This window comes from Setaria italica, chromosome IX, assembly GCF_000263155.2.
Source record: "Setaria italica strain Yugu1 chromosome IX, Setaria_italica_v2.0, whole genome shotgun sequence".
NCBI classification, from domain to species: Eukaryota; Viridiplantae; Streptophyta; class Magnoliopsida; order Poales; family Poaceae; genus Setaria; species Setaria italica.
Window position 1 is genome coordinate 13,992,204 of NC_028458.1, and position 138,221 is coordinate 14,130,424.

Below are 138,221 nucleotides of genomic sequence, written 5' to 3' on the forward strand. Positions count from 1 at the left end.
TGCCGCCGTTGAGACCTCTTGGCTTGAGGGAACCGGTGGCGGCTCCGCCCCCCTCCGCGGCCGGGAACTCCACGGGCCAGTATAAGGCCATACCACCCGTCGCCCCCTCCGCCGCTACCACCACCGCCGCCGCCGTACCAGTAGCTGTAGCTTCAGCAGTCTAGCAGATGAGTGGGCTGTTAGCGTTCCATTCCCTGTATTTGCAGTAAACGTTGGTCCGGGCTTGATTCGGTAGTGTTCTTCAGTTTGGAGTTGTCTTTCATCAGTGTAACCCCCATTGTTCATGGATTCATTCTAGTATCCGGGCCTGCCAGTATCAACCAGCGTACGCTGATGTTTCTTTCATACCAGAATCAACATTAATTGAAGTTTCCTAGTATGAACCTGAAGAATATCCAGGACGCGTCTTAGGTCTTGTTTAGTCCCAATTTAGGATAGGCAAAATTGGCATTTTACCATAAATGCGCAACTGTAGCGTTTCGTTTGTATTTGTGAATTATTGTCCAAATATTGACTAATTAGGCTCAAAAGATTCGTTTCGCAAAGTACAACAAAACTGTGCAATTAGTTTTTAATTTCATCTACATTTAGTATTCCATGCATATACCGTAAGTTTGATGTAACGAAGAATCTTCTTTTTGCATAGTGTCAAAGTTGGAAGTTTGAAGGAACTGCCTTACTTGATTTGCTTGCCTGAACTGACTCCGCGCGTGTCATGGCTGCCGCCGATACACCGACGTCTTCTCGCCGTACTGTCGCCGCGGGCGCCGGCCACCGTGTCCTCTGCGCGACGTCCGTCGTGCTTAATTTGAGCCTCCGTCCGACGCAGCCGCTGCCGGCACGGCGGCGTCGTCGTCACCGGTGCAGCGAGCGGACACCTCGTCGGACGCCGCCATCGTGGCATCGTCGGCGCAGCGGGCAGCCATTGTGTCCTCCGGCACCGTCAGCGCCAGACCACAACCACGTCTCTAACGTTACGGCAGTTCATCCCGCTCCAAGTCGCTAGTGTGCACTTGTCTTCACGCACAATGCTGTTGCCACGTTCATTAGTTCCAATTTCTTTTGTTAGCCCAGAATGTAAACAATGCACTGCACTGATCGTTGTTCAAATAAATCTTTTTTTCATTTGCTGTTAACTGTGAAGATTTGACTCGAGAGGGAAAAAAATAAACACAGACGTTCATGTTCTTCTCGTCTTAAGGTTTTTTTATCTGGTTTCTCCTAGAACATGGACCAACTGTTTGTTTTTGTTTTCTTCTAATAAAACTCGCAGAAAAGATTTTACCGTCCTTTAAATAGTACAGATGTTCTTAAGACTACTACATCAGCCTCAGGGAACTTGTAGTTCTACGGCTCTACGGATTCAATATAGGCCAATATTTGTGAATCAATTTTTGCTAGCTGAATCGTCAATAGATCTTTACTCCTTGATCCAAATGGACAAAACTAACAAATTCATATGATTGTGTATCAGCAAAATGAACTAGACCTGTCTCGGCCTGGTTTGGTTTCCTGCTTATTTTTAGCACCCATCACATCGAATATTTACATACTAATCAGAAGTATTAAACGTAGACTATTTACAAAACCCATTACATAAGTGGAGGCTAAACGACAAGATAAATCTATTAAGCCTAATTAATCCATGATTTGACAATGTGTTGCTACAGTAAATATTTGCTAATGATGGATTAATTAAGCTTAATTAGACTAATAGATTCGTCTCGCCGTTAAGCCTCCACTTATGTAATGGGTTTGGTAAATAGTCTACGTTTAATACTCCTAATTAATATCTAAACATTCGACGTGACACGTGCAAAAAATAAATAAAAATAATCAAACGTGCGAAGATATGCACCATCAGGCATCAGCAGCAACTTCTGCCAATACCCCTTACCTGCTTACCATCTCTCTGCCATTCCATTATTCTAGCATGCCATCATGTGGTCGCTCGGACGGATCTCAAGAGGCCCCTCCATGCCATCACCTGAGTCAGACGCTCAAGTTCCAGTATAAATTTAGCTCAGCAGATCACCGGGAGTAAACCTAAAGCCACGATGAGACTGCTGGAGCTCCTCGCCGGCCTCACCATACTGGCTGCTCTGTTCACCGGGACATGGCCGGTTGCTGTGCTGGGGAGGACGGCGAGGGCACCGCCAGCGCCGAAAGCTGGCCCGATAAGGCACCATCATCCACCACGGCGGACACCACCACCGCCACCACCCCCACTGTCACATCGGCATGTCGTCCGACCGCGGCCACCACCCCATCGTCGGAGCGAGGCACAGCCATTGAGCCCTCCGCCGTGTCATCATTAGATCTTGCTCGGCCTGTTCGCTTCAGCTTATTCAGCCGGCTTATCAACTACCAAACAATATTTTCCTCTCACAACAAATCAACCGTTTCAGTTGTATTTTCCTCTCACAACAAATCAGCCGTTTCAGCTTTTCAACCGACTTATAAGCTGAAGCGAACAGGGCGCACTGTTACCGAGAATTCTCAGTTATATCCGATTGTAATATCGGATATTATTTCTGTACTGCGTTCACAATTTCAGCTTTTGATTTGTTTCGGTGTACCGTGCAGTGCATCTCTCGCTCTGATGTTCAAAGAAGTTTTTGCACTTCTTTTCATACGTTCTTTGCACTTCTTTTACTTCTACTGAAAATCAAATTCGAAGTTATTTGCACTTAATTTTTCCAAATCATTTCAAAGGCAAACAAACGAAGAGATGTTCTTATGACTTACTAGACCAGCCTCAACGAGAGAAGGTGACCTCCCCTCTCAGCTGATCTGAAGATCAAAAGATTTATTCTCCGAGAAACGCAACACCTCCATTGCCATTGAGATTGGACAAAGGGGCTGCCTGAATCATTTCTCGTTGATGTTGTAATTTGACGACGCCATTTACATCTTGATCCAGAAACAATGTTCAATCTTTTTATCCAGTTACGGAGCGTTCACAATTTATATTTGGGCAAGAACGAAACTGACATGTTAATCAAAAGGTTCTCGTTTGAATTCTTTACTGAGGTGAACCTGTGAAACTTTCCTGAAGAGCAAATGAATTAAATTTAAACCGCAAAAAGAAAGAAAATAATTGAAGAGGGAAAAAAGGATTAAGAGGCAGAGAAACATATGTTCTTAAGACTACTAGACCAGCCTCAATGAGGGGAGACGAACTCCCCCCTCAGCCGATCTGAAGAGCAGAAGATTTGTTCTCCGAGCAACGCAACACCTCCATTGCCATTGTAATCGGACAAAGGGGCTGCCTGAATCATTGCTCGTTGACGTTCTCTTCTCCTTCCGAGATGAGATCGATTTGACAACTACGAGAGGTGAGAAAATGTGGTGGTGGTGGTGGGGGGGGGGGGGGGGGCCATTTAAACATGAGCATGATACGGCGAGGGCGGGCGGAAACCGCGAATAGACGAATTCATCGCCGTCGATGAAGAACTTCACGATCGGACATACTACGGTTGACGCGACGAGCTGCGGTGACACTCCGGTTCTGGGCTGCCTGACGGCGGCGCGGTGTCCTGCAGATTTTATAAGGAGAGGAACGGAAGGGAGGAACCCTAGTTAGGTGTTTACTCTGTACAGAGAGAAATTACGTGAGTACCCTTGATTATACCTCGCAGGCTCGCACACACGCTCTCTAACCCAACAGAATAGCCCATTTTGAGCCCAGTAGAGGCCCGATAGAGACCCGCCTCATACCCTGAACGCACTAGAGTACTACACTAGCAAAAATTGCGGGGCTATTAGAACGCAGCCATGCGAGCCTCTGAATACAATAGCATATCCGCAGGAATCGAACAAATCACAAGCCACAGCGAATCTACTGCCCACAGATTCACCTCGACTTTCCCCAAATTTGGGCGAAATCTACCGCTCCCCTCGACCCCGATAACAACCAGATCGAGAGCCAAAGCTGCAGGTCGAGCAAAGGGATCCCCATACCTGGCTCCGGGCGCGTGCGCGGACTCGATGCGAGCTCGACGAACCGGGGGTTGCGTTCGCAAAAGCTGCGAAGGCTCGCTGTGTGGTGTGCGCGCTTAACTCCTTTGCCGTTCGTTGGGTGAGAGCGCGAGGCTGGGAAGGGAGGAGAGAAGAAGGGGAAAGGCAATGTGAACGGTGGAAAGTTCCAGACGGCCGTTGAGATGAGCTGGGTTGGGCCGTGGTGGTAGCAATATAGCAAGCCGTTGGGCTCTGAGCCTCTGATATTTTTTCACCGTAGGGCCCATCAGGCTCCGGGATGGGCCCTCACCGCCTGCCGGTTGGTTTACCGTTTTGTGGTCGGCGCGATTAGGCCCATTGTTTTTGTTTATGTATTTCGTCGTGGTGAGTCATTTTCTTGCCAGGAATTGGTGACGTGGCCTTGCTTAATCCCGGGTGTGATGCTTTAATGCCTCAAGATTACCTGATTTTAAGGAGAGGCTGGCATTTGTGAAGCTTGATTTTAAAGTCTTCCTTTCTCGCCTGCGTTCCTCCACGTGCTACACTGGTACTACCACTTGTGCGGTTTTTCCGGTACAATGGAAATGCACACATATGCATTTACATTTGTTACGCCTGATAAGAAAAGGCTTAGTAAGCTCCTCTTAATAGTCAAGATCCCCAATGCACGGGGAAAATGTGGTGTAGCTGATTGAGCATGTGTGTTGGTGTCTTGCATAGGCATCGTGATCCTTACAAAGTTGCAGGGGCTCCCTGTGTTAAAAACGCTAGGCACCAGGGTTACTTCAGCCGGACCACCTTCTACTCTAGTGAAGATGTGTCCGACGGGATTTGAACCTTCTGGTTGCTTACTCCACGGATGAAGCAGCTAGCCTCCCACTTCCATCCTTGCAAAGTTGTAATCGTGAAAGTGAGAGAAAATACGGGTGGTATAGCATTTCTTAGCCTGTAAAGGTTACATAAAACATAAAGGAAAGAAATCCTAGAGAGGAGGAAGGACCAATTCTCGAAGCATTCGAGTCCAGCGTTAGAGCATCTCCAGCAGTTTCCCTTTCCCCAATTTAATTACCATATTGGGAGAGTTGTTAAGAAAATAGTGTTCCAGCAGTCTTCCTTTACTTGTCCATTTTTCCAATAATTATTGGAACAACCCAATAATTATCTCCAACTCTCCCTAAATAAAGGACGAGTTGTTGCCCAATATAGTAGGTGGATTGGGATGAGATTATTAGGAAACTAAAAAACAACTCTCCAGTTATTTGCAAACATTAAACCCACTTTGCATTTTCTCGGTGGCGTACTAACCTCTCGCCGTGTTCGTTTGGACGCCCATCGCCAGAGGCCAGATCGAGATTTATTACTACTTGGGCCGTGCTAAACGCCTTCTCCCTAAAGGCCCATGCGTCTCCACATAATAGACCTAAACTTCTCCCTAAGGCCTAAATAGACAATCCATGATCTGTTAGTTACGAAACTTTTTTTTAGGGCTGTTAGATACGAAACCTGGGTGCCCCAACCTCAGCCGTTCATTGAACTTCTTCTTCTTCCTTCTTTTTTTTTTTGAAAAGGAGCCGTTCATTGAACTTCACCAACTAGTTTAAGGCTCTCGGTTCTTCCTCCTTCTTCGCTCTGTACTGTAGCAGCGAAAAAGGAGAGCTCTTTGGATTTCGCCAACTAGGACGCGTTTGGATTTCGCCCCAACACACCGTGCCAATTAATCGGCTCGCCCATCTTTGGTGGGGAAACCGCCGCCCTTGTTTCGCCCGCGATTGGTGAGAAAAATAACGTATAAAGGTGTCAGTAGCGTGGACTGGCCAATTTGGAGCACCAATCCAAACAGAGAAAGGCAAAGTAGTCAGCGCCAAAATATTGGAAGGGCGAGCGAAAGGCAAAGTAGTCAGCGCCAAAATATTGGAAGGGCGAGTACCCTAGATCCGCCTCCTCCTTGCCGGTTCCCGGTGCCTCCAGTGGCCTTCTCGGCTCCGGTGGTGTGGGGAACCGGGGAACTGAGGTTCCGGTGTATATACCAAGCTCTAGTATGAGTTTATTTACTATTTAGAAGTTAGATTAGTTTTTTCCCCATAGTGACAAACTTACCAAGAAAAAGAAGAAAAAATCAAACAAGAAGAAAAAGGGCAAACCTGTGCAACATGGAATGTGCAAGTCCACCACCAGAATCGCAAGCATGTGAATCAATTCATAGTTTTACCCAAATTCTAATGGTATGCTGTCACTTCTCTTTTTTACATAAAAATAGTATTCCAATATTTAATTTGACCATACAACTTCTCTGTGTTTCTATCTCTCTGTATCCCTCTCTTTTCAGAGTTCAAATGCTGTTCAAGGTGTCAGCAATCCTTACTCCTTGGAAGGGATAGATGGCTGGCATTAGCAAAACTACTTTAGTGTAAGTATAGGTTAATTATACAAGTCAAATTGTGTTGAGAAATCATCACCTCTAATTATGTTTTGTTTGCAGGCTGTGTACTGAAATAGGGACTGCTAGTTGATGATGCAAGCTTTTGTATCTCAGTTTACCATATGCTCTTTTGTGTTAAGCATATGCTCTTTTGTAAATGAAAGTCTCCTACTGGGAGATGGAAGCTTTTGTATATGAATTGCAATAGAGAACCTTGGTATATACAGAAGGGTCTCAATTTTGCATATGCTCTTTAGTCAATGTAAATTTGGAGGGCGTTAAACTCTCAATTTCCAGTAAATTTGTGCCTTCTCTTCTCTGTTCTTTGATGTTTCTCCTAACAAGTGGTGGCTTACAGCCAAAGTTTAGGATGAAAGATGCAAAAAGAATGGATGGAATCTTAGCCATTCATGGTCCCTTGAATGGTTCAGATGCAGGGACTGCTTATCTTACACTAGCAGTAACAACTGCACTGGATCCAGGTCTGGCGCGCGCAGCAAGGGTCACAACGCGGCTGACGACCTAAGCAAACGGGGTCGCAACCGCCGACGCTCGTGTGCCTTGCCTTCCAGCCGATCCAGCTTCGATTCGGTCGCCAAGCGTGCAGCTCTAGCCATCGCAGCAGCAGCAGCAGGGGGTGGGTGATCCTAGCAAATTTAAGTATCCGGTTGAATAAGAGCTGTGTCAAAATATAATATAATTTTAAGCTAAAAATAGATACTAAGTTAGATTGTAAATAGATAGAGTTAGTCCATTACCACCTCTTACCCGACGAATAAGCAGTGTTCTCGCATATCTCAATGCTGCTCGATCCCACTTATTTTGGTTTGGTCAGTTTTTTTTCCCTAAAAACTCAGCCGGGCAATTTTGCCACGCTCTGATTCTGCTGGGTCCCTTCCTCTCCGGTGGCGGAGAAGAACCGGGGGAATCGACGCGCGGATGTACATAGGGTAGGTAGCTTTCAATCTACATCTGGGGTTTGCTCGTCGTCATTGTCGACGGTTTCCGGGAGTGGCGGCCGTGTGGGAGCTACTTCGCCGGCGAATAAAGATCCTCTCTGGTGACGGCGGTGGTTGCTGCGCGTCTTCTCCGGTGAGGTCTTCTTCGTGAGGTCTGTAAGCCTCTCTTTTGTTGCGAAAGGTAAACGAATCCCCTCTTTCGCTGCGATGCAAGCTTTTTTCAGGTTGCTGGCGTGGCCGGTGACCGTGGATGTATTTTCCGACCTGTGGTCTGATGGCAGCTGGAGCGGATTGCTTCCTCTTCCATTTCGTGCTGTGGGGATGGCTGATACATGTTCAGCGGAATCGAAGCACCGGGGATGGTCCAAGGTGCGGGCTCTTGCAGCGGTTTCCAAGTTCTTGGGGTCCTTCGGCATGGCGGAAGGAGGATTTGGCCGGACTTCAGTCTGATGGGGTTGGCGGCGTGACAGACGATGGCAGAGACATCGCCCTTGTTTACTTCCCAAATTGGTATTTTGCCATAAATGCGACACTGTAGTGTTTCGTTTGTATTTGTGAATTATTGTCCAAATATTGACTAATTAGGCTCAAAAGATTCGTCTCGCAAAGTACAACAAAACTATGCAATTAGTTTTTAATTTCATCTACATTTACATTTAGTACTCCATGCATGTACCGCAAGTTTGATGTGATGGGGAATCTTCTTTTTGCATAGTGTCAAAGTTGGGAGTTTGAAGGGAAGTAAACAAGGGCATCGTCGGGTGTATTCATCAATATCTTTTGTACCGGGGTGTTTCCTGAAAAAGGCAGGGGTGTACTGCACGCATATTTAGTTATCCCTTTCGCAAAATTTGTTTGCCACGCTCTATACGTTCACGAGCAAACTGGCACAGTGGCACGGCATGGCCTACTGGAAACATCTCAAACCAAGCAGCAGCCACGCGGCCACGCCACACAGGAAACTCATGGCCAGGGCTGTCTGCGTCGTCACCGCTCGCCCCCACCTCCCCCTGCCTCCGGCTCTCGCCCTCCCTGCCGCCGCAAAAAAGCCTCTCTTCCGCTGCAGGGCCTCATCCACCATGGACGCGGCTTCGGCGAGCTTGCCGGACGCCGAGAAGAAGACTACAACCGTCTTTGTCGCCGGCTCGACGGGGCGCACCGGCAAGCGCATCGTGGAGAAGCTGCTGGCGAGGGGCTTCGGCGTTGTCGCCGGCACAACGGACGTGGGCAGGGCCGGCGGCAGCCTGCCCCAGGACCCCAACCTTCAGCTCGTGAGTTTGAGCTGATGCGCTTCTTATGTTATTGCCCTTGTTAAATTGGTCAGTGGTGGTGGTGTGAATTTTGAGGGCGTGTTGGAATTGGAAGGTCAGGGCTGACGTTACGGAGTCTGCTGACAAGCTGGTGGAAGTGGTGCGAGGCGTGGACGCCGTCGTCTGTGCAACGGGATTCCGGCGGTCCTTTGACCCTTTTGCTCCGTGGAAGGTTTGTATATATCTGGCTAATTTATAGAAGGTGGCAGCTGAATCTTTTTTGTCCATTGCTCTGATTAGATCTTTTTAGGTGATATGTGATTCAAATTTTGAAATGATAAGGGAGAGTTCTTGCCTGAATGTCCCGGTTGAAATGTTTGTGCCTGTCAACTGTTGAAAAAAATTAAAAACTTTCAATGTTGGTTGGCCGGTGCATACTGACTGCAAGTGAACCTGAACACAATTAGTTTGTATTAGCTATTCACATTTTGGGAGCTATGCTTTCGTCACTTAATTTAAACAAGCAGAGAGTAGTGAAAACGAAATTATAGTTTTGCAAATGGTGTGCATCAAATTCTCCAACCTAAGTTTGAAAAGAGTACTATATTGGACTGTTGGCATGATACCTGTCTTTCTATTCCTGGTGGGTTTAGGTTTAGTATCTGGACAGTTCACGTCTGACCCTGGTTCTGTAATAAGAATTCAACCGAAGGTTCGATTCATTTTGTAAGGGCAATTTAAGCGTTTTGGTGCAGAGGATGATCTAAGTTTGGTGCAGAGGATGATCTAAGTTCGCATGTACCCCTCTAATTTTGCCTCAGCACCAGGTTTCTGGTTCTTGCGCTGATTACTATTCATGGTGTAAACATCCAAAACCTATCTTTATTATCAGCAATTGACTATATGGTGACTGTGGATTAAATTAACATGGGTAAGCCAACAATGGTTTTGTGTAATTGAGCTGATTTTGTCCAGTGGTTCAGTTATCTATTTGTTTGAGCATGCTCATAAAAGGAAAAGGTACATCCGTTACCCTGAACAATCTATTTTATCGGTTTGACCTTCTGAGTAAAACTTAGGCTTAATTTACTCCCTCAAAATATTTCAATTGGTTCAACCTACCACCTAATGAGATTTTTCTTTTTTTTTCTCTGCGTGCAAGTTTAGTTTACGTTCGAATTTTGTGGGTGATAAAGGACATATGATATCCCAAGTTAGCAAAATACTTTGAGAATTTTTCATCATTATTTTTCATGCAGTTTTACATCTCTAAGGCTAAGTTAATATTCAGATGCTCCTGTCCTATGAAAATATGAAAATTATTAATGTTTTTTAACATAAGTCATGAACTAATGATGTACATAAACTTGTAAAATTTGAACATGTAAAATTTGAACTTAAAGCTCAACTTGTACATGAAAAAAGAAGACATCCCATTATGAAAGGCAATTGGACCAACTGAAATAGTTCAAGGAAGCAAATAGAGTCCAATTTTTTTTCAAGGGGCTAAGCAAAAAAAGTAGGTCATTCAAGGTAGTAAAATAAACTTTTTCCTTCATGAAAGGACGTCATGGAGTGGTTTTATTAAATTTAATAACATTGGTATTAAATGCTCATAATTTTTGGTAAATTCCTTTTGATGTTTCTTGATTTGGTATATTTAAAGAAAAATCAGTCTATGGACTAGCAAATAGAACTTTAAAGCTCCAATGATATTAAGAGTGAATTACTGAATGCAGATGGATATATTCCTTTTGTTTCACAAATGACAACAACGTTAAATTCCGAGGTTGCAGGTTGACAACTTTGGCACAGTGAACCTGGTCGAAGCATGCCGAAAGGCAGGCATCACAAGATTTGTACTTGTCAGTTCCATTTTAGTTAATGGGGCCGCCATGGGTCAACTTCTGAATCCGGCCTACATTGTGCTCAATCTACTTGGCTTAACACTGGTTGCAAAGCTACAAGCAGAGAAACACATCAGGAAATCAGGAATAAATTACACCATTGTAAGGCCTGGCGGGCTGACAGATCAACCATCAACTGGGAATATAGTTATGGAGCCTGAGGTAAAAGCCTTAACCTATTTGTCTGATGCTATTACTAATCCTAGCTTTCAAGTTAAGTGGGCAATTGGCAGTTACTTAATTAGTTTCTGTGATATAGTCAGTGGGATTTTTAGCAAAAAGAAAAGATACAGAAGGATTGTCGCTGCAAACACTGGCACCATATGCACGACCTATAACCCATATTTGGCCTAAAGTGCGGCCTGCCAAATCATGTTACTAGGATGTGCATTCCATAGGGGGAAAAAATAATGATGAAAGTCAATAGACGTCATTACCAGCTTTGATCAATCATTCAATCTTATGGAAATACTCCCTCCATCCCGAAATAATATAGTTACTTTTACGCTTGTCCTAAGTCAAATATTTCTAAAAATAATTTAGTTCATACAGAAAAAGTTACATGCTATGGTAGTTGGTTTCACGATGAATCTTCTAACATCATTTTTGCTATTCATAGTCAAACCTAAATATTCTAGGATGGAAGAACTATATATTTGATATTTTCCTTACGGTTTTTATGTCTAAATTGCACGATCGAAACACTACTTTGGTCACATTTTTTCCATTTATTTCTTTCCCTTTTCTGGAGGGAGTTCGTACATAAGAAAAATGCTCATCTTCTATGCATATTAGAAATAATGGGTTGTCTGATGAACTATTTGAAGTTAATACAAATGCGTCTTAGTGGCCTCCGGTATCTTTATTGTTTTCTCATCTTACTTTAGATTATCAGGAAATACTCCTTTTTCACTGGTATTGCTCCATGCTATTATTGTTTTTGCCAATTTGCAGGACACTCTTTATTCCGGATCCATATCAAGGGATCAGGTTGCTGAAGTAGCTGTGGGAGCATTATTGTGTACAGAGTCTTCCTACAAAGTTGTCGAGATTGTTGCCCGGGCTGATGCTCCAAATCGCCCTCTGGAGGACATGTTTGCTGCAATTAAGCAAAATTGACAGTTCCATCACATTGGTTACATAGGCAGACGCGCCCGAATTATGAGGATTGTATCAGCTATGCAGAAAGCGAATGTGTCCTTAGAATGAAGGATACTGCCAAGTGTTTTAGTTTGCTTTACAACAAATGAGCATTGTAGACCAGATTATAATCCATATGTATTTGACATGCGGTAAAATGAGGTGTTTATAAAATATATGCTGATGTTAGTTATCGTTCAGGATTTTTAAGATCCTGAATATCGGAAATACTCCGACAGGATTGCATTTCTACCAATCTTTGGAGTGGAAGGTCCTAAGTACATTCACTAGACTTTCCATCTTGAGCATTAGTACCGACCGGCCCATGAGCCTAAAGGCTATTTCCCCTAGAAGGTCATCAGCACATTAGCATTTGTAACACCAACATTGGTACGGATTTGTGTTACAAACTTGTGCTAATGCACATCAGCCTATATAGCCCTTCTTCCTCCCAAGCCCGAGGAGCTCTGTTCATAGAGCTTCGGGTCTAGGGGAGGTGCTGCCTAATTTTCTCCAAATTTAAAGTTTTTACTCATCGAAGCGGTTTAAAAGGTTAGCAACTTCATCCTCTCATTCATCCTCTCACTCTTTATAGTTAGCATCTCTTGTTTTTTTCTTTAGAGATAGAGAAATTGTGATTTTTTACATAAAGAGAAAGGATAGATTTTTTTTATTTATACGTCGTTTTGCATGCTAATTTTGTTGGTAGTTTGCATGTGTAGAGTGGATTAGTTGAAGCAATGGTATGGATAGAGCTCTAATTAGGGTTTAGGTTTTAGCATCTCTAGTTTTTTTTCTTTAGAGATAGATAAATTATGATTTTTGTACAAGAAGAGAAAGAACAGATTTTTAATTCATACATCATTTTGCTTGCATACTCTAATTAATTTATCTATGGTTTTTGTAATTGGTGGAAAGGTTTTTTTCTAGTTTACATGTATAGGTGTAGTGCTTTTAATTATTAGGTGAAGGTATATCTACATATACTGTTAATAATAGTTTTCACGATATAATGCTTTTTTATACTGGATATAATGGAGGATATACGAAGACCGACGCACCCAACAGTTCGTTGATGTTGTGTATTATTTTCTTGACGTGGCTGAGGTCAACAAGCCGCGATCCGGATTCATATGTTGTCCATGTTTTTTTGCAAGAATGTGAAGGATTACTCTTCCAAAAAGATTATTCATGCTCACTTATTTTGTTCGGTTTCATGCCTAACTATATTTATTGGACTAAGCACGGGGAAAGAGGAGTCGTAATGGAAGACAATGAAGCAATCCACACTAGGTTCAAGGTGGTGCCTTTGCAAATGATGCTACAATGGGTGAACCTGAAGATGCTGCAAAAGAAGAACCTACTGATGGTCTCTCGGTCGAGTGTTGCGTGATGCCAAGAAAGACTATGATAATGACAAGGAGATTATGAAGTTGCAGCTTATGTTAGAGGACCACAAAACAATGTTGTAACCATACTGCAAATAAGGGTATAAAAAGTTAGGTAACACACTCGAATTGTTGTAATGGAAGGCCGCAAACGGTATAACGAATTGCCCTCAACAACATTTGAAGCAAAACGGGTTGTTTGCCCTCTAGAATTGGATGTACAGAAGATACACATGTCCTAACGTGCATCCTCTTTCCTCTACTGCGGTAAGGAGTACGAGAAATTGGATGCTTGTTTGGTTTACAGTGTATCTCGCTATAAGATCAAACGAGATGACCTTGGGATGTTGAGAGGCAGCCTCTTAAGAAAAGAGTTCCCACTAAGGTGGTATTTCCTTTTAATACCATATTTAAGGTATTTGTTCAAAAACAAAGCACATATTAAATTGATGCGATGGCACAAAGAAGAAAGTAAGCAAGACGGAATGTTGACAGTTGGTGGTCGTTATTGACCGAATTTTGGCCTCCAAATTCCTAGAAAATGATAAGCATATCAAAAAGCCCATGCATAGTATTAATAAATAATGTATCTCCACGAGTTTTGGTGTCTGTTCGATGTAGGTAACAACTAGATCAAATTTGGACGAATTCTGGCTCAGAGCCAGTTCAGACGGGTCCTCTCCTCCACTTGTGGATGATGGCCTTCTGGAGATTGTGGGGTTTCACCATATTAGAGCATAGGGGAGCTCTACCAAATCTTATCATATCATACCTCGTAACAACTTAGACTTAGATCAAAGCATGTGCTCCCATAAAGTTTTAGGTTCAACAATTTCATACCAATAAACTCAAGCACTAGAAGAGTATCGGGTTGTATTGTATGCAAGGCACTTGCAGAATATCAACGGAGCAACTATTCATCATTTCCAACCTAAAGCATACTTAAGATCTCATGCCCTTGGCATGGGAATTTTTAACAAAGCAAATATTTGTAGTTTTCTAGTTCATACAAGAATGCTGGGCCCCGAGCCTCCGAACAGACGATCCGTGATTCATCATCGTCATCATCCTACAAGATCGCATAAAAGGGTGCTGTCGCGGGCCCTGAGCTGAGCAATTTGTCAGAACGAACACTGTACTCGTGCTAAAGCTTGCGTGATATTTTGCCGGCAACGAGGCCCGCGTCGCATCGGATCGAATCGTTCCGGACAGCGAAATGCAATCTGCCCTATCCGGCCTTTTTGCCAGGCTCTGCCACGAGGCCCATGATGCCATTGCAGTTCCTGATTTAATATCACGCCCACCGCGCGCTAATTAACATCAAGGCCGACCATTATTTTGCGACCCCCGTGTCTGCGATTCTCCGTGATGGCAAATCATCTCTGCACCCAGAAATGGATCTCGGGCATCGTCATTTGCAGCCGGAACCGGACGGCGATGGCTGGCCCGGCGCCGGCCAACCGTGACGAGTGACGTGGGGTCCCGAGACAACCAGAAAGGCTGAGATGGAGGCGCACAGGCACAGCCGCTGTCCCACAGCCATAGGCACAGAGCACAGCAGCAGATGCGAGTGGCGGGAGCTGCAGATCGCCATCGCGCGCGGATCCGAAGGGCTGCGAGCGGCGCGGAACCGACCCTGCCAGCGTCGGAAGAGGCGGGCGGGAAGAGTGGCCGTGAGACGCGGCGGCAAGGGGGTGACGTCACTGTTCGTCTTTTTGACTAACATAAACACACTGCAGACGCCTGGCTACCGGTACTGGACCGAATTACCACCGGGGCCTGGCTACCAAGGGAGCAGTATGTTACCAAGCTCGTATTTCCTTTACTTACAACTAGGAGTGGACAGGGTTTTATCGTAAGAGATCTGACCTACTCGGTTTATATCTTGGCAATTGTTTAAGAGATGTACATTTATCATTTTATATACCATGTACTCTTGAAGACATCTTTTAACCGCAAATTGGAGTAGATGCCAATGATGGGAGTACCCGTGAGGCCGTGACTGATCATGTTCTACTTCACAAGGGGATCTGCGGTTAATGTTGATATATAAGTACTACAGTATGTAACAATGAACTATCCAAATTTATTTTATCGTCATATTCAGCTTTTGGATGAAGTGGTTGATTAATGCCCTTCAATTTAATAGACGTAGAGTAGAGAGAGGTAAGTTTATACGAGCGAGATGTAAGGTTGGACTACGGTCTACGATGGTGTCCATACCCCGACATCATGACTTTTTTTTAGGATATATTAGGATCATGCCCGTACCCGTGCGTTGCTACGGGCTCATATCCCATCAGATAAACATGAAACTATCATGGATTATATTCACAAAGAAGGTAGTATTTTAATTGCATTGTCCACAATTATAGTAATTCATGATCGTGTTCACGATTTAACAAAAAATATATATTCTCACTTTTCTTTGTTTGAGACTTCACCAACACCAACACCAGCTTCCACTGCTTTCCCGCGTATACGACAACATGTCGGTATCCATCTCCATCTCTATCTCCACCGGCAGCAGCCCTCCCACAGAGCGCCGCGGCGGCCACACCACCAGCAACGGATGGCAACGCCCGTGCAGATCAGCAGGGGAGCTGCGTCACTGCCCTTGCCCGCAGTCGGCTGCTCCCACATGTCGGGGATATATTCCCAATACCCGCAAGGAAGGAAGAAGTCAGACTCCTACTAGGATTCCCCTGTAATCCTACTAGGACTCATCCCGTGTAATCCTACTAGGACTCCTCCTTGTAATTCGACTAGTACTCTGTCCTCTGGAGTATATAAAGGAGGGTAGGGGTACCTAGCTCGGCAGATCACACCTCAACACCCAAGCGCAGGGCGCAATATACAAACACCCCTAAACAGGACGTAGGGTATTACACTACTCTAGCGGCTCGAACCTGTCTAAATCCGTGTCTCGTGTCCTCGCTTTTACATTCAAGTTCCAGATCCGGTGATCTCCCGCTACACATTCTGCTACCTCGGGTACCCCTTGGTAGACGGCTGGTATAAAACACCGACACCACAGCACCCACGCTCCCCCCGCCACTCCAAAGCGTCCTGCCCATGCGATGTTGCTGCTTTGGATCTGGGGAGGAAAGGCGGCGGCGCAGCACGTTCACAATGGGAGTCGGGATGGTCTATGGTCTACTGGTTTGTGGACCAAGAGGACATCAATCTACGGTATCAGTACACCGGGTCTATGAGCCATTGATTTGGATATCTATGGCTTCATGATCATCTTCTTGCTCTGGCCGTTAATGGTGGAGGCAAGGGAGGGGATGGCGGCGGCGATGGCATACGCATATGCGCTAGGGATCCCTCGCGGGCTGTTGTGCTGAGATGAGGGTGGGCGTCTTTGCCTCGATCGTAGGACCACAAATGGCGGAGGGACGGTTCGGAGGCAACCCTGAGGATCGACGGCGGAACGCGCTGGGTGCGGAGGGGTGGACGGCCTACGGAAGGCCTCGGTACTGCGATGGTTGGTCGCCGTCCCAGGTTTTTTAGCTGTAGATGCACTAACCCATGGCTGGGACCTCTGTTTTAGTCGTTCATGACTCATGAGATTAGAGGAAAGACACCATGGCACGCTTTCGTTGCTGGGTGAGCAACTACGTCGATCGAGGAAGATGAAATGTGTGGGTTTCCCCTTCCTGTCATGCTTCTAAGAATAGTACTAGCAGGTAGCAGCCATACTTCTTGCTCGCTCGCTTCCATCCGTCAGCTTTCGCGCTCCAGTGTCAAAACCATCGCTGTATTGCGTAGAACCCAGCCGGCTGATCGCTCACAACCGCTCTTTTAAGATAAAAATAGCAACTAAATCGGAGAATAAGACCGACGGCCCCAAAATATTTTGTCCGAAAAGTATTGATATCCTTCTCTACACCATACATAACCTAAGCCCTGTTTGGAGTTGCTTTTCTGGAACTCGCTTATCTGGCAAGCAAGCTTATCCGATAAGCCTGCTGACTGGAAAATCTGCTGTCTGAATAAGCATGGTGTTTGGCAATCCTGATTATTTTGTGTCGATTGTCTGTCCTGGTTGGTAAATTGACCTGAATGCCCCTAAATTGCCTGGAGAATCTGTCTGAATAGCTCATTCCTCCCACGCCGCGGGCGGCACCGGGCCGGAGCCGTGGCTCGCCGAGCACGGCGACTTCTCCCGCGTGTTCCTGGCCGGGGCCAGCGCGGGGGGCACCATCGCGCACGTCGTGGCGGCGCGCGCTGGCGGGCAAGGCGCCGGCGGGCTCGGGATGCGCGTCAGGGGCCTCCTGATCGTGCACCCCTACTTCAGCGGCGCGGCGGACATCGGTGACGAGGGGGCGGCGGGGAAGAAGCGCAAGGCGCGCGCCGACGCGTTCTGGCGGTTCCTGTACCCGGGCTCCCCCGGGCTCGACGACCCGCTGTCCAACCCGTTCTCGGAGGCCGCCGGCGGGAGCGCGGCGCGGGTCGCGGCGGAGCGCGTCCTTGTCTGCGTCGCCGAGAAGGACGATCTCCGCGACAGGGGCGTCTGGTACTACGAGAACCTCAAGGCCAGCGGATACCCGGGTGAGGTGGAGCTGCTCGAGGCCCGGATCCAGGGGGAAGGGGCGTCGAGCGGCGGAGGCGGCGCCTAGGCGGGAGCGGCGGAGGCGGCGCCCAGGCAGGGGCGGCGGGGGCTTCCGGCGGCGGGGCGGCCCGCGGCGGGGGCCTGGCAGGGGCGGCGCCGGGATCTGCAGTGGGGCGGCACCGGGATCTGGGCGAGCGGCGGCGGCGGGATCTGGAGTGGCGGCGGCTGCGGGAGGAGCGGCGGCGGTCGCCGGAGGCGTGCTTGCCCGAGGGTACGGGGGAAAAATGCTCCGCTTGCGGGAGAAGCGTCTCCAGACCCGCGTAGGAGATAAGCCCAGTGCTAGTTCAATTTCAGATTTTCCACTAAGCGGCTTACGTGATAAGCGGGGAATAAGCGAGGCGTTTGGGTGGGCTTATCGCTTATTTTCACCAATAAGCGGGAAATAAGCGACTCCAAACAGGACCCTATACTCCTGAATAAATATTTGGTATGGTCATTATTGTCGTCCTTTCCCCAATTAACAAAGTAAGCTCGTGAATAACGCGAACAATTTCGCCATCGTCTACAAATTACATCCGAAAAGGAAATTCAGCCAATTACTTTTCAACTGGACTAGTCCAAGTCTAGAAGAAAGTCCAGTTCCTTAATTTCCAACTTGACTGCACACATGTGTGTTCACAGTACATGTATAAAAGTAAACGTCAATTTATGCAACTGAGCAACTCCTTCATGGTGCTCTGCTCGTGGACTATTCCATTCGTCTCTCGGAACCATCGCTTCAACGAAACAAAGACGTGCGTGGTGAATTCAGAGACCGTTCCATCACCCAGCGTTTTGCCTCGCTGTTCGGCCGGTCGCGCTCACCGATTCACATCTCGAAATGAATCTAGACACCAAAAGGTCAAGACGCGGATCGGGGAGAGACGTGGGGGCAAAGTATCGGTGACGAACGATGACGTCACCACGTATGTAGCATCGCTGATCGCTGTGCCCGTACACCGACACCTCCGCCCCTGGATTGGTTCATTGAACCTGGACACCTTCGTGTCGTCATTCACTGGTCGTCTCTCTGCTTTGCCTTTGCGGCTTCCCGCCTATATAAAGAGAGATCCAAGGTTCAGGCCAAACCAAGCCTGAAACTCTGGAAGCCTTGAAGAATAATCTTTAAGCATATACTAGTAACGTTGTGCATTGTCGTGCCCAACACATACACAGCCATGATGACGAGGAAGGCGACCGTGGACGCCAGGGAGGCGGAGGAGATCAGGCGGAGGAACGCTGAGCTCGAGAGGGCGGTGGCGGAGGCGGCGGCGAGGGAGGAGCGGCTGCGGCGGGAGCTGGAGGCGGCGCTGGCGCGGCTGGCCGTGGCCGAGGAGGGCGAGGAGAGGCTGTGCGTGCAGCTGGGCGAGCTGGAGGCCGAGGCCGTGACGCAGGCCGTCGAGTACCGGGAGCACGTCAGGGCGCTCTCCGAGCGGCTCGCCTTCGCCGACGGTGTGCTCAGGAACTCCGGGATCGCCGCCGGCGTCGGGAGCAGTGGTTGATCCAGCGACATGACCGGTACAGCAGCATCGCTCGGCGAACTCTGGTTGCTCGTGACGGATCTCGTGTAAGTTGTAAATGTTTTTCTTTTCCCGAATCACGTTGATTCGTGTGCGACGATGTATGTAGACTGTGTGGGGTTGTAAAATTAGCTTGAGATGATATTGAAGAGATCAGCCGCTACTGGTTGTTCTGGTTGGCTGGTTTCATCATTATAAAATGGGATCAGATCTTTCAAAAAAAAAAAAAATGGGATCAGGGCTGTGCCCTCTGTTTCTAATTAAAATAGGATCAGGCTTTGATAGCCACCAACTCATGTGCCAATGGAGAAGTGATATCATATAACTAGTTGGACAGCCAAGAATTCCCAACATCAGCAAGATGCCTAGGATGTTAGGCAAAAACTTCTATGTAAGGTAGAAAGAGTGGCGGATCTCCCACTTTCTTGATTTCATCAGTTGGCTTTATTGCGGTGAAACTAGTCTCTAGAGCAAGCAACAATTCAGTTGGCTTTATTGCCACGACTGGATCAGAGTTCTTCGCAGAAGTACGAGCAGGGCCGCCGGATTTTTCCGAGAAAGCTGGAGCACACGGCTGACAAAGCAAGCGAGCTCTTTCTAGAGAGAACTCGAACAAACTTTATTGCTTTCTGCTAAAGCAGGTAAATAAAGCCGCTGAAATTGGGATGACCATGACAACAAACCAACTGAATGTACCAAACTTTTTTCACTTTAAACACGACGTAAAATGCAAAACATATATATTTAGTGCATACCCCAATCCCCACTGTACCATCATCTTTTTTGTTAAGTAGACCACTGTAACATCATGGATCACGAGATTGTAAAAGCACGTTTGCATCAATCAATTCTCCCGAAACGATCTGGCAATATTGATGTAAACGATAGCAGAACGATTGGACCAAACGATACGAGGTTGATGTACTTGGCTGGGTTAAAGGATAACAAAGACCAGGTCACTGGAGGCGAGAATCCTACACGCTCCACACAGCACACATGTGACATTTCCTGAAGACTTCTCATCCGTGTGTTTTCATACATTTTGATGGAAAACGACTACACCAGCTGCCACATCAAGCATTAAGCAAGAGAATAACGGAACCATGGACCAATATCAGCACAGCATAAGGACAGCCTGTGCTTAGGCAGACAGATCTGGACCCAGAGCAAGCCGAGCTTGACGCTCACTTTTGAGCCGCAGAGTCCACACCCAGCTCAGCCCAGCCCGATCTAAGGACAGAGAGTATGTCTTCATGTACTTATGCATATGGTCTATTATAACAGATATTAAAAACTTAAAATATAGTATTTCCTCGGTATATAAATAAATTATTGCTTCATAAGTGTATATAACTCTTCAACCCTACACCTTTTTCATAAAAAAAGGTTTTCTTAGTGTACTGGTTCAAGCTGAACAAAATTAAACTACACAAGTACGTAAAAGCGAAGGAATGGGGTAAGCATTTCATGTTTTCAGGCCTGGGGGTTCAATCAACTCAGCTCTTCAAAGATTCAATCAGTCATGACCCAGGTCTGCTCGTCACAGAATGTGATGATGATAATTGATAACCAGAACAAATATAACATAATAAATTAGGGTGAAATCTTATCTTCATCTAAAAAACTTGAATTACTGAAATTTGAACATGAATTTTTTTTCGATTGTAGAACTCACAAAGACAAAGCTTCATATTACCAAAAAAACGTCAATATTTAATTTTAAACAGCAAGGTTATATTACTGGACTATAGCAACATATATCTTGTTAATCAAAACCCCACCCCTGCATGCAAGTTCATTCGACATGTAGTGAGAAAAAAATATACTATTTTCAACAAGCTGTGTGGTTTTACCTTCTTTTTATTCATGTGCAGGGTACTAACCTAACAATTAGAGATTTCGAGATACCAGAGTCAAATATAATACATATACATAATAAGAAAAGTGAATTAAATCAAGCAAAGGAGTGACATGCCAACTGCATTTGATAATGGCAAGAACGCAGATACTAGAAGAAAGAATATCAACTGAATCAGGAAACAATATCTCAATAGAAAGCTGGCAATATGTGAGGATTATCTATTAACTTAATTGTCATCTAGTCCCAGAAAACTACTTCAAAGTTCACCAAACACTTAGCACTTGATGTTCAGCTAACAGAGTTTACATTTGAACATGTATTTCTGAAAATAAATTAAATAATAACAATGGTGCGTGTAAGATAGTGGCATAAAACCCCAAACTGCCGCCAAGGTCTCTAATAGATTCAAATATATACTTTGTTTCAGTTATTATACATATGGTCTAATTGGATTGTGAGAAAAGAGAAAATCTTCCTGTCCCAGCTATCAAAGAAACTGGTTAGTAAAAATCTTGAATAGGACTTATGCATGTCATAAAGAAAAATTTGTCCATCACTCTAAAAGTTTTGGCAAAGTAAAAAGCCAATTCAAAGGCTGCAAATTCTTTCTGGGGTCTGGGATTTTTTAGTGTAGCTAAGTCCCAAAGGGGGCCCCAGCAACTTTGGTGTAGAATCGAAAAGCAAGTCTGAGATCCCACCACAACCAAAACCATGTGGTGTAGGGATGGCCACATGAACCTCACAAGGGAAGCATGAGACTGCCATAACAAAATTGTCGCAATCAAGCATAAGGAAATAATATCCTAACATTGGGAAAAGAATATTCCCCTAGTATTATTGGCACAACGAAACAAAATTGTGACCTAAGGCTTTTCCTGAGAAGATGTGACCTATTGTAAATCCTAAAATAAAAATTGACCAACTATACCAACTATACTTACTTTATCCTACGACACACAGCAGACTCTGAACTCTGAAGTAGGAGCAACGTGGTTTAATAGCATGTAAATCCCAAAGCCTGGTGTGCTACAGCAGTGAAGCATGATGGGATAAGTCTTTGTGCTGTTGGGTCTTTGTGGCTGCAGCACATGGTCTTCGAGGCAAGGAACATTTGTTTTACTGATCGAGATGTTAAATTCGTAGGTACAATTCCAGTAATCATACAACAGTTAAATGAAGAACGGAACTATTCAGGAAGCTTTTTATATCCACTATCCTGCTACGTATTCACCATGACTGGTGTGTAAAAAACATTTTAAAATCAAAGTAGACCATTGCAATCTCTTAAAATACTAGAATGAGGTGATTGCCAATTTTTCATGAAAGGTACATATACCTCTTGTAAGTGGGCAAGCTCACAGCTGGCATCCCGTCAGATGGTATACTCTTGGTTATCAGAAAACCTTCATAAAAGAGGTTGCGCTCTTGTGAAAATAAATACTCCCCCACCACCAACCGAACGACCCAACAGCATATCACGGTCAAGGTAAGAAAGATAATATAATCCTCCAGGTGATCGTCTGACATTCAATTCAGTTTGGTAAATACAAAAGGCAGGGAACATGAAATGAAGAAAAATAATTAGCATGGAAAATTACCTTTCAGGACCACTAACAGGAACTTGAGCTCGAAAGGTTTTAAGGAACTGCAATATCTGCATGAACAAGTCCGATATAAAATAAATAAAAGAAAGGCCCGTATTTTAAAAAAAAAATTGGATTGCTACATTAAAACCTGAAACACTTGTCCAATAGTGGATGATAGAGAACTACAACAAAGTAACAGACACAGCAAAAGTTTATCCTAAATATTACTAACTTTCAATTTTCTTTTTTTTTGGCAGCAGACAACAAAAATGATGACGTGCAGCATGCTGCAGGAACCAGCAGCTCTCAATACTACATAATTCAGAACTGTATAATGGAAACCAATGACACCTAGATATACCTGTAATTTTCAATGACCAAGAATGAGAAACCAATATACCAGTCAAATCAAGGGTAATACACAAGTTAACAGTCACTTATTCGATATAACCTGACAGGCTGGCCTACCTGAAGGCTCAAAAATGACCGAGGAAGTATAGCAGGAGCTATTAGTGCTTGCAGCTGCTCGCTAATCTTGATATTTTCAACAGAAACCTGTGAAACAAGGGATCATAGTTCAAATTAGCAACTAACACTAAAATATCAAGGTTACAAAGGAAAAAGAAGATAGATTTTTCTTTTCTGGAACAAAAGAGGGCAGGATCTCTCTTCTATTCAAGAAGGCTGAAGAGTTGAAACAATGAGTTTGGGTCAGGAGACAAGTGCCAAAAGTTTAGGCATCGCAGTACAGGGAAAACAATAGCCATATCAAAGGTCAGCATTTGCTCAAAAACCCTGAAAGTCTTAATTAGTTAATTGTCAAAGAAAACAAGAGACTAAAGCAAACAAAGCAAAAAAAATAATGCAAGAATGTCCCAATATTGCAAATGACTTGTGTGCATCATCTAATCAGTCTCAGTCTACCAGTGATTCGTTGTCTGGTAATACAGCATCATCTTGCATGTGAATTAAATCATGGAGAGTGCTAACTGGTAATGTAACCCAACTATTGATACAACGCTACCTAGCAAGCCAGTACCCCATGACTCAGGCCTATTTTTTAACATTGCAGACTAAATGCCTCGCTATGTAAATGCCAACTCTTTCCATTGCAACTTTTTAAATCAGATAATCATAATTAGATGTTTTCGAAAAGGAATATTACCTCCTCAAATTGAAGAAAGATGTTGCGCTTAGACAGGATAACAAATTTTGCAGAGACCATCAGTGTTGCACCTTCTTGGTCCTATAGAGATTTATAAAAGAATCAAACATGTAAGAAAATTGAAAACATGAGGGTAAAAGAATAAAAGTAAAACTTAAATGTATAGGAAGGCCACTCTCCTATGTTATAATAAACATTAAATATTCAAGGTGTACTTGAATAAACAAGCAGCATGTCCAGTTGGTCAGCTCAATAAGAAATCTCAGTTAACAAGGGAACCACCCTTTTGCAATTGTCTGTGCACAGTGAATAACATTCATATGACACAAAATTGCAACCGTTGCAATTCCAGCTACAGCTCTGGACTCATTCCCAATTAACCAAATGCAGGTGTAATAATGACTTACAATTCCAAGTTCTTGATCTATGTGAAGAGGCACAATACCCATATACTCCCTCTGTCCCACAAGGATTGTTCGTTTAGAAAATTGTAGACAAGATAGCAGCAATGCTAAAAATCCAAAGTACCCCTGATAACTTTTCTTAATCGAATGGATTACCGAGTAGAATTAATTATGCATGCACGCTTGCAGTAATTGTCGGACCTATTAGCCTTCCTTATTTAGCAAGTCTGGCTAGGGCATCGATGGTGGGAGTAATTAAATGATCAATTCGTTAACTGGGTCAAAAGGAATTATGAGGGCATTTGTTGGATGGTCTAAAAGTTATATAAACACTTTTTGTGGGATAAGTTTTGGAGGCTAAACGAACAGTCATTTTGCGATGGAGGGAGTAAGGCTTACCTCTAGCAAGTTCTCAATGCTCCAGCGTACAACATTCCTCACAACTCCACCCTCTGACTGATCTTTGCACTCGAATTTCTGGTAAATTTGCCCCACCTGCATGCATAGATGAAAAAAACACCACCCTGGTCACAGCTCACAAGGCTTCAACGCTTCCCCACAAATTACTCAAAACGATTGCATAAACACACTAGTAATAAACAGTAACGGGCCAAATGCACTATCCACAGAAAGCATCCTGTTGATAATGATATACGAGCAGTGGAAACTCATCATCTCCAATAGCTCAAGTGCTCAACCTGTCGAGAGGCAGTTTAAAGTGAACAGAACAGAACTTAAATGGCACTTTTCAGAAAAGCATTCCTCAGCACCAAACATTTACAATGTGAAAATTCAAATTCCCAAGGTCTGCAGTTGATCTCAAATGTTAGTCATATCCAACTGATTCGTGAATCGTGATGTCTCTAAGTAGGCATCCCAATTGCGACGAGGACTAAGCGAGATTGATTAATGCAGGATCGGATACCTGCAGGAGCGGGAGCCTCTCGGCCGCCTCAAACAGCACGAGCACGTCCGACGCCGACGTGTAGCATAGCCTCCAGGTGCCGTCGAGCGCCGCGAGATCAAGCGGCGCCCCTTCCCCGGCGCCGAGCTCCTCCACGCCCACCTACAAATGACATATCAAATCAATCGAACCCCGCCGCTGTTTCACTAACGGCGCCGCGTTGCGCGAGCGCAGGATGTGTCTCTAGACGGGTTGAGTAGGGAATCGTACGTACGATGGCCTCCTCGATGGCGGCACGCTGGTCGGGCCCCGCCGCGAACCCGCGCCGCGTTTCCTGAACCAAGCGCAGCAGCTCGTGCTTCCTCCGCTCCGTGTCCGCCTGCGAGACTAGAGAGCGTTACAGAGTGCCGGTTTTGCCTTGCAAGAGGTGGAGGCGCTCGTGGAGAACGTACGGGGGAGGATGAAGCAGCGAGCGGGGCCGTGGCCGCCGCCGCGGCGGCGACGAGGGGCTGGCGGAGACGGAGACGGGGCTCGCGCAGAGGGCGCGAGCGCAGGAGGGAGGCCGCGGGCGGAGACCGCGCCGGGAGGCGGCGGAGGGAAGAAGGGGCGGCGAGCGCCATTGTTTCCTCGGTTCGACTGGATGAAGCACGAAGCGTGGCGCGGCACCGGCACAGCCTCGGATCGGTTTGGGGCTTTGCCTCCCCTTGCCGTTGGCAACTTGGCATCCATCCCCCTCACCTGCAAGTTCAGTCCGCTTCCTTTCGACGGCCTGGATGTTGTTTCGGCCGCCCGTCGATCGTCGTTGACAGCAACTGCTCAGCGTCCGGCACGTCGCGCAGGGCGACGAGCGAGCAGGCGGCCGGCCGGCCGTGGGCTGTCACGCACTCCATTCCGCCCGAAAGCCGCAAAGCCCATGAAAGGGGCGATAATGGGTAACTGTTAGGGCCTTTTGGAGGCCTCACAAGCACGCAGATGGAATAATCCCGTGCCGAGCCCACCAATATTTCTTGCTCACAATTCGAACATCCGTATACAGGAGCACTCTATATATCACAACGGGCAGAAAACAAGACAGAACAAAAAACCTTTAGAAAGTCGGAAGCTCTTTACCCTGATGATCATTTTCTCAAGGAGCGTAACATGAAATGGCAAATCGGCAATTCCATTAGCCAACAAAAATGTGTTCATATAGACAGACAGATGCGGTGGTGGGTACCAACAAAACTTCATGCGAAAGGAAAGCGCCCACTATTATAACAGTTATATTAAGTACAATCATAACAAGCCATGCTTGGGGTGAAAGCAAGTGTATGGAATTGGAATGGATTCTCCCCAGAAGCCTTTGAGAGGCTAGTGAGATTTCTTCAAACTGCAGATGGTAGCTGCTCTTCAAACTGCGTTACAGAATTAAGTTTGTAAACTGCAGCATCTTCGCCTATTTGGATGTTGTAGTTATGGTGCCTCTCAAGCTATTTAGCAAAGTAATAGCACCAAACTTCTCTTACACCGATTTATGTTCTGTACAAAATATAGAACAAATAATTTTCAATCAGGATCCTGAACATCACCAATTAAGTGGAAAAAGAAATGATATCATCTTTAAGGGATGAAACAAGCAGTAAAGGGGTGATGCACTTCAGACCATTTCAACTATCCAGGATGTTAAAACCCTAAACTAGACTGCTGTGCGGCATACTACAACACAATAAGCAAAGAAGAGTACCATTCCTCACTCGGCTAGTCTGAAGAGCAAAAACATCATTTGTTTTACATAGAGCAAAGGGTCTGCCTTGATTTATGGCTTATTATTTCCAGTAACAAAGGTTATGGCGTGATACCAAAAGAAACAAACTTGTTAATACGCAACAATTTCATTGAGACAACATGCTATGTTGACTTCACTTTATATTCAGACGTGTTGCTGGATAATTAAATGTATACAAAAGGAAGATGTTTGTATATCAATAAAGTTGAGCCTAGCACAAAGAGGTGATATTATGACTAATCATATTCTGACACTGCTAAACAATACATGGCTAATAATTTACCTGCAAAGCAGCATGCTCAGCTGAAGCTTAACAGTCTCCACTGCAAGGAATGAGAAGAGCCCCTTGTAACTTGCCACTGATGATAGGAAAGGAATCAGAGATCAGCAGTTCACCTGCAAAAACAAAAGAAAAAAGTCAATTCACAAACAAAATTAAGTTAGCAATATAAATTATAGAATTATATAAAAGAGATAAAAACATTTCCCAAAATGACTAGCACCTGGATGGTCCTGCATACAACAGAAGTTAACGGTAAAGACAAAACAAAACAGAACAGGAGGGAAACAACAGGTGTTAGAAACATAACCTGTAAAAAAGAGTTAAATAACAGATAGAATCAATCTATATGAGAACAAACCGTAAATAATTCAAGCTTGATCAGGAACCTGTCAAGCAAAACACTAGTAACAACAGTACAAAAATTTCAGTCAGCAAAGTCAGTCAGGTTCCTGCAGTCCGGATTACAGAAATCCTTCAAGGATTTACATTGCCGAACAAATTTACACAGCTCAATTATATTAAAGCGCTCAGACAATCAAATATTAGAATAGCATAGAAAAATAGCTGCATGTAAAGTAAAAAAGCAAACAAAATAACTAAATAGGAAGGGGGTAAAAAATAGAAGCAGCGAACGATTGTCTGAAAGTACTACTAATTTAGAATAGGCAGTTCAACCAAAGTTTACGAGTTACAACAAGGTTCCATGAAACTGAATTCATACTACATAGACATTTATTCAGTGCATCTAAGGAGTCTCATATCCCTTCATAAGTCTACAAAGAAGGAAGCTCTTATAGTCCCATCCTGTAATTGAAGGGGAAGGGGGTAGAAAGAACGGAATTAGGTGGCTGGCCAAAGAAAAGTAAGTCTCATTAGCTCTAGCTCAGGTCCATGCCATCTCCAACCTGGCTCGGGATTGGAGACACAGCAGTGTAGGACCTCTCGAAAGGGGAGGGATGCAGCTGTGCACCACGCCTGCGCTTAAAGGAGCAACCTTCACTGCTGTCGACTTCATGCTTCCTGCGGATACCCCTCACTGCCTGCTGCTCCAGTGGAGAGAGCGGAAACAACTGCCCACTCACTCGGCAGAGCGAGTTATGGTTATCATAGAGGATCCTCTGGTTACAGTTTTTGTCGCAGATGTGAGTGGTTCCAGTCAGTTTGCAATGGTACATGTTCCCAAATATGTGCTCATTCTGGCACCTTTTGTCACACTTGTGACTAGGGTTTGACCCTTCTGTGTTAAGAATGGCGGACAAGAAAATCACATTGCTGGGCTCAGCAATCACAGATTTGCCAAATACCTCCATTGAACTGCCGCTAAAAATCTCTTCACAGACCCTTTCAGTTTCTGAGGTCGGAAGTTTCTGCAACCCAAAACAAAAATTGGTTCAGAGTTTTGTTTTGGAGCTATTGCAAATGACCAAATTGTGCTATTTCTTGATGCTACTGCTGAGCCAATTCATCTGGGTAATATGAGGAAAAAGCTATGGCATTATGCATTGGGAATTGTATTGTCAGGAGAACAGAATAACCAACAGTGACATAATCTCGTACTTAACAATAAATTAGAGCAAAATGCAGATTCACGACATTTTCACCCAATTCTGTGTCATAAATCTGTAAAAGTTTTCACTCAGGTGCCTGAGCCTGACACGAATAATATGACATGATCCACTGAATTTAATCGAATTTTGGCCAAATCTGTAAGAGTTTCATGTCACCAAACCGAATCTGAGTTACGGGCAGTACAGCTGGCATTGAACCGTTGAGCGAATATAAAATTCGCCAATTAGCGCAGATACAAACAAAAAAACAAGACCTTGACAAGTCAGCACCCATCCCTTTCAACCGTGTAGGTAAACCAGAAATCTTTTCTACAAAAAAATTAAACAAAGGTGAACCAAAATATCCTAGCTGCCCCACTCCACCTCTGCCTTTATCACTGGAACTTTACCAGATCTGAACGGTAAAAACTAAACAACCCCCCCCCCCCCCCCAAACAAAAAAAAACATCTCATCGTCCGCAATAAATCCTCATATGGCAGCGTCTCACGCCAAAATCCGCAACAAACGCAACCGGTACAGATTAACAACAGCTAATCCAAAATCTAAACGGCCCCTCTTCGTTCCTCGAAACCCCAAAAGAGAATTTTCGAGCAAAAGCCTAGAGAGTGGAAGCGACGGCGACTTACCAGCAAGGTCGAAGGCGCAAGCCGGGGCAGGGAAGGGGTGGGGAGAAACAGCAGGGAACGACGCGGGCTTCGCCCTCCCTCTTCTCTCTCCCTCGCGTCTCCTCTCTCTCTCTCTCTCTCTCTCTCTCTCTCTCTCTCCGCCCCGCGTAACACGAACCTCGTAGTCAGCAACAACGGCCGGGAGGGAGGAGGGAGGGGCCCGATTTATAGGATCCGCGGCCCTCCTGAAATGACCAAAATGCCCACACACATGGGCCTAGCCGTCGACACGAAGCTCACTCGCGCGTGCTCGCGTCCGGCGTCCTGCTGGCTGACTCCCTGCACCGGCGGCTCAGATCGGCTCGTCTCGGGCTCACGGCTCAACCGGTGGGCCCGGTCTCCGGAATTATGAAGTCAGGCTACGGGCAGTTTGCTCGTCATTTCGTGGCAACCGCACGTTGGGTTTTGTCCATGGGACCCACTTGTCAGAATCAGTGGAATAGTTTAACAAGAGATGATTGTATCATGGATCATCTTTCCCAGATATTCTTTCGTGACAAGTGATAACTGGCTATCGTCCGAACAAGTTGCCTGCCGTACGTATAGGTCATGGCATCTGCTATGTAGTGGCTCAATGGTGTGGTATCTCGATTTTTCAATAAGGATTAGCGTTGCTTAAATAATTCGAAGCAACACAGAGCCATATTTCGCTTTATAACTTTGGTTTTTTGGTTTACACATAGACAAATAATGCCCAAAGGATTAGAACTTAGAAGCTAAAGACATGCACCCTCCATCCACATATGTAGGTTCCTTTTAGGATTTTTGGATCAAAAGGAGAAATGAGATTGTGGTGCCCCTTAATTAGTTGTCAATATTTTATAGAGATGCAATTAACATGTCTTTTTAACTAACTAATCATCAAGATAAATTAATGAGCCTTTTGATGAAAATAAATATTAACATTCATAGTGACGGTTAGTACCCCCGGCGAAGAAATTCAAGGCAGTCAAGACACAAAAAGGTCAAGGGCCCAACAGGAGGCGTGCTGAAGACGGTCCAGACGATGCTGCGGCCATCGCCCGACCTCCCTTGGTCGCGAGCCAAGAGCCGTAACTTGCCAGTTCGGCTAGATCGGGGGTGGAGCTCTCGATGGGCCCACAGCACCCCACCCACTCCTTAACCAAAGGGTGACCGGTGCCGTACCGGAAGTATTGAATGCAGGGCATGGCCCTCTTGACTGCCCCACGTTGGAGACATGATTGAGCCAGGGGAGCCGACCTTTAGCCAAGGGGTCCAAGGGTGAGACTACACCCCTCGAAACCGCCTAGGATGACCTGTAGAGCGAGGCCACGCGCGGTCGTACGTGCCCACACGCCCCGACGTCATCATCACCCTCGCCGCCAGAGTGAGCCATCAAGATCAAGACTCTACCCCCACGCGGGACCCGTATGGCCTCACGGGCAAGGTGGGGACCCAGCACCAGGCGTAACGACGCGAGGAGGCCGTGAGCATGCCAAGAAGGTCAGGGAAAGCTAGGAGAAGCGGCACGCCCCGTCCAGGCCGCTGACCAAGGCTCATCCACTCATCTTCGATATGGACGTCAGTGGGAGCTTCCGTCCTGTTCACTGCCACGGGGTTGGCAGACGGGACGGAGCACGCCGCGAAGCAGGCCAGGCCTTGCATAAGCGGCCCACGCCGCACAGGAGCCATTGTACGGGGCATACGAAGCCCACGATAAGTCAAGAAGACAGGACAAGAAGGCCCCTCAGTGCAAGGCTGACCGGCCATGCCACAACCCCCGACCTCCGAGGTTGGGGAGTCCCTCCATTTCTCAACATTGTCACTTGGTCCCTAGCTTATATAGGGGAAGTGGGCCTTCCTTCTCGCTCTCTCGCATTCCACACATACACCTACACATCGTACGACCGCTTGCTTGCAAGTACCCCGTTGTAAGCCCAGTGCACTTGATCCAAGGAACACGATTCCTGCCGAAACTGGATGTAGGGATCTTCCCGAACCAGTATAAATCCTTATCTCTTGTGCGCTAGCCATCTGAAGTGAGGAGAGTGCGGTGTATGATTACTAGTCGGCAGCACGAAACACCGACACATAGGCAAATTTTGAATGTTAAAATGCTTACATTTGTAGATGGAGGGAGTACGCAATTTATTATGTAAAACAGTTAATAATAAATTATCATAGTAGTGGATTTCTTTTTGCAATGCACTATTTTATTGAGATGCATTGGGCATTTGAATACAGGCAACACTGGAAATAATATGACAACCTAGGCATTAGCCATGCTTTATTGCAGCCACTTTCTTTACTTTTTATGGCCCTTGATTATTGGAAAGAAGTCAATTTACTTACTTCATTGATCCACTTTATCCGTTAACTCCAACAACAAAAATTTAGAGTCAATTTACTCCCTCAAGCTATTTTAGGTGGTCAAACCTACCTCCTAATGAGACTTACTTTTTGTTTCTCCGCGTGCGAGTTGAATTTTAATATCAGAATTATGCAAGATGACACCCTATGTTAGAAAATCACATTAGGAAATTTTTGTCATTACTTTTCATGCAGTTCTATATAGCTAGGATCAATCTTGTATTTAAATATTGGTGAGAGTAGTAAAATGGATTTTTCCCTGATATATAGTGTTTATGGAATAATTTCTATGACAAATGATACAATTTTCACTAAAAAAGTCTATGTAGTTTCGAGTTAAAATTTGAAAGATACAAGTGCTCAAACTTTAGAAATAATATAGGAGGGCAAGTGAAGGACTAAGGTGGATTGTATCAGTCTATCAGATAATGCTCTTCTCATAATATTTGTCTTTTTTTTTCCTTTTGCGTGAACTGGCGTAGCTGAGATGAACTACTCCCTCCGTTCCAAATTGTGGGTCGTTTTGACTTTTTTAGATTCATAGATATTATGGAACGGAGGGAGTAGCTAAGACCACACAGAAGCTCACTCTATCACATCTCAATGATTGCGAGAGGACAAAAGGGATAATCACTAAATCTAAAAGGCAGCTGCTTTCACTTTTCCCTAGTGCTGCATATACGGATATCAGATATACTACGTCCTCGATGGTTACTGTTTTGACGGACCAAAAGGACGCGGTCGTATCTGTCTTCCAATATAGCGTTAGCTCACCTAACGGCTCCACTTGAGCAACACCAACGGCCAGGTTCTAGAATACCTAAAAAAAAATCCCACCTTGACCCAAAAAAGAAGGGGGGAATACAAAAAAGAAGGTTGCTGAAGAACGCGTCATAATCCCGAGTCACCGTTCGATCCAATACTCCTTTGAATTTTTTGACTTCTCAGTGACACCCAGATTAAGTCATAAACCAAGTGGCCTCTGATAACACTTCCATGCTTTGATTAAGTCAAATATCATTCCTTTTGCTAACTGCGGCTCTCAGGAATTTCATGAAAATTACTCGTGATCATTTTCCCTTGATTGTCACAGGAGATTTCGCACTCAGTCTCTCACACAAGTCTCGCAGGTCTCAAACAAGTGGATGCGCAGTTGTTAGTTGCGCAGTAGCCCGAGCTGAGCCGAGCCGAGCCCGATACGGAGCCGGACTAAGCCATGAAACGAGGACCAAGCCACGAATGGGGGCCGTACGCGTGTGCACGGGCCGTGCGACCGACCACGTGACGGATTCGACGGGGTTAATATCCTTTTCAAAAAAGCATTCGTGGATAATAAACGTCATCGCCATCCATCCCGTCCCACGGCCCGTGAAAGAGATGTGGGCCCGTTGCCGTTGGGTGAGAGGGCGGCCCCACCTTCCATAGAGAGAGGGTAGGGTTAGGAGGTACCAAGGCACGCGGATGGGTTAGGTTAGGTAGAGGTGGAGTGGCAGCTCAACCTCGAAATTCTTCCCGGCGGGCATAGCGAAAGGACAAGGGGAGGAACGACGTGAGCTGGTGGGGCCCAGCTGCAGAGAGCACGTGCTGCACACTGGATGCGAAACAGCATCACTCCCGAGTCCACGCTGCATCTCCGTCGTTCATATGCCTTGCCGCTACCCCTGATCACGCGGCAAAGGCGCACAGGCAGCCATCCGACAGGAATCATCTTGGGAAAAAGACACAGACCACCGCTCCAGTCAGACTCAGACCACGGAATGGGAGAGGGAAGAACGCCGCTCTTGGGAAAAAGAATTGATTTCGTATGGCTAATCGTAGCTCGGAGCTTCAGCTTATAAGCCATCTGAAAAGTTGAAACAGCTGATTTATTGTGAGAGAAAAACACTATTTGGTGGTTGATAAGCCGACTGAATAAGCTGAAGCGAATAGACCCATAATCTATATTTTGAGCATATTTTGGAGATATTCTGATACCTTAACCTACATGCCTATTTTCATAGATATACTATATGTTTAAGAAGTTGACCACACACGTCCCACGGCATCATCTATTCCTGCCTGAAAGAAGTGTGATTAAAGCCATTCTGCATACGAGGGCCCAACCATGGTTGCTATAGAGTTCATAATTTGGGCAACATGATTACGAGATCAACAGTTCAAATCAAAAGCCATATCAAAAGGCAAGATGGTATAAGCCGATTTTTTAACGGTGAGTTTACACGTATACATGTGAATGCCTGCGTTTATAATATGTTTTACAAGTACCAATTCCTTACCTTTTAAAATCTTGTAGCCCTCAAGCACGACACCTGTGTTGTGGTGGGTCAGGTCCAAACTCGAGTGTTGAGATAACGCCGACAACAGCGGCCACCCGCTGCGGACCACGTTACTCGTTGAGAGTGCACATGGCTAGCCACACGACCGCAGCGAGGACATGTTATCCAGATTACCTTGGATTCTTTGAGATTATCCACGAGCTCACAAGGAAACTAAAGAAACAGTTTCCCTCAAAAAGCTAAAGAAACAGGCACACAGCGCTGAAGTCCGTGATCGGATACAAACGTTGCTTCAAACGATCGTCGAAGCAACCGTCCTTTCTTTGGACAATTAACACAGATGCATTGTACTGGAAGTTCTTTCAACAAATGAGTGGACTGAACTAATAGCAATTTCTATAAATCATTGAACGTACGGCACAAGTTCACGTGCTGCTCAGAAAGGCCACCTCTACGATGTGGCCAGTTTGGCAATTTCCACGCCCTAACTAGAGTCAAACCATTTGTGACTTGAGTGCCGTATGGCAGATTCTAATGATCGTACAGTTATAACTTAGTGATAAATTATATTACATAAACAGGTTATAATCATAACTAAGACTGTTCTGCAACTGTGCTGTGTTGATGTTTTTTTGACAACCACTAGTCTGCTAAGACTTAAAAAACTACATGCAGATAGTGAATCTACATTTCCACTTGAATGGTTATATGATTGCTGAAAAAGTGTGGCGAATTAAATGTTACGAATTGAATATGCACACTTGTGACTTATCTGAATCTCTGCTGGCGCAGGTAAGTGCAATTGTTCTATCTGGATACTTTCCGCTTCTGAACCTTGACATCTTGCAGCTTTAGTTTGAGCTTCATCATACCGGCTTGAACTTGCACTTCATTCTTAGACGAATCTATTTTGACTACAGTAGCTTGGTTCTTGAGCTTAGGAACATAAACTGAATCTCCAACTTCTGGAATTCTATCTTCTTCATCTAAGGATAAAAAGGAAGGAAAACTTGGCAGTTTAGCTTGTCTTCAGAATGTGCGAAGGTTAACACTAATACAAAAACAAAGGAGTTCCCATATAATCCTTACCGTCGGCTGCTGCACCCAAGTTGTTATCTGTATTCTGTGTCTTTCCAATGGCAGCAGTAGTTGATGGAATGGGATCCTTGACTCTCTCAGATTTGGCATTGTTCGCAGCCTTCTCTTCTTCTTTCACTCTTTCAGCTATTGCAGATTCCTGGAACTGCTGAAACTTCTTACGGATGATAGAACGGGCCATAACAGCGTACTCTGAAATTACTCTCACCCTCCGTTTTCTCTGAGCAGAAGTGTGGTCTACAATGTTCTTTTGTGCCAGTTCCAAGTTATTATGAAGCTCCTTGGACTGCCTGAGACAACATCAATAATGGACAGAAGATATCATTTGACTTGTCAAATTCCACCTCTGAAGAAGACAAGAGAGACAAGCAGCTTACACAGTAAGACATGACAAAAGGTATGGACTAAAGTTCAGTCAGAAGGCATAAATACAAAGTCAAAGAAGGGATTGAACAACATACACCCCTCGAAATTAGCTGTACTTGTTTTCATCAAAGAACGGTTGAGTGAAACATTACAGAAAGAAAAAAAAAGTATGGATGTGAGGCATGAATGTAGAACTTTGTTTTCATCAAAGGATGTGTGGCATGAAAAAAAAAGGAATCGCAGCATACTCAATGTAGAACTTTTGAATACACAAATCTATGTATAGAGAAGTTCTCACATAAGAAGATGTTGTGACTTCTGAAGATGTCGTTGATAGTCTTGTTTGAATCTTTCCATGTCCATTATCAACTGCAAAAGATGAATTTATAGTACTAAGATCATATCAACCTAGTTTGGATAATAATTCAATTACATGCCAGTTCTGAGGGCTAAGATCAATAAAGCTTCCTTTATCCAAAATAAAAATAAAAAATTCCGAGTGCAGAAAAGTGCCCAAGAAAATATACACAGGAACCCCCAAACATGAGAAAAATGCAGCAATAGAGATTCAAGGGGAAGCATTATTGGGCCTCCTGTTCCTTCAGGTAAGCATTGTGGAGAAACATGCTAGTATCTACTCCCTCCGTCCCAATTTATAGGTTGTTAGCTATGCACCTAGATATATGCTTATGTCTAGATACATAGTAAGTACTATGAATCTAGAAAAGCCAAAACGACCTATAATTTGAAACGGAGGGAGTACTATCTAAGAAAATCATAATTAACAAATCCGAATTGTTAATGCAAATAAAAGAGGATGGAAATTCAATACAACAAATAAATGATGATCCAGTTTTTAACTTACTGCATTTATCTCTGCACCAGCTGTTCCAAGTAAACACCTAGAGCTTTCTACTATATCCGGGGGCAAACCCAGCCTCTCAGCAATATTTATAGCATTTGAACGGCCTGCATGTGTAACAAAGCATGAGCACAAAAGAATTTCAAGAATAATGAAATAAGAGCATGTACTACGTGTTAGTGCAGATAAAAGGCAAAATACATTATTTTCCCCTGTATAAAACAAGGCATTCAGCTAGAGTCAAAATGCACATGAGGTGTCCATTAGTTCATTAGTGAAGATGAAGGTAAGATTGGAAGACTGATATGACATCATCAGCATAGTGCTGTTTCTAAGGCCTAAATTTTTGCATGTTATAGAAACAAATAAAAAACACAGGATTTAATGCAGATATCCTTAGTCTTGTGAAAAGTGCATAATACAAGCTGTGGAATTCCAGCATCGATGATATGACTGGCTGGAGGAGTCACCCTGTTTGAAAGAGGGGCTTCCATGCAGAAAGTCAACTTAAAGACGAAAGCCTTCTAGGTACTAAGGGCAGTGATAACTGAGACTCTGAGTGTCCAAGCAAATATGAATATAATGATTGGAAATGAACAGGGAAAGGGAAATATAAGGCAACCTGGTATTCCCCATAGTATCTTGAATGTGGGCTTTAGATTCTCTTCATCAAATTCCACGCATGCATTCTCAAATGAGTTATTGCTGAAAGTATTTACAACAATGAGTCATGTTTTTCCAAAACATCAATATTGTTCAATGTTCAGTATTTGCTAGGCAACAGCTAGTTTGTCTTTACTATTATTTTTTAAGAAAAAATTCCGTGAAGTATTCCATAAAATTATGCGAATCATTACTGGTTATGTAAGTTGGAGAGAAGAAACTATGAATGGTGTCAGCATCAAGGGATAAAGGTGCAATCTATATTACCTCACAAACAATAACTTGCACTAGACTTGTTGGTATTCACAACCATGTTCTTTCAGTTGTGAAAGTCATATTTTGGAAATAGGCATGATAAGACAATTGACAAAAGGAATGTCAGGTTTTAAAACAACAGAGGAATAGGTCAACAACAGCTTAGCAGAAAAAATATAATCCTGGCCAGTAACTAGTAAGCCAGTAGATCATTCAACCTGCATCCAAGTCTTCCCAAACCTTAGAAATAACTTGATCCACACACAAAGAAAAAAGTAACTCCAGAGAATAATTGATTAACTTAATTCAAGCATAAGGTCATTGTTACAATTTTATTCTACCGTAATACAAGATAATTTCGAGCTTGGAATGCCAGGAACCTGTATTTTAGTGTTTTAAGTTGTCCATGATGAGTTGTTGCTAGGGTCAGGAAGGAGCCAGCTTCAGCAAAAGATTCCAAAAGAGACATCCCCAAAGCTGCTCCTTCGAGTGGGTTTGTCCCAGCACCTACCTAATACAAGTCACCACAATTTTTCGAAGAGTTAAAGTTCAGAACGTGCTTGAATCACGAGACAGTCCTCCATCAACAAGAACATTCTAGTCACAACTTCAGCAGAAGATATCATTGAACAGCAATGCATTTTGAGAATCTTAGAATACAAACAATTGCCACATCTGACCAATGTTTCAAAAAGCGCTAGGCACTAGTGCCTTAGGCACTCCTAAGCGGTTATACTTTTTCCGCTCAGCTAGAGTAATGCTTTGTTAATTAGAGGAAATATGGTATACTGAAAAAAAGAATTTGGCATTATCATGCATCCATAAGTTCCATGACCATAATTCATCTCCCTTCATCTCAAATTTGTCCGACTCTTGTATATAGATCAAGACCTAAACCACTTTAGGCAGAAAATTTTCTAGGTGCCAGGCAAGGTGGTGCTGCTCCGCCTAGTGCCTAGGCATCACCTAGCTCCTTATGAAACAGAGCATCTGATGGACAAAAGGTGGCACCACCAGGGGCCTTACGATCATGAGTCCTCTGTCAGCAACAATTTTCTGGTTATGACATGAGCATAATTTAAACACCAATGGAATTTTAGAATCTTAGAACATAAACAATTTCTATGTGCAACGGATATTTGTCAGAATTCAGAAACATGCATTGTTTAATCATAACTTTCTGCATCATGAACATATGGGAATATGAACAGTTAGATAAAAGAGATAAGAATCACACACAAAGCATAATGAAAAACATAACCAGCAATTGAACCATGCTTACAAACATAGCCATGTAGGAATCAAGATGCATTCAACATTTATCAAGATAGTGGATAAACTGCTTACCTCATCCAGAAGGACCAAGGACTCTGAAGTTGACTCTGCGCGAATGGCCTAATAGAAAAGAAGGCTTGAATTTCATATTGATAGATAAGGATTCAGACAGATAGAAATAAAGCATAACCTTTTTTTGTCATGATACGTACATTCAGTAATGCAATCATTTAAGGAAGTTAGGGTCTAGAAATTAGAAAATGTAATGCTAAAACATACACCAATCTGCTTCAGATGCCCAGAAAATGTAGACAGTGACTGGGTTAAAGATTGCTCATCTCCAATGTCGGCATAAACAGCATTGAACCATGGAATTTTTACTGGCTCAGAAGCTAGAATGTATAGACCTGCAACAAAATGGATAATATCATGCAAGATATTCCAGCTGTGCACTCACTGAGAAGTGAGAGCAGTTGGAAATGTAGGTGAAAAGTACTTAATATCTTTGGTATCCTCTGCAAGAAAATGTGCAGTTGGTGACTACATCAATCATACCGAAATCACGAAACATTAGGAATAATCTGCAATGAGAAAATCTACAGAAGCCTGTATAAGTAGGCAACGTTAACAATCATAGCAGCGAAACAATATGCATGTTGTTACTCCATTACCTATCTTAGCCATCAATGATGCCAGGCCAACTGTCTTCAAGCTGATTGTTTTACCCCCTGTATTTGGGCCAGTTATGACCAAGACCGTAGTTTCTTCAGCAATCATAAAATCTACTGGTACTGGCTGGTCTTTCTCCAGCTGGGAAACCTGCAAATGGGCGCATAAATTATCCAATGAAACTAATAGCAATCATCATTCACACCAAACAAAAACTAACCCTAAGTTTCATAGAACTGAGGTCTGATGCCAGTTGATCTTCTGCAATATCTTGCCCGTATATCCTCCTCCTACGGATCTCCTACAGCATGGGAGTAAAATTACAATCACATAGCTATAATTGATAAACGGCAAATGAAACCGTTTTTATACTCAAAGAGTGTATTCAGAAATAAACAACTGTATCCCCACTTCCAACCAATATTCTTTTCTTAAGAAAAAATTAAGTAGAATAACTTGGAGCCAGATAAACTCACCGCTGTGGCACTAGCAACATCCCTTTTGGCACGATCGAGATTTTCCTGGTGCTGCTGGAGAAGTAGTGGATGGTATGCATTTGGCATGTACAGTTTCCATGCCTTCTTAGGGGGCTGTGCTGAGGAAGTTCCCTTGGCAGACCCACCTGTAGCACTAGTAACAGTTTCATTCTCAAAGTTTGGCAAATACAGGTCAGGAAATGTGCCATCATATGCTATACTGTATTTTGCGCGAGCTGTGACCTGAAAAGCAAACAGTGAACATGTTCAGTCAAAGAAACTGAGGAAAACATGTGTCAGAAATGCCATTCCACAGTTTCCAAAACTAAATAGTAACATCATTGCATATAGTGCAAAATCCGTGATTCTGACATTTCTAGTTTTCAGCATGTTATTTTCAAGAAAAGTATAATTGACTTGGTGCTGAAGACCCAGCTCTAAGGAGAGCAGGTTTCTACTTTTTAGACTCCATAGTAATTTAAATGATGAAGTTTGACAGTGTGTAATGCCAACTCTATCGTTTAGGTGAACTGTGAACTACATGACAGAAGATAATGGCACACAACTTTCTGCCAAACATCTTATCAAGCAATAGAGCACAGAGTGAAATGGTATGAATGCCATGTATATTCACTTAAATTCCAATGTGCATCAGTCTACATGCTTCTCATCGTGCTGCCTGGCTGTGAATTATAGCATGGGTTTGATAAGGATATTTCCATGATAGGAAGTAAGAAATGTAGCCCTTAGTTAAGAATAGGAATTATCAAAACCTTTCATTGGGTGCCTCTTAACCAATGCAAAAGAAATGGCACAGCAATCAGAACCAAAACAAATCAGTAATGTCCTATGGTGCAAATGGGTTGATGCTACCTCAATAGTACACAATTACAATAAAGAAAAAGTACAGAACTGCAGGAAATTATAACCTGTAAACATTTAAGTACAGCAATTTAAGCATAAAAACTTTATGTTCATATATATGTTGTTCATAGTCCTAGACGAGGTTTTTTAATATACCAGAAAATGAAGTATTGAGTTCCATAGAAAAAATTGCTTTAGAAGCAACTGCACCTTATCGAGTTTAATTGTTTCCTGCAGCAAACTCTGAATGCTATCAAGCTCGAGAAGGATCTGCAAATAAAAGATAGAAAGCAGACATAAGATAACAGCACATTACAAAATCAAATTGTCCGTCTTCTACAACCTTATCAGTAAGTTTTGATAAGACATCCAGTTCAGCTTTAGCCACTAGAGCTCTTGATTCCTGCAACTCATCGTTCAACGGAACAGCAGCAATTGGTTCTATCATACTTCCAGCATCTGATCCGCTACAGCACATATGGATCTTTATCAAAAATATAACCTTGAATTATCAAATCAAGCTAAAATTATAGACAGGTTTATTTCACACACTGGTCACAAATTGTCAACTAAATTGATGGGGCTTCAGACATGATTCTTCTGACCATAATGCCATGCATGCAAATGTTATTACTGAAAAGCAGACAAATATGTGCCAAATGACATAAAATTAAACCCAGTTTCTTTGAGGGCCCAGATGAAGTGAATAAAATTTAGTAAGTCCTTTTGTAAAACCTTTAAAAAAATCCAAATCTTATGGAATCAGTGACCATAAAGCAGGAGAATATATGAGTCTTATATCTTTTTTTTTCTCAAACGACGCAGGAGAACTACGTCATTTCATTAAGAGAGGAATTAAAGTACGTAAGATTAGGTTAAGCCCCCCAACCTTAGCACAGAATATAACCAAACACAAAACACACACCAACTAAACAACACTGAAACTAATACCAGAAAAGAAAAAGGAAGACTTGACCAGCACCTTATGGTGCATGGCACGGGCTTCTAAAATGGTTCAAGGAAATAGTCATTACTCTAGAACATACAAATGTAAAAAATGTTTGACACACCTGGAGAGCAGTAATCCATCAAAAGTCGAAGACTTATCCCCAGTTGTTCTAATACAACATCTTCCATTTACAATGCATACTTCCTAGAGAAAATTAACAGTTTTTAATTCATTGAGTATGATGTTTTCCTAGCAATAAGTGAGTTAAATGAAACAATACCGACAAGGAATCTTCATTATTAGCATTGCGCATCAACTTGTCCATAAGCTGATATAACTGCAAAAGTTAACAAGATGCAACTTTTAAGAATTAATCGACATCAACAGCATAGCTTGTAAAATGTTCCTTGTAGATGCAACTAGGGCAGAAATATGGACACTAAGCTAGAATGCCTTATTCAGTCCCGTAATATATAAAATAAAATCAAGCTTTTAGTTGGTACTGAAGAAATATAGCTTTTAGGCAATTCGGTCAGGAAAAAAATAGTCCAGGAAGGATAACTTATACTTCATGCAGCACACAGCTGGCAAATGAGTAAGGCATTGCTGAAATAATAAACAAAAAGGATATCCAGAACCACTGACCCTACTCTCTAGGAGCTGTACTCGCTCTCGGTGCCTCCTTAGCTCAGGGCTCTGGAAAAAAATATAGAATTTCTTCGAGTTAGAAAAGCATAGTCCAGAGGAGCTCAATCACCAAGGCCTTAAAAATGGTGCGTAAAAAGTAACAGTTAGGAACTTAGGAGAAGCTATAAGGAATCTAAGAAAAGAAAAGTATAAAGACAACGCGTATCAGTTACAGTGAACAAATATACTTAGCAGATGCCTAGACCAACTAATGACAATAATATACTAAATAAAGCCACTTCAGTTCAAAATAGTTGTATAATTATACTGCATCTTTTATACAGTGAAGGGTGAGTAAGCATGTATCAATGGCATCTTGATTAATGATAGGATGCAGCAGGACTTGATCACACAGAATTTTATGGCTGTCGTTTTCATGCTTACCCCTTTATTGATTTAATCAACAGAATTTTGTGGTATTATTTGTATAAGACATTCATGAGTTTGCAAATGAAATGCTTATTGAACTAGTATAACATCACTAGAAAAAGAAACAGAAGTAAAAATAAGGTGCAAGAACCAAACTGCAGTATCTTTTACAGAGCCGTCATCATCAACGATATCTTGTATGGATTTCACAAGTGACTTGTTAATGACAACTTCTAAAATCTGCAGCTCAGAACAAGAATTTTCAGCGTACGAATGGTTGAATAATATAGGTGATGGAAAGATGCAAGATAGCAAAAGGTGAGATGTGCTTACTGTTTCTGTAAGAGTTGTTAATCGACTACGCGAGCCTTCATCCAGCTTCCTCGCAGCTTTAATATTTACTTGCAAGGATTCAACAAACAGCATCAGGCTAGCAACTGCCACTGCTTCCAGGCCTTTTATCACGGCACCTCCAGAGACACAATGTATTGCTGATTCTATCTACATTTCAACAGAAAAACAAGATTCAATAGTGTACTCACACACTTCCATAACTGGCATTTTGTGCCTAAGAATGTAAAGCAAAATGAAGTGCGAAGAACAGTGCTACTAAAATTCCATCAAAAGCAATTAAGATCGAGACCACAAACAGATTCAGAAACCGGTGCATATATTATCCATGCATGATTTGGTACTAAACTTTACTTCATGTAGGAATATCGCAGTAACAGCACTATGCTAGTTTTTTTAAAGTAAGCATGGAGTGCATCATCTAATATGGTGACAAAACAACATGGAGTGAACTTATGTCTGAACACATAAGGCTACAGAACTTAGCTAGGACGAAGGCAGGCATGGAGAAATGGAACTTAGGGAACAATTTAATACTCCCTCCGTATCGAAATATTTGTAGTTGTTGACTTTTCCTTGCAACGTTTGACCATTCGTCTTATTCAAAATTTTGTTGCAAATATACGAAAAGATAAGTTATACTTAAAATATCTTTGATGATAAAGTAACTTACAAACAAAATAAATGATACTTACATAATTTTTTGAATAATACAAATGGTCAAACGTCGTAATAAAAAATCAACAGCGACAAATATTTTGATACAGAGGTAGCAGTTAGTTAGTTCCACTGATTGCTAACTTGCTAAGGTTCCTAAGATGGTTTAGAAGCTGTACGGAATTTCCATAGTCAACAAATTCCGTGATAATACACTGCCAAACCGCAAAAAGAATTCAAGCATCCTGAGCCCTTACCGCAATGGTATCCAGCCCCGAGAAATCCATCGCCCCACCAGCGTTATCAAGCAGCCACACGGCCACCTCCGTCTCCTGGAGCAGCCTCTGGCTTTGCTCATAGCTAACGTCCTCCACCTCCCACAGTTGTTTCTGCACCCACAAACCAAAACCACTCCACACCTGGCGTCAGAGACATACCCCTTCGGTAGTACGCCGGCAATGGGACATGGCATCCTAGGGTATCGGAGCGCGATACCTTTGTGGCGTCGCGTCCGTGGGCGGTTCCGGCGAAGGAGGCGACGGCGTCGCAGACCTTGCCCCATTCGAGGAGGCGGAGGCTGCGGGCGGACGGCGAGAGCGAGGAGGCAGCGCCGGCGGCGAGGGCGCGGAGACGGAGGCGGATGAGAGGGCGCGAGCGGAGTCGGACGGCGGGGGCGGGCGTGGGGAGGAGAGGTGAGGTGAGCACGGTGATGGAGAGGCGAACCATGAGGAGGACCAGGGCAGGAGGCTGCAAGTGATGGACCGATGGTGAATGGTGTGATTTGGGGAAGGAAGCCAAGCGAGCGGGAGGACGGAGTTGCCCGCCGTTTTTGGATAGAGCCGGGGCGGATGAACGAAAGGCGTTTCCGCCTTCGGAGTAGTAACCCCGGAATTCGCAATAAATGCCCATGGATCGAATGATGATGGGCCAAATTGAACCGTGATGCGAATATGGGCCAAACTGGGTCGGGCTGGCCACTAGTAAATGCAACTCCATCCTCTCCAAAAAAAATATATTAAGAGCAACTCCAGGTGGCCGGTCCTCTCAAAAAAAAAAAACTCCAGGTGGCCGGTAAACGGGTCCCACTCGCCATCTGTCGGTTCTCCTCTCAATCTTTGACTGGAGCCGACCGCAGGCCGCAGCAGCCCGCAGTGGTCCCCGTTTGTCTTCCTTCCCCCCCAACCATCGCGGCGACGCCGAGCGGCGAGAGCAACCATGGCCACGCCTCCGCCGCCGAAACGCCTTCACGGCCGCTCGCTGCTGGATCTGGAGGACGACCTCATTCCTGAGATCCTCCTCCGCCTCCCGCCGCACGACCCCGGGTGCCTCGTCCGCTGCTCGGCCGTCTGCAAGCCCTGGCGCCGCCTCCTCACCGACCACGCCTTCCTCCGCCGCTACCGCAAGTTCCACGGGGTGCCACCGATGCTGGGAGTCCTGTTCGATCTGGATCTCGATCTCCCCTGCAACTGCTTCGCCGCACGGTTCGTCCGCACCACCTCCTTCCGCCCCCGCGCCCTCGACCACGGCGGCTGCTACGTGCGCGACGCCCGCCACGGCCGCGTTCTCTTCAGCAGCGCCACCAACGAGAAGAATGAATATGACCTCTACGTATGGAACCCCATCACGGGTGAGAGGTGGGAGATGCTCCGGCCGGTGATCCCGGGGTGGCAGTGTGGAACGTGACGGTGCTCTGTGCCGCGGCCTCACGCGAAGGGGGCGGCGGGTGCGACCACCTCGACTGCCACAGCGGGCCTTTCCTCGTGGTATTCGTGGGCGGCGACGAAGATGGGAAGACTACGTGCGCCTATGTCTATTCGTCGGAGGCCGCAACCTGGAGCGACGCCGCCTACGTCAAGCACCCCAATGGCCTCCCCGACATGGACATGGAGCCCTGCACTGCACGCTCGTTGGGAACAGGAACTACGGCCTCGCTGCAGAGAGCAAGACCATCGTGGAGTACGACTTGGGCCGCCGGAAAATTGCGTTCATCGACCGGCCGTCACCGTACAAGGGCCGCGGTGTCCTCATGCCGGCAATGGGCGGCGGTCTGGGGTTCGCCGGCGTGGTCCAGAGAGACCGGTCCTGACAGAACTGCGGCATGGACGCAGAGCAGAGTCTTGGAACTCAACACAATGCCCGGCCGTGTCCCCTGGAGGGAACCAACTACGATTGGCTTCGCGGAGGGCCTCGGCATCATCTTCCTCAAGACAGATGATGGCGTCTTCGCCATTGACCTCAAGTCAGGCCGAATCAAGCAGATGTCCAGCAGAAGAAGCATCTACTGTGTCATTCCTTACATGGGCTTCTATACTCCAGGTAATTTCTATAGCTCTGTACAGCTTTCTTGCTTAGGCTTAGTTGTGATTTTCAGCAGGTTGTCACATAAAAATGTGGATGGCTGGATGCTCAAGAGAATAGAGTTTATGAACTTAGAGGATATTGCTACCTAATATGCTCTAGTTACGCCCTAAATAACTTTAAGTTGGGGTCAACTCAAGAACTTGAAACTTTGTTGTTAATCCATTTTTTCTGTACTCTCATGTATAGATAATCCAAACCACATGCCACAAAAGAACCTAGTGACATTAATTTTTGAAGTTGCGTGACTCATTTATGTAATTATGTCTGAATCTTGAGCTATGGCATGGTTATCTTTTCAGATCATGCTATGGGTTGCCAGCACCATGAGAACGCCGGGATCCATCCATCACGTGATGAACATTCTGTTGCTGGCTTATGGCAGACCTTGTTTCCAGTTGAGTAGTTTAAGCAAGAAAAGATCTGGTGAGCTGGTGATCATTGGTGAAATACAGAAATAGTCGTCCTGTTGAATTCTTATGGATCATAGCCTGAAATCTGTGTCAAGTTAGCATTTCCATTTTTTAACAGATTTTATTTTTCATGCTTGGAAAGGCATTCTGGAAAGATAGATGAATCCGGTCCTTTTCCCTGAAATTATCTGAACGTCTGTGGTTTAGCTTTATGATACAACTCCATGTATGAGGTTTTCCCCTGATATGCTTGTACGAGCTTTCTGATGTTTCGTGAGCAGTGAGCACACAACTTGTATCTGCGTTTATCAACAAATTGTCTAGCGCACAGCGCACGCTGCAAGTTACTTCCTAAAACTTATACTTCTATATCCTCAAGACGTTATCCTCCCCTTTTTTTCGGAAGACATATTTTGCCTCCCCTACTCATCCACATACATCATCACATATATATTTTAGACTCGGTTGGTCATTTCTGATGCTGAGTCTTCTTCCCCATGTATGTTGCTGGAAAACACATTGCTGCCAAAAACAAAACATGCATTCCTGGTGAAATGTAAGCTGCTGGCATGACCTTTAATTCTGAATTCAAAAGGTGAGGAAAAGATGCATACATCCTACTGAAATAAGCCAGTTTGGTTTCAGACATACAGATCAATTTGGATATATAGGACATTCCAGCTGAAAACAAACTCCATAGATGCTTTACGTTCACACATTCTCCCTCTGTTCATTTATATATGACGTTGATCAGCTTAATTTTGAGCAAGCCGGCGTCATATATAAACGAACGGAGGTAGCATGAAGCTGATATAGAATCATACTCATGTACAATGAGCATACCGTACTGTTACAACAAGTGCGACTTAGGATGGCACAAACTGGGTGTAATATGTGGCTCGAATTAGGATGGCTCAAACTGGGGTGTGTGATTTTAGTACCCACATAGATTCATTTGAATCTGTCGGTAGGCACAAACCACCCAAATCCTCACGACGGCACGCGCTGAGGCGGCAGGTTTTTCGAACTGATCGAACGGTCGAACCCCCTCAAGTACCCAGCAGCGATGCGATTGCCTTCGTCGTCGTCCTCTCGCGCCTGCGCCTGCGAGCGTTGCTGCCCCCAACCGACGCCGCGAGAGCAAGCATGACCTCGCCTCCGCGCCTTCCACCGCCACGCCTCCGCAGCTCGCCGCCGGAGCTGGACGGCGACGTCATCGCCGAGATCCTCCTCCGCCTCCCGCCGTACAAGCCCGAGCTCCTCATCCGCTGCTCGTCCGTCTGCAAATCCTGGCGCCGCCTCCTCACCGACCCCGCCTTCCTCCGCCGCTACCGCGTGTTCCACGGGGCGCCTCCTCCCATGCTTGGCGTCCTCTTCAACCTGGACCTCCACCGGAACTGGAGGCGCATCGTCGCGCGGTTCGTCCACCGGGCCTCCTCCTTCCGCCCCCGCGCCCTCGAGCACGACGGCTGCTGCGTGCGCGACGCCCGCCACGGCCGCGTCCTCTTCCGCAACCCAGCATACGAGGAGAACGACCTCTTCGTATGGAACCCCATCACGGATGAGCGGTGGGAGCTGCCCCTGCCGGTGTCGGTGCTCTCGTACGCGGCCTGGAACGTGACGGTGCTCTGCGCCGCGGCCGTGCGCGAAGGCGGCGGCGACTGCGACCACCTCGACTGCCACGGCGGGCCATTCCTCGTGACATTCGTGGGCACCGACGACGACGGGGTCACGTGCGGCCGCGTCTACTCGTCGGAGACCGCCGCCTGGAGCGACGCGGCCTACGCTGAGCATCCCGACGACCTCGCCGACATGGACACGAGGCCCTGCGCGCTCGTGGGGAACAGAGTCTACTGCCTCGCTGCAGGCAGTATGACGATCGTGGAGTACGATTTGGACCGCCGGAAACTCGCGTTCATCGACCCGCCCTCAGCGTATGAGGGTCACGGTGTGCTCATGCCGGCGATGGGCGGAGGAGGTCTGGGGTTCGCCGGCGTGCGGGGCTCCTGCCTCTACCTTTGGTCGAGAGAGGCTGGTCCAGACACAACCCCGGCATGGACGCAGAGCAGAGCATTGGAACTCAACACACTGCCTGGTGGGACCTCCTTGAACGAACCTACTACGGTTGGATTCGCCGAGGGCCTCGGCGTCATCTTCGTCAGGACAGATGCTGGCGTCTTCAGGATTAAGCTCAAGTCAGGCCGAGCAAAGAAGATGTCAAGCAGAAGCAGCATCGACGCTGTCATTCCTTACATGAGCTTCTACACTCCAGGTGATTTTTAGTAACCCTGCGCGGTGTTCTTTGCTTTAGTTGTGATTTCAGCAGTTTGTCGCATAAAAATGTGGATGGATTGATGCGCAAGGGGATCGAGTTTATGAACTTAGCGATATTTTTGCTGTCTAATATGCTCTAAGTCAATCCCTGACTGTTTTTTGTTGGGTCCAACTCGAATGTTAATTCTTGGAAGTGGCTAGATACAGTATCCTGTACCAAAAAACCCAGTGACATTAATTTTTGAAATGCCGTGAGTCATCTGTCTGAATCTTGAGCTATGGCATGATTACAACTTACAAGGTTTATCAATTGCATCTTTTCAGATCATGCTACGGGCTGATCACCAGCGCCATGAGAACACCGGAATCCATCTGTCTTTGGCTCATGGCAGATCTGATGCTTTAAATGCTTTGTTTTCAGTTGAGCAGTTTAAGCAAGAAACTTGTCGGTGAATGGATGGATCATGGCCTGAAATCTGTGTCAGGTTGACATTTCCGATGTTTTCCCCTTAGATGGGACCTGTTCGCTTCAGCTTATTTAGCTGGCTTATCAGCCACCAAACAGTGTTTTCCTCTCACAACAAATCAGCCGTTTTAGCTTTTCAGCCGGCTTATAAGCTGAAGCGAATAGGCCCATGTTCTTTTCATGCCTGGCATGGCAACCTGTAATTGATAGATAAATCTGTTCCTTTTTCCTGATAACTGAACATCTGTGGTTTAGCTTCAGTAATCAGCTTCATGATTGTTATGTGAATGTGTAGTCATCGTGGCTTGAGTGACGTTTTCTGAAACATGTCCCGTATCTTTGGACTTATTTTCTGATGCTGAATCCTGCCATTTTCTTTTGACTCATCTGCTGGAACATACACTGCATGCACACAAATATATCGTTGGAATGCTCTTTGGTTAAGAAAGCCAGCAAAATGAATTCTGGAGCACGCATGCTGCTGAAATACGACAGTTTGATCACACTGCTACTGAAGCAAGGACGGGACATTGCATCTGAATGAAAACCAATTCACATACACGAAAGCCTCAGGCAATTGTTCGCACGCGTATGAAACTGAAGCAACACACTCAGCCAGTTGCGGTAGAACTGATTCACGTATTTGACCAGCAATCAAACTGATATCGTTTACTCACGTCATAGAGAAAACGATATGCAGAAGGGTGCATCCTACAGTACTGAATAAAACACACTGCTTTCAGAATCCTGAACCTGAAATTCTCAGGCTAACCGACAAGAGGATTGTACTATGCTGAAAAAAAAGTCAATTTCTACTAGGGCAAATTGCATATAAGTTGCCACTAGTTTGACCAGGAATTTGTATTTGCCATTAAAAATCCCTAATTGCAAAATTGCCATTGGAATTCCCTTACAGTAGATCCTTTTGCCATCCCTTTAAGGTTCTGTTGGATAATTTATCAATTGGGTGCAAAACACAAATCAGAATATATATTTGAAAAAGACCATGTGGATGAGGAACCATTTAGTTCACCCTGCCAAAAAGTGTTGATCCAATAAACAAACACGCAAGAGGCGCCAAATCAAACAATGTCGTTGATCCATCTATAATGGAGTTTGGGAATGGGCAAGAAGAATTTGGATGGGCCAACTTGTCGCGACAAAGCCCCCGAATTTGAATGGGCTAAATTGGGCCGTGAACTCGTGATCAAGGCCCCACGTGGTACCAATCCTCCCATTTGTCCTCACTCCTCCAGTCCTCCTCGTCCTCTCCCCTGCGAGCGCCGCTGCCCCCGAACCATCGCCGCCAGAGCAAGCATGGCCACGCCGCCGCCACGCCACCGCCGGCCTACGCCGGAGCTGTTCGACGAACTCATCGAGGAGATCCTCATCCGCCTCGCGCCGTACAAGCCCGAGCTCCTCATCCGGTGCTCGGCCGTCTGCAAACCTTGGCGCCGCCTCCTCACCGGACCCGCCTTCCTCCGCCGCTACCGCGTGTTCCACGGGGCGCCTCCCATGCCGGGCTTCCTCATCAACGTGGAACTCCCCGACTACAGCGTCTTCGCCCGGTTCGTCCTCGCCACCTCCTTCCGCCCGCTCACCACCGACCACGACGACTGGTGCGCGCACGACTCCCGGCACGGCCGCGTCCTCTTCCATGACCCCAGATCCCCGCATCCTGAGTTTCCTGATCCGGAGATACTCGTCTGGGACCCCGTCACGGGCGCGCGGTGGGAGCTGCCCCTGCCGCCGGTCCCTTGCTGTTACTCGGTCACGGCGGTGCTCTGCGCCGCGGCCGCGCGCGAAGGGGGCGGCGACTGCGACCACCTCGACTGCCACGGCGGGCCCTTCCTCGTGGCGTTCCTGGGAACCACCCTCGGCGGGCTCACGTTCGTCTGCGTCTACTCCTCGGAGGCGGCGGCCTGGGGCGACGCGATCTACGCCGAGGGCGAGCACCCCGATGCTCTCGACGACATGGACATGAGGCCCAGCGCGCTTGTGAGCAACACAATCTACTTCATCTCTTCGCAGAGCAAGGCAATTGTGGGGTACGACCTGGGCCGCCGGCAGCTCGGGTTCATCGACCCTCCCTTCGCGGCCGAGGGCTACGCTTTCCTCATGCCGCTGGTAGGCGGTGGGCTGGGGTTCGCTGGCGTGAGTGGGACCTGCCTGTACCTGTGGTCGAGGGAGGCAGGTCCCGACGGAACCGCGGCATGGACGCGACGCAGAGCCATCGAGCTCGACGCACGGCCCACTGGTGGGCTGGCTGGCTTCGCGGAGGGCCTCGGCATCATCTTCGTTAGGACACGTGCTGGGGTCTTCGCGATTGCCCTCAAGTCAGGCCGTGTCACGAAGGTGTCCATCAGGAAAAATGTCGACACCGTCATTCCTTACAGGAGCTTCTACACTCCAGGAAATCTCTAGTGCAAGCTCTGTACAGCTCATATGCTCATGCCTAGTTCTGAATTCGGATTTTGGAGTCAGGCTGCAAGTCCTGTTTAAGTTTGCGCATAATACCTATGCACAAGGGAACCGAGTTATGAGATTTTAGGATATTCCAATCTGATATGCACTATTAACTGATTTTGTTGCATTCAGTTAGGGAATGTTAACTCTTGAATTTGGTTCAGTACAATTCAGAACCTTTGATGATCCATTCTTTTTTTCTGTCATCTGTTTTGTGGCCAATCCAAAGAACACATCCCAAATGAATTCACCCATTTGACGTTTGAAATGTCATGACTCATATGCCTTTTGAATTGTCTCATTGCAGATTATTCTACGGGAATGGGATTATCACCAATTCACCGATACTATGAGAGCACCAGGATCCATCCATTGACCTGATGAACCTTTCTGCTGTTGGCTTGTGACAGACCTGAATACCTGATGCTTAAGTGCTTTGTTTTCAGTTTGTCAGTTTAAGGCCTCGTTCGTTTTCACCGGATTGGCCCGGAACGAGGTCCATTCCGGATGGTTTGAAGTGACCCGGTTTGAAACCAGACTTGCATTGAAAATGTTGTTCGTTTTAGTCTAGCCTGGAACGAAAACCGGCCTGGATTGGATTCCTTCTACATTAGATAGCCCGGATTGAAACCATACCTCCTCACCCCTGGAATGAATCCTGACCGGATTGAGTAACACGGGTGGAATCACTCAAACCGGACCTGGAAGTAATCCTAGCTGGAATCCAATCCTGGTGAAACGAACGAGGCCTAAGGAAAGAGTTAGGACCCGTTCGTTTTGGCTGGAACGGCCCAGAACGTGGCCTGTTCCACCCGGATCGAATAGGTTCGGTTCCAAGCCAGGTTGGACCAAGAATTGTCGTTCGGTTAGATACGGCCCGGTATGAAAACGGGCCTGAATTGGAATTCTCCCGCACTATACGGCCCGGATCGGAACCGGATGTCCTCATCCCCGGATCGTAACAAGCGGACGCGACACTCCGCGAGGTGACGCGAGGCGCAGCTCCGCTGACGGCGCGCGAGGCGACGAGGCGGCGGCGCGAGGTGGTGGCGTGGCGGCGCGAGGTGACGGTGTGGCGGCGCAACACATCCCCAACAGCGACCGGCTCCCGTCCAGCCTCCACCCTCACCGGCGCCTTCTCCCCAGTGAGCGCCGCCATCTCTCCCTCCCCACCTCCCATCTTCGCGTTCTTGTTCTTGTAGATCTTGCAGGGTGGATTGGGTGGTGGCTACCGACCGTCAGGTGGCGATTGGTAGATCTTGCAGGGCGATTGGTGATTAGTGTGGCGGTAATGCAACTCTGTCTCACGTAGATCTTTCAGTGTCCGTCAGTTATACGGCAGCCAACAATTTTGATGTCCGGTCCTTTTGACTTGCTGCGCCCTTTTAGCTCGAATATGTTCAGAATCTCAACCTCCCCCGAAACCTAGGTTTCAGCTGTCCCAAGTGCCTTCTCTACAACGGCCCTTCCCATTTCCTCGAGGAGATGATAGATAACTTTGTGCAGCAAAACCTAAATATTGAACATTAACAAGTCATATGACTGATAGCTAGGACGGCAGGACCTAAAAAGTTCAGTTTTGTTTTCATTCATGTGCCTAGCCTAGCTGTTTGGCTAAAATTAAATTGTAGGGTAGTCTGAAATTAAAGCCTCTTTCAGTCCTGTAATTTGACTATAAGAGTGCTGATCAGGCCATATGACTGATAGCTAGATCATAGCTATTCAATCCAGTTTTGATGGGAAATTGCAGCGTGCAACCTTTCCCTGTTCATTCTGTTGAGTTTCTTGGATGGATGGTGATAAACATGCGACGGCAAGAAGCATTGCCTCAACTTACAGTTTGTGTAACCCAAACCATGTCTGTAGGGTCGGCATTAATCTGTATTCTGGAACGTGGGTGGGCGTCAACATTTTTCTATAGTCTGTAACTTGCAATTGGGACACAATCGCCTTACTTTATGAAATAAGCGAATGAAACCTTACCTGTCATTACCTCCATCGCTCATAGGATATTGGTATTACTGGACACTGTAATTATCTTGTCCTGGAATATAGTAAAGAAAATGATGACTAGGAGATATGCTATGATATTGTTCAATTAGAGATATTTTCCACTTGTCAAGCCCATTCACCTCGCCAGTCACGATATCATCAACTTTTGTTTCTTCTGAAGGTCGCCCTGGCAAGAGGATCTTCCTGGTAAAATCTATAGCAAAAATATTATTTTAGCATTCATGTTTAAGTGCATTCTTTGCCTTAAACTGTTCTGAAAAAAATTGAGATACGTGATGAAGAGGATGAAGAAAAGGATGCAAGAGATGAAGAGGAGGCAAGAAGTGGAGAACGAAGAATGGCAACATCAAGAAAGAAACCAGAAAAGGAAAGACAAAAGCCTAGAAAGAGTGCAAAAATTGAAACCATGATGGAGAGATTCCTGTAAATGAGGACAAAGCAAGCAGAAGATGAAGCTAAACATCTAGCAAGAGAAAATAAGGCAAGAGATAAGGAGGCTGCTAAAGGTGATGAATACTCCATCAAAAGGTGCATATCGATCATCAATACAATGGAAGTGACCAAACAGGAAAAGGCCAAAGCTTATGCAATCTTCACCAAGAGCAAAGAAAATAGAGAGACTTTTATTTGTGCTAGTGAAGAAGATGAAGAATCCACCTTGATTTGGCTTAGGAATGAGATGGCCTAGCAGGTGAGATGAGATAAGCACATGCCTTCAGTTTGTTTATATTTTCTCACATGCCATTATTTGTTCAAAATTAATTTGCTCAAGACTGATATCTGTAACCTGCTCTGGTCTGCAGCCATGCTACCTACCTATCTATGTCGAATATTGCCATCTATACCTGTATCCAGAAATATCATTACTAGTCGCTTATTGTATGCGTCGCACTTTGCACCTTTAAAGTTTGGAACTCATATGTGCAACTGGTAATCTACTATGTTTCATGAGACACAGCAGCAACATGTTTTTTGTGTGCCTACATGGTTTGTGATATGAGTCAAATCATTGTTCTTTTTTTTTCCTTTTGCACAAGCATATGCTATTAGGAAACATTTTCATATTCCGCTATATCTGGATGAACAAGTTCACAATGGTTGTTATGTTGACCTTCAATAATCAAGCTAGTTTATTCTCTCTAACCAGCTATTATTGGTATTTGCAGGGATGGAAAGTGTTGCGGAAAGGAGATGTCTCAAGTTTGGTGAGCTCGAGTGCATGGGTACAGAAGCTCAGACACGGCAGGGAATAATCTGAATTCGGAAGCTCTCGTTGATCAAATGGAATCTCTGAAATCTGGCTTCAGCTGAAGTGCTCTGTACTCTTTAGCATGTGTTCTTTAGCAGCAATTATAGTCTGCAGTAGCATGGGGAATTTTCTCTTTTTTCTTTTCAACATACTATATGATGATCCTTGATCATTGCTCATGTTCAATATTTATTTAAATTTTTTAATTGAAACCATTGCGTTGGTGAATCTGTGATTTGGTTGAATATTGAACTGAATTTTTTGAGTACCATAATCAGTATCTTGTTCTGGTACTCTTTAAATATTGAATATGCGATTGGAATGGTTCCTATTAGCTGAACATAGTTTTTTATGATCTGGAATGGTTCCTGAGCAGGATTTGAAATAGGCTAGGATTGAGTGAAGGAAGGGGATCCACTTGATCCTGGCCAGGAACGAGACTTTAGTGGTCATGATCAATTTAGCAAGCGTTCTTTCCGATTCAGCAATTTAAGTCAGAAAGGAGAATAAGGTGTCATGGTGAATATTGTTGTTTCTATCCATATTGAATTCCTGGAAATCGAGACCTGAGATCTGTGTCAGGTTTACATCTATGCCTTTTGGAGTAGATGTGTTCACATTTTATGCTTGGCAAGGAAACCTAGAATGTATAGATGAATCTATCCTTCCTCTTAAGATGAACGTACGAGGTTTAGCTTTCGGGGGTGTTTGGCACACAGGAGCTAAAATTTAGCCCCTGTCACATTGGATGTTTGGACACTAATTAGGAGTATTAAACATTAGTCAATTACAAAATTAATTGTGCAACCCCTAGGCTAAATCGCGAGACGAATCTATTAAGCCTAATTAGTCTATGATTTGACAATGTTGCGCTACAGTAACCATTCGCTAATGATGAATTAATTATGCTTAATAGATTCGTCTCGCAATTTAACCTAGGGGTTCTGCTATTAGTTTTGTAATTAGCTCATATTTAGTCATCCTAATTAGCATCAGAATATCCGATGTGACAGGGCTAAAGTTTAACCCCTGTCTCCCAGACACCCCTTATACAACACCCTTTTGAATGATGTCTTGTGAATGTTGTCAGCTTGTCATTGTGGCTTCAATGATGACACGATGTCTTGCAAGCACAAAACTTTTATCTGCACTTGTCAAGTTGTCATGCACCTACGCAACCTACTTCCTAAACTTAGGTAACCGGAGATGTAATATTTTGCATTCCTTGCTCATCTTATACATATCTTTGGTGAACCCTCTTTCTCAGACTCATCTCTGATTATTTTTTTAAAAAAAAGACATCTCTGATGCGGAATCTCGCATATCTGATTACCTGTATGCTACTGGGACATACTATAGCGCATACATGCTTATGCTTCCAAAGTCATGCTTTATTTTTTGTCACGCACATGCACCTGGAATGACCTTTGGTTTTGAATTCAGAAAGTGATCAAAATGATTAGTACATTTTTCTGGAGGAAATAGGAGATGCTTTGCTAAATAGGAGGAGAAGATAAATGCGCATATTATTTTACTACTAGTGTTTGAGGCCCAAAACAGGATAGAAACACTGGCAGAAGCACATCAGGCTACACTGGAGAAATGAAGGATAATCGGGATTGCTAATGTGTAGTTGCCAGCTTCGTTGCACATGCTGCTATGTGCTATCCAATCCTTCGCTTCCCGTGTTTTGGCAGACTAGGTAGGTTGGTATAGAATATAGATGGAAGCCTGAAACAAGCAAATTATGCTTCTTTTGTTTAAACGAACACAAGCAAATTACGCTCAGTTGCTCACATATATGAATGCATGAATTTTTTTTCTTGAGATGACACTTAGTCACTTATAATTGCACTCCTCAGACATATTCGACCAAAAAGCAACTGGCATGGGTTCGAAGTTTGATTTCATAATCTCCCTTTTTTTCTGAAAAAAATACTAAGCAGGAAATCACACTTTCTTTTAGATCTTAGAACAATTCCAGCAATAGCTCTTAAATCAAATCCTCCAAAGGTTAAAGGGAGGTCCTCTTGAGGGCCATGAAAATACTTCCAACTCCAGCAATAATCCTATAAATAGAGGGCTCTCTGGGGATCCCTTAGAAATGAAGAGTGGAGGGGGAAATTTGGAGGCCTCCCCAAAATAGGGAGGTAAGTAGAGGACCTGCTGGAGTGTTTTTTTTTTTTTTTACTTACTCTCTAAATTTGAGATAGTAAGCTGTTTAGAGGGTTGGCTGGAGTTGAGAGGAATTTGAGATAGGGAGCTGAGGGTCGGCTGGAGTTGAGAGGAAGGAGACTAGTGTTTTAACTTTTTTTTTTAGCATCAGACCATTATTTAACTGGCCACCACAGTTTTGGCCCATCCCAAGTTCGGCCGCATCAGACCACCTCAGTTTTTTTTATCACGACCCCATTTTTGGTCCATTCCACACTATTCAAAGGCCTACACTAGTGGGCCGCCAAACGCCGTATTTTCAGAATTGATCGAGGCCCCATGTCCCAGCTGATTTCTTCCTTGACACAGCGGCGGCAGGCCCTGTGTCGTCTCCCATCTGGCGTGGACGGGGAGGCGCCGGTCGCCGGAGGTGAAGAAGAAGAGGAGCAAATCATAATTCATAACACACCATCCACCAGACCACCACTTCGCGTATTCGACCCAGTGATTCTAGTTATGCGTTCCCACTAGGCTATTCCGAAGCCATGAAGCAGTCCCTCGTTGCCTCCCTGGAGCACACCATCGGTGATCGCTCGCGGTCGAGGAGCCTGGGCCCGGATGACGCGCTCCGCCTATTCGACGAACTTATCCGTCAACAGCGGTCCAGGCCCGGCTCGGTCATCGCCTACAATCACCTGCTCGCCGCCGCCGCCCGCGGCAGCAACAATGGCGCAGCGCGCGCCGTCTCCCTCTTCGGCCGCATGGCCGGAGCGGGCGCCGCGGTGCCCGACGCGTGCACCTACAGCATCCTTATCGCCAGCTGCTGCCGCGCGGGCCGGGTGGACCTCGCGTTCTCCCCGCTCGCCACCGCCCTCAAGGCGGACCTGAGGATGACGCCCAAGTCCTTCACCCCTCTACTCAGGGGCCTATGCGGCGAGCGGCGGGTGGCGGTCCGGGCGGAGGCTGTGGACGTAGCGCGCCGCATGATGCCCGAGCTGGGATGCGCGCCCAACGCCTTCTCCCACTCCGCCATCCTCAAGGGGCTGTGCGACGACGGGCGGAGCTTAGAGGCGCTCGAGCTGCTCCGCACGTTGGCGCAGAACGGAGATGAAACCGGCGTGGTGTCCTACACCATCGTCATCGACGGCCTCTTCAAGAAGACAAGGTGCAGGAAGCCGTCAAGCTGTTCGATGAAATGCGTAACCAGGGGGTTTCACCGGATGTGGTGACATTCCTCTCGATCATCGACAAGCTGTGCAAGGTCGGAGCAGTTGCAAAGGCCAAGGGGTCCTTCAATGGATGGTCGATGAAGGTGTTGCCCCAAATTGTGCTGTGTATGATTGCCTGATCAGAGGGTACGGCACCGCAGGACAGTGGAAAAGGGCTGTTACGATGTTCAAAGAGATGGTCGGCAAGGGTATTAAACCACATGTCAGCAATTACAACTCATTAATCGGTGCTCTGTGCAAGCACAGAAGAAGCAGTGAAGCTAGGAAATTTTTGGATTATATGCTCAAGAGTGGCGAAAAGCCTGATGTCAACACCTATGGCATTCTGCTTCATGGGTATTGATCTGATGGATCTCTTTCTGGTGCGCAAAACATATTTGAGATGATGGTAAGGGATGGTATCACGCCTAACGAATATGTGTTTGGCAGTTTGCTGTTAGCATGCGTTGTTCACGGAAGTGCTGATGAGAGCATCTCCAGCAGTCTCTCTTTCCCATATCCAACTAGAGTTGATAAGAAAATGATGCTCCAGCATCTCCTTTTATTTTTCCCTTTTCCCAATAATTATTGGGACAACCTAATAATTCACCTCAACTCTCCTAAACAAAGGAGGAGTTGTGACTCTCACAACACGGTAGTTGGATTGAGATGAGATTATTGAGAGACTGCAAAAACAATTCTCCCAATAACAGTGAAAGTGATATTGGGATATCCCTATTAACTAGTTATTGGAAAATATTGGAAAATATTTAGGGGACCGCTGGAGATGCTCTGAAGCAATGCTTGTGTTAGTGATACGATGAAGCAAGGACTTTAGCCTTAGTGCAGTTCACTATGGAAACAAATGCTCTGTGCAAAACAGGCAGGATGGAGGATGCTATGTCCCAATTCAATCAGATGATTCATGAAGGAGTGCGTCCTGACTGTATGGCCTATACTTTCCTAGTCGAGGGTTTTTGCACATGTGGCAGTTGGAAGAAAGCAAAGGAATTAGTTTTGACATGATAAGTACTGGTGTTCATTCTGAAGCCAGGCATTTTATCTTAGTTATACGAAACCTATGCAGTGAGGGAAGGCTTGAAGAAGCCCATAATCTCTTTAACCTATTTGTAAGTGTAGGTGGGAAACCCGATATTGTTATGTATGGCACACTCATAAATTGGTATTGCTTATCTCGGAAAATGGAAAAGGCTATGAAATTGTTTAATGCTTTTGTCTCTAGTGGCTTTAAACCCGATAATATCATCTATTCTGATCTAATTAACGGTTTTTGTAAAAGTGGAGGATAGGTGATGCATTAACTCTGTTCAGAGAAATGTTGAGCAAGGAAATTAAGCCAACTGTTATCTCATATGGCATTATACTGGATGGGCTGTTTAAAGCTGGTAGAACTACTGCTGCAATGGAGCATTATCCCAAGATGATTGACAGAGGAGTAAAGTTGGATATTGTTATCTATAATACAATTCTAGGAGGACTTTGTAAGAACAATTTTGGTGATGAAGCCCTTGTCATATACCAAAATCTACTTTCTATGAATTTTCGTCCTGAAATTCATACTTAATATCTTATGACTGATGGCTTACTTAAAACTGGTAAAAGGGAAGAAGCCAAGGGTGTTTTTGCTGCAATCTCAACCAATGGTTTGGAACCTGATGTTGACATATAGAGGTTAATGGTAATGGATCTTATAGAAGATGGATTATTAGAAGAGGCTGATGACATGTTCTTATCAATGGAGAAGAGTGGTTGTGCTCCTGACTCACGTATGCTGAATTGTATAGTTAGGATATTATCGGAAAAGGGGCAGGTGCTCAAGGCTGGAACTTACCTCTCGAAAATTGACGAGAAGAATTTCCCCATTTATGCTTCCACCACTCAAGCTCTGATATCTCTTTTCTCAGATGGTAAGCATGAGGAACATAAAAAGTTGCTTCCCGAGAAATATCAATATTTTAGCAAAGACTGAATGACTGGAACATTTTATCTGCAACTGAATCCTACTTGGACACCCCGGACAGGTACTTCATTAAGACTTCTTTTTCCCTGATTAGTGAACAATGAATGTCTTTATTGGCCTAGGGGCGGATCCAGAACGGGGCTGCGCCCCGGCTGAGCTGCTGATTCACACCTCCTGAGCCTCCTTTTCTCTAATTGAGATCATAGTTTTTTAGCTAAACACCACATATATTAAAGGGGCCCTAGATCCGCCCCTCATCATATTTTACTGGGCATTTTTTACCATCCCTCTTGTGATGTTGCAGTCAGAGTCAGAGGTAGGGCAAACGATTGTCTCATTGATTTCCAAATGGAATTGGTTGGATTGAAGACTTCAAGATGCATAGGCCAAGAAATTTCACTCCAATGATTGATCTAGATTTTTCAGAGGCTCAAAGCCCTCTTCACTTACCTGAACACAACTGGATGCTTTAACATTTGGTAAGAAGTTTGGTAGCTGTAGCCTGTAGCCCTGTAGGCCATGGATTTGCAAATCATCATTCATCATCTTAATATCAGTATAATAATTCTGCCAATTTGTCCTAAAGTCTGCTTCAGGTTTCTGATTCATCCCGTGCATCGCCATCTGTCATGTGGAATGTTTGCAAAGAGCAAAATCGTAGAAATTTTCAACACAGATCCCTTTCTGGGGCACTGGCAGCCTCAAGAACGAAAGATGACATTGAGCTACGGAGGAGAGCATTCGCTGCCCATGCGTAGTGCTATTTCTCTCTCTCTCTCTCTTTTAGCTGTTTCCTGTCCACCTGCGATTTCTCTTATATATTGCTCTCCTTCTCTTAGTGGAATGGCATAGGTCCTGCCTCTTTTTCAGAAAAAAATCATTGTAAAATTACCTTCTCTTTAGGATATATTTTTTTTCGTGAATACGCAGGAGAGCTGCGTATCTTTAGGATATATTTTGTTCATGGCTCTGCCCCAATTTCCTGGGGAAAAAAAGAGAATAAGATATTTCACTCTAATGGTTACACTAATGATATATGGTGAAGCCAGGAATCCACAGCAAGGGCGGACATGGTGTGTGGCTAATTGTTTCTTGATGATCTCACTGAAACCCAGATGCAGTGCGGGCTTAATTCATGATGCCTTTTTGTACCGATCAGCAATGCAGATGCTTAGGGGGACTATGGATTCTCTGACCCGCCAGACAAGGTGAGAAGGGGTTCCGATGGAGCTCTAGACTAGAGAGGAGCCCTCGGAGCTTTGGCGGCGCCCTGATTCCTCCACCGGGTGCTAGAGGTGCTTGTTCTGAGGAAAACTGAGCATTGGATGATAACACTATGCTCCATTGCCTAAAATATATTGTTTCCTGGAAGAGGTCCTCTGGTCTTATGCTGTTGCTGGCTTCGCATCACGCTCTGGCAAATATACGTCTTATGAGCAGCATCAATCATTTCGGTAAGACTTCAGGTTCAGTGAGGAGTGAGCAGAAAATGGTGTTGCAGTTCAGAGATTTCAGACGGTTGATGTATAGTGTGAATGGATCTGTATTTGTTCAGGTCGGTCGTGTACTTGCAATTGCAGAGTGCCAGGGTCCTTAGCCCCTTCATGCCAAGAAATTATCCGCTGCTTCTCTCAAGTTTAGATGTGGCAAGGCAAATGTACCTGTTCGCTGCTGAAATACCACGTCTCAGTTTGCATCTGAGCATTGAAGAGAAATTTTCTTCAGGTAACGTTTCTCATTAAGTGTATGTTACAGCATCTATTTCAAACTTGAATCAACGTAAAACTCCCTGCATTAAGTTTGCAGGTTACAAAAAATCTTTCCTACAAGTACCATCTGCCTCACCTCGATCCAACACAGCAAGAAAAAGGCTGGCAAGAGCCACAAACGCCACTATGCATGCCTCACGAGCTCGTGCGATGCTCCCCCTCCTGTCCGTGTGCGCCGTGGCTCTCCTGCTCTCACCGGCGTCGGCCGATCCGGCATTGCTTGACCCAGCCGTCGGCGGCGACAGCTGGCATGCGGACTCGCCGGCGGAGGCGCCGACGGCCGTGGCAGGTACACTGGGATGGGCCGAGGACGAGGTCGCCGGCGGGATCGCGGTGGCGCCGGGGAGGCGGGCGTTCAGGCCTCGCCACCAGCCTTCCGCGCTCAGCCCTGAGCAGAGGCGGGACCTGGAGCACGAGTCTCGCTGCGGCCCCCGCGTGCCCGTGCGAGGGGGCGTCTTCCCGTGGTCCGGGCGCAAGCCACGCTGCCGTGGCGGCGGCGACGGCGGTGCCGCCACCGCGCCGGCCGTGCACCACCTGCAGCCTCTGATCGACGCACCGTAGCAGCAGCCATGCTGCACCATTCTGAGTCAGAATGGTGCATACTCACGCACGTACAAAGACAAGATCGAAGGAGTATAATAAAGGCTTTCAAAACTTTTTCCGAATTGGCAGTTGTCATCAAAAACCAATGTTCATTCAGCAACAGTATACACGTTCATCAGTAGATTTTTCGTGTTAAGATTCTTGTAGTGTTGCACCTCAAAATAAATATTTGGATCGCGGAGAATAATACGACCTGATTTAGGGGGTATAGAACAGTATTTGGATCGTTGATGTCAGAGATAACAGCCTCGAAGTTCAGTCTTGATCTGATATCTCTGGCATTCACGTTTAGTTGCCTCAGAGATGCTTGTATTACACATTTACACGCAGAAATCGAAGGTGGATAGGATCGATCATAGGAGTGTCTAGATGACGTTTTCTCCTCCTATGCTTGCAGGACGTGCGCATGTCGTCGCCTCGTCGATACCGGACTACCGGTAAGACATAGCAATCGCCAACACAAGCCACTCTCTGCTTCTGTTGATCATGCAGTATCCATTGCGACTGACGAAGCTGTCGCTGCCCACAGTGGCAAGGATCCGGGCTAGGATAATCCGGGCCAAACGTAGCTACCGATGAACAAGCAAATTGCGGAATGGTGAGCCCCATTTCTGTTTCCATCCAATCCAACGGCAGCAGTGACCGTGACAGGTCCATCGCTTTTCATGTATCCATCCGGCAGCTACCCATCCGAGAAAAAAAAAATCCATCTCTGGCCCTGAAGTAGTCCCTGCGGTCTGCACCTGAAGACACATCATACACTCACTGAACCAATGACCGGGCACGTTCCGTTGGCAACTCGTGCGCTCGCAAGTTGTGGATAATTCTGTGACACACAGTGTCGTCGTGTTCGTCGCAGCTTGGTTGCCAAAGCAGCCACCGTACCCCACGACTAGGCGTACGGTATGATTGATGAGCCGACACCAGTCATACGTGCTCTGCATCTCTGCAGGAGAACAAGTTGCATGAACAGCGACTATCGCTATGATTGTGATGCTGATCTAATCTAAGGCCTAATAATGGAAATCCATCACATCGCAGCCAATCCAGAGACTGAATACTGATTCCGCTACCGCCAAGTGGAAATGAACGAATCAAATCATAGTTTGCGCTCTTCTTCCGGGGAAAGTATCAGCATCTCCCCTCGCGGCGATGGAGTCTCTGATTCGCCATGTCGACCGGGAGCAGCGAGTGCGATTCAGTTCTCCCGTTATCGGTGGCGCGCAACAGACGAAACCATCGGTCGCATCGTGGCTACAGTACGTGCACGCAGCCGGAACGCCAAGCCAAACGACACAGTGATATGGCCCACGGCTAGCTCCTGTCCAGCCGGCGGCGATGGCGACCTGGAAGATGAGACGGGAACGCCATTGATCAGGTCCCACCACACGTCCACACCCTGCAAAGGAACCTCACGGTTAGCCGCCAGCAGCCGCCATGCACGCCATCCCCGTAGCAGCCTGCCCAGGCCCGGCCGCCGACGAAACAGCTAGGCAACCGCCGCCACCGCGCGCGTGCCCAGGCGTCGGCTTGCTTGCACTGCCGTTCCGGCCAACGTCGTGAGCCGCGACGTCGAGGCCCTACGCGAAATCTCCCAGCACGTCGGCCTTCGCGTGAAATGATACGATGCCGAACATTTGTGAGCCCGGCGGGTACCCAGGCAACCACCTAAGCACCTACCAGCAGTGTGGTGTTGATCTTGCACATGGTGTCATGGTGATCCTGCTTCCTGCCCTACAAAACACCCGTGCCCGCATCCCGCACTTGCTCTACCCTTGAGAGCTCCTGCCGTCGTGCGCCACTGGGAGACAGTACCAAACACGTAGGCACGTAGCAGCTAGACGTCGTAGCCATGGCACCGGCACGTAGCAAAATTTATGAACCTACAAATACTAAAACGACGTACAATTTGAAACGGAGGGAGTACATCTTTATATTCTAACAATAGTTGATTAGTGTGTGCGATTTTAGGTGAACACACCATAGGGGGTGTTTGGATACGAGGTGCTAAACTTTAACAGTGTCACATCGGATGTTCGGATGCTAATTAGGAGAACTAAACATGAGCTAATTATAAAACTAATTGCATAATCCTGTGCTAATTCACGTGACGAATCTATTAAGCCTAATTAATCCATCATTAACAAATGGTTACTGTAGCACCACGTTGTCAAATCATGGACTAATTAGGCTTAATAGATTCGTCTCACGAATTACACTCCATCTGTGCAATTAGTTTTGTAATTAGTCTATGTTTAATACTCCTAATTAGCATCCAAACATTCGATGTGACGGGTGTTAAACTTTAACACCAGGGAGCCAAACAGGCCCATAGTTCGATGATGAACCCATCTCCGCGTCATGCTTGTGCACGAAGGAAACGGGGTGCTCGGTCCTTCCTTCCTACTTCTTTAATCCTTATGTAGGACCTTCCCGTTTTATAGAATCGCTGCTCACTGGAAGACCAACACGCGTAAGTCAGTTGCCCTCGGTCAGGGCATTGGGTTGGTTTGGCAACCGACCCTCATCAACAGCCAATTTTGGCCGTAAGATCACAGTCCAATATTCTTGCCCTTGATCGTAAGACTAAAATTATAAATTCACCCCCCAACATAATAATATACCAAGACGAAAGGATTACAATGACCATATCTTACTAGTATATCAAACACACGTACCATTGACGGATATGGCGATATATGTTCCAAGTCGTCTCAGCTTGTTGAACTTGTTAATTTAGTTTTTAAACTAGAAGTGTACAAAAAATAAAGGTTAGGAAAAAATAGGTGCCACGTGGAGTTTCTTAAACTCCCCACAAAAAATAATTTTTTAGTAATGCCATAGTTTTAAAACCCTAATACTCCATCTAAACACATTGTGAATTTTCAAAATCAGCTTATTTTCCAAACCTCCAAAAAAAATTAAAACTTTACATCCAAAAGATCAAAGTCCATTTATGTTCTCATCAACACGAGGCATTTGTGATAGATCTGTTGTTGCAATATACTCCCTCCCTTCCAAATTACTATTCGTTTTGACTTTTTTAAATACATAACTTTTGCTATCTATATATATATATCTAGATACACATCAAATGCTATGTATTTAAAAAGTTAAAATAAGTAGTAATTTGGGACGGAGGAAGTGATAGACAGTGCCATGTTGACCTCATTAGTGTTGCTCTCGCTCCCAAAGTAGTTCCCCTACCCAGTACGATGGAGTCAACACCAGCCATACATGCTCTGCATTCCGCACGAGAGCAAGGGGGTGTTTGGATACGAGGTGTTAAACTTTAACAGTGTCACATCGGATGTTCGGATGCTAATTAGAAGAACTAAATATGAGCTAATTATAAAACTAATTGCAGAACCCTGTGCTAATTCGCGAGACGAATCTATTAAGCCTAATTAATCCATCATTAGCAAATGGTTACTGTAGCACCACATTGTCAAATCATGGACTAATTAGGCTTAATAGATTCGTCTCGCGAATTACACTCCATCTATGCAATTAGTTTTGTAATTAGCCTATATTTAATACTCTTAATTAGCATCCAAACATCCGATGTGACGGGTGTTAAACTTTAACACTTGGTTGCCAAACAGGCCCCAAGTTGCGTGAACAGCGATCTTCGCCTATAAATCCATAATTGTGATGTTGATCTAGGGCCTAATAGAAAGACATGATGGGTGATCAAATATCATATATCAGCTCCAATATCTTTGGCAGCATCGAAGAACGGCTGCTTGGAAATAGAGGATTGATCACTGTACCAATTGTTTAGCTCAACTAAATCGAGAGGTCCGATCTCATCTCTCTCAGCTTATGTTCTCCGCGTCGAGTACAGTGCCGCAGTGCTGAATCCACGGTCGACCGCTCATGTCTTTCCGTCCGGTGCTCCTTTCCCATTCTCTTCTTCATCCGCACGTGGTGAGGCCCACTTCAACCTATCGGCAGCTGGCTCTTACCCGTATACTAGTGAGCTCTTCAATATTAATATAAGGTCCACTTATCTCTCTCATAAAATTTCTTGGTTCTTGTATCTAAACGGACTGTAATTTACACTTCTCCTCTCTCCTCCACCTCAACATTTATCTACTTACAATCCCTGCTATTATACTTGCTCTTAGCATCCGGTCAGCTTCCCTATCTCCTCCATTGGCTTTTCCCTTTGCCCCTCCTCTCTGGCCAGCAGCTCTCCTCTCTGACCACCAGCTTCCGGCGGAGGGGGCGGCGCCGACGGGCCCGAGACGAGTTCATCCGCCGGCGGTGGCGGCGCACGGGCCCCCTCGGTGGGCTCCCTCATCGCCAGGAGCGCCGGTGCGGGCTCGAGCTTGTCCGCCGGTGGCGGCGACGTGCGGTCCCTCGAGGCAAGCTCCCGCGACGGCGATGGTGGTGCCGGTGTGGGCTCGAGGCGAGCTCGCCCGCCGCCGTCGCCGGCATGGCTGATTTGTTTTTCCTTTTTCTTGAAAATTTTTCTCTAATTTTTTGTTTCCAATTTTTTTTTATAAAGTTTTGCTTAGTTTGTTTCAATTTTTTTTGGATCATATCCTTCCTAAATTTTCTTCAACACTTTTTGTCCAAAATTTTTCCTACTGATTTTTTTCACAAATTTTTTCTACAAAGTTCGATTAGAAATTTTACATGCAAATAGTTTTGTTTAAAATTTGTGTATAAATTTTGTGTGCATAAGTTTTATATATTTTTTTTCTAGTGATTTGAGAATTAGACGCGGAGGAGGAGATGCACGTGGGCTGTGCCCACGGGCTGTCGGGAATGCTCTGGTCGTCCATAAATTAGGGGATGTTTGGTTCTTTAGTTCGAATTAAAATTTATGTCACATCAAATATTCGGACATTAATTAGGAGGATTAAACATGACATAATTATAAAACTAATTACATAGTTGGAGGCTAATTCACGAGACGAATCTATTAAACCTAATTAATCCATCATTAGTACATATTTATTGTAGCATCATGTTGTCAAATCATGGACTAATTAGGCTTAATAGATTCATCTTGCAAATTAATCTCTATCTGTGCAATTTGTTTTATAATTAATTTATATTTAATACTTCTAGTATGATGCGATTGATGCGATTGGTTCCAAAGTTTCCCCGTTTACCGGTTGGTTGCGCACAACTGACGAAACGGCACAGCTGGTCCCAGTCCCACTGCCCCAGTGTCTTGTCCGGTTCGAGCGCCAGAAGCGGCGGCCATGGGCCGACGGCGATCTCGAATGGCAGATACGCCAAGCGCCGTTGATTCGGTCCCCCACACCCTGAAAGGATCCTCGCGTCACGACGTCCCCACCAGCCTTTTGGCACGTCGTCCGCGCGCGCCCTCCTGGGATTTGATCGGTCTCCCGCCCCTGTCGTATTCCAGGGCCGGGACCCCACGGCCGCGTCGCTGTCTGGCGATGGCTAGTCGGCTAGCCGCCACGTAAAATCTCCGGACGCGCCACCAATCCGGCCTCGAGCCCAACCGGCGGCGAAGCCATGATGGCCGAACCGCGGTCGGAGAAGCGCTTATCAGATAAATTTTATAAATATTGAAATAGTACTTATTTGAGAAGCGGATCTAAACCAGTTTCTACGTTTTAACACAAATGGAGATGGTGGGAGAAGCGCGGTAAAAAAATTGCAAAAAACATACCATTTGACTTTTTGTTCCAACTTATTTTGACCATAAACTGGATTTAAAATATCCATCTCAAGCAGAAAAGCCCCACCGCCATTGATTCGGTCCCGCACACCCTGAAAGCAGCCTAGCTTGGGCACATCCCCGCGCGCGCCTTCTCCATGCATTTTGATTGAACCCCGTAGGCCGTAGCAGCCACATCAGCCTGGCAACAATACAGCAAGGCAAAGGCAACCCCCGCCGTGCGCGCCATTTTTTTTTTCTTTCTGATCTGGCCAGTGCCCACCTGGCCTCACAGCGACGCCATGGCGTCGTCGTTCAATGTGAATCACAGTTCGACGGCCGGCCGGGCGTCGCGTATTCTGGCCAGAGATGACGAGCCGGTCGAGCTAGCCGCCAGCTATACGTGCACCGGCGCACGCCGCGACCTTCTCCTCTCGCCCCTATATAACCTCGCGCCCGATGCGTATCCCGTGCTTCGTCCACGCAAACTCCGAAACCCGTGCGCCACTCAAGAGCTTTACGACGTTGCTTAGTTAGCCATGGCACCGGAGCGACGACGTAGCGCCGCCGCCCCGACGCTGCCGGCGCTTCTTCTGGTGCTGCTCTCGTGTTGCTGCTGGTGCGGCGCCACCGCGGCGCGGCCAGCGCCTTCCTCCGGCGACGCCCTGCCGCTGCCGGGCTTCATCAAGTCGTGGTGCGCGGGGACGGAGTACCCGGCGCTGTGCGAGGCGACGCTGGCCCCGTACGCGGCGGCGGTGGGGTCCAGCCCGGCGCACCTGTCGTGGGCGGCGCTGACGGTGACGCTGGGCGGCGCGCGGGCGGCGACGGCTGCGATGAAGGCGATGGCGGGCGCGGGCCACCTGGCGCCGCTGGGCGCCGAGGCCGCGCGGGACTGCGTCAGCATGCTCGGGGACGCCGAGGACCTGCTGGAGCAGGCGGTGGACGCCATGGCGCGCCTCTGGAAGGGGAGGAGCGGGCAGCAGGCCGGGACCGGGTCGACCGGGAGCAGCAGCCGGGACGTGAGGTTCCAGCTCGACAGCGTGCAGACGTGGGCGAGCGCCGCGCTGACCAACGACGACATGTGCGTCGAGGGGTTCAAGGCGGAGGCCGCGGGCGGCGGCGGCGTCAGGGAGGCCGTGCGCGGCCACCTCGTCGGCGTCTCCCACCTCACGGCCAACGCGCTCGGCATCGTCAACGCCATGGTCAAGCAGATACCGTAGGTGGTGGTGTGTGCACGTGTGTAGCATGTGGTGGGTTGCCTTGTGCATACTTACGTATACGTTTTCCTACTATATACAGTATACGTTTCTGATCTGTGTGATGTTTGTTGTCTGAGATCATAGTGATTAGTAGCATGATCGTATCTGATTCTGATTTATTGGTGGTTGGCATTTGGCAATGGAAAAATCACGGATTCATTGTCGTGTACCGCACCCGTGCCCGGACAGTGCTTAGTTCTGTGTGTCCCGTCCATGGATTTTTATGGTATGGACGTACGGTACATCTGCGCATGCCTTGTTAATTGTTATTCAGTTTTCTAAATACTGATGCGACAAGAAAACGACCATATCAAATGAGATCCGGTATTAAAACTGGATCATGTTTTCCTCAAAAAAACTGGGATCATGTTACTTTCGATATCTGCAGCTAATATTGAATTAAGAATTTAAGAGATCTGTATCTACCACTCAGATCAACAAGAATAGATACTCTGCTGTCCTGTGTGCAGTGAGCTTTAAGCAGTAGATTGGTGTTGAGAGACATACAGTGGCTATCCATTCTTACTGCTCGGATGATCAACTACTGCTGAGCACCGCACAAGACCGGTGACCGAGACAGCTACAAATTAAACCAGACGAAACTTATTGGTTGAGTGCAAGCAAGAACTCCTTTGGGTAGTCATCCATACTCCATGGCATGAGGCACAGCTCTAGTAAACTTTTGTCTTGATACGGTTACACTGCACACACCGAAGCCTTTTCAACGCCCGAGCAGCCGAGAACTGGTCAGTAACAGCAGAGTGAAAGGTGACCCGCGAAAGCATCCAGACTTCCCTCCAAAGCGCACATTCCAATCAACTGTAAATTCACTAGGCATGAAAAACGCAGCAAACCAACAACGGATAGGAGCAGTTTCAAGTCACCATCAAGAGTCATATTTGTACAGCATACAGATCGTACTATTGGCATCCTTCCGTATACAGGGCCAAATCGATGGTTTGTGTTGTGAATATAAAGAGAGGAAGATTCGAGAGAGGAAGGAGATGAACAGTGAATCAGGTGTCTTTATTAATTAATGATGATTACATATATATATATAGGCTCAGTAAGAAGAGGTTAGGAGATAAACTCGTAAAGAAGCCCCACGATGGGCAGCTCTACTTCGTCCATCTCAGGGATGTGCCCATGTCGTGGGCAAGTCCCGCATGGCCCACTAACGCATGCGCGGGACTTTTCCCGCCTCCAGCTTTGGACAAGGTCAAAGCAATATTATTTGCAATACTCCCCTTGATCGAGTCCAAGCTTGATTAAGTTGTAATTCTGCTCCTTTGAAAAAAAACCCCGTGGGAAAAATTAGGAATAGATTATGTTATGATTACTCTGTTATAAACCTGTAAGGTTTAAGGAGTAACTTATGCCTTGTATATCCCTAGAAAAACCCTGTGGGGAAAAAAATAGGATATGACATCTTTTGTGCTACCCATTGCCTCATTAAAATTTAATATGAGAAAACCTGATGGTAAAACTCATAAAACAAAAAGAGTACAATGTGATGTTGTCAACTAGGCTCATCATTCAAGGGGACTCCCCCTTAAGCTTGCAAATCTCGAAAACGTCTCATACCAATGCCCTTAACGCATTTCTCGAATGAGGAAGATAGTTGGGACTTGGTGAAGAGGTCGGCGAGATTATCGCAAGACTTTGTCTGCAAGATATTTATATCTCCACTTAGTTGAAGCTCATGTGGATAAAATAGCTTGGGAGCAATATGCTTAGTGATATTGCTCTTGATGTAGCCAGTTTTCATCTGTGTAACACAAGCAGCATTATCTTCATAGATAATGGTGGGTGATTCAATGGGACCAATACCACAAGATTGCTCTATGTGGTTTATCATTCTACGAAGCCACACGCATTCATGCGATGCCTCATATAGTGCAATGATCTCAGAATGATTCGTGGAGGTGGCCACCATTGTTTGTTTAGATGATTTCCACGATATGGTTGTTCGACCATGTAGGAATACAAATCCTGTCTGTGATCTGGCATTGTGGGGATCAGACATATAGCCAGCATCAGTGTATCCAACTAAATTGGAGTCTTGGGTTTTCTGAAAGAATAATCCAAGGTCTTTAGTGCCATTCAAATACCTAAGGATTTGCTTTCCTCCGGTCCAATGGCGCTTTGTTGGGGCGGCATTATGTCTTGACAACAGATTCACTGCGAAAGCAATGTCAGGCCTGGTACTGTTTGCAAGATACATGAGTGCTCCAATGAGACTGAGATAAGGGTATTTTGGACCCAGTACCTCTTCCCCTTCCTCCCGTGGTCGGAAAACATCCTTTTCTAGATCAAGAGATCGAACAACCATGGGAGTCTTTATTGGATATGATTTATCCATATTGAATTTCTCCAATACCTTTTGGACATAAACAGACTGGTGCACTAAAATTCCCGAGTGAAGGTGCTCGATTTGTAAACCTAAGCAAAATTTGGTTTTATCCAAATCCGTCATCTCGAATTCTGTCTTAAGATGATTTCGGGCTTCATCAATATCTTGTGTGTTGCCAATGATGTTTAAGTCATCTACATACACGGATATAATGCAAAACCCCGTAGGGGATCTCTTGATGAAGACGCATGGACAATCACCATTGTTGGAGTATCCCTTCTGCAGAAGGTACTCGCTCAGTCGGTTGTACCACATTCTTCCTGACTGTTTAAGACCATATAATGATCTTTTAAGTTTTACACAATACATGTTGCAATTTGCGCTTTCATTTGGTATAGAGATTCCATCAGGAACCTTCATATATATATCCGAATCTAGTGACCCATATAAATATGCAGTCACGACATCCATCAACTGCATAGATAGACGCTTTTGGATTGCCAGCGATATTAAATATCGGAATGTGATTCCACTCATAACTGGAGAGTATGTCTCATTGAAATCAATGCCGGGTCTCTGTGTGAACCCTTGTGCTACAAGCCTCGCCTTATATCTCACCACCTCGTTGTTTTCATTCCGCTTTCGGACGAAAACCCATTTAAAACCCACAGGAAAGGTTTTTGGAGGTGTAGGTATCACTGATGAGAATACCTCTCTTTTCTTGAGGGGGGCTAACTCTGCTTCAATTGCTTCCTTCCATTTATTCCAGTCCGAACGCTTCTTGCATTCTACCATGGATTTGGATCTGGATCATTTTGGATGGTGTCAGCAACTGATGAGGCAAAGTATATGTCGACAATTGTAGTCTTACGATCAAATGATTCTCCAGAATCAACATAGTTTATGGAAATCTCAAGCACCCCAGCTGACAGCTCGGTATTTCCCAATACGATTGCGTCGGGGCGTTCCAATGTCCCATCATCAGAAATTGAGTGCACTGTTGATGTGGGAGGTGGATTGGGTAAATCCACTCTTTGTATCTCAACTTGAGGTTGAGTCGCATTTACTGTTTTAGAGGATTTTGTCCTCTGTTTCCTCGTGCGCTTGCGAGGATTTGCCGTACTTCTCTCATTCTCATTCTGAGAAGATAGTTGAATAGTTTTATTTGGTACCTCTACTCTTTCCGGCACATTCCTTGCTGGAATGTAGGATTTTGTGACACTTTTGTCAACAATAAATGAATCTGGCAAATTTCTTTGCAGCATTTTGCAAATCAATAATCCTTTGAACTTGAAGTTTGGATTCTTTGGTACGAGGATCCTCCTTTAGGGTGTCTATGGCATCCCAATTTATTTCCTGGCATTCAGTGTGATACTTGAATTCTCCCCCTAATGCGGGGAAATGATCTTCGTTGAAGATACAATCAGCGTACCGGGCTGTAAGTAAGTCCCCTGTAAGGGGCTCCAGGTATTTAATAATCGACGGAGATAAATACCCCATATAGATCCCCATTTTCCTGTGAGGGCCCATAGTTGTATGCTTTGGTAGTGAGATCGGTACGTATACTGTGCAACCGAATTTCCGTAGATGGGAAATACTTGGAGGATCACCACAAACCAATTGCAACGGGGAGGTTGCATGGTATGGAGTTGGGCGCAATTGTATTAAGTCCGCAGCATGTAGGACTGCGTGACCCCAACATGAGGTTGGTAGACTACAATCTTGCAATAGTGATCTGGCAATAAGCTTTATTCTCTTGATGAGAGATTCAGCTAAACCATTTTGTGTATGGACATATGGTACAGAATGTTGAACTTCAATTCGTAAGGCCATACAATAATCATTGAAGGCTTTGGAAGAAAATTCTGCTGCATTGTCCAACCTAATTGATTTTATCCGGTGTTCAGGCTGATTTGCTCTAAGTCTGATGACTTGTGCTATCAATTTTGCAAAAGCATGGTTCCGTGTCGATAATAGACACACATGAGACCATCTTGTGGATGCATCTATTAGAACCATGAAATACCTTAAAGGTCCAGATAAAGGTTGAATAGGTCCACATATGTCTCCTTGAATGCGTTCAAGGAACTTGAGTGGTTCAGCCTGTATTTTGAGATGTGAGGGTCTCAAAATTAATTTCCCAGTTGCACATGAGGTGCACATAAAATCTGATGATTGTGGGAATTTGTTATTGCTCATACCGTGACCATGTGAATTGCTAATGATTTTTCTTATCATCCCGACACCGGGATGGCCAAGGCGATCATGCCAAGTTTTGAATGTGTCCACATTCTGAAAAAATCACTTTGTATGCAACATGTGGTACGGGTTTGACGTATGTGTAGTACAATCCGGACGAAAGAGAAGGCACTTTTTCGAGTGTCTGTTTGCCATATCCGTTATCTTTAGTCAAGATGAGAAACTCATCTTTGTTTTCTTTCATGTGTTTCGACATGAATCGCATTTTTACGGATATCTCTATAACTTATTAGGGTATGTGTTGAATCAAGATATAATAATGCTTCCTCGATATCAATTTGTGTACCCATTGGAAGTACGATGGTGGCTCTGCCGGAACCAACTATCATAGCATCGCGTCCTGCGATGGTCAAAATTTGCCCCTCCCTCTTTGTAAGAGTTTGGAAATATTTGACTTCCCTAAGTATAGTATTTGTGGTACAGCTGTCCACAAGGCACAACTCTTCATCCATCGGATCGACTCCCGTATGAATCCTCTGCGACTTCCGACGAACTCCTTCCTTCTGCTCAGTGGAGAACTAAGGTGCTGATAACGTGTTGTGAATGTAAACAGAGGAAGATTCGAGAGAGGAAGGAGATGAACAGTGAATCAGGTGTCTTTATTAATCAATGATGATTACATATATATATATATAGGCTCAGTAAGAAAAGGTTAGGAGATAAACTCCTAAAGAAGCCCCACGATGGGCAGCTCCACTTCATCCATATCAGGGATGGGCAGCTCCACTTCATCCATATCAGGGATGTGCCCACGTCGTGGGCAAGTCCTGCATGGCCCACTAACGCATGCGCGGGGCTTTTCCCGCCTCCAGCTTTGGACGAGGTCAAATCAATATTATTTGCAACAGTTTGCACTCTGCGGGTGATGCTGGACGGTTATCTTGCGCTTTCAGCAAGATGCTACGGCAATGAACACGTTGAGCTGAATTCAGCAATCAGCAAATCACCATATGAAAGAACTAGCCTGAGTAGCAACTGTCAGCGCAACAGAAACATGATAACAAAATACCAACACATCATTGCTGAGTTGATCCGCAGAGATGTTTCATTAGCCTTCTAGCTTGCAAAAAAAAGAAGTGCATCGATCACTATGAATTTTCCAGATCCAGCTGCAAGGAAGAAGTAAAAGGAGAACAAGAAACTCATGATTGCTGAGAAGGTTGTACACCAGCTGCCTCGTTACAAGTCTATTGATCTCAACATATATTTAACTCGAAGTTTTGTATCGTTTCTAATGGTCAAGCACATAGCTACAATATCATAGCATTCATGAAGCTCTCCTGGGAGGAGACATATTCTGCAGAAGTCTGGTAGTTGTAGCTATGACCACCATTTGCAGCAGGATACCTGAAAATATGGAGGGTAGACCCAAAGTTAGAAACAAATACTTTGACTATAACTTAAAAAGAGATCCAGGAGCTGGAACTTACCAAGAGCAACACGAACAGCATCAAACATTTCATAGCTTGTGATTGCTTCTGTGTTTTGCTTCATAAACTAGGCCAAAAACAAATGCAAATTGTTGATGATATTCATACTCCCAAAAGATAGTTGCAATCATTACTTCATTGAGCAAAGACCAATTCATACACAAAGGCATGGAAAAGGAATTGCAAAGTGCAAAAGTGATGCATCACCCAATCACACCAGCTGCAGGAGGTACCGAGGCGAAACGAAACAAAATAGTGGCCACAAATTGACAACACCTACGATTAACTCGAGTTTATCTGACACTAGAATTCTGGCATGAATATGATAGCTAATTTTAGGATGAAATGTACAGGCCTGAGTTATTGAGTGGTGGCATTATTGAGATTAAGATATGTGTATCGCATTATACCTGTCAACTAGCTCAGGCATGTGGGCATGAAAGAGACAACCATCTTTCACATCTGTCCAGATAATATCAGTTACCCTTTTTTATTAAAGAAAAAGTAGAGGGACTATCTACAGATATTTTTCTTCTGCCTAACAGGCTTAACTGTCTTTTCACTGACTATCAAACTTCTCAAATCTAATGTTGTTATGTGCTTTACATACAGTGATGCTGATAATATATCATTACTCAACATGGCGAATCCAGATTCCTAATAGCTGGATCATCCCAAAGACTTAGTTGGCCCTCTATTTGTCAGAGCTTTTGTTGGGGACTGGATAAACCACCGAGATGAAGACACTACTTGATGCACAATCAAGCCAGGTCCAAATTTGGATGGACAGCTCTTGCATCTAACTTAAAACAAGCCAAGACCATGTTGCATTGCAGTTAAGTATCAAACACTGCCCGTGCAGGCCCAAGGTTAACTCCTCTGAGTCTCATTCTTGCAAATGTACTCCTCAGGTGGGACTTCAACTAGGGGTTATCTACCTCAAATAGGTAAGTTTTGCAAAATTTCTACTATATGTTTGATTAGTTCACAGTTGGACTACCCATGCCCATCTTGACTCTTGAGCATGATTCTGGGAAGTTGGTAACAGCATTGGCAGGACTAAAGTGAGAACAACAAGACTATGTAATTGCTGTTTAAGCGAAACCTATACAACTGAATTTAAATGAAGTAATGGTCTAACGAGGCAGACTGCTTCGTAAAAAATTGAAGAAGGTTGAACTCAAGCTTTACTTGGATAGCATCAAGAGGCAGAAAATAATAAACTCCCAAGATATACATCTTCACACACATCATTTGAAAATTTTAAGTTTTGAATTTCATAGCCCAAACCTTCAAGAACAATTCTGAGCGGATAATGCACGTCACAGAGAATGCAACGGCAATTGATGACAAGCTCGTGTAAAGCCGAAGCAGCACTGCCATAGTCCGCCTTCGCCCTGTGAAGTACCAAATAGTATACAATCAATAATCTGACAAAGGGTGATTGATTGGAAAAAGGTTGTCCATTGTGAAAAACATGAATGGAGGTGTTATTTCTTTTAGCTATCCATATGCCAAAGATGTTCAGAGAAAAGATCATAAGCTTTTTTTTTTTTGGAGATTGATACAATTTACTGGTAGGTTTGGAAGGCTCACGGTGTGGTAGAGCTTTAACAGCTACCAGCTGATCCTAAATTTCTAATTCAATGGTGTCCAAGAGTACAAGTGGATATAGTACTATGGGCAGAATTTCTTGCTATGGATGCCAAACAGAATATAGCAAATCAGCTAGCTGGTTCTGGCAAAATACAGCTGAAATGCCTCAATAGTTAATCCAAATTCTCTCCTATCTTGCTAATCAGCAACCACCTAAACAAGAGGCGGATCAACCGAACGTTGACAATCCAAATTCTCTCCTATCTTGCTAATCAGCAACCACCTAAACAAGAAGTGGACCAACCGAACGTTGACAACTAATGTAGAATTTCCTATGCCACTGCCCATTCAGTGCCATTGATCATTTTATTCAACTTAGGACTTGTAAAGTTGTAAGGCACTACCGCATTTTTTCAGTAGAGGCTCGAGAGGTAGGTCGATCTAATTGTTTTTTTGGTAGAAAACACAAGGACGAATGGAACCAGGATAATTGAGGTTAACACAGGTATATCACCTAATTCCCCCACCACTATAGCCAGCAGTCCCGCCGCCGCAGACAGCGCGGCGAACTTGTTCACCTCCTTCCCCTTGGACAGTGATAGCAGCAGCAGCGCGTCGCCGGCTACCTGGTGCAGTGCCTGCAGGAAACAAACCACGGGCACTCGTCAGATCAAAGAACCGCCAACGACGGCAAGAGATGGAGGAGTTAGTCCCGGATCCGAGCTGTGCCGTCACCTGCACAAGGATGAGGCGCGCGAGGCGGGATCTGCCCTCGGCGACCCTCTGGTACCCTGCAAGATCGCGAGAATCGCAGAGGTTAGGAGAGAGGTGTCAACGAGGCGTTGGAAGCGAGGGTTTGGGGGTTTGGGCGGTAGGTGCTTACGGGAGTCGACGACCATGCGGTAGGAGAAATCGGAGCCGTCCGTGCCCGACGGCCGGCCGGAGGCGCCGCGCCGCTGCGTCGCCATTCGTCGGGGGGAGAGAGACGACAGACGAGTACGCTGGCGCTCGGTTACCCTGGCGTCTTCGCGTCAGCACTTAGAATGACAATACGCCTCCTGACTGCAAATACGGAAACTGAGAACACGGGCAGAAGAGTCACGGACGCAGTAGCGTGGCCTCGCACTGTCGCACACCAACACCGCACCACCAGTGGGGAAACCACCCCGAGCTCCGGCGATGGAGGAAGCCGCCGCCGCCTCCGCTGCTCCGGAGCCTAATGCCGCCACGCTCGCCCTATCCGAGCCCGCAGGAGCCGTTGCCGACGGCGAAGCCTCCATTGATCCAACCGCCGTCGGCGAAGCCTCCATTGATCCAACCGCCGTCGGCGACGACGAGCAGGACTCCAAGGAGGTAGTCCTGCGCAGGTACTTCCTCCATGAGTGGGAGCTCGTCTCCGTCATCCTCCGCCGCATCGTCACCGGCGGCGGCGTCGCCGAGCCCGCGGATGTCCACAGGATCCGCTCTATCGTAAGCATTTCTCCCCTCCACCTGTCTCCAAATGCTCCCTGTCGCTGAACATTAGATCTCAGAGAGAAGAACGTGCAGCTCTAAGAGCAACGTTAGCTCCCGTTTGGTTAACTATTGGCTACGGAAGGATATAATCTGCTTCAGCGTCTACTGTTAAATGCACATGAGCAAAATTCGAAAGGATCATGTCAAATTTCAAGCTGCCTTTCCCACAAACCCGTATTTTTATTGTTTGCTAAAGACTAGTAGTTGAGTAGTCTATGAGGCAATTTAAACTGTTAGGTTGTGGTTAATCTGCTAATGTGCATGTTATTGCTAATATTGGATAGTGAGCAAAAGCTGAAGATAAAGCTGAGCTGGGATACAAATGATTCACACGAATATTTCCTATGTCCTAGAATGCTTAGGAATTACATTCTGTTTTTCTTGGTGAAAAATGTGGACCTGGGAGAGAGCTACGACTTATGATCTATTACCACCTCTTTAGGTAAAGGTAAGAGTCGAAGGTCCACAAGGAAAACTAACAACAACTGATATATTTGGATAACACTGAGACATCTTATTCGCAACTTGAAGAGTAAATATTTTTAGTTCACTTTGGTTCATAAATGAATAGTATGATAGACATCAACATGGTCTCTAGAGCACAACTTTGGCCACTACTTTCTGCTATAATATTATTTTTTTTCAAACAACAGCTATAATATTATTATATTTGTCAAAATTCAAAACTAGTAAGTTGTACTATTATCAAAGCACTTTTCACAGAAATCTGCATATATCTTTTTCATACATATATTCTTGATATTCATAGAGCATCAATCTCTGAACAGACTTTATGCCAAAACTATTATGCTTACGAGCTCGGTATGTTGAATTTTTATGTTTTCTGTCGAGCAATAGATGGACAAATATCAAGAAGAAGGCCAACTACTAGAGCCATACCTGGAGAGCATTGTCTCACCACTTATGTCATTGGTGCGGTCAAAGACAATGGAACTTGGTGCTGGCACCAATGAGCTCCTTAATATTATCAAGCCTCTGTGTATCATCATCTACACCCTGGTAACAGTGTGTGGGTACAAGAGTGTCATCAAATTCTTCCCTCACCAGGTTTCAGATCTAGAGCTTGCTGTTGCTCTCCTTGAGAAGTGTCATACAATTAGTTCGACGACTGCTCTTAGGCAAGAGAGCACAGGGGAAATGGAGACTAAATGTGTTGTTCTATTGTGGCTTTATATACTGGTCCTGATCCCATTTGACATCTCCACTGTGGATACAAGCATTGCTTCTGCTGATAGTGTGGATGGGACTGAGGTTGTTCCACTTGTGACAAAGATATTGGACATCTGTAAGGATTATCTCTCCAGTTCTGGTCCAATGAGAAGGATTTCAGGATTGTTGCTTGCAAGGCTCTTGACTCGTCCTGACATGGCAAATGCTTTCAGCAGGTGATTCTTACAATTAGTTTTGTACAGCACACATGCATTTATGTTGTAAATTGCTGTAGTGGCATGTATATTCAATGTTATCCTATCACTGGAGTTTACCACTATCAGTATTTACTAAAATGAAAATTTATTGTTTGTGAAATTATCAAACATCATTAACAACTTCTACTCACTTGAACATTTCCTTTTATTTTTATCCAATATTATATTGGGCAATGTTTTGAGTTGTCCTGCTTCTCTCTATTTTCAGTTTTATGGAATGGGCACACAATATGTTATTGTCTGTCACAGATGACTTTGTGGGTCAATTTAGATCCATTGGTATAGTGGAAGCTTTAGCATCAATATTTAAGGTTTGTCTGTGCCTTATTTTTACTTCTTGATCTGTATTCTACACACGTGGTGGATATATCTTTGCCTTCACAGCTAAAGTTTTTCTATCTATTTATCTCTTAATAGGATCTTTTTTACGCACATGATTTTTTTTTTGTGGTTGTCAACAGGGAATGGTTGTGCACATTTGATTTCATAAATTACATATTGTCAATTTACATTGATGTCTTCCTTTTGGTTCCTCTTGTTGCAGATTGGTAACCGTAGAATGTTGTATGATGCTGTTTCTGTTACTTGGAATGATTGTTCAGTTGTGATGAAGACTAATGTCTCAGCCAGGAGTCCACTTCTTAGAAAATTCCTGGTGAAACTGGCCCAGCGAATTGCTCTCATTAGCTTGCCTCCACTTTCACCATCATGGCAGTACAAGGTTTTAAATCTCATCTTGTTACATAACTGCAGCATTTCGCAATCAGGATTTGTATTTCAAATTCTTTTGTTGAAACGAGATGTCAATGATATGGTGTTTAAGAATTATGTTCTTTTTAAGGTGGTGCAGGTAGAGCATCTAGATTGTTTTATACATGCATGCATCCTTTATAAAGTTAATAGGACATAGGATGTGGTAGAAGTGATACTTGTGTCTCATCACATAGTTCATTTGGAATTGAATAGGGGCATCTGATTGGCATGCGCTTGCAGTCTATTATATTGAATGCACCACGTGGAACTCCAAATCATGTCCAAATCCTGGAAAATTGTTCACTAGATTTAGATATGTGAACCGCTCATGTGGTAGCAGTTGGTGAAGAGCTTCTCTACTATGCCGGAGCTCCAATTCCTGGTTAGTTAAGAAAACATTCATAGCTTGAGTGCTTGACCACGAATACACAACTGTTCATAGGGATATGCTAACTCTGAACAGTAAATTTCACATGGAAAGGTGCCTTGATTAAACGCTTTCAATACAAAGCGATATTTCTTTCTTGGGATTGATAGCGGGAGTTGTTTCTGAGTTGAATTGGAAGAAGTATATTTTGGGTGAATACTTATGTATATTCTTTTCTTGGCATCAAAATCCTTCCATCTTGTTAATATTTTGGATGTATTTCTAGAAGGAAGTTAATGCATATGCTGGATTCTACATTTGAGAATACAATGCTCCCTGTATTTGAATCTTGCGAGAATCTAAGCATATATCAAGAAATTGTCTTGGACCATTGGTATAAGGTTGTAAGGCATCGGCTAGTTGGCAGTAAACTGCATCAAAAGCACATCGTGTACTTAGCCACGCCACCTGCTTTATTAGATTATTCATTCCAGTTTCCCAGATGAATAATAAAGAACGAAGTAATCTAGAATTTGTGTCATGTTTTACATCTTTATTTTATGGGAGTAATATTGGGATTTTTTTTCATATTTTGAGCTGTTCTTTAGCCTAGTCTTTTATTCTTCAGAGCTTGTAAGGTGATATCTCTACCACAGTGCTCACTGTTTTAACCTCATGCAGTCAATTAGCAGCTCGCTGGGTGCAAACCTTTCAAGTTCTACGACCGGACAATTGTATTCAAGTGGATCAAGCGAACAAGCTAATATTGATCAGACAGACGTGTGTTTTCTGGAAGAAGTTATGGATGTTCCAGAAATTGTAGAAGAGATAATTGACTTGCTGTTGACTGGTTTGAGGGATTCAGTATGTTTTTAACCTGATATTATGCCACAAAGTTTTGATTTTATCCTCTAGAATGTGGTAGTAATATTTACTCTTGTTTCTGCTCGAATAATTATAACAAGAATAGTTACAATTGTTATTATTTTCTCTCTTTGCTTGCTGGCGAATATTCGTTTTTCCTCACAAGGACCTTCACATGCCAGTCTACCTCCACTGCATTTCATATCTTAATAAATACATAGCACTGTCCATATTGTCCTGTATGTTGGAGCAAAAAAGCCACACAGCCTTTTTTTTTTGTTTGAATTTATAGAATTATTTGTAGAATACAATTGAACTCTTAACTACATTAACCAAAACTTGGTTTGATTGCTTGAAGAGAGTTGATGGTTTTTTTTCCCTGTGGGATTCCTATATTTTACTCCCTTAGGTAACAAATACTTGGCGCTTTGATCAAAATGCAGGCAAACTTTTGAAACTTTGAGCATCAATAGTTTTCAAAATATTTAGTTTCAATAAAATAAAAATCATATGAGTAGATTTGTCTTGAAAAGTACTTTCATAATCTTTTTTCTAGAGTACACAAGAGATCTGTGTATCTCTGTATTGAAGAAGGAACGGACCAAGTACTGACATACTTTCGCTAAAGAAGAAACCCAAACCAGTACTCACACTTACATAACAGAAAAATGAAAACATGACCAGCTATCTGAGTACTTTCATAAGCTTATACTTATTAGATATTATAACTGTATTCTAATAAGAAAGATTATCAGTCAAAAATCAAAACTCTAAGATCATAAAAAGACAACTGTGTCAAGTATTTATGACCGGAGGTAGTACTATGATTTGTGAACTGGATTGCTTTAAACAACCGACACAACTGCCTGTTTTAAGGACAAACGCCGCAGCAATGGTGATATCTGAAATGAATAAGTTCTCCTGTTTGTGTAATTGAGAAACCACATACACAGTTGGAGTCATGATTCACTGCTTCATGTACTTTTTGAGGAGAACAGTAGGGAGGCTGCTTATGTACTGCTGTTATGATTCTTTGCATGTTAGAAAGCCAAGTTTTATTAGGATGTGAAATGCAATTAGTAGAATTGTTGTCCCAGATGAAGTTGTGCTGAGCGTTTTGTGAATTGTTCATCTTTTACATTTAGCCTCAAAAACCTGTTCTTGAACTAAAGCCAAATGTTTTTTTTTAATTTTCTGTCAGGATACAATTGTAAGGTGGTCTGCTGCCAAAGGAATTGGTAGGATAACTGCACGTTTAACACCTACATTGTCAGAAGAAGTTATATCATCAATCTTGCAACTTTTTTCTCCTGGGGAGGTCTGTGTATAACTTATGGTCTTCACAACCTCCTTTGATTGTTTATAGAAATATGTCAATTTATATTAAGCTTGGCAAACTGCTAGTTTTCTCAGCACTACTCACGTAATAACTTATTCCTTTTGGATTCTGAAGGGTGATGGTTCCTGGCATGGAGGCTGTTTGGCCTTGGCTGAACTTTCTCGGAGAGGGTTATTGCTGCCTTCTAGCTTTCCTGATGTTATTCCTGTTATAATAAAGGTGCATAAATAACATAACAATTATAATAGTACTGAAAGATGCCCTTTCCTTCCTTTATTTCTTTTTGCACATTGAAAGACAATTAAGTATTGATACATATGTTTAGTGCTGGTTCAGTAAGATAAGCTTTTACTGTCTCAATTGATTTCATGACGTACCTCTGCAGGCTTTACACTATGATGTACGAAGAGGTCCACATAGCATTGGATCACACGTAAGAGATGCAGCAGCATATGTTTGTTGGGCATTTGGTCGGGCTTATACCAATTATGATATGAAGGCTGTTTTGGAACAACTTGCTCCCCACCTTCTAACAGTTGCTTGTTACGATCGAGAGGCAAGCTTATTTTTAATTTAATTCTACATTTGTACTTCCAGATGTTTTCTACCTCTGATCCCACAGTATTTTGACTAGATGATCTTATCTCACCAATCTTTATTGTCTATGTGATGGTAGGTTAATTGCAGAAGAGCTGCTTCTGCTGCTTTTCAAGAGAATGTTGGAAGACAGGGAACTTTTCCACATGGCATTGATATTGTGAATACAACAGACTACTTTGCACTGGCTTCCCGATCAAACTCTTATCTGAATGTTGCTGTTTCTGTTGCTCAGTACAAGGAATATCTTTATCCCTTTGCAGATGAGCTACTTTGCAATAAAATAACTCACTGGGTACTGTAGTTCTCTGCAAGTATTTATGGTTTGAGTGAGATTGCATGTTTGTTGTTGCCAATTTCCACACTTTTTGCCTGTGTTGCAATTGCTATTAGCTTCTCAACTACTTCATTCCTTACCTGGAACTTGTAGCTGATTTAGGAAAGTGAAGTTAAAATCATTTACAATGTAAATGCCCTGTAGCGCTACTTCTTTTGTATATTATTGTTACAGTAATTACATTATTTAATTTTTTTCTTATGGTACTAATTTCGTACTGCATTTCACCAGGATTTTTTTCACATTTTTAGAAGTTTTCTCCCTCTTCTTTCAGTTTTAATGTGCAGTGCTTCGATACACAAATTCTGTTTTCTGTGGAGTGCTGCTTTCATGACTTAGGGTCTGTTTGGTAGAGCTCCATCTAATTCTGATTCTTTATGGGAGCTGATTCTTTGAGAGAAGTGATTCTGTGGCTGAAAGTGATTCTCTTTGATTCTCTAGCATAAACTTTTAAAATCAGGATGGAGAATCACTTCACAGAATCATGAAAAACTACTTTTTTCAGCTCCCAGACTCTTAGTTTATTTCAGAGAATCACTTCACAGAATCAGCAGGGAATCACTTCTCTCTGAAAAACTGGTTGGCAGAGCTCCTGCTGGAATCAGCAGAGAATCAGCTCTGGGACCTCTGCCAAACGCACCCTTAATCTCTTCGCTGCTTTCCATAAATTTTACTGAGGAGATGAACTTGCTATATTTCAATTAATCATTTAGGCTGACTTTTCTTTTTCTTTTTTTTCCTAGGAGAAAAGCTTGAGAGAGTTAGCTGCTCAGGCCCTTTCTTTACTTGTACAATATGATATGGATTACTTCGGTGGACATGCCCTTGAAAAGTTAGTTCCATGCACTCTATCATCGGACTTGTGTACTCGCCATGGAGCCACTTTAGCTGCTGGCGAGGTTGCTTTAAGGTTGTACCAACTTGGTTTTACCTTTTCCACAGGTCAGTGATGGAATTGCCACATATATTATGTCTTGCACTTTTATGATACATATCATTTTAATGTTTTGTGCTGCTTACATGAAAAGTGACCTTGCATCTGTATCTTTATTTTTTAGACATGCAGAAGGCTCTGTCAGGTATTGTCCCTGCAATAGAAAAGGCACGCCTTTATCGAGGCAAAGGAGGAGAGATTATGCGCTCCGCTGTTTCCCGATTCATTTCATGCATTTCTATAGCTGGAATATCTTTGAATGAGAAGATAAAGAAAAGTTTATTAGAAACACTTAATGAGAATTTGAGGCACCCCAATTCTCAAATACAGGTGAACTTTCTTTTTTCTCTACATACATTCACTCAAAGAGTGCCCCCCACCCCCTAACTCCAACCAAGTACTATGATATGTAATCAATCCCTTTTTTGTCTGTACATTTGTACTTTCCAGATACTGTACAATCATGACACTAGCCATCTATGTTTGTAGACTGAGTGTGTTTTTCTTTCACTATTTTGTCCAGTGTGCTGCTGTTGATGCATTAAAGAATTTTATTCCAACATATCTGGTATCTTCTGGTGAAAAGATTGCCAATGATATCATTTCAAAATATGTGGCACTTCTAGATGACCCCAATTTGGCTGCAAGACGAGGAGCCGCACTGGCCCTTGGAATATTACCATACAAATTCTTGGTATTGAAATGGATGCCTGTCATGAGTAAGCTCTGTAGCTCATGCACAATTGAGGTAATGGAATTACCTATTGATATTTCAATAGTAAAAACAGGGAGAATAAGCTGTTGCTGTTGTTCTTTAATATTGGAACTAAAACTCCTGTGCAATCTGGTTTGTAGGATAAGCCTGATGATCCTGATGCTGAAGCACGTGTGAACTCTGTCAGGGGGCTAATTTCGGTATGTGAAACGCTAACTGCATCATTTGATCAGAGCTCAGATGGTGGAGATTCCATATATGCATACATAAAAGATTATGTCATGCAAGCTTTATTTAGAGCACTCGATGATTATGCTGTGGACAACAGAGGAGATGTGGGTTCTTGGGTACGTGAAGCAGCAATGGATGCACTAGAACGGTGCACGTTCATCCTCTGCAGGAGAGATATTGTTGCATTGAGAACACTACCAGCTTCTGGCCTTGAGTCTGAACTGAGTGAAATGGAAGTAAATGCAAGTAGTACTACACACCGGCTTTTTGACTCTGGAATTGCACAGGATCTGGTTGCAGGCATTGCAAAACAAGCAGTTGAGAAAATAGATAAGATGAGAGAAATAGCTATCAAGACCCTGCAGAGAATTCTGTACCACCAGGAACACCTCATCCCATTTATACCTCGCAGGGAACTGCTGGAAGAAATTATTCCCAGCAGCACAGATTTGGAGTGGGCAGTAAGTGGTTGATCATGACTTATGAGAATTACCTGTCCTGACTTTAAATTTGACCTTTTAATGCTCAGTATCTCACCAATTGGAAATTAGTCATGTTGGGAATGAAGTAGCGGGGGTTTAGATCTGCAATAATGGAAATTTACCCATAATTCCATCTATTTTCTTAATAATTGAGGTTTTCTATGAACATATGTTTGCTTAATAGTTCACGCACTGATTATTCCATCACCAGCTTGTGCTTAATATTTGACCTGTTGTGGTATTATTGTTTGACATCTAACTTAGTAGAAAATTTTTCTTCATTAGGTTCCTACAGTATCATATCCACGATTGGTGAAGCTTCTTCAGGTCAGCTGCTATAGCAAGGCTGTGCTCTCAGGGCTTGTGATTGCTACAGGTGGATTGCAGGAGTCTTTGAAGAAAGCTTCAACATCAGCTTTAGTTGGGTATCTTGAGGATTCAACTATCAATACAGATTGTGAAGGGAAAAGTAGAGAGTATATGTTGAGTTGTGACCTTCTATGGGTTCTACAGCGTTACCGGAAGTGTGATCGTGTGATTACTCCCACATTGAAGGTAACAGAGGTTTATCCACATCATCTGATGACATCATATTCTGCACCTAGCATATGTTGCATGTAAATTCTATTTGTTATAGTTTGCACAGGGCTTTGAATAGCTTTTCATTTTGCTGTTTATCTAATAGATGTGCTCTCAATCAATTGCAATATATGTACTTTTGTTCTACATCCACACTCATGTTTACCTGTTGTAACGACATCAAAACTGGAACTGGTGCTGCTAATTTAGTTTCAGTTTTATGATTTTAAATAATAAAAGTTCAGATGATTGTGCATTCTTGTTTCCCACATGTGATGTTATACATTTTTTTAATCTTTTTTAATCTAACAAGGGCCTTGTATTCGCAGACTATTGAGGCTCTCTTCAGTAAAAAGGTTTTCTTGAACAGGGAGGTGAGTTTACTCAGTAATGCACTAAATAGTTACAGAATGGTGAGAGACTGGCTTCCTTTTCTGCACGTCTAGTGGCAAATAAACAAAGAAGATTGTTTTCTTAGGCCATGGAGAATTATTTTCAGTACAATTCTGCAGCTTGAAACCTCAGAGTAGGAAATTCACACTTTACAGTATAGGGAATTATAACATATCTACAAACTTAGTTACCTCATGTTGGTCGAATGCTTTTGCTGCCAAAAGAACACTTATGCTCCCTTTCTTGGTTACATTTTGCAAGGTTTTGTTATATCTTCAGTTTTTGTGACATTCAACAGGGTTATAGTGAGTTCTACAGTGGACTTGTAGATTCGGTGGGATCTGAGCTGAAGGGATCAAAAGATTTCACAAAGTTATGTGCAGGCCTCTCGATCCTTGGATACATTTCTTCACAATCGGATGGAACTTGCACTAAGGCATTCTCTCAACTCCTCACGTTCCTAGGCCACAGATACCCCAAGGTAACATTTACCTTTTCTTGCCTGAGAAGCGCAGAACTCCGTCCAACAATCAGTTGACCTCAAATACTATGCAATCTGACAGATACGGAAGGCTGCAGCCGACCAGGTGTACCTTGTGCTGCTGCAAAATGATGATCTTATTCCATCGGAAAATATAGATAAAACCCAGGAATTACTTGCGGAGACGTGCTGGGAAGGAAACTTGGAGGAAGCAAGGTGCAAAAGGTCACAGATCAACGAGATGGCTGGTTTCAGGATCGCCACTTCACTGAAATCTGAAAACCAAGAAACGAGAGCTGCCGTGCAGAACGCTGTTTCAACTGATGAAAATAAATCTTATTCATCGTTGGTCGATTTCAGTGGATACTAGGATGCAGGAACTGGTCGGTGGCAATACAATTTTGGTTTTTATAGAGCCACAAGCATTGTACCGTTTACAAAATTTTGCTTTCAAAGGTGTTTATGAAATTTTGCTTTCAAAAGTGGAAGGGCTGATCATGAAGAGGTTGGACGTAATATTCAGCTCCTAAGCCTAAAACTTGTTCTTCCGGGGCAATCGGCCATTGGGGGCTTTGTCGATTATCAGTCAAATTAACATACTCAAATTGATAGAAATTACGCTTAGTGAACCTATCATGTCTGCACTGGGATGAGATGGCATAAACATGTTGTAACACACCTTAAGTAACCTTGTGCCTCATATAACTCTGAAAAAATCGATCCACTCCCAGAAACAACTCAGGAAGACAGAAGTTTTGGCGGCTGTTCAACAGTTGCATATATGCATCTGTTTGGAAAATTTGAAATTCTCGGTGACAAGAAACAACAAAATTCATGCAGTCCCAATGTATTAGGATCACATGCTATTTGTTGCTTATGGCTGGAGTACCCACATCATGGCTTCAACCATGGAAAGACGTCCGGTGATGAGGGTAACCGTGCCGTCAACACTTCACATCCTGTCTCAGTCACCTGGAGAACAGCAAAGAAAAAATTAAGTTCTACATATAACATTACACATCACAAAGACTCAACATTGCTTTCAAGTAAAAGAAATTGTACACAAAACTACCAGAGCAATAATCAAACAGCAGCAAGTTAAGCGTGTAAGAACTCAGTTCAAATTTATCAGTCACCATAGGATCAAATAGAACGCATGAAGGTATTTGTTCTTTCTAGTATAACAAAATTGTATGCACAATAAACATATTCAAATTAAACGAATGGATTAATTCCTCCAGGGAACAAGATAAAAACTCAAGGTATTGAGCTCACCAAAAGTGTATGTTCAAATTGTGCACTCCGTTTACCATCTGCAGTCACTGCAGTCCAATCATCAGGCCACAGACGATCATTCCAAACTCCTACACAATATGAAAATATTTGCTATAATGCTGAGCACTCAGGTATTTAGGGGGAAACATCATGAGCATTTGGAATTTGCCGGAGCTATACAATATGTACACTTGCCTGCATTGATCATTGGTTCGATTGTAAATGTCTGCCCAGCTTTCATGATGCCAACAGCCTTGTTTCCTACATTAAATTATGTGCCCTTCAGGCATAGCTTTTATAGTAGTATCACATTTACTGCACTAATATAAAAAGATATGGAAATAAGACTAGCTGCAAGAAATATACTTGAATAATGGGGGATGTTTGGGGCACAGTGGAACAGTTCTCCTATGCCATGGCCACAATATGATTTCACCTGAAAGAAAGGTAATCAGAAGAGGATAGGTGCAAACGTACAACGGAGATAGTAATGAATGTGTTAGTTCAATGCCGATCTGATACTGACCACAGATAAGCCTGACATGGACGCATGTCTATTTATGATTTCTCCAACCTCTCGAAACCTAACTCCAGGTTTAACTGCACATAAATATGTTTAAGTTCAAATATCCTAAATCCGTTGCAGGTATGATCTGAAGGTCTTAGAAAATGTATAGGGAACTGCAAACAAAAGGAATTCCTTTTGTTTTCTTTATAAAGTCTACTAGGCAAATATAAGGAATAGCAAGTTCAGATTATTAAATAATGTCACCTATAGCAATAGCTTTCTCCAAGCACTCATAGGTACAACGAACAAGCTGTTTGGAAGCTTCATCAACATTGCCAACAAAATATGTCTCATTCAAATCACCTGCAGTTGAGATAGATGCTAATTAAAAATAAACATTACATATATGAAACAGTTAAGCATCTTATATAAAACAAAAGAGACTTTACCATGAACGCCTTTATAGTATACAGTTACATCAACATTTACAATGTCACCATCCTCAAGTTTCCTGTAAAAAAAAAAAGAATTAGAGAAACCAATCGCAATCAAATACACAAACTTGAACCATAAGTCATTAACATTGAAACTATTTTAATTTGCTCAACATGGAAATAGGAAGTTAGAATATGGCTTTCGCACATCTAAAATCCACTTGAAACCAAGAACTCATTAGTAGGACAAACTAAAAGCATGCATTTACCAGATGTTAAAGTTATTGACGTTTTGCCCTAGGATTTAATAGCAAATTTAGAAGGGTCATGCAACGTCTTAGGCCAAGCCTCGTGGTGTAATGGTTAGAGTGGTTGAACTTCAAAGCCAAGGTTCAAAGCTAGGCACCTACTTTAAGACAGCCTGGGGAGACATATTCCCCGTGGATTTAATAGCAAATTTAGAAGGGTCATGCAACGTCTTAGGCCAAGCCTTGTGGCGTAATGGTTAGAGTGGTTGAACTTCAAAGCCAAGGTTCAAAGCTAGGCACCTACTTTAAGACAAAGCCTGGGGAGACATATTCCCCGTGGTCGTTCTTTTTTTAATGCAATGTCTTAGAACATATTATTTGCGACTCCTATATGGTCCAGCCATGCAGCTAGAGTATACTTGTTGTCCTAAATTATCCGATCAAGTATATACAAAGATAAATAATCTACATATGTATGAGTCAAAAGTAGTCAAAGCAACAACTAGTCCAAGAAAGCATGAAAGAGATAGCTATTGCTATGTAAATGAAAGTATAACGTAGTGTGTATTCAATTGGACCTGGCATCTGGAATTCCATGGCAAATAACTTCATTGACAGACCTGAGAACAAGAGACAACAATTTGAGCAATGCCAATGTATAGTCTCCAAGTCACAATGCTAAGAATTATTAAAACAAAGACAACCTACGTGCAACATGACTTTGGGAAGAAATGGTAATTCAATGGAGACGGATATCCACCTGAGGATCAAGATGGAAGTTATAATCAATAATAAGAGAATAAATAAGCATGATTAAGACACAGATAGTATGTTATTAAAACAATAATTGTAGTGGTTTACAAGATGAGTTCATGATTCAATCATTTGGTGTTCGATTGTTGCATTTAAATTCTGAAAGGATGTTAATCTAACCTCTAGCAATTGTCTCCTCATGGACGACTCTATCAATTTCATCTGTTGTAATCCCTGGTTTTATCACTCGAGCAGCTGCATCTAAAACCTCTCTTGCAATCTAACAACGACAGTATGGAACAGAAATGATTAGGGAAGCGACATTACAATATGTCAACACACATTTATATGTTATGGGAACTTACCCGACATGTTTCTCTCATCCTTTCTATTTGCTCAGGGGTCTTAATCTACAGAGATAGCAGCAATTATCAGATATTTATTCATGGAGCATATGTGATATTCACAAATCTCCGAAGAACTTTACCTCTACTCTTTTCTGCAAATCACTATCTGGTTCAATCTTGGGAATTCCCTACAAAAGTATTACAATGTGAGGATATTACAAGGTGCACAGGTTAAACATAATGATCCCTTTTTCATGTTTAGAAAGATATATCAGTTCAATTGGTTACTATGACACTGCATGCAGACAGTTGAGGAAAAGGCAATTAAATTAACAAGGACATACATCAAGTGCCCAATCAGGCTTCTCAATTTCATCTGGCACCACACGCGTCTTTGATATTGGATATGGTCTCAATGGACTGCAAGACATTATCATTTTCAATAAAATGTGAGTAATGTATCATCAAACTTTTCAGTCCTCCTAACCTAGAGTATTAGTAAAGAATAACGATATAATTAGAAAGCAAAAAAATCAGTTTGTCACTGTTCTATTTTGTGGATTCAAAGGAAATGTAATGAGCTTAGATGGGGTGAGCTATTTATCCAACTAGACAGGAAGCACGTGTTTTTGCAAGCCATGCATGCAGCCAAGTTTTTGCTGAAATCTACTGTAACTCTCACTTTTGCAGTTATTTCTAAATAATTTGCTTAATGCATACATGGAGTACAGAGTAGGAAGCCTGCAGTAACTACCCAAGAGATCTTCACTGTCCAGATATGAATATAATGGAGTCACTATCCATAAAAAGCTAGAAAAGAAAGAATGTAACTAGCTCATTTGTTGCTTCGAGCATTTTGCATGGTGATGGAAAAAATCTTCTAAATGTTCCATATGCATTGTGGGCAGAAGATACCATCATTTAATTAATAAGATAGGAATTCATCCAGTTGCAAATCAATATAAATTTAAAATATTTGAATTTGGGTTGATTGGCAATTTCTAAAAACCTGCCCTGAACTCCAGAGGTAAATGGGATGCCCGATATAATAAACGCAACAGAGCCAACAAAGAAAATGCAAATACATGGTAATAGTATTTTACCCTGTCCATTCAAAACGAGGAAGCTGCAATGAACGTGACCGCCCTTTTTTCAAACAATACTTCCAACCTTCTGGAGGCTGCTGGGATGCTGGTGCATTTGGCTTTGGGTGAACAGATTTGTGGGAGCTCCACGCTGCCTTAAAACAATCCTGTGTGCTGCAAATGATTTGTGAACACAAAAGAATTAAATGCTTCCTCTAGTTCAAACAGCTGAAGCCCACATGAAGCATGATTCTACCCTGTGCTAGTATCCTGGCACTTCCAATGTATACTTTAATATCAAAACATGTGTTTTCTTAAAAGATCAAAAGAACAAGGATCTAAAATCCATTATGCATACTGACAAGACCTAAAGAAAACATTTTATTGCACCATATTCATTCTGTTTGGTGATGAAGTTTCCATATAATGCCATAACTTACGAACACTTGGGAATCTAACAGTAACAGGTGTTTGTTTCTGCAAGTTAACTTACAAATAGTAGTGAATTCAAAGGCTCCGGGATAAATTTTAACTAATTCAAGCATCCTGTAAGCTAGTGGTATGATGATGTTGCATGCACAACGGACAGAGAAAGGGAGCTTGGCACTGACCAGAAAGCAGCGCCATCGCGCGGCAGCTTCAGTTCCGCGCACTTGGGGCATCTGAAAAACAACAAAGGATAAGCAAGAACTTGAACGAAGTAAAATACTTATCGCAAACTTCTTTCAGTGGTAGGAACGATAATGTTGCTTTTCAGATCGCATATTACCACCCAAAAAAGGGAAAAACACTGGAGGTCTCCGTTCAAGGTACTTACTATAAATGAAAGCTAGTGATACCCTTTATATAACTTGCTAAATAGCTTCACGACAAAGTTGCCCCGAGAATCAATTCCTATTACTAGATAGAGAATTCTATGGCGCTCAAGCAAAGTGCATCAGGAAGCGGAACTCGAGAACTCGGCAGCAGATAATAAACCGGCGGAGGCAGGAAGTACTATGTGCAACAAGGGGAAAACGACGTACTGCAGGAGGGCGGGCTTGCCGCAGCGAGCGCAGGAGAGCGACGACTCCGAGGCCCCCTTCTCCATCCTAGCTGCCTGCGCCACCCACAACAGATTGGATCAGACGGATCGGTAGAGGGCTTAACAAGAGCGGGGGGAGCGCGAGAGCAGAAGATAGGTGCCGCGGCGTCCCCGCCTGACTTACCGGCGGCGGCGGAAGCTAGGGTTCAGGCGGCGCGTGCGGCGGACGCGACACGCGAATGGGGAAGGGGAGGCGGACGAGTCAGCCAAGGGAGAGAGAGGACGCACAGGAGGAGGGGAAGTGGGGCAGGCTGCTGGGGCCTGGGGGCTTTTTAGGGGCGTGACGGCGGCGGCGAGCACGATCTCTCGGTCGTGCGCGTGGTGGTTTTAGGGGCTTGCCGCAAGCCGAGCCGAACGGAGTGGGTTTAGCCGTTTAGGTGGGCGGGGCCGTGCGCGAGTTTTCCCCCGAGCGAGCCAGACCGCAATGTAGGTAACGTTTGGTATCGAGAGGATCTACTTTTATATGTTGGAGTCGACCTATCTTTGGATAAGTAGGTTGGAGCCGATCTAGTCTTTTATTTGGTTCAAGGGGTGAAGAGGGTTGGATGGTTGTCCTTTTAACACCGTTAGTTGTGGGCCCCACCTATCAGTCGTGGGGCCCACCTATCAGCCTTTTTTCCCTCTCTTCCATCTTCTTCCTCCTCTGCTCCAGCAAGCTATCCTCCTCCACGGCTCCTCCCGGGCCGGTCCACGGCCGCCAGCATGCCGGCCCCCGCCAACGGCTCCCTGCGCCGCCGGCCCCCACCAGCACGCTGCCCTTCCCTCCCTAGCCACCTGCGCACCACCGCCCCTCCCTCCCCAGCCACCTGCGCGCCGGTGGCCCTGCTCTCCGCCTCGTCGGCCTGAACCCGACCCGCCGCTAGCCTGAGCTCCCTCCCCGCGCCGGCTTGAGGGGCCGCGGCCATGGGGCGCCGCGAGGCGGAGGAGCTGCATCGCCAGCCATGGGGCAGGTGGCGGTGGGAGGGCGCCGGGCAGGCGGAGGGCAGGCCAGCGGCGGGGTCGGGCGAGCAGCGGCGTCGTGCGGGCGGAGGCGGCGTCGGGCGAGCGCGAGAAGACGGACGAAAACGCCGTTCATCTGGGTTGGACCGATCCCTTCATTTTGGGAGGATGGGATGAACCCGGATATTAGAGGAATATTCCTCTACTGGGTTGGACCCAACCCTCACCCTCTCCAACTAAACATGGGTCGAAGTGGGTCGGCTCTAACCTAACCCACTTCGATCCCAGAACCAAACACACGGTTAGTTTCCGACTGGCATGCCTTCAACTTAGATCCAACAAAAGTTTGTGTTTAACTTGTCAAGATACATAATAGGCAATAGTCTATGGCTTGTAAAACACTCCACCATTTTAGCGTGACGAGATGTAGCCATACAACCTTTGGTGACAATGTTCTATCCCTGGTGTGCTTGTCAAAGAGGACGTTTTTGCATTTGCCGGCGAGGTATGATCTAAAGGTCTTAGAAAATGTATAGAGAACTGCAAATAAAAGGAATTCTTTATAAAGTCTACTAGGCAAATATAAGGAATAAAGCAAGTTTAGATTATTAAATAATATCACCTATGGCAATAGCTTTCTCCAAGCACTTAGGTACAACGAACGAGCTGTTTGGAAGCTTCATCAGCATTGCCGACAAAATATATCTCGTTCAAATCACCAACAGTTGAGATAGATGCTAATTAAAAATATAACATTACATATGAAACAGTTAAGCATCTTATATAAAACAAAAGAGACTTTACCATGAACGCCTTTATAGTATACAGTTACATCAACATTTACAATGTCACCATCCTCAAGTTTCCTGTATAAAAAAAAGAATTAGAGAAACCAATCACAGTCAAATACACAAACTTGAACCATAAGTCATTAACAGTGAAAGTATTTTAATTTGCTCAACATGAAAATAGGAAGTTAGAATATGGCATTCACACATTTATGTCCCCTCGAGCTTTAACACATTTTTTGCGTTCTGTTTTTCTTTTCCTTCTGATTTTAGTTGATTCGAGGTGATTGTTTGGCTGATAAACTTTATAGATAAAGTAATTCTAAGTAGGGATGGATCCAACTTTACGGATAATAAGAGAGATATGCAGTGGCGGATCCAGGACATGGGTTGCCCAGGCTGCAGCCTGAGTCCATGGTCTGAAAATCAACAAAGGTCTAAGCAACATTATGCAAAAATTAAGGACGAGAAACACTTAAGCTCCTAATAAGCTAGGATCAGCCCTCCTCCCAGCCATTTCCTGAGTCCGCCCCTAGAGAGATATGAGAAACAAAACTAGACAACTTGTTCTTTATGTGTGTGCAGGCGCCATGTGGGCGTTGTGGAAAATAAGAAATGACCTGGTGTTCAACAACAAGATCGTCATGTCGCCCATGTTGGTGTCTCACATAATGTTGTCATTCTTAACGCAATGAAAGCCTCTCATCAAGAGCAAGGATTTGAAGAAGATGGAGTCGGTGATCAACAAGCTAGCTAGAGCCTGTTTTATCAAGTTCCATGATATTTGTAGATGTATTTTGGGTGTAGTTTTTTATCCAAAACATTTTCTGGGCCTCCTAGTTTAGTTCTTGTTGTGGATGTAGAGGTAGAATCCAGTAGAGAGTGTTGTTCTTTTGTCTGGCACTGGGTGAATTAGTATGGACCAGCATCTAACCGTTTGTAATCCTACTTGATAAGCTTTCAATAAAGCTAGGCATTGCCTTCGGTCTTAAAAAAAGCAAGAGTGAATTTAGGGTTGGAACAAGGTGGTTCATCTTCCCCTTTCTCCTCCTCTCTTCTCCCGTTCTCTTCTTCTTCCTCTTTCTCCTTCTTCCTCTTTACCCATGCCTGAAAATTGTAGGGGGCCTTTGGGGAGGCCCCATGGGCTGAGGGGGGGGGGCAACTAACCCCCCACACTGGATCCACCCTCTGATTCTAGGGGAGAATTGAATTATGAGAAATTAATTTTTTTCAACTCCCAAATTTTTAATTAGTTTTAGAGAACCACATCACATAATGAGCATAGATTCACACTCTCTAAAAAGACTATTTGGCATAGTCATTAGCAAGCTCGCCGTTCCTAGTTATTTAACCACGAATAGCCCCGGTTATAATGGTCGTTCCATCAAACTCCAAACCTAGTTCTGAACAACTCATGTTGCTTTAGTGACGACGATCTGCCCCTTCCACTTAGATCCAACAAAAGCTGGTGTTTATCTCATCAAGATACGCAATGGTCGATGGCTTTGTAAAACATCACACCATTTTGGTGTGATGAGATGTAGCCGTACAACCTTTGGTGATGATGTTCTATCCCTGGTGTGCTTGGAGAGAACGTTGTTGCATTTGCCGGCGAGGTAATTCGTTACATGTAGATGTAGGCAAATAAAAACACTAATCACCAATGTATTTCACTCTAAACAGACTGATATGTTACTATTACGAGAATTTCATTTGTCAACCTCCAATCATTTTGGAGCCTTAAGAGTGATTTTTATGATGCTGCATACTTTATATAGTTGCTCAACCAAGACTATATAGATTTAAAAATGTTGATAATGATATTAACGTAATAAACCATGTACGATAAAAATTCTGAAGTCTATTTGGTTCAAGAAAGTTTTTTAAACCATGTACAATATTATCAAGGAGAATTTCCATATTTGGCACCGAGAAAACTTATAATCCCTTATTTGCCATCGTTGTGTCTTGACATATTGACATGTGGGACCCCCAACACAGTCATTGACAGTAGCATATAAGAGATTTCGAGTTTAACCGATTCCTAAAATCAATTCTTCATTTTGTAGAACTGTTGCATAACGCAATAGAAAGTTTTGTTACTATCGGTTTCTTGTTATAATTTGATTATATTTTTAGCATAGCAATGCACACGCACTTTGCTATTCACAACTAATTTGATATAGTCAACAAAAGATATAGCATAGAAAAGTGAAAAAAGTGAAGTCGGATAAAATCATGAATCATATATTCATTTTATTTGCTATGGCATAGCATCGGGCTAAAGCACAAAAATGGACTAAATCTGCACATTGCCCTGAAAGGGCGTTTCTATAAACATTGGGTTAATAACTTAATATAGCAAGATGGTATGGTTGGAATAGACATAAAAATGGGACAAATTAACTTTTTTTTTGCGGGTAGGGATAAATTAATTAACTTTAGAAGTGAGCAATAAGGACTCATTTTAAATTCCAGAGATACTTGTTTTTTTATGGATAGAGTAACCTCTATTAGCTGTCTTACACCATGTCGTAGATTAAGGTCAATATGTTTAGAACTTTATATCCAACAGCCACTAGCAGACCCCCATGTGTTACTGCGGTCAGCAATTTTTTCTTTTTATTATAAACAATATCGCTATCTATACTTCTATATCTATAATATCTATATAATCTAAAGATCGAAAACGATTGAAAACGTTTCTCATCCAAATCGGACCCATCTTATTCCTCACGCGGGATCTAACTGTCGTGCATTTAGTGGAGAAGATAGGGTGTAGACCTATGAAAATCGCGAGTTAGAAAATATTTGTGCCAAAAACGCTATTATTTTCTCACCGGGCGACTTTCTACCCGCCCGCCCTACCCGCCGCGCCTAACTTTTTTTCTTCCCCCAATCGTTGCCGGCTTCCCCTGCCCGCCGCGACTGCCAGTGCTTGCCCTCCCGCTGTCACGGCCAAGGGTAGCGCTAGCCGCCAGCAACGCCCTACCCCACGCTCCGCCTCCCGCGTCCCCGCCCACAGAGCCCTCCCGTTACCCCGGGCGCCTCGCTACCCGCACTCGCCCTCGCGCTCCCTCGGGGCCATGGTCGAGGTTGGGGCCATCGTCGTCTTCCTACGGCGTGAGGGAGAAGATAGGCCATCGTCGTCTTCCTACGGCGGCGGCGGCGCCAGGTCCACCTTCAGCTCCCTGTCGCCCCTTCCCACGGCGTCCACGGCGCCGCAAGCCTATTCTCCGCTTCCCCTGCCCCCGACTGTCGCGGTGCCCGCGCCTCCTCGCCGCAGCGCCACCCCATCCCCGCCCCCGGCGCCGCCCGCGCTTCTCCCGCTCCCCCACCCGCAGTGCCTTCTTGTCGCTGCACAGGAACACACCGCGCCGGTTGGCCACCAGGATGCCCCCGCGGGCCGTGGCACGCTCCCCCGAGGCTGCCGGGCGCCCTCGGCGGCGAGATGATGGTGGGGCCCGTCGAGCGCAACATGAAGGCCGCGGAGGGGCTCGCTGCAGGCGCCGTGCAGGTTGCCGAAGGGTTTGTCGCGGAGCTGGAACCCATCGACGGGGACAAGCAACGGCCGGTGGCGCGGGCCTCCTCTGCACACCTCCAGCCGAGAGTCTCCGTGCTCTACGCCTCTACTGCCTGGTCCTCTGCCTACTGCAGAGGAATTGTGTCAGCGACATTTGGATTCATCCATTCAAACCCACTTGTTGTATGCAATTCTCAGCTGGAAAGCGAGATCTCAAGTTAAGGAAAGATGTACATAAATCTCGAGATCTATCCTGGAATGTGAACAATGCACTAAAATTTTCTATTAGAAGCACCCAATTATCCATGACAACCTGCGATTGGACTTCATGATTGCTCAGATAAGTTTAAAGTTTTTGCCAGTTTCAGTGCAAGTGCAATTTGCTTGCTTGTGTATTAATATGTTCTTTCTCTGCATTCATCAAATTATGGTGTTATTGTGTATTAGTGTGGTGGATCACTGTAAATATGCTTCCATGTCTCCACACACAACAGCAGGAAGTCAGTTCTGGCTGCTGGCGTTTTGGAGCTCCCGCCGGCGGTGATGATCATATATGGAAGGGCAGCACTAACAATCAAAATGGAACATGCAGGAGGCGGCAATGGACCTGCGGGAGTTTGGCTGCTTGAGGATCCATCAGAATACGAGCTTTTTCTCCACTAATATTGTTCAGAAAGCATGAGTGGTCGGGACATGAAATTGCTTGATAACTTCACATTATGCTCGTATTCAGGAGAACTGTCTCCTTCAATTCCCATCAGAGCTCCGAAATGCATTTTTTCCTCATTAAATGTTTGATTACATGATTGATGATTCATTAAAGTTGTGCATCTCTCTCAAGTTGCCTGATGGAGGAACCTTGCTGGAATTAGCACCAACAGCAGCAGCATGCAGAAACCGTTAGACCTTTCTCTGTACCTTTTTTTTATAATTTCAATTATGCCATTATTTCATTTCCAGGGGTTTCTCATAAACAATTGGTGATCACAGGAAAAGTCTACTCCTATGGCAGGTCTGTTTCAAAAGAGTTTCTGAAGCTTTCGTTTCATCTGTTGTGACCTATAGGTGATTTGCAGCATAGTTGGAGTTTACCTTCAGAGGAAAGTGTCACCGGGTTTCGGTTATCCAATCGTTATCTCGGAGGATGCAAATATGTTAATTAGAATGATGACAAACTTCTCCTGAGTTACACTGGTTAGACCGTTGAAGTCCGGGTTCGAAGGCTGGTACAAACTTCTTAAGGGCAGAATCAGTAGGAGTTGAGTTATTTTTAATTAGAATGATGGGCGGAATGGCATATGTTAATTAGGAAGCAAATATATTAATTACTTACCTATAGGCTGGATCCACTGTCGGAGCAATGAGTTCCTAATTTTAAACTGAATAACTCTTATTTAAATTATAGATCTAGATGGAGCTGTTAGCTACTGCATTGTTCTAAGGCTATATAATGGGTTTGGTTCTTGCTCAATTATAGATGAATGTAAAATTTAGTTATTAAGCAACTTGTTATTGTATCAAAAATTACACACGTGAGATGATTGATTGAATGGGTAATCAGTTTTGTGACAGCTCATCAATGTATATTTTGTAATATTCTTATATTTCTGTGTATTTTTTAGAAGAAGAATATGATAACAGCCATTGCTCATGGTGATACAGTAAGTGAATCTGAATTAAACAAGTTTTGATCTAAATGCTTGTCTATTCTGTTTTTTCATTCTTCTCAGTTAGTTGGTGACTCTAAAGATAGCATTTGAGTTTAATTCTGCTTCTGCAACATGTTTTTGCGTCCAGTGCCATTACTCGCCCACATCTTGTTTGAACAGATCGATTGTTTGTTTTTAGGATCTTGTCATCATTCATGTGTTTCCTTTCAAAATTGATCTCTTTGTGGTGGATTTATTATCATCTTTTGTAGTTGTTTTTGTATGAACGTGAAACCATGGCATTGCGCTCTTGTAAACTATTGCACCAAGAAAACTAAATATGTGAGACATTGTGGTTTTTAGTACCAGCAACAAATCTCTGGTTACAATTATACTTAATAAGTTTTAGTTTAATAAAAAGAAATTGGTACTACTATACATGTTATACATGTTCTGTGAATAAACATCAAGTGTTCGATAATATATTTTTTTTCTGAAAACACGTGCGTGCCACGTGAACTTTATTAGTTATCAGAAACTCTTTAAATAAATCCAACATTTTCGTAGAAATCATAAAAAACATTTTCGTAGAAACCAAAAACGATTCGGATAATCGCAAACCAACCTATGTATACGGAGACCCACACCACTAGATACGATCAAATCAACTTTCTCCTCGACGCTTCGACCACCTTTTCGCAAATCTCCGTCGCCGCCGCCATGGGCGACTACGGCAACGCGATGATGCGGAACCCGGACGCCGGCGTGCAGTCTCGTACGAAGGGACCGAACCGCGCCAACACCCTCCAACTCAAGCTCGTAAGCCGCCTCCTCCCCCGCCCATAAACCCTAACCTTGCCCTTTTCGCCTCTTCCGTTTGATTCGATTCGGTCTGAGATTTGGTTTCATTGCAGATAGGGCAGGGCCACCCGACGGGGCTCACGTCGAACCTGCTGAAGCTGTTCGAGCCGCGGCCACCTCCGGAGTACAAGCCGCCCATCGAGAAGCCCAAGTTGCCGGCTTATACTGGTAATTCACCGTCCGGGTTCCCCTGGCTCGATTGTTTCAGGGAGAAATGCTGGTCTGATGTTGTTTATTCGTTGCAGGGATTGCACAGTTTGTGTCGCAGTTTGCAGAGCCTGGGGATCCCGAGTATGCGCATCCTTTCACCAAGGGCGAGACTAGGGTACGCATTCGGCCATTGTGATTGCAATTTTTGTGCTAAATTTTGGGGTGCCAGCATTTTAGTGTGGTTTCTTTGAGGTCATTGTCAATAGTATATGCTTATGATGATATTACATGTTATAATGCTAGAATGATTTCTCTTTTGGCTGCATCATTAGGTTTTTGAGGAGGTTGATGCTGTGTAGTCAGAATTTAGTTGCATTCTTTATGTTAATCTGTCTAGAGCAAGAGAATGCCTAATGAGCATGGAGCAGGTAGTGGTACAGGTCTTGATGTGCCTTGTTGGTGAGATTGCTCCAGTGAAAATGAGCCATTCAAATGTTTCCATTTTGAGAAGGCATCTTTGCACTTTATTCAAACAACTACCTTGTCAATTTCGGGTCCTTTTATAAATGTGAAACAAAAATGTTGCACTTTGTGAATGGTACATCAACTAGGTAACATGTGCCCGTACTTTATACGATTTCTTGTATTATATTTGTGAATTTCTGTACAGTTCTCCTGTTATATCACTGGTTTGAGTAATATATGTTGCTGCGTACAGGCTGCAAAGAAAGCAAGAATCCGCCAGCTTAAGCTTGAAGAAGGTGCAGCAAAAGTTGCTGAAGAGCTTCAGAAGTGTAAGCTCTTCCTCAGGGCACACAGCCCTTTTGTTTCAGATAATAGATAACAGCTATAGTACTGCGATCACTATGATAAGTTGTTATTTTTTACACCTTTGCAGATGACCCACAGAGTGACCCCAATGCCACTGGAGATCCATACAAAACACTCTTTGTTGCAAGACTTGTAAGTAGATATGGCACACCATTCATGCAACTTTCATTCTTCTGAAACCAGCACTGTTTTGCACCATATTGCTCAAGGCTCATTGACCTTGCTTAACTTTTGCAGAATTATGAGACATCAGAGCATAGGATTAAAAAGGAGTTTGAAGCTTATGGGCCTATTAAAAGGGTAAGTATATGTGGTGAATCCTAATGCAGGTGAAGTTATTCCTCTCTGTTAAGGTTCAATTATTCTAGTCGTTGACAATCATTGGTGGGCACTGAAAAAATAGTAGTCAATTAGACGTCGCTTCACTATGCTTATATAATTCTCTCATAGTTCTCATAACAAGATGCTATAAGGATTTCTATCTTTTATGATGTTGCTCACACCACAGAGAATTAAGAATCTTCCTTGCTTAAGAATTTCTAAAATCAGCTGTTGTTGGTTATTTATATTGTTTTCGTGCTTTTTTTTAAAAAAGAACTGCCTTCTAGTATATTTCTCTAAGAAAAAAATGCAGAGCTGCTCTATGTGGAACTTTTCTTTTGGCAAAATGGTATTGATAAGAAACAATATGCTCTGATGTGATCCATGTGGGAGGACATATGATACATTTGTACCTCGATGGCATTTATACGCACGACTCAGTTGAAAGGGTCAGATTTTGATACATTTTCTTTTTAATGGAACCTAGCTACTAAGCTAGATTTTGATATACCCGGATGGACCAATATTGAAGTGGTTATATTTACTATTTAAGTTTAGGTGATTGTCTCTGGTGTTAACTAATTAGTCCCATGCACTGGATCTTTGGTTAGAAATTTTAATTTGCACAATTATTAGTACAAAAATGCGAGCGCCAGAAGATTTTACTGGGAGAACACCCAAAGGTAATTTTGTATGCAGCTGTGTTGGGTCTTCTCTGTTCTAGTATCTTTATTTCTGGTGAGATATTTCTCAAGGAACAGTGGAAGTCATTCTTCTGTCAAAGGCAGCAAGGTCGAGTTAATTTTTTACTAGGTTTTCCCATTGCACAAACATGCATATCCCACTCAAGCAAACAAGCTTGAAGAATGGTGACAATGACACAAGTAAAGCATATATCATATTTATTTCTTAAAGCAGCTTATCTGCAGGCAGGGTGTTAATTCATGCGTAGGTCTGATGGTGAGTACAATGTTTATAGTTAATTCATATGAACTGTTAAAGCTATTGGTGCTGCAAACTTCTGCTTCTCATGGAGGAAACGACATCAAAATATAACACGAATGGCATCTCCCAACTCCTAGATTTTGATATTCTTCTTTTTTTTCTGTGTGTAAGGAATACCTGCTCATCACTCAATTGCTTTTATTAGTTATTTCCTGTAACTGCTGTTGCTATTTGTTTGTCTTGATCACAAAGGTTGAACAAATTACTGCAATGTGGAGGAGAAACTGGTATAGTATTTAGTATATTGCCATTCACTTTATTTCCTTTAGTTAAGTTCCCTGGTAAGGGGATGGGCAATTTATTTTCCAATATGGACCAATCTGGACTTCGCCTTTTCCTCCGACTGTGTTGATGTTGTACATGATTTCAATCCTCATGTGGAGTGGAAGTTCTACACATGCAAGGTTAGCACGACTAGTTAGGCCTTGTGCCTTTCTGTCGTGCAAGATAGACTTGTAGAATGTTAAGCAGAAATAAACTATTTCAATGACAACTAGTGGCATAGCTTCTTGCTCCCAAGATCAGTACAATTCTCTTTAGAAGTCCCTAATTATGATCTTGGGACATTGCAGGTTCGTCTTGTGACTGACAAGGAAACAAAAAAACCCAGAGGATATGCATTTGTAGAATATGCCCACACCCGGGACATGAAAAGTAAGTCTTTGATAGCAAATGCTCCATGCAGAATACTTATGTGTGCTTGATGTCTCATCATTTTCTCCCTGAATATGGTCGTTGTACCAGATGCATACAAACAAGCAGATGGAAGAAAATTGGACAACAAGAGGCTACTAGCTGATGTGGAGCGTGGAAGAACTGTTCCAAATTGGCGACCCAGGAGACTAGGTGGTGGAGTTGGATCAAGCAGGATCGGTGCTGAAGGTGCTGACCACAAGTGTGCTGCTAGGTAAATTCATTCTGTAGTTGATCGCTTGATAGTCAATGATTTTAGCTATGGTAAGGACAGAGTATAAACAAACCGATTTGGAAACCAGGATAACCTTAACCAACAGCTTCCAACTCAACAGCATGACCCATACCAATACCTGCAAGAACAAAGGCCGCAAAATCAATATCAATATGGGCGGCAGATACATAGAGTTGATTTTCCAATATTTGAAGGGGCCAGGTCACAGGAATGCTTCTTCGGCTTACAATTCAGAGTCCACAACCGTAAATCGAGCACTTTGCCCTAGCTCTTGCTCTTTCCTTCCTTGCAACGGGCTGCCTACTAATATTTACTTACCTCAATGAAAAGAATGGTGCGCTAACTTGAGAACTAGGATTTGCCATTGTACATTTCTGTCTGTTCATTCTCAAATTTTTGATTTATACTAAATGCTTATCGCTCTAAATAGTATTTCACATTTTGTGGTTCATTGAAGCTTGATGCTGTTATTTAGGAATATGTCATGTCTCCTTGTTACTGTTTTGACACCTCAATTTTTTGATTACCAGGGTGCAACAGCTTGTTGGGCAACCCAGATCAGAGGAGCCTAGGAGGGATGATCATCATGCAGATAGGTAAACAGTCAACTTATCATAGAAAATAATGGGACGGATGGCTTACATTGGTGTTTATATCAAGTTTCTTTTCCATATTTCATTTGCTGCAGGAATTTTGAGAAATCTCGGAAAAGAGTGCGGGAAAAGGACCAGGATGAAAGAACCCGTGAGCGTTCGCATGACCGGACGTGTGATCGTGAATCTAGAGAAGGGAGGCACAACTGTAGAGATCATGATAGGACACTGGACAAGAACCAAGGGAGGGACAGGGAAGGAAATCGTGGGCGTGAACGTGATCGCAGCTGTCATGATAAAAGTAAGCACAGGGATCATGGTCGTGACTATGATAGAAGAGGAGAGAGGCAACACAAGCGGACACATAACCACCATCGTGATCGTGGCAGGGACCATGGCAAAGATTATGAGCATGCAGATAACCGAGATGGAGGTCGTCACTTGCATGAGAGGGGTGCATATGGCAACGGTGATCCTAGGCATGAAAGAAATATGGCTGGTTATGGTCAGGATTATGGCTACAATGAGCAGCGCAAAAGTCATGATGCTTATGGTTATGGTCAAGATGGTCTTGGCCAGGAAACTGAGCACTCAGAAGCCACATGAGCATGGGTACGGTACTATCGGGAAGACCCTGGGTCATATCAGCACAGAACCTGGAGCCCCAGAGCAAGGTGAGGCATACGAGAAAGGTGACTACTAATTCCACAGAGCTCTAAGTACAAGAACTGAAGGTATTTTCTTTCGACTCCCTCCTAAATCTGCCTTTTCTATATTGATGCTAACAATGATTTTTGTAAAACATTCACATAAATTTCAGCTGCCCAGTGGATTTCAGGTGTCCTACTGAATGTAGATGTCAACTCCTGCAAGCCTTTTGCGTCTTGTATTCGCTAGTTCCAATGTAAAATCTGTTTTGTTTCAGGCCTGTTTGTTTCCTTGCTTTCTGTTCGCTGTCCCAACTGCAATCATACAAATGCAATATCTGGAAACAATGGATTAAGGGATTCCATGGATTAACAATGTGAACTCGTGTGACGAGACTCGAGCTGGTGTTTTTTACTTTTGGTCTTTGTTTCTACTGGCCACAAACGCTTTATTCGTGTGGCCGAAAAGATTCACCAGAAAGGCTGAGTTACTATTCTGACCCGACTCATCTGCAGTTATAAGCAGCTATCCCAATGTTCTGAAACGAGTAGCCCATGTTCTTCTGAAGTGGCCCATTCTTTCCAGAAGTGGCCGGGAGAGATTAGCTGACTGTCCATTGTTTAGAGCCATGAATCTACCCTTGTGTTGTATTAAAGCTCGAACTTGGATTAGTTGTGGATCCAAGTAAGGTTATAAGATAAAACGTTTAGAATGAAAAAAAGCTTGTAATTGGGGTTATTGTGCTTGTAATGAACCGCTAAAAGGTCTAAATAGCAGCCGCTGTATATACCAGTCTTGCGAGTGTTATAGCTTCCCAAGGAACGCTATATCACTGAGTAAGTTTCAATATGCTAGCATTTTGAATGCTACCTTATAGCAATAGCGTTTACACCCTGCTGTTGCTATTGTGAGACCTACTGCAGAACGCTGTTTCCTGTTTGGCATCTTGGTCTCTGCTACGTATAGTACCGAATCTACATCCTCTTGGCTCTTGTGGCATTCTTACGATCGATGCCCGATCCGTACGAGACGCCGGACTACATGCCGCTGCCACAAGCCGACGAGCATGGGGCTACATACCGGCAGTTGCTTGTATTTGCTCCTGTGTCTGCACTAGGCGCATCCCGTGCCATACTCCCCTCGATAAGTTTATGACACCGAGAGCAGGTCCGCAGCAGGACTATGGTCATGGAGAAATAGAAAACCTAACCATTTTTTTACTTGCCCATGACTTGTGTACAACAACAGTTTGGCCTCTGTTAAGCATGCCCCTCCGGTGCTTTGGTACGGGTACGCGACGCCGGACAGGACTCCTCTGCAGCAATGGGCTGCAGCTTTGAGTCAGTGGATTGCGCTTACGCCCGCCCGCCTACGTGCGGCGTGCGCGGCCACCTTTACGCCAGTTGGTGGGTACGTAGGAGCGGAGCGTATCGGCGCCGGCATCACCAGTGCGTACGCGCCTGCGCGCGGCGTGAATGCCTCAATACCAGTCAGTGCCTGCCGCCGCAGCCCTCCTCCTCGGTCGCTTCAACGGATTGAATGGAGAGAGAGAGAGAGAAGGGGCGCAGGCCGCAGGCGCAGCGATAAAATAGGAAAGGGATGCGGAGGAATGGGCGGGTTCCATGTGGGCTCTTGTTAGATTTGGGCTCCCCAACCGGGGCTCGCCGTCGCCGGCCGCCGCTGCCGCTGCCAGCCTTTCTTGGTCCGAGCAAAGCCAGTAAATGCCCGCACCCCGGCCGGCGTGACCGCCCCGCTGCGGGCCTGCACCTGCGCAGTCACCCGCCCGCGGGATCGCGTGCAAGTCACCCTCCTGTGCTCTCCCCTCCCTCCCTCCCTCCCAACCTGGCCGCCGGCTGCCGCGCTGCTCGATCCATCGGGTGCCTGCCGCCGCTCTGGAACGCCGTGGTCTCGCATGAAAACAGGGCAAAAACATCGTAACCCACGCGTGGGTGACATGCTGAAAGCAGGTTTGGAGTCGGTCTCTGTAGCTGCCAACCGAAGCGTGCCCACTCTTAAAATCTTACAAGTAGTAATGCTGAAGGAAAAGATGTTCTGATGCTACACTTGTGCTCTGATGCTTCCACACCAACAGCTCTCCGCGCTGTTAACCTCTTCAATATTCCCACCGGTACTGTACTTGCCCTGACAGTAATATACTACTCCTGTACTGGCACGGAGAAAAAGTATGCAGGTCAATCTCGTGGGGCCCGCCGCCTTATGCTAACCGATCGTAACCCTAGTTGAAGATTTTGCTCTGAGATGACGTGATTGGAAAGGGGTATTTAGCACTAGCAGCATCCAGCAATCATCAGTTCCGATCAGTCCGTACCCGGCCAATTCGGCAAGGTGTCCCCATCACCACCTACCAAACAAGGAGAGAGAGGTCGCAGGCATACGTGACACCGTGACCGTGACACCGTGATTTCTTTTGAGAAAAAGAAGAAGATAAAGCCCCGTGCTGCCGTTGCAGTTGCAGGCTTGCAGCCCTCGAAACTGGGATATCGGTCCCCAGCATCCTAGAGCATCTCCAAGGATGCCCAAAACACAATCCAAAAGGTAGTTTTTTTTTAACAAATCAGAAAATCCCAGCTCCAGCCGATGGCCAAACCAGTGCCCAAAATTCCCGCCCGCCCAATCCCTGCAGCCAACGGAGCCATTTTTCCGCCAGGCGCTCGCGCTCCCAATCGCCGAAATCGAGCCCGACGCGCTCCGATTTGCGAACCTCCCGCGCGATTTCTTTGTCTGCGCGCCATTTTCTATCGCCCATCCGTCTTCCTCCCGCAGGCGACGACGGCACTAGGCCACAGGCTACCAACTTCGACTTCATCTGCGGCGAGCTCGCCACAGTGCTCCATACAGATCCGGATTAGGGGGTGGTTGGATACCACCCGCTAAAGTTTAGAACCTGTCATATTGGATGTTTGGATAATTAGGAATATTAAATATAGGTTAATTACAAAACTAATTGTATAGATGGATTCTAAGGGGGTGTTTGTATCTTTAGTCCTGACTAAAATTTATGTCACATCGAATATTCGGAGGCTAATTAGGAAGACTAAATGTGAGCTAATTATAAAACTAATTACATAGATGGAGGCTAATTCACGAGACGAATCTATTAAGCCTAATTAATCCATCATTAGCACATGTTTACTGTAGCATCATATTGTCAAATCATGGACTAATTAGGCTTAATAGATTCATCTCGCAAATTAGTCTCCATCTGTACAATTGGTTTTTTAATTAACCTATATTTAATACTCCTAATTAGTATCTAAACATTTGATATGACAGGAATTTTAGGAGGGGCTAAAGAAACAAACACCCCCTAATTCGTGGGATGAATCTATTATGCCTAATTAGTTCATGATTTGACAATATGGTGCTATAGTAACCATTTGCTAATGATGAATTAATTAGGCTTAATAGATTCGTCTCGCGAATTAGTCCAAGGTTCTGCAATTAGTTTTATAATTAGCTCATGTTTAGCCCTCCTAATTAGCATCCGAACATTCGATGTGACACTGCTAAAATTTAGCACCTAGTATTCAAACACCCTCTTAGTCTTGGATGGATATTATTTTGAGGTGTTCAATTGGGTACGAATCTCTCCGTAGCTTCTGAATCGCGGCGTTACAGCTTGCTATTTTACCAATTTTCAGTGGGTATGCTTGCATCTGCTAGGGAATTGAATGCTTGAGGTAGGGTTAATTGCTTCTGTGTTGATTTTTAATTAATTTCTTCAGCTGCTGAAAGAAACAAGCACGTATTTGGTGAGGAAGTTCACGTTTCATCGTTTCAGCTGAATCTACACCTGCCGCCGCATGCTGCCCCTGTGCACGCATTCGTGCCCCTCGCCGCCGTGCGCAGCACACCCTGGGCGCTTCGCTGCCGTGCCATTTTTCTTTACTGGAGGCAAATCATCGATCAACAGCTGGGGCGGCATGTATATGGAGGACAAAGCATCGTTGGTCAAGGCTCAAGGCGAGGAGGCGGCGCTCCTAGAGGATTACCGATCACGCGTAAAGAAATTCATGCCAAAGAGATTGCGCTGGGTCCATAATTAAATGGATGATGTGGCAGCGATTTGGAACAAATTTTTAGGAACCGTTGGAGGAGAGTACCTTTTTTCCTCCCAATAATTCTTGGCAAAGTCCCAAAAGCAGGACTTCATTTTTTAGGCATTCTTGGGATGCTCTTAGAGGATCGTGAGCATGACCGTCTCTTTGCTACAAGCCCACAACGGTTGATCGGGACTGACTCGAAGAGAAGAGCATACACCGATAAAGATTATTCCCTCGCTCAACATATGGGCAATATTCCATCTTCTACGTTTATTTTTGCGGGTAACCATCTACTACTAATTGGAGTTTGAGTTTGAACTAAATTAAACATTAGTTGGGGTGTGTTTGGAATGCAGGATGTTTAGACAGAACTAAATAAGGCGATCTTATATGGGCAAGAGAAATGCTATGAGAGCGACTATATTTGAGTATAACCATGCATCATGCGATGCATCTGGTGAGCTTTTTTCATCCAAGTGATTTCAAGCTAATTACGTGGATCGTGAAGTAGTTTTACGTCACTACCACAGGGCATGAAGTTCCTGACGGCCAAAAACCATCAGGAATTCTGACGGTCCACCAGCAGGAATTGGTCGACAGTCAGGAAAGGTTAACCTATCCTAACGGTCGACTGACAGGAAATATTTCCTGACGGCAATTCCTGGCGGTTTGGGTTTGACTGGTCAAGGCTAGTTCCTATTCTCTTTGCCATCAGGAGTTCCCGTCAGGAACTTACACCGACAGGAAAGGATATCCACGTTCATCTACGAAGAGATTTTCACTCGTCTGCCACCAACACATCATCAGAGTCAAACTGTGTGCCTGACTCGTGACAAATATGGTGTTGGATGAACCTCGTTGTGTCTGCACAAATGTGTTATAACCAAGTTGTCAGCCAACCTGTTCACAAAGGTTCAAGCAGGTTCTTCCATTACATAGGGTGACTATTAAATCGATCGTGCTTGTTATAGCAGCCTACATCCATCGCTCTGATGCATATTGTATCACATCATCAAACATACCAGGCCACATGCATGGCTTGTGTCTCAGGACATGGTACTCGATTTCCACGCGCAATGTGATGCATGCTAAACAATATAATTGGCAATAGAGTATTCTACACTGCTAGATGCATTGATGCTACTGAGCCTAAAAGAGAGATATAGGAGGAGCACTGTTTTAGTTTCCACACACAAAAAGGCACCCCAGCCGGATACACCATGCATGGGCCATGCGCCAAAGGTGGTGTGCAGTGGACATGGACAATGGCAAAGACTGCCGAGATGGAGAAGCATTGTGTTTTGTTTTTAAGCAAAGAAGCGCTGAGACGTACGGAGTACAACGCAGGCAGAGGGCAGGGGCACAGACAAGGCCTGGCTTCCTAGTAATCTAACCCCACCGTGACCTAATTGGCGGAAGAATATATGCGAGGGTGGGCGTGCAGTGCGAGCGAGAGAGATAGAGAGATGGATGACTACAAGTCAGACAAATAATATGTTGAGTCGTGGGTCACTGCTGGGGAATACGTCTTCATTATCGGATCCAAACCCCCCTTAGTACCAGTTGTGCAACCGGTATTGCTATTTCAGTACTAAAGTGGAACCTTTATACCGGATCAAATAACCGGTACTAAAAACACCCATTTAGTACCGGTTGTATATTAAAAAATAAAATAAATAAATCTGTCGACCGGAGCCCCGGCCACTGTCCGCCGGAGCCCCGACCGCACCCCGCCGCCGCCCGCCCCGAGCACCGGAGAGAGAGGGGGGGAAGGGAGGGAGGCGGCGAACTTACACTGCTCAGTCACCGCCGCCAGTGCTCCTCAGCCCGGCGGTTGCTGCCACCGACGGTTCTGAGGGAGAGGTGGCCGCTACTTCAAGATCCACGCGCCGCTGCAGCTCCAAGATCCAGGCGCAGCTCCGCCACACCCTGCCGACACTCCGACGCCGCGCCCTCCCATCGGAGCTCTGCCGCTGCTCTTTGCTCCGCCACGCCCTGCCGACGCTCCGCCGCCTCACCGCGCCCTCCCTTCTTGCCTCCGCCGCCGCTCCTCACCACATGTAAGAGGTGAGGGGCGAGTTGAGGGGGGAGGAGAGGGGCAGCGATGGGATCTGTGGGGGAGAGGGGCGGGGGGATTCGGTGAGGAGAAGAGAGAGGCGCGGGTGAGAGGATGAGGGGATGAGCGGATAAGTGTGGGGAGGGGGTGCATGAGCGTGGGGTGAGAGAGAGAGAAGGGGGGCTGACGCGTGAGGAGAGGTTGCCATTTAGTACCGAGTGAAGCCTCCACCCGGTACTAAAGACCCTCAAGCACCTTAGTACCAGTTGGAGGCTTCAATCGGTACTAATTCGTTGCCATTTAGTACCGGGTGAAGCCTCAATCCGGTACTAAGGTCCCTCAGAGTACCAGGTGAAACCTCCACCAGGTAGTAAAGGGGTCAAGGGGGGCTCCTCAAGGACTAGCCGTTATGCCCGATACTAATGCTCACATTATTACCGGATCAAAATATAACCGGTACTGAGCCTCGGGACCAATGCTGCGTTTTTCAGTAGTGGGTGGGATAAGCTAGCTAGCTAGGCAACGCAAAATAATTAACCAAATACGTACACACAGAGGTAATGTTTGACAATTTACAAGTCTAATTGAAAACTCAAACAGGCAAACGCAAACCCTTACAAACATCCACACACTCTACCTACACGCAGGCAAAATCTACACCAATGAACGCTTTCACCTTTGGAAGACGAACCGACAGATATTAAGATTGAAGAAGTCATCACATACGTCTCACTATCGACAAGCACGTCATTTATCACTGAAAGTATAGCACCATTAATTTCAATAATAAATCAAGGAAAATATGAATACACATGCCGAGTCGATGACCGAACCTGAGTGAGCCGATTTTGCCATAAGGAATATTTCACAAAAGAAGTCGTGTGTCATAAAATATGTCGATAGCACTACGCCACAAAAGATTTGTAGTGACGGTCAAAACGTATCGATGCTGACGGATTCAGCACCCGCCAGGAACCTTGAGTCAACACAAATCGTCATCTTTGTTGGTGGGTGTACAACCGCCAACACAGATACCATTTGCACTGGCGGTGCCTTTTATCACCCGCTAGCACTAATAGTTGTACAGTTAAAAAAATAGGGTTGTCGGTAGCCGCAGCCGCACGTCACAAATGATGAAGCTCCTCGCAGGCAGCGCTGGCCGCCGCTCCACTGCTTGTAGCCGACCGTAACGCCATCGCTCCACCGCTCGTAGCCAACAGCAATGCCTTGACCGTAACTCGAGCTGCTTGCACGCAGCTAGCCGCTCCATCACCTACTGCTCCATCACCCGCAATGCTCGAGACTATGGAAGGAAAATAAAAGACAAAATTATAAGGAAAGGCAAGCGAAATGTCTCAAGGGTATTTCAGCGAACATCAACCAATCCATTAGTACACGCGCAGCTAGCAAAATATGAGACGGACTTATCAACAAAGTGCAAAGCTTGCAAGCTTACCCACAATGCGTCGTGGAGTTGTGGAGCTGAGGAAACTCGCACGCGGCAAGGTGAGCTGCCTATTTGGAACACGCCCTTGCCACATGGAGAGACGCTGCTAGCCGCCCCTCTTGAGCCTCCGCTAGCCGCACTGACGGAGCAGCCGAGCAGGTGTGGGAGCGGTGGCGTTGACCCCGCCGGACGTGTGCTCCTCGCCCCACTGGCGACGGCTGTTCGCGGTTTCCCCGCACGGTGTTGACCACGTAGCCGGTCGCGCCGCCTGCGGTGCTCACGACAACCGCTCACACTGGCCCTGCACCCGTCGTCCGTGTGCAGGCCACCCCCGCTACCCGAGGCTGCCAAGCCGTAGGCTGCGCCACCCACGACTGCCCCATCGAGCCGGGCGGCCGCCGGTAGGCCACGACCGCGCCGTCAGGGAGAGACTCAGTGGAGGGAGGGAAGAAGAGATAAGGGGGAGAGAGGAGTGGTCAGGAAGAGATAAGGATGAGTGGCGACGAGAAAGAGAGCAGGAGATAGAAGAAAGTGAGAGCGCAGCCAGATAAAATTTTCATTCTGTACAAATTTTTCGTTTCCCGCGCATGAACTACAAAGGTGGGCTGTCTGTACAAATATGGGGGTGTTTGTAGTGACGGGAGACTTAAGCGCCCGCCAATAAAAATCTGTTTATTTTTTTCATTTTTACATTCAAATGTATTTAAACTAAGCAAATCAATTCAAGAGTTATCGAAACTCCTACAAGAGAATATATATGTAATCTAATACATATAAAAATTATATTAGAATATATAAGATAAATATTTTGACAAGGTAGTTCATAAACTTGAAAGTTGGATTTGAGTTATATGAAACATTGTAAGTAATGTGTGCATTTGTGAACGATGTATAATCTAATTTTTTTATAACCCAATGAAACTTTTTAAGTTAAGGTTGTGGACTCATAAAATGATTCCATGTCAACTTATATAACTTTTGAACCACGATTAAATATTATTAAAAATTATTTTCATCAAAAAGTTTAATAGAAGTGATAAATATACCTAACAAACTTGTGAATCTTTTATGTACATTCATGATTTGAGTCAAAACGAAACATGTGTACGTATTTAATGTCAGTTTTCTGAAATTTGTAATCTTAGATAAAAAAAATTAGTTCAAATATCAACTTTTTGAATAAGCTTTTTTATAATTATTTAATCCCTAGAAAATAGTAAATCACTTTAAAATTCTTGAAACTCTTACACAGCTACATATACTTAGTGTAATACATGTTACAAATATATTATTGTGTGTAAGATAAAAAAATTTAGCTAGTTAAAATCTTTTAGCCCTTCCCATCTATGTAAATTTAAAATGCATTTGTGCTGACGGTTTCTAACACGCCGCCCCTGGAGACTTTTGTGTTGGCGGGTGGCAACTATACCCGCCAGCACAAAATAATCCACGCGCTTGCACAAATCATTTCTAGCATAGTGCGGTCATGAGTTTTTCTTGCCTTCGTATAAAGGTAAGGTTTATTTGGATTAATCACCAAATTGGTAGGTAGCTAATTTTAGACCCAAACGGAACTAGTAAATTCCTAGCCAAAGTCCTTATAGTTAGCTGGATAGCAACTATCCAATTAACAGGTCCAACCCAAACTAATTCCAGACATTTCAAATGGGGCCTAAGTACTACCATGAATTTATCTTCTTTCAATACCGCTCATGTTAAGCAGGCTGTATATATATCTGATCGTTTGTATACTGCTCTGTTGGTGATCTTGGTTTCTAAGAGGGCAGGTATGTTGTTGCAAGCTGCGATCGAGGATATGTCCCCTTTATCAAGAACTTGACTGATCAAGTATTTAATTAATCGTTACTCAATCGACCTCAAAATCAGACCAACTAATCTTCATATCCGAATTTTTTACTGCCAGTTTCTGTACCACCCCCTGGCCTCTTAAACATGCTGGATATTGTTGTGTAAATTTGAGCAGGATTTCCTGCACGGTGATTTCCAAGATAAGGATGGATATGCGAATGACCGCATGAATAGCAAGAGGAGGGAGGGAGAGATCAGAGATGGTACACTAGCATGGAGAGGGGTGGGCAGAGAGAAGATGGTGGATCTCTGCCACAGCCCTGCAGCTGCATGCTGCCCTTCTGTTACGACTGACTGCATGGTGAGGTCAAATCACCAAAAGTGAATGGCGCCTTTGTTTTTCATTTCTGCATGCCCTTCTCTCTCTCTCAGCACTTGCATTTAATTATAAATCTTTCTGGGGTCCACTGCATTATTTTTGGACACATATAGGAGTACTTCAGTATTCTGTAAGCACAGATGAACAGAGCACGCACGGACCTAGCTGCTTGCAGTACCTGCCTGTGACTCGCCCGGGGCCAGGAGACCAAGCGGGTGATCGTGCATGCATCGGCAGCAGTAGCACCTACCTGGCTAGTAGCTAGCTGCTGGCGATGGCTTGCTTTAGCTTATCCTCCAATATTCCTCCGTCTGCTGCGTGCTATATATATCTAGGGTTTCTCTGAAGATATTTTTTTATATATTATGCAGACTATAATTTGTATATCTAAAGCATTCGTCCTCGTCCAGCGATAGCCGGTACAGAGTAGTAGTATTTAATCACATTCAACACGCTAGTATGATATAGCGCACCAAAATTGTTACTACTCATCATGACTTGATCATGTTTCTGTTTGTAGTCAAGGGTTTGAGCCCGAAAAATGGTTACCATTCTTATAGATCATCTGTAGCCCATGCATTCCTTGAAGGATGGGCATAGGATCTACTAGAACCCTGGCCAGCTTCGCCACCATTGAGTTCGCCATCGTAGACTCATATAGGAGACAACAAACGAAGAAACATTATGTCATGACTGAAGATCACGACACGAGATCCTAGTAATGACACCAATGCTAATGATGACACAAATTAAACTCTGCGCACACACTCATATCATTATTCAATTGTAAGTTAGCAAGAAATAAACCATGGTCAAAACCTTCTGGCACCCTACACATCACCTCAGCGCTATCGAGGTGATCATGTGCCTTTGTGCATGCAGTAGTCCACTCGATCAACAGGTCCATCCATATGCATCCATGCATCATCGACCATCATCATATCATTCTTCCTCTCGCTACGAAATTCTCTCCATCAGGTGGGCTGATGGAACTCGATGGGAAAAGGAAACCAAAGCAGGGGCGCGCGACGACACTGCATGCATGCCATGCCATCCATGCCTCAAGAAAGCGTCCCTTTCTGCTCGGTATCCGCTTTACTATTGCGGCACAGGAGTTTCTGTTGGAGGACGCCCGCATGGCCATGCTCGGGCTGCATGCATGCGCGCGCGCGCGGCGCCAACTACTCGTTCTCGAGTGCTGCTTGGCCTCGGCCTCGCCTTGGTGTGTTGCGGCGTGCCGCGCCATGCATGCAAGTAGAAGCAAAGAGGGCCGAGGGCGCGCGCATGCATGCATCCTGTCCCCCCGTCGATATGCAGGCATGTACGTAGGCAGCGCCGGGCAGCAGGGAGACACGGCGCCCATACTACCCAACAGGCTATTACGGCCACTACTCTCTCTGCCGTTTCTCTCTCTAAAGCTACTTTCTGTGCACCATGCCTCTCTCTCTCTCTCTCTCTCTCTCTCTCTCTCTCTCTCTCTCTCTCTCTCATGTGTGCCTTTGAGCTTTGAATTGGAGCTCTCCAAAGTGAGTGTGATCGAGGAGTGGAAGGTGAGGTCCTTTTCATAGGTCCATGAATGAAAACCTGGTCCAGTGCGCAACACAAAAACTCACATGCCTGACGCATTTTGACGTTATAGAGGTGCACGCATGCATGATGCCCCATCTACGGAGCGTGTTGGAAGTTTTAATTAGGTCCATAGTTAGCTGCTTCATTATTACCTTTTTAAATAGCCGAAGGTTTATTGTTCTTCTTCATATTTTTTTCTCAAGCATCCTAGGGATTTGTAGTCCAATGCAAACGATTTATGAGTGTGAAAATAATTTAGCAACAAGGAATCCTGGACCAACATCTCTTTTAAAAAATCCATTGGCCACCTGGTAAATAAATCTTGCTCATTACCTTAATTAGACTAAAATAAAAGGTCATTTTCTATTTGAGAAAATTCTAAAGAGACCAATAATGCCAGCCATTCACAAAACCACTCCAAAAATCTTGGAAATCTTGTACTTTTTCACTAAATAAGTCAAGTGTTTTCCTAGTAGTATTTTTTTTCTTTTCTTTTTTCGAATCACACGGTACAAACCGCAGACGCTCACATACACACACGTACACTCGTCCCTACGAACACATGCACGCAACCCTACCCCTATGAGCATCTCCGAAAGACCGAGTCAGCAAATCCTCGAGATTGACAAAGTCACCACTGGCGTCTCGCTTTCGACGGGCACGTCGCCTACCGCTGGAAGAATAACGCCGGTTAAATCCTGGAATAAATCCAGGAAAACGCGAGCACCAGTACCGAGTTGAGGAATCGAACCCTGGTGGGCAAGTTCCACCACAAGAAACTTCACTAGCTGAACTACGCTCAATTCTCTAGTAGTATTTTTTTTCAAAGATGCATGCATATGATTTTAATTTCACCACATATACACCCTTTGTAACCACAATATCGTGATGCAAATTTTAAGTTTTTTTTGTCATGACAAAATAAACAATGTGCAATATGAGTCATATATATGACATCTTAATCAAGAGCACGTGTACAAAACACTAAAATCCACGCATGGTCCAATAATTCACACAAGTGGGACTCAATGGACAACACTGTGTGCTAGCTAGGCTAAGCTCTAAGGGGTTTTCATAAGGTCTCATCAGAGTTTAGAGACAGGTCCTTGAAGAATGGAAAGGGGATTTAGGTCCTGTTTGGATGCAAACTTCTAAAGTTTAGTAGTTTACTAAAGTTTAGGACTCTCAAATTGCTAGTCCTAAAGTTTAGTACATGGCTGTTTGGATGGACTATTAATCTTTAGGATCTTAAAGGGAAAATATCATTTTTACCCCCCAATTACTCCTCTAAACTACCCTGCACTGTTTACGTCATTAATGCATGCGAGGGCAATAGGGGTAAAGGGGAACTTGGGGACCACTTTTAGGAGAAATAGGATCCATTAGTACCCCTTGGCCCTCCTAAAGTTTAAGAGTGCACTTTTAGAACTCATGTTTAGATGCACAAGTCCTAAAAGTATCCTAAAAGTGGACTCCTAATTTTTAGGAGGGTGTATCCAAATAGGACCTTAGCAATGGCACTGAGCTTTGACGAGCGATTGGGAGCGGGGTCAAAGGCAAAATACGGAATGCTACATGCTGAGATCTGTGTTTTTCTTAATGTGCAAATGGTAAAATCAGATGCTTGATTCCATGTATAAGAAAATTGTACTAGAAGAGTATCGGTCGGGCTAGTGACGTGGCTATACTCATGTGCGTTCGACATTTGGTCGTACTAGTGAGAGTGAAGGCCGGGGAGATCTAACTTCAAAAACTTTGCTCTTATACGAAGCGGACGTGCATTGATGCTGGTCTACAGATTTTTCTCCCCGGCCCCTTCCCTTTAGCAAAAACATGTGGTGATCTGATGGACTGGTGGGCATCACGCAACATCTGGCGACCGGTGGCCGGCCTTCTTCCGCGCGCGTCGGCCGGGGGAACGAAAACGACCGTGCCGTCAGATAGTCATTATCACCATCATCATCCCACCGATGGATCGACCCGGTGGGTCCCGGCCGGCACTCGATCGAGACCGAGCCCTTGCTCCTCGATCATCCCATGGCGCGGTTGGCGCCATTCTTACCACCTACCTGGTCGACAGGCTGCCGGCTCCTTCCGGCAACCTCACCTCTCGAAACAGCCCTAGCAGCAGCGGCAGGAGCTGACCACTGCCTGCCTCTGCAGCTTCGCCTTGCCTTGCCTGCCAAAGCTTGCTCTCCCCCAGGTCCATACGTACACACAGAGACGCACATGGCCATGGAAAAGGTGCAGCCGCTGGCTCGCCTCCGCATGCACGTACGTACACGCACACGCACGTCACGGCTCCGGCAGTCCGGCTGTCGTCGCCGTCGCCGCTCGTACGAGGCATCAGGATTCAGGCACCGCTTCCTTTTCACACAGCGCAAAGGGGGAGCCCGCCGGCGTCGAGCGGCGCCGGCCTCTCAGTTACAGTGACGCGGCATGCAGGCGGCCGGCGGCCAACGTTAGTTTCTGATTCCGATCGCCGCGGTGGCAGGGCAGAGACCTGCCGGAGATCCCAATCGCACGGACGCCGCACGTCGCACAGCCCGCCGGCCGCTCCTTTCCCTGCGCTAGCTGCGAGCGCGCGTGGCTGTGTGAATGGTCAGGCATCAGCGGGGGTACTGCCTGCGTGTGTAGCGCTACAGTGCGGCTACGCCCTACGATGGGGGGGGGGGGGGGGGGGGGGGGCGTTATCCCGTGGCCGTGGGTGGAGAAGAATATGTGATGGGGGTCCTCGAGGGGTACGGCGTAAAGGCGACAGCAATGCCCCTGATGTTGAGCCTGGCCGCGCGCCGATGCATCTAGATGATTTCGGTTAAAATTTATTGGGGCAAGTACATGGAATGGCACTTCTCTGATTGCAACGTGCATGTGTGTGTGAATTATGAAATGGATGGACGGATTAATTGGAAGAATAATGTGTGGTGTGGTAGCTTTTTCAGATTTATTGGGCTCTTTAGTGTCGTCAGATAAATAAAAGTCGTCGGATTTATTGGGCTTTATCATCCACCAAATTAAAAGGGAGATGCTATAAATTGGAATATTGTTTCTTTCATTTCTTTTATTTGACAATTTGCAACCATAGGATAAAAAATAGATGGTCCAAATTGCTTCCTCCTCTAGCAAGTACGGTTCTTCTTCCCTACAATTTTTCGTCGGCTTGGCCATTTGCCCCTACTCCGCATGACTACCCATCTCCAACGATGAGGATGACATCACCAGATCATCCTCCGCCACCCCTCCCTCCCTAGCGTACCCATTGACAAGCTCCCTCACCTTTTCACCAGTCCATTGGTGTGTTATGACCTTAGCTCACACATGACCGTTGTTGTTCTAATTGCCTCGTTGCACCGCCTTCACAATCGCCTCTTTTGTCATGCCATCCTCCTCACACGGTCCCTTCCTCTAAATCAAGAAGTCAATTAAACCTCACCATAACCCCCCATCACCTAATAACCTCAGGCACAAATCTTACGATGATCACTCCTATTCGCACTACCGACTAAAATCAACACCGATTTTAGTGGAGAAGTGTGCCAAATTAAACGCCTCGATTGCTTATTGTGTTCTAGTTTACAATGTAAGTCAGAGCCACAATATACTACTCAGACGCATTTTGAACCAACAACATTCCCCGCAAAATATGCAAATATCTATGAATTGACTTACTTTTTCCCAACAAATCATCCTTTGAATAATAGCAAAGTACTTTTTAATCTCCATTAATGTTAGACCATAGCAAACTATAATGTTTGTGGACAATTTCAGCTCTAGGACACGGTGGATTTATGGATTTGGAGAATGAAGGCACAGATTAGAGCACACATCGTAAAGACAATCTAGTGCCAGCAAATTCGACCAATATTTTCTTTTGCGGGCTTAGAATTGGTTGTGAGCTATAGAGACTTCAATTCTTTATAAAATTCTTATTTATTTTCTTTATTCTTCAATCGGTTCATGATGTGGTTGAACTTTCTATGTTAATAGTAATTTAAATAACAAATAGAGATATAGTAATTTACACATGTTAATGTAATTTTCACATGCAATTCAAAACGGTAACATTTTTTGGTACTTTCACAATATCTCTAAATATATTCCTTTGTTATATTTTGAGATATGGTCGCTAAAATAAGCATTTGTCATTAGTTTTCATAATCATATATGTGAAAAACATATCATCGTCCCAATCTTCATTTGTGTTAGAAAAATGGTCCCAGTGGTCAAAGTCGACAACATCATAAATACCACCATAGCTTACACAAGGAAAAGAAGGTAGGAGTACACTATATAGAATAGTGTTTTCATAAATATGTTTTGCAATGCCTTTTATTGTTCATGAAAGATACATGCTCTTCGTCCTTTTGGAGGCTAGTGGTGAGTAACGGCCATAGAAGCATCATGCTTTGGTGGGGTACATATGAATTCGTAGGGAACTGTAAGCCTGCAGGTCGTCCTAGCTAGTAGCTACCCTAGGATGTACTAGCACATCTTTTCTTACCATACGGATATCTTCTCTTATATCCCTTTTGATTTACCCCTGCACAAATCTCTTTATGCCGTTGAGCGCATTGCTACTTCACCATTCTTCTTCTTCGCCATATTCTCATGTCCTTCACCCGGGATATACCATAGGACCAATTGCTAAAAAATGGTCACGCATACGACCTCTGCAAAATCCACCACCACTTATCACTCCGTCCATCCGAAATAAAAAATCGTCACCTTAGGATTTTAAATTTGTCCCGCCATTCCAACTTCTGGACAACTAGTGCGGCTATCAATGTTAGCTCCATCCCTCTTATTACCGTCACCGCATCTACCTCTAAGAATCCGTAAGGCATGCGTGGGTAACAAGCCATTAGTTGGTGAAGGTTGCTCATTTCCCCAAAATTACCTCAGTAGACGAAACAGAATTACTTCAGTTATTAGGGGCAACTATATATTTCCTAAATCACTAATATATCTTAAAATTTCTAGAATGATGGGCGGGTTGGCCAGCTCTGGTGCAACGATCCTCGCATTATCCAGTCAAATATGTAATCAATATCGGTATATAGATATATGTTATACAGTGTATTCTCCTCAAAATTAGAGGAGGACCTCATTTTCATACGATCTAGGTGGTGTTTGATTGGCTCAAATGTAACGTAATTCGATTACTGAAGATAATCGCGGTGGTTTGTAATCAATCGGCATTGCCTATAAAATACATATACAATACACATACAAAGCTTGTTGTCCATCTTCCTCCACCGTAATCAGATACAATACCCACAGTGTAATCTGATTACGTTATCAGAGTGCAATCAAACAAAGAGGATAATCACCCATTCCACTAACAAATACATTGTAATCCGATTTCCCTTACGTTTACGTTATCATAGCACGAACCAAACACCATCTCACTCACGATAAACCAGAAAACAGTACAAGCACATGAGTCGTGAAACACATAGCGAGCAGTATACCAGTACATAAAATTAACTCCTCTGTCTTTGCCATCTTCTCTAGAGCCTGGTACGGTTCTCAGCTTCTCATGGCCTGTATGGCGTGGCAGAAGCGAGAGAAAAAAGCCCCACAACCCCCGTCGTCTAGCTCTCTACCTAGCCACAACTGCTGCTGCCACTGTCCCTCGCCCTCCCTCATTGTTGACCAGAACTTCCCAAAACACCCCCCGCTCGCGTGTCTGCCCTCTCCCTATATCTCTCTTCCCCCCGGCCCCTCTCCTCACCAACCAGGCGAAGGCGCCCACACACACTCTCTCTCCCATCCCGTCTTCTCCCTGGCCTGGCCTCTCTCTCTATTAGTTCCCAAATCGCAGCAGCAGGAGCAACAGATCCAATACATACTAGGTTCCATTGCATCACACATCAGTCACCCAAACCATCAAATCGCACACGCCCATCAAATCACACAGGCAGGCAAGGAGGAGAGAGAGAGGGAGAGGGAGAAGGAGGAGGAGGAAGATGAGAGAGAGATGCTACTACTAAAGCAGCAGTCCATCTATCCATCAATCAGGTAGCTCGCCAGCAATCGCGTGCCGCCTTTCCACTCACGTACACCACCACCACCTCTCAGCTCGGTTCGTTCGTTGCCGCGTCAAATCGGGGCAAGGAGCCAGTAGTCCGGCCTGTTGCTTGGCGTGCTCTGCTGTTGCTTGCACCACGTACCTGAAGAAAAGCAAGCAGCGATCGATCGGTCGGTCGGTGGCTGTCGTCGGCCGGCACGGCAGCATGTCGTCCTCCTCGTCCTCGTCCTCCGCGGCCTCCGCCTCCGCCGTGTTCCCGCCGTCCCCGCAGCCGCCGCCACCGCTGCTGGTGGAGAACCTCCCGCCGCTGCACCAGCTCACTCCGGTGGCGGCGGCGGCGCCGGCCTCCGAGCAGCTCTGCTACGTGCACTGCCACTTCTGCGACACCGTCCTCGTCGTCCGTGATCGAACCCCTCCTTCTCCCGACCTCTTCTTCTCCCTATATCCACATGCAGCTCTCCATGTGATTTAGTTCTTTAAAATCTCAAAGATTTTACGCAAGCCTGAGGCGTGTGCGTGGGTGCAGGTGAGCGTGCCGACGAGCAGCCTGTTCAAGACGGTGACGGTGCGGTGCGGCCACTGCAGCAGCCTGCTCACCGTAAACATGAGGGGCCTCCTCTTCCAGGGCACGCCGACGAACACCGCCGCGCCGCCAGCCGACGTCACTAGCACTACCACCACCATCACCACGGAGCCGCCGGCGGCGGCGGACGCGTCGGTCAACAACGGGCAGTTCCACTTCCACCACTCGCTCAACCTCAACCCTCCCCACCAGCAATCCCTCCTGGTACGCGGCGACACGCCCTCGCTCCATCGCGTGCTTCAAAAATACCCGGAGCTGAGCATGAGCTACCTCCGATCCGCTCACGTTCGCATGCCTAACAATCTTCGTTCCGCCCGCGTGCATGCAGGATGAGATATCGAGCAGCGCGAACCCGAGCCTGCAGCTTCTGGAGCAGCACGGCCTCGGCGGCCTGATCCCCAGCGGCAGGAACGCCGCGGCGCCGCCCCCGCCTCACCCGCCCGCGGCGGCGGCGAAAGGGACCAAGGAGCCATCGCCGCGCACTAACCCCGTCGTCAACAGACGTAAGTCCGCAACCAAACTTCCATGCACGTCCTCTGCTGTTTCTTTTCGCCATGCATCGATTGCTCAAGCTTTCCTCAGCTTCTTGAGATCAATCGATCAGCCTGGCCGCCCATGGGGCATGGCCGCATGGGGATGATGTTGAGGTGAAACCGTTGGATCGAACCCATCTTCTAGCTAGCTCCATGCTCCCTCTGGTTGACCAGCAAAGATCAGTGAGCACACTACAGAGATGGCTGCCTAGTGGATGGGTTACGGACTTACGACACATGCGCCTAGCTAGGTGTTGTACATGTCGCATCAATAAGTGCGCGAAGCCCAGTCGCCCACACCGCTAGCTCTTTCTTCACTGTCCTAGAGAGAGAGAGAGAGAGATAGCGGCACATCATCTTTGTTTCGTTCTCGAGCTCTTTTCACTGTGAGAACATGCCGCCACGGCGTGCTACCAGCTGCGTGCAGCAGATCAGTGCGCCGAGAGCTCCAGCGTGCATGCTGTGTTCCATGCGACATGACTGTGTGGCTAACAGGTTTGTTTGTTTCTGTTTGCCTCGTGTCTGTGTGCAGCTCCGGAGAAGAGGCAGCGCGTGCCGTCGGCGTACAACCGCTTCATCAAGTGAGTGCCAGCAGTAACGCTGCTATACATTTTTTTGATGCTGTGCGTCGCAGTAAGTCACACACGACCGGTGGTGCTCTCGGTCACGTACGGCGATGCCGCCTCGGCTGCAGCAGCCGGGCGGCCGCGGCCTGAACCGGGGCCGGCCGGGCCGGGGTGCAGTCGTGCAGAGGCAGCAAGAGCTTTTTCAGACGCAGAGATAGAGACCTGGCTTGTTTTCGGGCTCTCTCTCCTCCACACACACATGCGCAGAGGCAAGACACGGAGAGAGAAAGGGAAGAGATAGCAGTAGTACTCGTTAATGAGACACACACGGCACAAATGATGCATCGGTGATTGCACATAATGCGAGTGTCGTGTCGTTGAGCTGATCATATGCATCGATCTGACGTCTCCCTTTCCCTTTTCTTTTTCTGGCTCTCCCTCGGGGCCGGGGAATGCGATTGCAGGGACGAAATCCAACGCATCAAGGCTGGCAATCCCGACATCTCGCACAGGGAGGCCTTCAGCGCGGCGGCCAAGAACGTCAGTGGTTTTTCCTCCTCCTCTATCGCCTCGCCGCCTAGATGTTTCTCCTCCTTTCATTTCTGGTCGATCTGATCCAGTAACCTTCGCCCTAGCTAGCTAGGGTTTTGGTCGTGCGGCTACTGTGCAAGTGTGCATTCCTAGGATTTCCCGATCTTTCAAAATCGCATGATAGGGCACCATGCATCTATCCCCTTTCTGAATCCTTGTTTGGTGTGGTGGTTTTGTTGTTGCTGCAGTGGGCGCACTTTCCGCATATCCACTTTGGACTCATGCCGGATCACCAGGGGCTCAAGAAGACAAGCCTGCTACCTCATCAGGTGATAACACGATCGAACAACCTTGTCCATGTATACTGTTACATCAAGAACTATGTATCTGTAACTATGACTAACATCATTTCGGTCCCCTTTTTCTCAAGGTTCAAATTAAAGTGAAAAAATGTGTCTTTTTTCATATATCGGTTTCTCAAAAAAAAAAAAAAGGAGACGGGTGTTGACACCCACATGCTCTGATGAAGGATAAAAGGGATTTTATATACTAGCGTTTTCTTCATGGATTTTTGCAACATTGAAAATATTTTTTGAAATTTATGTTACCGAAAGTAATATCTAGTGGTAGATCTATATTATTTATTTTCAATGAGAAAACTAGAAATATAATTTTTGACTGGCTAATCTGCGTTATTGTCTTAAAAATATTACAAAGTTCTGTGCCGCACATTCTAGCTAGGGCATTATGCGGAAAAATGGGGTTTGTAGGGTTCTTAAACCATCTTTCAATGCATAGTACTAGCTCCGCAAGTCGTCCCCTAATTTTTTTGTTAGATTAATTGAGCTTAAACACTGGGAAACAGGTGAAGCATCTTATTTAAACTGGGTGGTCACAAGCCATTTTGTAATGAACCCACAGCCTTTGGCCTTCATTTTTTGGCAATGGAATCTACAAATCTGGCTTTGGGAATACCTCTCAGAGATTCAAACTCGGCTCTTCGTTTTATTCTTAACTGTCTTTATTTTGTAAGATATTATATTGCATTGGTTGAGTCTCTGCGCATGTCTCACTTTTAAAATGTCTATACATGGAAAATGTGTTTTATTGTTCCAATCTCAAAAGTGAGACATGCACGCCAAAAACACATTTTCCATGTATAGACATAAGTATGCTGGGTTTTATAATGATTATATATATACCCCTCTGTTTGCAAATATACTTGACATTTTGGATATGACTTAGTCAAACTTTAGAAAGTTTGGCTTTCCATAATTTTGAAATATATTTAGTTAGAAATCATGAAAGTCACTTGTAGATATTTGTCAAGAAAAACCTTCATACTCCCACAAATTTCTGGGATTTCGTAAATGCATTTGATATGAAATAGTGGTCAACGGTATATTAGAGAACCGTGCCATATTCGAAATGCATAGTTTTTTTTATTGTATGCGAGGGAGCATTTAGCTTGAATGAATGGTGTTAACTAGGAGTAGGGGAGAGACGGAGAGATGTATTTCCTTCTTGTGAACGAATCTGGGTAAATCATTTAAACTAACTGTTTTTTTTTCTTTGTTCTTTTGCTTTACCTGCAGGATCACCAAAGAAAGGACGGGCTTCTAAAGGATGGGCTCTACGCGGCGGCAGCCAACATGGGGGTTGCTCCATACTAATTACTCAAGCTTAGCTAGCAAGTTGCTACCGTTACCTAGCTGCCGAGACTCTCCTTTTAACTTGTGCCTGCTCTGAACAACCAAGCTATATATCTAGTAGGGCTTACTCGATCTTGCTCTTTGTTAATCTGCTCTCGCTCGCTGTTGGAATCACTGCACGTGGCTGCAATGTTGGTCGATCGATCGAGCTGATATAGCATTGCAGCGCGGTCAATTATCCTGCTCCATTGTGTTGGTTTTTACGTTGATCATATCATGGATGAACTCCCCTTTTTGCTTTTGTTTTCTTCTTTCCTTTTCTTTTCTTCCTTTTCTGTTTAACTGCTACATGCTGTTGCTGCTTAGGCTAGTCTCAATGGAAGTTTCATTAGAGTTTCATTAGCATTAAATCTGTTACCACATCAGCAAAATTGCTGACTTGGCAATATCATTATGAGGGGGAGTTTCGTCAAAAGAGAAAGGAGTTTCAACCCTCATGACACTTAACTGATACAATTATCAAGTTCTCAGTAACTGGAAGATGAAATTTACCACCGAGACTAGCCTTACACTGTGCTAGCACGAGAGGATTGGCTACCAGTCGTTAGCTTTATCCTGCGCTAGCTCCTTACTGTGTCTTTTTCCTCCTCTCTTCTTTTAGCAGTACTAACCTATTCTTTGTTTCTGTTCTTGGCCCCCTGTCGAGTAAAGGGAGGCCAGGGGCAGCCACGGGCTCGGCTTGTCTGGCATCCTCCTGCAGCCCGAAGACCGCCGGTCTTTGGCTCCTTGCATGCTCCCTGGTTCGCTTGGTGCTGTGCACATCCCTGCTGCTGCTGGAATTCAAACGCGCCCAGGCCCAGCACCAGCAGCCCCATCTGTGCCCTGTGCGAGCATGCATATGCAGCGACGCCTCCAGTCGGTAGCAGTGGATTGTAGCGGCATGGCATCCATCACCGCTACCTCTTGCTCTTTTGCAAGCTCTAGCTTGGTCTCTATTGTCGTCTCTCTTTGCTTGCACCCCTATGGTCCAACAGCTTATATTAGGCCCGCGGCACACTCCTGAACGGCTGCACGTACGGCGTCCTGACCTCCGAGCCCGGCCGTGTCTGATTTGGTTGCACGTAGCATAGAACAATTGTCGCCGCCGTGCCGAGAGTGCAAAACATAGGGTCGGTGAGCAGTGTCCGTTTCCGCGGCGGCCGGCGCCGGACGCTGCTGGCTGGACTGGACTAATGGGCGGTGTACGGCACGGGTGGATCGGCGCACGGCGTGCGGCTGCGCGCGGCCGGCCGGGGGCGAGCGATTGGACCGTTAAAGTTGGCGCTCAAAGCGGGGGCAGCAGGCCGGCGCGCGGGGAAGACCGGGCGAGCTTTTAACAGCGCGTTTTCCTGTTGGGCGTGCCGCTTTTGGGGGGCGGGGCGCGCGAGCGCGACGGCGCACGCCCCCCGTTCCGGGGCACGAGGGGCACTGTTGGGTTTGACGAAGGGAATTTGCAAACAGGGGAAAGCGCCGGGGGAAAGGGCGTGGCGGGTGGCATCTGGGCTACTATGTTTGTAGTTGTAGCGCCCATGTATGTCCCCGGCCGGCGGCCACGGCCGGTGGCAATAATCCTTTGGTGGACATGACGGATCGACCTTAGTTTGGAAAGCTGGCGGCTCTGCAGGCCAGACCGCCTTTTTGGTCACGGGCACATGCATGCGAAGCCGCGATGCCGATGCGTGTAGGAATAGGAACGCGCGTGTTGTAGGTAGTCGAACATGTGGGTTGCGGAGCGGACGGGCTCGCGCCGCGCGCGCAGCAAGAGAGCTAATCAAACACGCGCACGCGGCGGGCTGGCAGGTCGAGTCGCCGGCGTTCTTGATGCGGCGGCGCAAGGTGACCGGCCGGGTATGCATGCAGTAGCCGCGGCCGGCGTATGGCCGAGAAAATCCCAATATTTGATCCGTTCTACTCCATCACAGGCCCAATGAATTTGCCACGCGCCACGGAGCGCCGGCAGCGTTGTTGGGTGGGCCTGCCGAACGCTCGCTGTCTGCGTTTGCTAGTTTAGCCCAGGTGCTGAGATGGGCTTAGGTACGTCATGGCCCAACTGCGGTCCCACCAGCGCATTCCCACACAACTGCTGGTGACCGCGAGCAGGAGGAACAGGACGCCGAAGAAAACACCACGCAAGTTCACCTCTAACTCCCAACTTTGACACTATGCAAAAAGAAGATTCCCCATCACAGCAAACTTGCAGTACATACATGGAGTACTAAATGTAGACGAAATTAAAAACTAATTGCGCAGTTTTGTTGTACTTTGCGAGACGAATCTTTTGAGCCTAATTAGTCAATGTTTGGACAATAATTCATAAATACAAACGAAATGCCACAGTATACTACAGTGCTGTAACAGTAATTTGACACCTCCAAACTTTAGCAACTAAACAAGACGCAGCTCGTTCGCAGTAGCAGGGGTTAGTCAAATCCGGTCGGTCATCCAGATCTACTCCTGCTGGCTCGGAACGGATCCGGTCCGTTTCACAGCACGCGACACGCAAGTGCAAGCTAGTACTACTACTACTCGTATTTGAGTAGGAGTAGGCGAGTACCATTAAGCTCCCGATCTGAAGCCCCACGCCATCGATCGACAGCAGAAAGATTCGGAGCTGGCAGAACGGAACCGGGAACAAATCGCCGTCCTGGATCTCGTCCAGGCCGTGGCTTCCGATCAACGAAAGCAACGTGCCGGGATCCCCCCGAAAAGGACGGCCTCGACGACTTGAGAAACCTCGCACTCTCGACTAGTCGTCCTGCATCTCATCTCATAGCATCGCAACTGAAACAAAGTTCAAATTGAACCCCTGCGTCGCCTCACCGCAGTTGTTCTCACTTCTCGGTCAGAGCAAAGAAGCAGTGAAATCCCTCACGGCAGCATGATGGTTTATAGAGGAGAAACCTGCTGCCGTGCTGCGCCCTCCGCGACTGTGGCGGCGGCAGCCGGCAGGCGACCACCAAAATATGCTCGCCTTCGGCGGCAAGATGGCACGGGAGTGAAGCCAACTCAAGGAATAACGGGGCACGCGCTGCCCCGCGTCCCCCGCGCCGCGCTGTGAGCCGCGAAGCGAGCACGACAGGAATCCGGGGCGCCCGGCAAGCCATTTCTTATGGCGAGGTCAAAACCCAAAAAGGGTTAAGCGCGCGGGGGACAGGGCATCAGAGCCTGCAGCGCCCGGCTGCTGGACTAAAGCGGAAGCAACGAACATACCAGCCCCCACGCCGTGTACCACCGTGTTCAGACCTCAGACCGTTCTGCGGGGCCAGCTAATGCTCCTTAATCATGGCCCGAGAACAGGCAGGCCCTCATTCCGAGGTAAAAATTCGATGCGAAAACATTTCAGTTCTCCCAAGAATCTGCACTTTTGCCTCACTCCAAACGCGTTGCTTCTGAATTGTCGAACTGAAGCGGACGTTGTGGCCGTTCAGCAAGCGACCATGTTGTCGCAAGAGCAGAACAGATGTATCCATGTAGTGTCAAGCAAAGAACATTGCAAGTTCCTGCTAATATACTACGCAGGTGACGAGATGCAGTAAGTTTGGCTGGCCATGAGGGATCAATGGTGATTGTAGCCCAGCCCAGACAGCTGTGCGGAGTCAAGGATGGGGTGCCACTGGGAATCAATGCCGAGTAGCTGCACGAGTACCGAGTACGAAACCTTTTCAATGGAAAAGAGAGAGGCGTGGAAAATTAGATCCGAGAGCGTTGATGATTGTACGGTGCGATCGGACTGGCTTTCAGGGAGAACGGACGAAACATACGGTTAAAGGAGACTGAAATGAAACCCATGATCCTTTCTCGCCGGTTGAAAGAAAGAGTGCGTCGCCTGAATGAAATCTGAATCCCTTTCTGAACTTGGAGAAGGCGTCAGGCATTTCTTGGCGGCAGAAGGTGTGTGTGCCACCTGACTGGCTTCTCGATCCGAAATGATTTTGCAGGCATTTAGCATGTCCTGGAAAGAAGAACACATTGATGTAACGGCCAGTTGCATGTAGGAGCAAACGAGCAGCAATATTGAATGACAAACAGGCTTACGCTACATTTCTGAATGGACCAAACAACTGGAAACAATGGCAGGATAACATTCAGTAAGATAATTCAGTGCCTGGTTTACCAAATAAGTAAATATGCAAGAGACTGGGGAGCACATACTCATAAATATACATTTACAGATGAAGTCGAATTACACACAAATAAGTTACCGAAGATTAGATAATAGCTCTTCGACCCTGTTAGAACACAAAGCTTCCCTGAACCTGATGACCTTTGTACAACACTACAAACACCCCCTCTCCTTTCAGCCGAACAAAAAAACTAAAAGAAAAGATAAATAGCTTTCTTTATACTCATCATTGAGCAGCTGCTTTGATCCTGCGAAGGTTATTTCAATACACTGTTCTTCATCGCCTTTACACAGCCTCCTTTTGTTTCCGAATGTACAGTTTCTTTTATGACTATATAGTTTCACATCAGCTCAAATTGAATCTATAATGCCTTCTTCCCTCTTCCCATGATCTAGATACACCCTACATTGGATCACTGTCCCTCCAAGCCGGAAGCCCGGCACCACCGTGAACCCGACCTTCGGTCGCGCTGTCTTCCCAAGCTCCTTGCTCCCTGAAAAACCCTTCGACCGGACAATGTTCTCCATGTACACCGTTGAGAACTCTGTGCCCCGGCTGACCTGGAATATGCCGACTGCCGGGTCATACGCCCAAGCTAACCGGTGGAGCGTCCATATTGAGCTTGCCATTGCAACAAACAGCTCGTAGAGTGGGCCGGCCACACTCATCACCGGCAATGTCCCACAGTCTGAATTCCCAAACAGGGAGGACTCAATGCCAGGATGGATCAGCTGTTTGTACTTGCGGTCGCAAAATTGGGCAAACTCACAATCTGGGCTTGAATTCATGAGCTCTATTGGGTCTGCATCTGAGTGCTCGATGAATTGCTGCAGCGACTCATTCCGGCGGATTGCCAGCTCGATTCCTTCAAGCTCTGCGTTGTCAGCTGCGGCGCCGAATTCGTAGGAATCAAATCCGTCGAACATGGAGAGGCAGACGCGGGAGAGCAGGGCGTAGCGGCAGTGGCCGCCCTTGGAGTAGGAGACGCCTGGGTAGGCAGCCGCCGCCGCCGCGGTCAGGTCCCACCCAGCGCACCGGAGGACCTCGGCTAGCGCGCGGGCGAATCGGTGGGCGACGCGGAGCGCGTCGCGGAGGACTGAGTCGAAGACGCCCGCGGAAAGCATGGAGCCGACGGCGTCGCCGCCCGGCGGCGGCGCGAGCGCGCGGTCGAGGCGGGCCGAGAGCCGCGCGTTGGCGTCGTCGAGCGCCTCGAGGTCGAGCCGCAGCGCGGCACCCGCGGCGTCCTTGGCGTCGAGCGCGGCCTGGAGGCGGTTCACCACGGCGTCGAAGGACCGCAGCAGCGCCTGGTTCTCGCGCACCTGGGCCTCGAGGTGCGCCGTGAGAGCCCCGCCCCCGTCCGGCCCGGGCGTCTCCGCCGGCGCGCCCCTCGCGATCCGCTTGAGCTCCGACAGCCGGCGGAGGTGCGACACCGCCGCGGCGTCCGCGGCCGCCGCCGCCTCCGGCAGGAACGGCGAGTGGGCCGCCTGCAGGTGCAGGTACGCCGCCTGGAACGACGAGGCCGTCGCGAGCGCCGCCTCGACGGCCGCCTCCTGCCCGGACGCCGCCCGCCCGACCCCGCCCGCGCTAGGGTTAGGGTTCAGCGGGTCGGGCTTCAGCACGACCACCCGCTGCCCAGCCAGGACCCCATCCGCGCCCGGGAGCGGGGAGCGCGCGAATCGGTCGGCGTCCTCGTCATCCTCCTCCTCGGCGAAGAACTCGATGGTCTTGGTCTTGAACGCGAGCGCGAACTTGTGGAGCATGGCTGGCTGCGTCCACCGCCGCGCCCCTCGGCCCACTCTCTGTCTCCGCCGCCGGGCGGGGCGGGGGGTCGGCGGCGCGAATTGCGTGAGCGCGGTGGTGGGGGAGGAGGCGAGTGGTGGGTGGCGCGGGGCGGTGGGGCGGCGCGGAGTTTTGGGGGCGGTGGAAGGTGGAAGTGAGCGAGGAGTGGGGGGATCTGGGATGGAGAGCTGGAGGCACGGGAGCAAAAGAAGCAAGGCTGTCTCCGTCGGGAGAAGAGGGGTGGAATGGAAGAGGTGGACTTTCTGCGTGGAAGCAGGGTAGGTGTTCGGGGAAAAAGATGCTTGTACTCGTGGAGTTCTTGTTTTGCCATGGAAGAGATGCGTCATGCGTGGGGCAGTGGGACCGACCCCGTAGATTAAAGAGATTTAGGGCCTGTTTTGGATACCGGGTTAAAGTTTAGTCCCGTCACGTCAGATCGTTCGGACGCTAATTAGGATAACTAAATATGAGCTAATTATAAAACTAATTGCAGAACCCTATGCTAATTCACGAGACAAATCTATTAAGCCGAATTAATCCACCATTAGTACATGGTTACTGTAGCACCACATTGTTAAATCATGGACTAATTAGGCTTGATAAATTCGCTTCACGAATTGGTCTCTATCTGTGTAATTAATTTTGTAATTAGACTATATTTAATACTCCTAATTAGTATCTAAATATCCGATGTGACGGGGCTAAAGTTTAGCCCCCCTGAGCCAAACTCCCCCTTAGTCCTTGTCGATCAATTGAAATCTTTCTTATCCATCAGTCACCTAATACTACTTGAAATTGAGGAAGAGAATCCGAAGTTAGGGTTTAGGAATTTGGGATTGGAGGTTACCTGTGGCCTGCGGACCAAGAGTTTCAGGCGGCTCGACAACCGATGGTGGAGGTAGGAGAGATGGCGGAGGAGAGGAGGCGGCAAGGACGCCGCCAGAGCCGGGCGGTGGAGGAACCCCGGTGGACGGTGGATGCGGTGGGGGCGTGTGTCGGTTAGCATGGGGCCGCAGCGGCGGGCGGCGGCAGAGGTGGCAGGGGCTGCCGGAGCCGGATCAGAGTTACTGAACGAACGTGAGGGAGCGGCGTCGAGGATGTGGGGCGTCGGGCGAGTCATGACTCGCGCGAGAAAAAGAAGAGATGGACAATGGAGGAGGAAGAAGAAAGAGATAAGGACAAGGAGTGTGATGTGGATGGTTAGACGTAGATCCAAGGGTCATTATCGATGACTGATAGAAAAACTAATTCTCACTCGAGGAGATACACCCTAGATTAAAATACTAGTAGAAAACATTTGAGAACCTGAAGTTTGGAATGTTTGCAAAATTGGCAGCTCTCTCTTGCAATTTTCATTTCAGAATGAAGAAGATAGTATGAAGGTTTGATTCATGCCTAAAAATATGAGAATGCTCGGACTTCTCAGATCACGATGAAAATAAACTTATACTTGCTCCGTTCCAAATTGTAGATCGTTTGGGCTATTTTAGATGCATAGTTTTTCTATGCACCTAAATATAGTGTATGTCTAGGTGCATACAAAATCTATGAATCTAGAAAATCAAAATGACCTACAATTTGAAACGGAAGGAGTACTCCCCAGTAAACCAAAGAAGAGTTTGATGACTATATTACGGGCCCTTTACCTACTAGGGGTACCCAGGAGAGGGATTAGAAACCCCTAAAATGTAAAGGGGCCCAAGGCCTAACAGCTCAACACATTCTAATGGCGGCCCACGAACCATTGCGGCCCATCACCCGACCTTCTAAGGTCAGATATCGAGGGGGCATCGTCCACTGTACCCCTTGACTCGGGGACGGGACCCACGTGGGGCCCTGAGAGCACCAACTATTCTCTGACCAAGGGAGACTAGCGCCGCTCCCCTGCGCATTAATTGCGAGGCATGGCACCTCTGACCGCCCCACGACAGCCCGCGTACGGGGACACGACCGGACGGGGGGAGCCGACCTCAAACCGAAGGGTCTAAGGGTGAAGCTACACCCTTCGGACCGCGCCTACGCGACCCAAAGGGAGAGGGCACGCGGCACATGTGCTGGTGTTGGGACGTCATCATGACCTCCCCCGTAATGGCCCATCAGGGGCAGGGTAAGGCGGCTACGGCAGGTCTGCCACCGGCCAGACATGTGAGGCGGGGCCCAAGACATGACCTCACGACGTCGAGCGGTCGTGAAAGCGTCCGGCAAGTTGGGGAAAGCCGAGGTGAGCGGCATGCCTCAGCCCGACCGTTGACCTGAGCCCCCTTACCTGCTACAGGTACGGGGTCAGCAAAAGTGCCTGTCCCGTTCTCTGCCATAGGGTTGGCGAACAAGACGAAAGCACGCTCCGGTACAGATAACGCCGCACGTAAGCACTTCATGCCGCACAGAGGTTGTCAAGTCACGCCGTACGAACTGATGCAATCGAAGGAGAACAGGACAAGAGGGTCCCACGAGAAGGGACCCACATCACCATCCCGAGCTATAACGCTCCGACCACTGCACGGACTCCGACCTCTTAGGTCGGGTGGCCCTCTCCTTTACTTCCAAACTGTCGTCCGATTCCTGGCTTATATAAAGGGAACCGGGCCTCCTTTCTAGCTCTCGACTCCAAAACTCACACACACACGCTCATCGCACGTCTGCTTGCAAGTACCCCGTTGTAAGTCCCAGTGTCTTCGATCCAAGGAACGCGACTTCTGCCGAAATTGGATGTAGGGGCTTTCCAAGACTAGTATAAACGCTTGTTCTTGTGTACAAGCTATTGAGAGTGAGGAGAGTGTTGCGTATAGTACGAACACTGTAACTATGGGTCCAGTTGCATAACTTCAGGTTCAGATTCAACCTCTTCGAGAAAACCTAAAAAACCTTGGCAGGAGCCTGAACTCGTCGTATGAAACCTCGCTGAGACTTACTCCCGCGGTCCTTGCATCAAACCTATGTGAAACACTTGAATTGCTGCCTCACTAGTCACTACCATAGATAGTCAATGTCCCGTTGACTGATTGGCCCGGCTGGCTGGCTCTTTCTCAAAAAGGTGAGTTGCCTGCCGGGCTGCCGCATCGGAATGAGCTGGTGGAAGGCCAGAGCCCAGAAGCAGGAACCACGCGGTGGCCAGGCCGGCAGCGCCACCTAACTGCCTCTCTGACCCCACGCGTCATGCTCTACCAGTTCAACGCTTGGAGGCTACCGCAGCAGCTTGGGCGTTCTTTACTTCGTCCGCTTGCCTGGTCTGAAGTGGATGGCTTTGTTCCGTTGCGCTCGCCAAGGATTCAACTGTCACGGGCTCGGATTCGGGGAGGTGGCGGCCTGGGTTGTTAGTCGATGACAGCGACTCACACAGAGGGTTGCAGTGCAAGCCACAGTTATGGAGCTCTTTCTGTGAACTTGGATCTAGCTTCCTCGTTATGGGCAACGGCAGTAATTAGTAGGGCAAACAATGGTAGTCGCACCCATTTCTTATACAAGAACTGCATTATTGTTCTTCTGTTATCCTGAATCTTGGTAATTGCGTCGATCTTGTCAGAAGAAGCAAATTTCTAATTCCTCTTTCGTTCGTTTTCCTCTTTTCTTTGGAGGAATGATGAGGATCTGCAAGTGGAATGGCAATGGAAGCTGACTAGCATAGCTGCATAGGTGCCACATCCTCCTCATCAGCACAGCAATGAAAGAAGATTCTTCCGTCTAATTGTCCTGGCCTGCAAACTGATAGCGCATTTTCTCCCTCCAAATCTCATCCAAAAACACTAATGATTCTTCAAGGTTTGTTAGTGCAAGATGACACCAGCATAGGTGCCACATCCTTCTCAGCAGCAGTGGACGCCGGGAGGATTCTTTTGTCCTTCTCTGCATGTGGGCAGCTCACTCCCCTCTCTCTCTAGAAACCCCATCCAGGTCTCCAACCGTACTGCCTCATCACTGAGTAAACGGGAAACTGATGGAGCACCAGTGGCGAGTGGTTTGTGGTTGGCATCAGCATCATCGCACTCGATCCGCACCTGTGAAATCAATCATTGTTGGGTAGGGTAGATCAGATATTCAGATATGCACTGCTTGCTCTCCTTTTTCTGGGTGTCGTGCGTGCTTATGACTTTTTGGTACTTGGTGGGTTACTTTAGCAAGTTAATCTAGCGATGGCCATAATTAAAGGTGTCGAGGACGAGCCGTTGCAGACTTGCGGAGCTTGGGAGACTGTGGATAGAAAACCTAGCCCTTTTGACCTGGGGATGTCTTGTTTAGGCAGGCCTGCAGAGATGCAGAGCAGAAGGGTGTTTTCTAATGGTGCTGAAGATGATGTGAAGACAAACAGACAAGTTCCATCACCCGAAGCTAACGGTGGCTGAGGTGTTCCGTGTCCCAAAAAGAATTGGGATATTTCAGTGCGTTGCGTGGAGATACCGAAGCTGGATCAGTTTGGAACATAGTAGGAATTTTCAGATGGCTGAGGTTCCAACTAACGGTCATTAGTGCATGGCACCTGGGCATTGGTGTATGAGTTGTACGGAGTATGTGTGTATGGCACTTGGGCAGGAACCTGAGTCTTGTAGCAAAACAAGCGGATGGATGCAACACAACAAACTACGGAGGAGGAATGGGGCGCCATGCGATGGGCAAAAGCTTCGGAACGGACCACCCCCAACGCGTTTTTAGTTTGTTCGTTTTTTTGTTGGATGATGAACTGGGCTGTATGCACCCAATGGGCCATGCAAATGGACTATGTTTGTTCTTTTGTCGGGTCCACGAAACCTGCGGGCTTAAACTGTATACATTTGATCCGTATTAGTCATCCTCTGAGATTATTAAAAAAAAAGTATCCTCTGAGAAAAAAAATAACGTTACAAGTACTGTTATCGTTTTCCTATTGAGGCACGTTCATGCTTGTCCACTAAGGTCATGTTTAGTTCTCTCCAAACTTCCAACTTTGACACTATGTAAAAAGAAGATTCCCTATCACATCAAACTTGCGGTATATGCATGGAGTAGTAAATGTAGACGAAATTAAAAACTAATTGCACAGTTTTGTTGTACTTTGCGAGACGAATCTTTTGAGCCTAATTGATCAATGTTTGGAC

At 45.5% G+C, this 138,221-nt stretch overlaps 16 protein-coding genes, 1 long non-coding RNA gene and 1 pseudogene across 28 annotated transcripts; 13 read left to right on the forward strand and 5 right to left on the reverse strand.

Moving 5' to 3' along the window:
• Nucleotides 1-8,191: 8,191 nt before the first annotated feature.
• LOC101776867 (uncharacterized protein At2g34460, chloroplastic) lies at nucleotides 8,192-11,859 on the forward strand. The gene is made up of 4 exons (XM_004982585.3): nucleotides 8,192-8,609; nucleotides 8,704-8,820; nucleotides 10,385-10,657; nucleotides 11,450-11,859. Exons 1-4 carry the CDS (start codon nucleotides 8,241-8,243, stop codon nucleotides 11,612-11,614), a joined length of 924 nt encoding a protein of 307 aa, XP_004982642.1. The 5' UTR covers nucleotides 8,192-8,240; the 3' UTR covers nucleotides 11,615-11,859.
• Nucleotides 11,860-17,123: 5,264 nt separating this feature from the next.
• LOC101755147 (2-hydroxyisoflavanone dehydratase-like) lies at nucleotides 17,124-17,648 on the forward strand (the record flags this gene model as incomplete). Its single annotated transcript, XM_022829679.1, has 1 exon — nucleotides 17,124-17,648. A coding segment is annotated over one exon (525 nt), but the record flags the coding sequence as incomplete, so codon positions are not given.
• Nucleotides 17,649-18,582: 934 nt separating this feature from the next.
• On the forward strand, nucleotides 18,583-19,335 carry LOC101777275 (protein RESPONSE TO LOW SULFUR 2-like). Its single transcript, XM_004982586.3, has one exon. The coding sequence runs from the start codon at nucleotides 18,799-18,801 to the stop codon at nucleotides 19,120-19,122; it is 324 nt and encodes a 107-aa protein (XP_004982643.1). The 5' UTR covers nucleotides 18,583-18,798; the 3' UTR covers nucleotides 19,123-19,335.
• A 2,760-nt stretch (nucleotides 19,336-22,095) lies between these two features.
• On the reverse strand, nucleotides 22,096-25,790 carry LOC101778241 (probable plastid-lipid-associated protein 10, chloroplastic). The gene is made up of 8 exons (XM_022823375.1): nucleotides 25,513-25,790; nucleotides 25,335-25,439; nucleotides 25,082-25,222; nucleotides 24,556-24,651; nucleotides 23,753-23,833; nucleotides 23,056-23,142; nucleotides 22,600-22,655; nucleotides 22,096-22,404 (listed from the first exon to the last, which is right to left on the reverse strand). Exons 1-8 carry the CDS (start codon nucleotides 25,783-25,785, stop codon nucleotides 22,374-22,376), a joined length of 870 nt encoding a protein of 289 aa, XP_022679110.1. The 5' UTR covers nucleotides 25,786-25,790; the 3' UTR covers nucleotides 22,096-22,373.
• Nucleotides 25,791-34,323: 8,533 nt separating this feature from the next.
• LOC101779329 (endonuclease MutS2) lies at nucleotides 34,324-44,335 on the reverse strand. 7 transcript variants are annotated; one of them, XM_004982590.3, is made up of 20 exons: nucleotides 43,986-44,329; nucleotides 43,748-43,879; nucleotides 42,816-42,983; nucleotides 42,639-42,722; nucleotides 42,072-42,122; nucleotides 41,707-41,763; nucleotides 41,548-41,630; nucleotides 40,821-40,944; nucleotides 40,688-40,747; nucleotides 39,614-39,856; nucleotides 39,358-39,438; nucleotides 39,140-39,287; nucleotides 38,748-38,875; nucleotides 38,541-38,588; nucleotides 37,574-37,704; nucleotides 36,898-36,980; nucleotides 36,279-36,382; nucleotides 35,712-35,782; nucleotides 35,039-35,337; nucleotides 34,324-34,935 (listed from the first exon to the last, which is right to left on the reverse strand). In XM_004982590.3, exons 1-20 carry the CDS (start codon nucleotides 44,214-44,216, stop codon nucleotides 34,757-34,759), a joined length of 2,505 nt encoding a protein of 834 aa, XP_004982647.2. In that variant the 5' UTR covers nucleotides 44,217-44,329; the 3' UTR covers nucleotides 34,324-34,756. The 7 variants fall into 7 exon arrangements, with proteins under 7 accessions (XP_004982647.2, XP_022678833.1, XP_022678835.1 ...); XM_012842992.3 differs by lacking the exon at nucleotides 34,324-34,935 and having other exon boundaries at nucleotides 35,141-35,333; nucleotides 43,986-44,333; XM_022823098.1 differs by lacking the exons at nucleotides 42,816-42,983; nucleotides 43,748-43,879; nucleotides 43,986-44,329 and having other exon boundaries at nucleotides 42,638-42,722.
• A 324-nt stretch (nucleotides 44,336-44,659) lies between these two features.
• LOC101755551 lies at nucleotides 44,660-46,541 on the forward strand (annotated as a pseudogene).
• An 866-nt stretch (nucleotides 46,542-47,407) lies between these two features.
• LOC101755958 lies at nucleotides 47,408-48,544 on the forward strand. The gene has a single exon (XM_004986383.1). It carries the CDS (start codon nucleotides 47,408-47,410, stop codon nucleotides 48,542-48,544), a length of 1,137 nt encoding a protein of 378 aa, XP_004986440.1.
• Nucleotides 48,545-49,976: 1,432 nt separating this feature from the next.
• Nucleotides 49,977-51,663, forward strand: LOC101780265. The gene has a single exon (XM_004982593.2). It carries the CDS (start codon nucleotides 50,124-50,126, stop codon nucleotides 51,423-51,425), a length of 1,302 nt encoding a protein of 433 aa, XP_004982650.1. The 5' UTR covers nucleotides 49,977-50,123; the 3' UTR covers nucleotides 51,426-51,663.
• Nucleotides 51,664-52,441: 778 nt separating this feature from the next.
• LOC105915083 lies at nucleotides 52,442-54,957 on the forward strand. Of its 2 annotated transcripts, XR_002679026.1 has the most exons (3): nucleotides 52,442-52,612; nucleotides 53,641-54,171; nucleotides 54,647-54,957. It is a non-coding gene; the product is annotated as an uncharacterized LOC105915083 (long non-coding RNA). The 2 variants fall into 2 exon arrangements; XR_001164922.3 differs by having other exon boundaries at nucleotides 52,442-54,171.
• Nucleotides 54,958-57,428: 2,471 nt separating this feature from the next.
• On the forward strand, nucleotides 57,429-58,455 carry LOC101756359 (protein Rf1, mitochondrial). Its single transcript, XM_022829680.1, has 2 exons — nucleotides 57,429-58,048; nucleotides 58,236-58,455. Exons 1-2 carry the CDS (start codon nucleotides 57,429-57,431, stop codon nucleotides 58,453-58,455), a joined length of 840 nt encoding a protein of 279 aa, XP_022685415.1.
• Nucleotides 58,456-59,993: 1,538 nt separating this feature from the next.
• On the forward strand, nucleotides 59,994-62,618 carry LOC111255774. 4 transcript variants are annotated; one of them, XR_002675720.1, is made up of 5 exons: nucleotides 59,994-60,133; nucleotides 60,377-60,551; nucleotides 60,659-61,526; nucleotides 61,628-61,797; nucleotides 61,879-62,015. XR_002675720.1 is itself a non-coding variant. In XM_022822934.1 (3 exons), the coding sequence occupies exons 2-3, from the start codon at nucleotides 61,677-61,679 to the stop codon at nucleotides 62,400-62,402; spliced, it is 645 nt and encodes a 214-aa protein (XP_022678669.1). In that variant the 5' UTR covers nucleotides 60,252-61,526; nucleotides 61,628-61,676; the 3' UTR covers nucleotides 62,403-62,618. The 4 variants fall into 4 exon arrangements, 1 of the variants encoding a protein (XP_022678669.1); XR_002675718.1 differs by having other exon boundaries at nucleotides 60,377-61,526; XR_002675719.1 differs by having other exon boundaries at nucleotides 60,377-61,526; nucleotides 61,872-61,995.
• A 5,732-nt stretch (nucleotides 62,619-68,350) lies between these two features.
• On the forward strand, nucleotides 68,351-69,516 carry LOC101780926 (21 kDa protein). The gene has a single exon (XM_004982594.4). It carries the CDS (start codon nucleotides 68,628-68,630, stop codon nucleotides 69,306-69,308), a length of 681 nt encoding a protein of 226 aa, XP_004982651.1. The 5' UTR covers nucleotides 68,351-68,627; the 3' UTR covers nucleotides 69,309-69,516.
• Nucleotides 69,517-74,978: 5,462 nt separating this feature from the next.
• LOC101781726 lies at nucleotides 74,979-78,037 on the reverse strand. The gene is made up of 6 exons (XM_004982596.3): nucleotides 77,869-78,037; nucleotides 77,721-77,776; nucleotides 77,500-77,623; nucleotides 76,680-76,786; nucleotides 75,390-75,456; nucleotides 74,979-75,306 (listed from the first exon to the last, which is right to left on the reverse strand). Exons 1-6 carry the CDS (start codon nucleotides 77,951-77,953, stop codon nucleotides 75,227-75,229), a joined length of 519 nt encoding a protein of 172 aa, XP_004982653.1. The 5' UTR covers nucleotides 77,954-78,037; the 3' UTR covers nucleotides 74,979-75,226.
• A 41-nt stretch (nucleotides 78,038-78,078) lies between these two features.
• Nucleotides 78,079-88,502, forward strand: LOC101781331 (tubulin-folding cofactor D). The gene is made up of 17 exons (XM_004982595.3): nucleotides 78,079-78,455; nucleotides 79,359-79,906; nucleotides 80,157-80,259; nucleotides 80,493-80,669; nucleotides 81,750-81,932; nucleotides 83,134-83,250; nucleotides 83,386-83,490; nucleotides 83,657-83,827; nucleotides 83,948-84,163; nucleotides 84,949-85,147; nucleotides 85,264-85,469; nucleotides 85,663-85,887; nucleotides 85,995-86,546; nucleotides 86,853-87,122; nucleotides 87,476-87,520; nucleotides 87,838-88,020; nucleotides 88,103-88,502. The coding sequence occupies exons 1-17, from the start codon at nucleotides 78,165-78,167 to the stop codon at nucleotides 88,388-88,390; spliced, it is 3,879 nt and encodes a 1,292-aa protein (XP_004982652.1). The 5' UTR covers nucleotides 78,079-78,164; the 3' UTR covers nucleotides 88,391-88,502.
• Nucleotides 88,503-88,641: 139 nt separating this feature from the next.
• LOC101782124 (methionine aminopeptidase 1A) lies at nucleotides 88,642-94,038 on the reverse strand. The gene is made up of 17 exons (XM_004982597.4): nucleotides 93,879-94,038; nucleotides 93,696-93,769; nucleotides 93,282-93,332; nucleotides 92,689-92,844; nucleotides 91,930-92,005; nucleotides 91,726-91,773; nucleotides 91,604-91,648; nucleotides 91,419-91,518; nucleotides 91,194-91,245; nucleotides 91,064-91,105; nucleotides 90,253-90,314; nucleotides 90,068-90,166; nucleotides 89,822-89,895; nucleotides 89,662-89,731; nucleotides 89,491-89,556; nucleotides 89,296-89,384; nucleotides 88,642-88,992 (listed from the first exon to the last, which is right to left on the reverse strand). The coding sequence occupies exons 2-17, from the start codon at nucleotides 93,758-93,760 to the stop codon at nucleotides 88,915-88,917; spliced, it is 1,173 nt and encodes a 390-aa protein (XP_004982654.1). The 5' UTR covers nucleotides 93,761-93,769; nucleotides 93,879-94,038; the 3' UTR covers nucleotides 88,642-88,914.
• A 7,252-nt stretch (nucleotides 94,039-101,290) lies between these two features.
• On the forward strand, nucleotides 101,291-106,489 carry LOC101782811 (U1 small nuclear ribonucleoprotein 70 kDa). 2 transcript variants are annotated; one of them, XM_022823051.1, is made up of 11 exons: nucleotides 101,291-101,472; nucleotides 101,568-101,682; nucleotides 101,760-101,839; nucleotides 102,383-102,458; nucleotides 102,563-102,627; nucleotides 102,733-102,795; nucleotides 104,394-104,475; nucleotides 104,566-104,728; nucleotides 105,280-105,345; nucleotides 105,438-106,076; nucleotides 106,268-106,489. In XM_022823051.1, the coding sequence occupies exons 1-10, from the start codon at nucleotides 101,374-101,376 to the stop codon at nucleotides 105,946-105,948; spliced, it is 1,320 nt and encodes a 439-aa protein (XP_022678786.1). In that variant the 5' UTR covers nucleotides 101,291-101,373; the 3' UTR covers nucleotides 105,949-106,076; nucleotides 106,268-106,489. The 2 variants fall into 2 exon arrangements, with proteins under 2 accessions (XP_022678786.1, XP_022678785.1); XM_022823050.1 differs by having other exon boundaries at nucleotides 101,297-101,472; nucleotides 106,163-106,489.
• Nucleotides 106,490-123,049: 16,560 nt separating this feature from the next.
• On the forward strand, nucleotides 123,050-127,512 carry LOC101783214 (protein YABBY 3). The gene is made up of 7 exons (XM_004982599.3): nucleotides 123,050-123,742; nucleotides 123,872-124,132; nucleotides 124,257-124,431; nucleotides 124,994-125,042; nucleotides 125,492-125,567; nucleotides 125,807-125,887; nucleotides 127,154-127,512. The coding sequence occupies exons 1-7, from the start codon at nucleotides 123,551-123,553 to the stop codon at nucleotides 127,229-127,231; spliced, it is 912 nt and encodes a 303-aa protein (XP_004982656.1). The 5' UTR covers nucleotides 123,050-123,550; the 3' UTR covers nucleotides 127,232-127,512.
• Nucleotides 127,513-131,367: 3,855 nt separating this feature from the next.
• LOC101783619 (protein GRAVITROPIC IN THE LIGHT 1) lies at nucleotides 131,368-133,426 on the reverse strand. Its single transcript, XM_004982600.4, has one exon. The coding sequence runs from the start codon at nucleotides 133,131-133,133 to the stop codon at nucleotides 131,724-131,726; it is 1,410 nt and encodes a 469-aa protein (XP_004982657.1). The 5' UTR covers nucleotides 133,134-133,426; the 3' UTR covers nucleotides 131,368-131,723.
• Between the last annotated feature and the right edge of the window lie 4,795 nt (nucleotides 133,427-138,221).

Bases quoted from the DNA above. Each gene is read 5' to 3' on its own strand.
- LOC101783214 (XM_004982599.3), top strand. From the start codon at position 123,551: ATGTCGTCCTCCTCGTCCTCGTCCTCCGCGGCCTCCGCCTCCGCCGTG. The intron at 125,043-125,491 runs GTGAGTGCCAGC...ATGCGATTGCAG, and splicing joins GCGTACAACCGCTTCATCAA to GGACGAAATCCAACGCATCA. The intron at 125,888-127,153 runs GTGATAACACGA...CTTTACCTGCAG, and splicing joins CAAGCCTGCTACCTCATCAG to GATCACCAAAGAAAGGACGG.
- LOC101756359 (XM_022829680.1), top strand. From the start codon at position 57,429: ATGAAGCAGTCCCTCGTTGCCTCCCTGGAGCACACCATCGGTGATCGC. The intron at 58,049-58,235 runs GTGCAGGAAGCC...TTGCCTGATCAG, and splicing joins GGCCTCTTCAAGAAGACAAG to AGGGTACGGCACCGCAGGAC.
- LOC101776867 (XM_004982585.3), top strand. From the start codon at position 8,241: ATGGCCTACTGGAAACATCTCAAACCAAGCAGCAGCCACGCGGCCACG. The intron at 8,610-8,703 runs GTGAGTTTGAGC...TGGAATTGGAAG, and splicing joins AGGACCCCAACCTTCAGCTC to GTCAGGGCTGACGTTACGGA. The intron at 10,658-11,449 runs GTAAAAGCCTTA...GCCAATTTGCAG, and splicing joins ATATAGTTATGGAGCCTGAG to GACACTCTTTATTCCGGATC.
- LOC111255774 (XM_022822934.1), top strand. From the start codon at position 61,677: ATGCCAAGAAATTATCCGCTGCTTCTCTCAAGTTTAGATGTGGCAAGG. The intron at 61,798-61,878 runs GTAACGTTTCTC...TTAAGTTTGCAG, and splicing joins TGAAGAGAAATTTTCTTCAG to GTTACAAAAAATCTTTCCTA.
- LOC101783619 (XM_004982600.4), bottom strand. From the start codon at position 133,133: ATGCTCCACAAGTTCGCGCTCGCGTTCAAGACCAAGACCATCGAGTTC.
- LOC101781726 (XM_004982596.3), bottom strand. From the start codon at position 77,953: ATGGCGACGCAGCGGCGCGGCGCCTCCGGCCGGCCGTCGGGCACGGAC. The intron at 76,787-77,499 runs GTGATATACCTG...GGTACTTCACAG, and splicing joins TATAGTGGTGGGGGAATTAG to GGCGAAGGCGGACTATGGCA. The intron at 75,457-76,679 runs GTTTGGGCTATG...TTTTTGGCCTAG, and splicing joins GCTCAGAATTGTTCTTGAAG to TTTATGAAGCAAAACACAGA.
- LOC101781331 (XM_004982595.3), top strand. From the start codon at position 78,165: ATGGAGGAAGCCGCCGCCGCCTCCGCTGCTCCGGAGCCTAATGCCGCC. The intron at 78,456-79,358 runs GTAAGCATTTCT...GTCGAGCAATAG, and splicing joins TCCACAGGATCCGCTCTATC to ATGGACAAATATCAAGAAGA. The intron at 87,521-87,837 runs GTGAGTTTACTC...GACATTCAACAG, and splicing joins AGGTTTTCTTGAACAGGGAG to GGTTATAGTGAGTTCTACAG.
- LOC101780926 (XM_004982594.4), top strand. From the start codon at position 68,628: ATGGCACCGGAGCGACGACGTAGCGCCGCCGCCCCGACGCTGCCGGCG.
- LOC101780265 (XM_004982593.2), top strand. From the start codon at position 50,124: ATGGGCAAGAAGAATTTGGATGGGCCAACTTGTCGCGACAAAGCCCCC.
- LOC101782124 (XM_004982597.4), bottom strand. From the start codon at position 93,760: ATGGAGAAGGGGGCCTCGGAGTCGTCGCTCTCCTGCGCTCGCTGCGGC. The intron at 91,774-91,929 runs GTATGTCCTTGT...ATACTTTTGTAG, and splicing joins AGCCTGATTGGGCACTTGAT to GGAATTCCCAAGATTGAACC. The intron at 88,993-89,295 runs GTGAGCTCAATA...GCTGTTCTCCAG, and splicing joins AATTTGAACATACACTTTTG to GTGACTGAGACAGGATGTGA.
- LOC101779329 (XM_004982590.3), bottom strand. From the start codon at position 44,216: ATGGTTCGCCTCTCCATCACCGTGCTCACCTCACCTCTCCTCCCCACG. The intron at 38,876-39,139 runs GTAATGGAGTAA...ATTTTGTTGCAG, and splicing joins ATCATTGATGGCTAAGATAG to GTCTATACATTCTAGCTTCT. The intron at 37,705-38,540 runs GTAAGCAGTTTA...GACTTGTATTAG, and splicing joins CCTTGGTCCTTCTGGATGAG to GTAGGTGCTGGGACAAACCC.
- LOC101755958 (XM_004986383.1), top strand. From the start codon at position 47,408: ATGACCTCGCCTCCGCGCCTTCCACCGCCACGCCTCCGCAGCTCGCCG.
- LOC101782811 (XM_022823051.1), top strand. From the start codon at position 101,374: ATGGGCGACTACGGCAACGCGATGATGCGGAACCCGGACGCCGGCGTG. The intron at 101,473-101,567 runs GTAAGCCGCCTC...GTTTCATTGCAG, and splicing joins ACACCCTCCAACTCAAGCTC to ATAGGGCAGGGCCACCCGAC. The intron at 102,628-102,732 runs GTAAGTAGATAT...TAACTTTTGCAG, and splicing joins CACTCTTTGTTGCAAGACTT to AATTATGAGACATCAGAGCA.
- LOC101778241 (XM_022823375.1), bottom strand. From the start codon at position 25,785: ATGCCAAGTTGCCAACGGCAAGGGGAGGCAAAGCCCCAAACCGATCCG. The intron at 25,440-25,512 runs GTACGTTCTCCA...CTAGTCTCGCAG, and splicing joins TCGCTGCTTCATCCTCCCCC to GCGGACACGGAGCGGAGGAA. The intron at 24,652-25,081 runs GTATCCGATCCT...CTATGCATGCAG, and splicing joins AGAGGCTCCCGCTCCTGCAG to GTGGGGCAAATTTACCAGAA.
- LOC101777275 (XM_004982586.3), top strand. From the start codon at position 18,799: ATGATGACGAGGAAGGCGACCGTGGACGCCAGGGAGGCGGAGGAGATC.